This window comes from Ziziphus jujuba, chromosome 9 (assembly GCF_031755915.1).
Source record: "Ziziphus jujuba cultivar Dongzao chromosome 9, ASM3175591v1".
Taxonomy (NCBI): Eukaryota; Viridiplantae; Streptophyta; class Magnoliopsida; order Rosales; family Rhamnaceae; genus Ziziphus; species Ziziphus jujuba.
The window spans coordinates 10,538,686-10,649,356 of record NC_083387.1 but is presented as its reverse complement, the minus strand read 5'-3'; the positions used below and the strand labels follow the sequence as shown (position 1 = coordinate 10,649,356).

The 110,671-nt window shown below is 32.1% G+C and overlaps 15 protein-coding genes across 21 annotated transcripts; 5 read left to right on the top strand and 10 right to left on the bottom strand.

Annotated features, from left to right (window-relative positions):
• Positions 1-11,155: 11,155 nt before the first annotated feature.
• Positions 11,156-12,501, bottom strand: LOC107435775 (hemoglobin-2). Its single transcript, XM_016047403.4, has 4 exons — positions 12,150-12,501; positions 11,919-12,033; positions 11,674-11,790; positions 11,156-11,532 (listed from the first exon to the last, which is right to left on the bottom strand). The coding sequence occupies exons 1-4, from the start codon at positions 12,269-12,271 to the stop codon at positions 11,392-11,394; spliced, it is 495 nt and encodes a 164-aa protein (XP_015902889.1). The 5' UTR covers positions 12,272-12,501; the 3' UTR covers positions 11,156-11,391.
• A 973-nt stretch (positions 12,502-13,474) lies between these two features.
• LOC107433927 (plastid division protein PDV2) lies at positions 13,475-17,083 on the bottom strand. 2 transcript variants are annotated; one of them, XM_025067265.3, is made up of 2 exons: positions 16,571-17,083; positions 13,475-14,227 (listed from the first exon to the last, which is right to left on the bottom strand). In XM_025067265.3, exons 1-2 carry the CDS (start codon positions 16,823-16,825, stop codon positions 13,604-13,606), a joined length of 879 nt encoding a protein of 292 aa, XP_024923033.3. In that variant the 5' UTR covers positions 16,826-17,083; the 3' UTR covers positions 13,475-13,603. The 2 variants fall into 2 exon arrangements, with proteins under 2 accessions (XP_024923033.3, XP_015900812.3); XM_016045326.4 differs by having other exon boundaries at positions 13,475-14,239; positions 16,571-17,077.
• A 2,987-nt stretch (positions 17,084-20,070) lies between these two features.
• On the bottom strand, positions 20,071-25,411 carry LOC107433935 (uncharacterized). Its single transcript, XM_016045334.4, has 11 exons — positions 24,959-25,411; positions 24,448-24,520; positions 24,252-24,335; positions 23,943-24,059; positions 23,096-23,533; positions 22,568-22,968; positions 22,176-22,275; positions 22,010-22,069; positions 21,846-21,932; positions 21,564-21,692; positions 20,071-20,989 (listed from the first exon to the last, which is right to left on the bottom strand). Exons 1-11 carry the CDS (start codon positions 25,042-25,044, stop codon positions 20,687-20,689), a joined length of 1,878 nt encoding a protein of 625 aa, XP_015900820.4. The 5' UTR covers positions 25,045-25,411; the 3' UTR covers positions 20,071-20,686.
• Positions 25,412-30,771: 5,360 nt separating this feature from the next.
• LOC107435781 (probable E3 ubiquitin-protein ligase ARI2) lies at positions 30,772-35,852 on the bottom strand. The gene is made up of 7 exons (XM_016047410.4): positions 35,451-35,852; positions 34,598-34,630; positions 34,234-34,510; positions 33,320-33,800; positions 32,086-32,634; positions 31,832-31,998; positions 30,772-31,227 (listed from the first exon to the last, which is right to left on the bottom strand). Exons 1-7 carry the CDS (start codon positions 35,568-35,570, stop codon positions 31,088-31,090), a joined length of 1,767 nt encoding a protein of 588 aa, XP_015902896.2. The 5' UTR covers positions 35,571-35,852; the 3' UTR covers positions 30,772-31,087.
• Positions 35,853-40,308: 4,456 nt separating this feature from the next.
• LOC107433933 (uncharacterized) lies at positions 40,309-43,280 on the bottom strand. Its single transcript, XM_016045331.4, has 7 exons — positions 43,085-43,280; positions 42,880-42,976; positions 42,183-42,321; positions 41,310-41,392; positions 41,043-41,177; positions 40,829-40,933; positions 40,309-40,655 (listed from the first exon to the last, which is right to left on the bottom strand). Exons 1-7 carry the CDS (start codon positions 43,168-43,170, stop codon positions 40,596-40,598), a joined length of 705 nt encoding a protein of 234 aa, XP_015900817.4. The 5' UTR covers positions 43,171-43,280; the 3' UTR covers positions 40,309-40,595.
• A 345-nt stretch (positions 43,281-43,625) lies between these two features.
• On the bottom strand, positions 43,626-49,064 carry LOC112489148 (protein TIC 62, chloroplastic). The gene is made up of 15 exons (XM_025067263.3): positions 48,758-49,064; positions 48,328-48,445; positions 48,153-48,225; positions 48,021-48,072; positions 47,678-47,854; positions 47,028-47,109; positions 46,811-46,883; positions 46,611-46,721; positions 46,149-46,301; positions 45,768-45,892; positions 45,282-45,479; positions 45,011-45,205; positions 44,493-44,696; positions 44,081-44,164; positions 43,626-43,970 (listed from the first exon to the last, which is right to left on the bottom strand). The coding sequence occupies exons 1-14, from the start codon at positions 48,930-48,932 to the stop codon at positions 44,116-44,118; spliced, it is 1,785 nt and encodes a 594-aa protein (XP_024923031.3). The 5' UTR covers positions 48,933-49,064; the 3' UTR covers positions 43,626-43,970; positions 44,081-44,115.
• Positions 49,065-56,053: 6,989 nt separating this feature from the next.
• Positions 56,054-59,128, top strand: LOC107433914 (protein DA1-related 1). Of its 2 annotated transcripts, XM_048481586.2 has the most exons (7): positions 56,054-56,153; positions 56,340-56,447; positions 56,961-57,188; positions 57,321-57,377; positions 57,500-57,609; positions 58,172-58,230; positions 58,757-59,128. In XM_048481586.2, the coding sequence occupies exons 2-7, from the start codon at positions 56,340-56,342 to the stop codon at positions 59,050-59,052; spliced, it is 858 nt and encodes a 285-aa protein (XP_048337543.2). In that variant the 5' UTR covers positions 56,054-56,153; the 3' UTR covers positions 59,053-59,128. The 2 variants fall into 2 exon arrangements, with proteins under 2 accessions (XP_048337543.2, XP_048337544.2); XM_048481587.2 differs by lacking the exon at positions 56,054-56,153 and having other exon boundaries at positions 56,278-56,447.
• A 1,170-nt stretch (positions 59,129-60,298) lies between these two features.
• LOC107435761 (4-hydroxy-3-methylbut-2-enyl diphosphate reductase, chloroplastic) lies at positions 60,299-63,230 on the top strand. Its single transcript, XM_048480362.2, has 10 exons — positions 60,299-60,686; positions 60,806-61,002; positions 61,124-61,306; positions 61,400-61,531; positions 61,647-61,721; positions 61,842-61,947; positions 62,068-62,162; positions 62,450-62,635; positions 62,746-62,832; positions 62,972-63,230. Exons 1-10 carry the CDS (start codon positions 60,323-60,325, stop codon positions 63,035-63,037), a joined length of 1,491 nt encoding a protein of 496 aa, XP_048336319.2. The 5' UTR covers positions 60,299-60,322; the 3' UTR covers positions 63,038-63,230.
• A 362-nt stretch (positions 63,231-63,592) lies between these two features.
• Positions 63,593-68,934, bottom strand: LOC107433925 (cytochrome c biogenesis protein CCS1, chloroplastic). 2 transcript variants are annotated; one of them, XR_003053439.3, is made up of 9 exons: positions 68,405-68,934; positions 67,764-67,983; positions 67,553-67,664; positions 66,383-66,655; positions 65,186-65,451; positions 64,772-64,928; positions 64,602-64,685; positions 63,912-64,133; positions 63,593-63,819 (listed from the first exon to the last, which is right to left on the bottom strand). XR_003053439.3 is itself a non-coding variant. In XM_025067264.3 (8 exons), the coding sequence occupies exons 1-8, from the start codon at positions 68,832-68,834 to the stop codon at positions 63,999-64,001; spliced, it is 1,677 nt and encodes a 558-aa protein (XP_024923032.3). In that variant the 5' UTR covers positions 68,835-68,934; the 3' UTR covers positions 63,593-63,998. The 2 variants fall into 2 exon arrangements, 1 of the variants encoding a protein (XP_024923032.3); XM_025067264.3 differs by having other exon boundaries at positions 63,593-64,133.
• Positions 68,935-69,271: 337 nt separating this feature from the next.
• LOC107435759 (transcription termination factor MTEF1, chloroplastic) lies at positions 69,272-70,361 on the top strand. The gene has a single exon (XM_016047384.4). It carries the CDS (start codon positions 69,402-69,404, stop codon positions 70,251-70,253), a length of 852 nt encoding a protein of 283 aa, XP_015902870.2. The 5' UTR covers positions 69,272-69,401; the 3' UTR covers positions 70,254-70,361.
• Positions 70,362-75,311: 4,950 nt separating this feature from the next.
• On the bottom strand, positions 75,312-89,890 carry LOC107433940 (uncharacterized). 2 transcript variants are annotated; one of them, XM_016045339.4, is made up of 23 exons: positions 89,583-89,888; positions 89,102-89,433; positions 88,607-88,710; positions 88,001-88,069; positions 87,217-87,277; positions 86,321-86,460; positions 85,502-85,691; positions 84,746-84,807; positions 84,208-84,296; positions 83,918-83,990; positions 83,766-83,825; positions 83,121-83,267; positions 82,969-83,007; positions 82,802-82,839; positions 81,696-81,782; positions 80,298-80,463; positions 79,176-79,253; positions 78,715-78,851; positions 77,706-77,782; positions 77,316-77,385; positions 77,044-77,109; positions 76,300-76,449; positions 75,312-75,771 (listed from the first exon to the last, which is right to left on the bottom strand). In XM_016045339.4, exons 1-22 carry the CDS (start codon positions 89,640-89,642, stop codon positions 76,315-76,317), a joined length of 2,280 nt encoding a protein of 759 aa, XP_015900825.2. In that variant the 5' UTR covers positions 89,643-89,888; the 3' UTR covers positions 75,312-75,771; positions 76,300-76,314. The 2 variants fall into 2 exon arrangements, 1 of the variants encoding a protein (XP_015900825.2); XR_003053438.3 differs by lacking the exons at positions 75,312-75,771; positions 76,300-76,449 and having other exon boundaries at positions 77,656-77,782; positions 89,583-89,890.
• Positions 89,891-93,713: 3,823 nt separating this feature from the next.
• On the top strand, positions 93,714-97,721 carry LOC107433923 (probable 1-acyl-sn-glycerol-3-phosphate acyltransferase 5). Of its 3 annotated transcripts, XM_048481505.2 has the most exons (5): positions 93,714-93,871; positions 94,900-95,250; positions 95,392-95,746; positions 96,158-96,288; positions 97,133-97,721. In XM_048481505.2, exons 2-5 carry the CDS (start codon positions 95,190-95,192, stop codon positions 97,570-97,572), a joined length of 987 nt encoding a protein of 328 aa, XP_048337462.2. In that variant the 5' UTR covers positions 93,714-93,871; positions 94,900-95,189; the 3' UTR covers positions 97,573-97,721. The 3 variants fall into 3 exon arrangements, with proteins under 3 accessions (XP_048337462.2, XP_048337461.2, XP_060667528.1); XM_048481504.2 differs by having other exon boundaries at positions 94,900-95,746; XM_060811545.1 differs by having other exon boundaries at positions 93,715-93,871; positions 95,100-95,746.
• Positions 97,722-99,516: 1,795 nt separating this feature from the next.
• On the bottom strand, positions 99,517-101,652 carry LOC107433932 (UPF0496 protein At4g34320). The gene has a single exon (XM_016045330.4). It carries the CDS (start codon positions 100,832-100,834, stop codon positions 99,713-99,715), a length of 1,122 nt encoding a protein of 373 aa, XP_015900816.3. The 5' UTR covers positions 100,835-101,652; the 3' UTR covers positions 99,517-99,712.
• Positions 101,653-106,492: 4,840 nt separating this feature from the next.
• On the top strand, positions 106,493-106,807 carry LOC107433913 (putative lipid-transfer protein DIR1). The gene has a single exon (XM_016045310.2). It carries the CDS (start codon positions 106,493-106,495, stop codon positions 106,805-106,807), a length of 315 nt encoding a protein of 104 aa, XP_015900796.2.
• Positions 106,808-107,606: 799 nt separating this feature from the next.
• Positions 107,607-108,578, bottom strand: LOC107404570 (adenylate isopentenyltransferase 5, chloroplastic). The gene has a single exon (XM_016045309.3). The coding sequence runs from the start codon at positions 108,576-108,578 to the stop codon at positions 107,607-107,609; it is 972 nt and encodes a 323-aa protein (XP_015900795.3).
• Between the last annotated feature and the right edge of the window lie 2,093 nt (positions 108,579-110,671).

Sequence of the window (110,671 nt, the reverse complement as noted above, 5' to 3'; positions counted from 1 at the left end):
CCAAGTCCACAAATATTAATTTAATTCAACATTCTCCCACTTGGACTGCATAATCATCATCATATAAAATCCAAACTCACTTACTATAGAATCTCCCGAACCATAATGCCATTTCATCCAAATATATAGTATACCGACATGGCACAACAATATACTAGACTAGGCAGTAGAGATTCTCTCAGTAAATGTCCCAAAACATTATACCATTTTAATCGAGTACTTTGCATGCCATAAACTCAGTCTAGGTAGTAGAGATTTACCTAACCATGTGCAATCCCCCAACACATAAAACCATTTCATTCAAGCACATTGCGTATCGACAGGATACAACAATATACCCAAACTAGATAGTAGGGATTCACCATGGCACCTGTGGATCAACATACACATATACATAGACTAATAGTCTCGACAGGCCTGTAAATATAAGGAGCAATAATATGTGTAATAAATCATCTCATAAATAAATAATGATCCACATACATCAATGTATTAAAATATCCAAAGAAATAAATAATACTCAACATGGATATTACTACAGAAAACATAACAAACTCCCACTGACCCACAGCAGTCTTAACTGCCTAACAATCCCATACGGGACACATGCTTCTCAAATATGCCTACCGGTAAAGTCTTGGTTAGTGGATCTGCCACCATACTATAAGTCGGCGTGTGAACAACAGTAATGAGGCCCTCTTCAACTTTCTCCTTTACCACAAAATATTCCACATCAATGTACTTCGCACCAGCAGTACCTTTTAAATTATTGGAGAAAGACACCGCTGCAGTATTATCACAATACATCATAATAGGCCTCTCAATGGAGTCATACTCCTAAATCACGGATAAAATTCTGTAGCCAAACTGCATGATGGGTAGCCTCATAACACGCCACATATTCTGCCTCCATAGTCGAGGGTGCTGTCACTGACTGCTTGGCACTCCGCCAAGACACAGCACCTCCTGCCATGATAAATATATAACCAGTGGTAGATTTTTTATCATCCACACAACCTTTATAGTCTGCATCACTATAACCCACTACTTCAAGAGAGTTGGTGTGACGATATGTCAACATATGATCTTTAGTACCCTGAAGATACCTGAAGACCTTTTTAACTGCTTGGTAATGAATTGGACCGGGATTGCTCATAAATATACCAAGCACACCCACAGCAAAAGCTATATCAGGCCGTGTACAAACTTGAGCATACATCGAACTACCCACTGCTGAAGAATAGCGAACATTCTTCATTGCCATCCTTTCTCTATCATTCTTGGGACACTGATCCTTAGAAAACTTGTCACCTTTCGTAACCGGTACACTTCCAGGAGAACAATTATGCATATCAAATCTCTTAAGAATTCTATCAATATAAGCTCTCTGAGACAATTGCAACACATAATTAGTCCTATCTCGAACAATCTTGATGTCCAAAACAAAAGAAGCCTCACCAAGATCTTTCATATCAAAATGGTTGCACAACATCTGCTTTGTCTCAGCTAATAGAGCAGTGTCATTAGTAGCCAAAAGTATGTCATCAACATACAACACCAGAAATATAAAATTGCTCCCACTGACCTTCATATATATGCATCTATCAACAACATTCTCCTTAAAGCCATTTTGGGTGACAACCTCATCAAACTTAAGATACCATTGTCTTGAAGCTTGCTTAAGACCATAAATAGATTTCTTAAGCTTACAAACCAAATTACCATTCCCTGTTTGTTGGAAACCAACTGGTTGAACCATATATACATCCTCATATAAATCACCATTCAGAAAAGCAATTCTGACATCCATCTGATGCAACTCCAGGTCATAATGCACCACAATCGCCATAATGATTCTAAAAGAATCCTTTGTGGATACAGGAGAGAAAGTCTCTGTATAATCAATTCCTTCCTTCTGGCTAAACCCTTTAGCTACAAGTCTAGCCTTATACCTCTCCACTTGACCATTGGAGTCTTTTTTAGTCTTAAAGACCCATTTGCACCCAATAGGCTTGCTACCCTCTGGTAACTCAACCAAATCCCAAACTCTATTTGATGCCATGGATTTCATTTCATCTTCCATTGCATCCAACCAAAAATTTGAATTTGAACTGCTTATGGCTTCCTCATAAGTGACTGGATCTGAATCATCACTTATGTCAAACTCATGCTCCTGCAAGTAAATCTCATAGTCATCAGGAATAGCTGATCTCCTAATCCTTTGTGACCTCCTCAAAGGTACATCAGCATCTGCAATAGCTGGAATATCCTGCTCTTCAACAATGAGTTCATTCTGACCAACTACTGGTTCATCAACTACTGGATCAACAATATTTCTATCAGGAACAACTATACTGGGAATGAAAACACTTTCTTCTCTAAATTGAGATTTCCTTGGACCATTACTATCATCAAACCCAAAATCATCTTCAAAATAAATGGCCCTGTCTGATTCCACGATCCTGGTGGTGTGAGAAGGACAAAAGAATCTTGAACCCCTAGATCCTATACAATAGCCAACAAAATATCCACTAATGGTTTTAGGATCCAACTTCTTAATTTGGGGATTATAAATCCTTACTTCAGCTTTGCAACCCCATATTCGAAAATGATGCAAATTAGGCTTTCTCCCTGACCACAACTCAAAAGGAGTCTTAGGAACAGATTTACTTGGAACTTGATTCAAAATATAAGCAGCCGTCCTTAAAGCCTCTCCCCACAAATAATCTGGCAACCTAGAATTTGCCAACATAGACCGCACCATCCAACAAAGTTCTATTCCTTCTCTCAGCTATGCCATTTTGCTGAGGTGTACCAGGCATCGTATATTGCGCATCAATGCCACACTCACGCAAATAAATAGCAAAAGGCCCTGGGTTCTTTCCAGTCTCATCATATCTACCATAAAACTCACCACCTCTATCAGACCTTACAGCTTTTATTTTTTTATTCTTTTGAAGCTCCATCTTTACCTTAAACTCTTTAAAGGCAACTAAAGAATCTGACTTCTCACGAATAAGCTCAACATGTCCATAACGAGAGTAATCGTCAATGAAGGTAATAAAATATCTATAACCACCCAAAGCCATTGGTGTAAAAGGTCCACATATGTCAGTGTGGATTAACTCCAAAACATCTCCACACCTAGCTAACTTATCCTTTCTTACCTTGGCCGTTAACTTCCCTTTCACATATTCAACACAAGTCAACAGATCAAAGAAATCAAGATTAGGAAGTATCCCATCCTTTACTAACCTTTCCATTCTGTGTCTAGAAATATGTCCCAAACGTTTATGCCATAACATTGAGGAATTGTCATTAACTCTTGAACGTTTAGAAGCAATAATCATTAAAATATTATCTTTCTTCTCTTGCTTTCCCTTTAAATTCCAACACTCTATCTTCTTGTGTCCAACTTCATTGCAGTAGCCACACCTTCCATTGAAGTACTCTTTTATTTCTCCTATCTGATAAGCATCATCATACTAAGTATTATTTAAAAGGTCCAAATAATAATACTTCTTATTCATATCAAACTTAATAAATTTCTTTCCTATCTTTTCAAGAAGTTCCTTTGCAGTATCCACTTTAGGAATACTAGCATATACGGCCATCCATGTAATTCTCCATCATCATCATACAACACTTATTAGAGTGCTTCCAATCCTCATAAAGTTTCTTAGCTGCTACAGTACTCTCATCAATCGGTATCTCTGGTGGATCTATCTTCAAAGCCAAATCCAATTTCATGAAGGTCAAATTCATAACTAAGGTTTTCTTTCATTTCTGATAATTTATCACATCCAATTTCATCATGGCAGTCATAGACAGAACATTCGGGGTGCTACTAACCGTGAAAATAGTAAACACAACAAAGCATTTAATATATATAAAACAACAACTATTTTCCAGCCCCTTAACACAAACCATAAAATATCAATATCGCTAGGGTCTTTGTAGCACTAAAGATACCCTTACGCGGGCCAGGGAGAGTCAACCAAATAACCACAATCAAATGCATTGAACTGAATCACCGACAGGGCAACTCAGAACCTGCAATACATGGCATTTAATTAACTTCCACTGCCATTCCAAGCGTCATACAAAGCAATTAAAACTACCGACAGGATAGCCTAGTTACCCATATAGACCCTGGTTAATAAGTGGGAGATAATTAACAAATTGGCAATTTCATGATATAGGTAAATAAAAGATAACACATCCACTATGCCAACACATATTACATTGGTACACATAATGCAGATAAAATAAGTCTCACGACAGGTGAGTACCTAAAATCCCACACTACTATACCAACTAGGCACAAAGCCTCTTTGGGTAAGCTCACACAATCCAATTTTCTAATCACAAATATTTAATTTAATTTAATAAAATTTGGAATAAAATAATTAAACAAATAAACAAATGAACTAATTACCAATAAATAAAGAAATAACATTTTTTTTAAAATAATAATAAAACAATAGATGAATAAATAATCAACAATAAATAAGTGATAAAATGATATAAAGATATATCATAAAATAAAATAAAGGTTTTTTTTTTAATTATTAACAATAAACAATAGATAAATAAATAAACAAAACAAAAAAAAAAACAAATAATTTTTTTTTTTTTTAATTTCGGGTTGCTGACGTCAGCAATATGGCTGCTGACGTCAGCCTTCTTCCTCTTCAGCCGGGTCAAGGACGACCCGGTTTCCTGGTTAACGGGTCACATGACCCGGTTGACAAACCCGCCTGGAAATTTCTTTTCCGGCAATCGTTTTCTACAATTTTGGTGCCATTTGATTCCTCTTTTCTTGGGCAATGTTTTCCACAAATCAATTTCAATTTTTTTTTTAGGAGCCAAAATCAATGCCCAAGAGAACTTATACGTGCGGCTAGAACCGGATTTCTCAATTTTTTTTTTTATTTATCTGAATTCAAAAGGGTTTAGAGAACAAGATGCAACAACACCCAGAACAAAAATTCATGCAAAACACAATTTTTTTTTTTCCTTCAAAATTTTGCAAAAGCAGGTCGATTTTTTTTTTAAAGGATTTTCAGATCCAATTAATAAACAGTATAAAACACAATAAAGAAGAATGTTTTTTTTCACCATACCCAGGTCTTAATTTGAACTAAAACAAAAAATTCACATAATTTGCACAAACTCAATATAAACCCGTTATTGCACAAGAGAAGAGAAATTAATCAATAAAATTTCATCCTTAAAATTTGGATCTGTAGATAATCAATAGCTCCAAACACAGATGAATATCACATATTGGATTTCAGAAAACAAACATGTAATAGCAGAATCACAAGGACGAGAGAATAATTATAAAATAAATATCATGTCATCAATATACACGATGAAAGTTCAATGGCCGCATATCAATATAACAACAAATTTCAAAATAATTTATTATGTATATTAACTAGGCTCTGATACTAATTGTAAGAAATTTTATGGATCTAAATATACATAATAAATTCCATAAATCATAAATTACTAACCTCCAAACGCAGCCATTGATAAATTAGATCTTTAATCCTGCAAAATAGAAACAACGTAAAGTAGTGCCTATGGACACACTACTCTCAAACTACTCTCAGATTTCTGAAAACCCTAATCTCCAAATACTGTATGGTATATCTGTCTGCTTGCCCTAGACCCTTTAAATAGTCTCTGCAAATCAGACTTATCCATTAATTTTGACACACATAAAATAATAATAATTTGATAATATAATTATACTAGGAAAAATATGGATAAGTCAATGGGCTTATAAAGAAAGTTGGTCCTCCAGTCCAATGGGCCAACTGGAGTCTTATAGAGAGTATGTGACCAAGGGTCCTACTACAAAATAATAAAATAAGTCAGTCCCATTAATGGCATAAATAGGCCCTGTAAGTGAGTAATTAATTATGCCAAGTCCACAAATATTAATTTAATTCAACAAGATGAGCTCAAGCGTGTGGATATAAAAGGTAATACCACTGGACCAATATCATTTTTATTATATATTTTTTCTTGAACAATCTCCATCTATCAAATTCCATGTTTCCTTTACATACGAGTATGAACAAGCTATTCAATCTCTGTACAAGAAAATGACATTAGATTGGTTTGTAACAATATTTTGGTTGCTGCAACGAAAGAGAGCTCTTAGATAGAGCTTTATAGTGGCCTGAACCATGTTTTGGTGCCATCAAGGAAATTCATTACCTTAAAGTTTGCTATGCTTGTAGGGACAGCCATGTTTCTGAGTTGGAATCCCCTACTCCAAAACTTTTAATCATTAAAATGTAATAAAGCCCATATGGTATTTTCATTTTGATAATGTCCGAAATGCTAGCTAGCTTTTGAAACATGTATGTTGGACCCATATTTAAAGATGATGTTTAATTAATAATTCAAAAAGGTGACATGTTTGGATCTTTCATGTCTTATTTATTTAGATATCTAGACTAGATATATATTATTGAAAAGCAAGTGTTAGGTACATTCATGGCCTTGAAATTATATATCTAATCCTTTTATCTTACTGTATAAAATTAGAACAACAAATCTATCATCAACGACAGAGAAGCTCGAACAACTTTAAAAATAGAGCTAAAATATTCATCAAATAAAATTCAATATTCAAGCATATACATGAAGAACATGGATAAACTAAGACGCGTAAACTGGCCAATTAAACTGACAAAATACTTGAAATTAAAGTCAAATTTAGACAACGTGGATTTGAGCTGTTTCCTCACATATCTATGCAAAACATTTGATGGCGATCAGTCAGGAACGGGGACCAAGCCAAGTTTAATTTGGCTGAAAGCTGACGAGAATCTGGGATTATGTAAGTTTGGTGTAGAATGTAAACTAACCAAATTCTTTTAGCTGCCGATTAGCTAATAAGTTGATGATTTGTAGTGATGGAAAAGCAATCAATACAAAATCTTCATGAAAAAGATATAAGATATTCTCTTTAGGTAGTACATTATAGAAAATAAAGCAAGTTTAAAGTATCTTCTAGATTTAACAGAATTCCATCTTCTATAATTTATTAATTTATATATACATGTGAAACACGTCCAATTATTTTTAGATTATGTCTAGCAAATTAATGGACCCTCTAGAAGGGCGTCTCTGTAAAAGATCCTAAGCCCCAATGCGATTTAGAAAACAAATAACAAAAATTTGGGAGAGGATTTTAGCACCAAACTTAATCAAATTCATTGTCATATCCAATACGAAGAAATTAATCATTCAATGTAATCACTTTAAGCGGTATGTGTTCCATTAATCCACCCTTTTCAGTCTTAGTGGAAAGTCAGCCTTTTACAATAGATATATAACCAATTTTCTAAAATAATTTTTTGAATCTTCGTTCTTTATATACGTCCATTATGCAGCACTCAAAGGGAAAAGGCCGTCTCTATTCAGTTTAGCATGTCTTCAATGAATCTTTGTTTAAATAAAATGATACTGAGGACAATTATTTTACATTAATGGTAGAGGATTCAAACTCAAAACATTTGCCAAAATAAATAATAACTTTGCCAATAGGGTGTCCTAAGTGAATGGGACAACAATATGTAAAACACTGATTTTATAAATTCTTTTGATCTAAATAATGTGACAGCAAGTATTGCTCAAAAGTAAAGAATAACTTGTATGTAATAATAGTAATGCTACATGTACTAAAATATTCATCAAATTTATTTATCAAAAACACATATTAATATTATTAATTAGTATATTTATATAATTTAAATATAGAAGTGAACAATTTATAGATATGTGAATTTATAGATATGTGAAGTTAAAATATACTATTAAAATATTATAACATTATCTGACACATTATATAGTAAATAAATTTAATTAACATTTTAATAATTCTAATATTATTGATGTAACAATGTAAACCAATAAAAAAAAAATGACACATCATATACTATTCAAAATTTTATTTGATTATAGTAATTTGACATTACTTTATTATCTAATTAGGATCCTCCAAAGTAATTTATCCATAAAAAAAAAAAAAAATCCTTTCGTAGAAAAAAAAAAAAAAAAAAAAAAACTCCTCCAAAGTCCAAAGTATATTTGAAAATGGTAAATTAATTAATTGTACATGGACCCCAGTTGTTATCATTCCCTCTATTGAATTGCAAGTTCAATGGATGTAAAAAGGGAATTCAAGGCAATGAATCTATTTATGCTAAAATATCTTGAAATTTTTTCTTGTTGATCCTGCTGGAAATCTCTACAATAATGGGAGGCCCAAAAATGATTTTTGTTTCCATCTTTGGCCGCCATGAAAAAGCCAATTATGCACCAAAATGAATGGGACACTTGGATATTCCTAACCTTTGAATCCTTAGAAAAACTAATCAAATTTAATCAAAAGATTAAAGAAGAGCATGACTCTTTGCATCATGCAAGAGAGACCATGAAAAAAAAAAAAAAAAAAAAACATATAAAAAAAAAAAATCCCTTATCTCTTTTCTACAATGGGTCTATGTTCATCTTTCCAACATCCAAACAAAAATGGAGCTCTGAATTTGCTTTCCACAGCAATTGTAATTCACTTGGATGGAAGCCTACAAGAATTCAAGCAACCCATCAAAGCCGCCCACATTCTCAACCAAAATCCGAGTTGCTTCCTCTGCTGCTCCGATTCGATGCACATAGACTCCCAACTTCCACGCATATATGAAGATGAAGAACTCCAACTGGGTCAGATCTATTTCCTTCTTCCAATTTCCTATTCACAAAAGCAACTATCCCTCCAAGAGTTATGTTCACTAGCTATCAAAGCAAGTGAAGGGCTTGCTCATTTGGATATGGGAAATTGTTATCAATATTCCTCACACAATTCTGTATTGGCTTATGATTTGGATGGCCTTTATCACACCCTCCGAATGAAATTTTCAGTCCTTGATTGTGTGAAATTTAGTCGCATATCTAGAAGATTGCCGTGAACATTTCTTGACTAGTGAAATGGCTAGCTAGATAATTCATGTTCCAATTTGAGATTTAAATTCTTTGTATCCTTCAGTTTCTACTTATTTTTTATTGACTAGATTTGTTATTATGGAAACAAGTTCACTCAAAAAATTATGCATCCAAATTTAGTTAGTAATACACCACAAGTGTTGCAAGACTTTTGAATCATGGCAGAGCATATTTTATGGAATTTTTCAAATTTCTTTTTCCTAATAAGTAGTCTAAAACTTTTTCTTGTTTGTTTATTCTGTTTTCCTGTTTTGTTGATTGAGGATCTCAATTATGTGGATTTTCGAATTGTATATGCACCAAATTTCTAGGCATTTCATCATCTTACACATAAATCTTAGGTTCTTACATGTTTACTTTATCTTAATAAATCCACTGTTTTTTTTCAAAAAAAAAAAAAAAAAATCCGTCGATATCTTTATTTTTGGTTAAAACCGTGTCATTCTTCTAAAGATTTGATTCCAATTTTTTTTTTTTTTTTTCATTTTGTTATTCAAATTTCATAATCATATACTCTAAAAAGATTGTTTACTAACTATTTTATAGCGTTTTTGATTGTTAGGTTTTTATTAGGGCTTATGGTCAAAGTATACATTGTATTACTTTCAAATTTTCATCCTTTTTTTTTTATAATTAATATGGTAAATGCAAAGAAGTAGCCAAGATTCGACATTAGGAATGGCTTGTATAAAGAAAAAAAACAAAAAAACAAAAAAAAAAGGAACCTAAATGTAAATGTGATAAAAATACATCTAATTAAAGGGAAATAACGAGTCTTACCTATCAACTTATATATTACTAGGCACATATATATATATATATATTATTATTATGCGGACGGTTACCTATAAATATACATTATTATAATATATTAACTTTAGAAAATAAAAGGCATAAAAAGAAAAAGCTAATGCAAACTAAGCATAACAATTAAAAAAAAAAAAACCCAAATAATAACACCCAAATCAACTTTGAATTAGTAATAAAATATTAACTAAATCATCCATATAAGCAAAATATATATATATATATATATATCTTCTAAATCATCATTTAATCTTAAATTTCAGCACCAAAATAGTAAATGCAACTATAAATTACTAATTTTAATTTTTTAAAAAATGGATAAAAGTTCACATTCTTCACTCTGCACATTTTTATTTTTATCTTCTTCAAATAAGACACTTCAAACTTTTTTTTCCCCTCAAACTTAAGATAAAAAAACAAAAATATTACCATGTAAATTACAAAAGATATTTTATTTTTTTAAATATACCCTTTTTCCTTCCTCTTATTTTTCTCACTCTTCTTTTTGTTTTTCCTCTTTCTTTCTATTTTTAATTTAATATTAATATCAATATACATTTTTTTAATTGGGGTTGAGTGGGCTTGAGTTCACCCTAGCCCCCATCTACCTCCGTCAATGGTAAATTACCTGTTAAATTAACTCTTCATTCCTTCGGTTTTTTATTATTTATTTATTTATTTTTTAATCTATGAGAAATATTATTCAGGCCACGATTTCTCGCATTAGTCATTTTACGCTATGATGTAGAGCCCAAGCTTTTTCACAATGTTAGCCGAGCTTAGCCCAAATAATTTTGAGAGAACAATTGGACCTGTGGAATGAAGTGGCCCAGGAGTGGGATGTTTCTTTCTCAACATGAATTTTACTTAATTAATTAATTATTATTATTATTCTTTGATTGGGCATAAAGAGTTTAGATTATGCTAATTGTGTGATTCTAGGAATTTACATGAATTTTGACACTTTAAAGAAGGGTTCCTCACACATGGCCTCCTGATTGTCCTCCTTTTTTAATTACCGAATACCATTTTGTTTTCACTCTTTTTATATATATCTAAATATTCAATAAATTGATTTACTAAATGATATATAATATTAAACTATACATAATAAAATATTATTGGTAGGTATATTTATATAATTTAAATATGATTAAATAAATTTTTAATTAAAAAAATAAATTAATTAAATGTTACCTTCAATAAATTTAATAATTATATTTTGTTTGTGAATTTGTAATACGGCTTTTTTATTTTTAATAAAATAATTGACATCTATATATATATATATATATATATTTATATAAATCAAAACTTCCTGTGTATAATAAAGCTTCATTAGGAAAGAACTTTAGAAGAATACAAATTACTGCTTATTACAAGGACAGTGATAAAATGACAAAGTTTAAAGAGGATATTCACAATCAAATAAACTAGTGTAGACTTTAAGCACGAATGACAAAAATGAAGCACAACTAGCTAATTCAACAAGAAGTAAAAAGAAACACATGGTTTTGGGGATGTTTGTATTATTGGAACAAAAAGGGAAAAGCAAATCTAAGAGGAAGAGGGCTTCATTTCAGACTTGATAGCAGCAACCAGTTGATCATAAGCTTCTCCCCATGCATTCTTCATCTCTGGACACCACATTTCTGGTACTGCTTCCTTTATTGTCTCCAACAGTGCAAATTTTGTCACCTGCAAACAGAGTGTTTATTTGTCAAAAAAAAAAAAAACCCATACATATTCTATCCAAATTATTACATGTTTGATCTTTGCAGTTAAAAATTACAGAAGAGAAAATTTTGTGGCGTTTGGCAATTTTTGGCATATATATACCTCAAAATGCTCATCAACCACACCATGTTTGAAGTGAGTAGCTCCAAGTCGTTTCAAGCTTGATTCTCTCACAGTCACTTTACCAGCTTTCCTGAGTTGAACTGCTGATTCACAGGTCTGCCCAAATAAAAGTTAAAATTGCCAATTTAATTAAAATGATATGAGAATTTAGATTTAGTTGCAATCAATCAGCCATCTGGATCATTCATACTGATGGTAGATAACAGTTAAGAGCTTAGCTTTACCATAAGAAAGACAGACGTGGCATGGGGCTTGAGCTTTGGATTCTGCTCAGGAGGAACATTAGAGTCCTTCAAGAATGAGAATAACTTCTTGGCAGAAGGTGCAATCTCAAATATCCTGAAAAAGATTTCAAACCCAAAAACATAATTGTAATTTAGCTCAATTTACTTTGCCATTTTTTGCAAAATGAAAATTGATGAGGAAAAAGCAATCTACGGTGAAGCAGGACTTACTTCAAGAAGAATTTAAGACTAAGCTCTCCAGCATTCTTCTTCATTGCGCTCCATGACTTGACCACCAAAGCTTCCTGCTCTTCTGTGAAACCTGCAGAGTTGTTGCTCTCAACAGAGGTCATGGTTCTTGGTTTGGGGCTCTCTCAAGTTTTGAATTTGATTTTGAGAAATGGGATTGAATATGTGACTTTAGAACAATTCTGGGTATATAAGGAAAAAATAGTAACTCTTGAGGATACTGGGGAGCCATTATCTCGGTTTGAAGTTTCTGCATATTGGATTAGTTTGGGACATCAGAGAGCACATGTTCCAAAACCAGGGGCTACATGGCATAGGAGGTTAGGAGAACATGGTATTTGAAAATGAAACGCAGTTTTGAAGTTTACCCTTTAACACAACGTAGTTGGTAAAAATATCTAATTTATGGATCTGGGGTCCATGGATGGTCAACTTTGCGTCCATGTGAGATGATGGATTGGATGATGCATACCAGAGAAAGGACACAGTAAGACGGATATTATTATTATACTTTTCTGGGAAAGTTGAATATTATTATATAACCTTTCAGAGCTGGGTAGAGCCAGGTGGACACTCCAAAGTTTAAATTAATTGTGAATCGTTGAATGTGGCCTGTTTACAGTCGAAATGCAACTCCCCCACTACCAAACACAAAAGAAGACGAGAGCTTTATAATGCTCAATGTGTATTATGATAATTTTTTTTATTATTGGCTTTGGCTGTGGATATTTATCTGATGCCTTGGAGATGTCGTGTCTTGCATTCTTGCCATTATCCCATTGGAGTCTCAGGATCTCCTTTCCACTGTTTATTTATTTTATTTATAGTTTTTTGTTTTATCTTTCATAAAACATATTCTCATCCTTGCAAGGCCCCCAATAACTTTTTCTTTTTTTTTTTCTAACATAGGCCACCAACAACTTTCTCCGACATTGATTTGGAATTCGAATCCCCCCATCCCATTATCGAGAAATAATAACACAAATGATAATAATAATAATAATTAAAAAAAAAAAAAAGAAACCTTATTCCCAAGTGGTAGCAGACAGCATGTCAGCATCTGCATTTCTTATAAGCTTCTGGCTTATACACTCTTTTAACTCATATAACAGCTTCTACCAGTTGCAGCAGCGGCATCATATATCCGTAATAAAATGACAGAGATATACTTCAGCTATTTAGTATCTTAACCATCAGAATTAGGATTTGAGACATTGTTTGCTGGATATAAATATTGGAAATCTTATCAGTATGGTTAATACTTGAAGTTTTAGAAGATAAAAGTTTATCAAAATAATTAACAAAAATTCACTAATTATTAAAAATATATTATATATGGAAAACAAGAAGATAAAACTTTGGCCCTGGAAGAAATTTCCAATTCACCATGTCAAATAGAAACGAAATATACAGCAAGAGGGAGTATAAACGCTAAACTAACCGCACCCATAATTTACATCTGGTTTTGCAATAGCAGAAGAAAATGGAACTTCAACTCTCTCTTTCACAAGGCATCGAGCCTCCCCATTTTCCATCACTAGGATTTTCCCAGGTGGACATTTGATTTTTAATCTTCTTTCTTCATTTGCTTGTTGCTGAAAGAGGCCCAGAACCTTGAAACGTGTACCTTTCTTCACAAAATTTGGCCCAAAACCAGATAGACTCAAAATAGATACCACACCAACAACGGTAAATACTGTCTTGGCTGCTGCACCTAGAAAGCAACCGATCCCTCTTGGGTTTTTGGACCCATTTTGTTCTGATTCACTCAGATTCTCCTTTGCTTCATTGGAATGATCACTGCTAATGTGTCCATTTCGTTTCTGTGATGAATGGAAATGCGACAAATAGCCATTTTCTAACCGCAACGGATTCGGAGGGCGGCTTGGATATGGAGGAAGCAGGAGATCATTGTTATGCTCAACTGTTTCACCAGCAAATGCAGATGCCTCGTTTATCACTGCCACTTCTTCCCCCTTGTACTCCTTAAGCTTATCAAGTAACATTTTGCGGCTTTGTTCAATCTCAGCAAGGGCAACCCCTCTTTCATATAGCTGTTGCTGTTGCAAATTCTGGCAATCAATAGAGAGAATTCAGAGTTGTTCAAATGTACACTGTCTACAAATGCGATAAATGTCCTTTTAACTGTTATAATTAATACCCCCAGCATCCTTTTGTCAGCTTTAAAAAGGCTTCATTACAGGTTAATGTATATTTTTTGCTTAATTTGAAAGATAGGATAAATACAACATTTAAAAAGTTGTATATGCTTTCCTGGTAAATGCCACCAATTGATAATTATTGATATATGTAAACATAAGAGGAACTAGCTAAAAGACTACAGGTGCAAGATGCTAATCCTTTTAATATTAATAAAAAAGAATCTTCGTTACTGCTTCCTAGTAAACACCATTCAAAATTCAAAAACCACCAGTCTAAATGGTTTTCAAAGTAAGCAAAAACATGGTCCTAAGTACTTTATTAAATAATGGAACATTCCTAAGCATTCCAGCACCAAATACTTAGGAAGTTAAAAACAGGGTTAAATACACTTAGCCCCCCTAAACTATTACCCATTTTCCACTCTAACCCTCAAACTACAAAAAGTATCATATTGCCCCCTGAACCATAGTTTTTTGTCACTTTAATCCTATCATGCATTTTCAACAGTTGAATTTAATAAAATTTGTCATACACAACTAATGTCACACTGTTGGAAAACTGTTTTATTCTATTTTGTTTCATTTTTGAATTGGTTTGCATATCTAATTTTGCCAAATTTATTAGACAAAATAGAAGAATTGGAAAGTGACAAAATATATATATATATATATATTTTTAAAAAAAAAAAGTTCAGAGGCAGTGTAATACTTAATGAAGTTTGCAGGGTAAAGTGCAAAACCTATAATAGTTCAGTGGGGCTAAATGTATTTAACTCTTAAAAATATATGCACACACAAAGCAGCAAGCACCTGGGAAATTAATTATCTACATACATATAAATATAATTTTTCAACAGGAACACCCATATCAGATGTGTTTCATATTAAAGGAAGCAAAAACAGGTTCAATAATCACAAAAGATCATGACAAGGTTTTGCCAAGCTGAAAGCAAGACAAAAGCAACCGAAGAAATCCATTGGCCTCTAAAAAAATCTTACTGCATTTTCCCCAATGTCTATCGTGCTGACAAAACTAACAAATACTTGCACATCAGATGCTTTTGCATAACAATCAAAACAAACCTAACTACCTTAATCTTCATGGTTAATTTATAATATCTCTCCTCTTTCTAGTATTTTGTAAGCGCGGGAAATAACGTATATATCATGCAGGTTTACCAAACTGCTCACAAAAATTTATAGTCAAGCAGTCTTGTTTCCAGTACCCTTGGGAAGTTAGGATTCCAAGAAGAGAGGGCCAACCTCCAATATCTAGCCCAAGACCACTATTGGACCCAGAATGCAAATACTGCTACCCAATCATGCAAGTATGACGCCGTATGAATAACAAATATTACAGCCTATGCTTTTTATTGTTTTTTCGTTAACTAGATTATAAAAATAACAACTTTTTTCTACTTACTACTTTCCAGAGTAATCAAAATCAGGCAAAATCTCAAGATGTTAAAAGTTGGAAGAAGTTGCATTAAAAGAAGAGAGGAAGGTTAATTCAATTAAGCGAAAAAAAAAAAAAAAAAAAAAGAAGAGTTATCAACAACAACTCTTACAAATTATAATAGCATATTAGACTACTGAATCATATGACCATCCACTTCCACGGAAAAGAAAGTGAATAAGCTTGGACAAGAGCATAAATCCCACAAAAGTATGCAAGATTCCAACCACATTGGGTTGGATTTACAGAATCAACTTTATCAGTCAAAAGAAGTTTTCACACTAGAAAAAATTTTGATCTTTACGGATCAAAACCTATATGCAAATAAAGCTCTAACTTATATATATCTAACTACAGGACACAATTTTTATCCGAACCACAGAACAACTTATAATATTCGGGAAACACAAAAATGGAACTTCCAAATAAGGAAACACAATTATGAAAAAATAAGTATCAGAAACAAACAGCACAAACACATAATCTTAAACCCATTTCACAGTACAATCCAAATAAGGAAACACAATTAAAAAAAAAAAAAAAAACGAGTATCAGAAACAAATAGCACAGACACATATTCTTAACCCCATTTCACAGTACAATCTCGCATAGATTAGGACACAAACTCATCAGTATATAAGAAACATTAAGCTTCAGAAACAGAGCAGCGAATACCATTTTACAAAATTGAAACCCAGGTACCCATTTGACAACAAAAATTGGAGCTTTTTCCCACGAAAAATTAAAACCTAACCGAAAGAAATGGAATTTAGGGTAAAAAAAACCTGCAAATTAGAGAGCTGGGTCTCGAGGGATTCAAGGGCATCGCAGATATTCAAAAGCCTATGTGCCTCATCATCTTCATCTTCATCTTGTCCTCCAAACGGTTCGTCTTCCCTAGGAAGTCCATTTTTATTTCCTGGTGGTGGGTTATCTTGGAGTTTGTGTGGAGTGGTTGTTGCTTTGTGGATGCAGTTGCTGATCTTCATTCGAAGCTCAGTGGCCCTAGCCAGGACCAACCCAATGCCTTCTTCCTCCATTCTCTCTCTCTCTCTCTCTCTCTCTCTCTCTCTGAAAAGCTAAAAGAGAGAATTTGGAGCAGAAAATAGAGAAAATGGGTCAGTGGGAAAATGAAGAAGATGGGTTTGGAAGGATTTTTTTAATATTTGGTGTTGAAATGGAGGAAAAGTTTGCGAGAACCGCCAAAATAAAGTCTCAGCTTTCTGAGTGATTCTGGTGCTCTCTCAGGCCTCACCAAATAGATTAGCCTTAGAAAATTATTTGTTTTTTTCCTTTTCCTTTTTTTTTCATTTTTTTTTTTTTTTTTGTGTGTGCCAAATATACCCAAAAAATAAAAATAAAAGCCTTCTCAATAAATAAAGCAAAATGCCTTTTTGCCCAAAATCCAAGATTTTTTTTTTTAAAAAAATTTTAATGATCTATTGAAAAAATTTTAAATAGTTTAGTAATTTTAATTAAAAAAAAAAGAAGGAGAAATTTATTTTGTTCTTATTGTAATATTTTGTTTTGGTTTTTTTTTGGGTTTCTGTTTTAGGGGTAAGTGCCCAAAAGTAGAATATCTGGTCAAAATAAATTTTTTTTTTTCAAGAGATTTGTGTTCTGCAAGGATCTCTTCAGAAGATTTGCCAAAAGAAAATCTTGGTAGTTTACCATATCACATTTGAAATTAAAGGAATTTGGTTATTATTTTTATAGTTGGATTTGCTAAACTACTGCTATTACAAACTTCAGAGTATCGGTTGAAAAATATTCCTACTATAAAAAGACAAATTTTCTCTCAATTTTAAACATTCAAAAAGATGGATAAGAAATCATCAAATAGATAAAGAATTAAGAGGAAGAAGAAGAAAATCAAAAAGGGTAAAAATTAGTTAAGAGATACATGAGGAACACAAGATACTCGTGAAATCTAATAACTCTTATCCTTTTACTCTTTCAATAACTTGTAAATTGAAATTCATTACCAAAAATACTTGTAAATTGTAATTTCATATTTCTGAAAGACAAGTTCTTCAATGGAAATTATCTCAAGGCTAAATTGCTATCCCAACCACCTAACCAATAATCTTCAAGCATTTTTTAGTGTTTTGAAAATGTAGATTTTATTATTAATTTTGTTACTTTCGCATAAGATTTCATTGCGTACATCATCTTTGTGGAATAATAGATTAAATAGCTTGGTCTAACATTTCTTTTATGATTTTCTGAGTAGCCAAAGAAGAATTGAAGTCCACAAATTGCTTGTAATCATGCTATCAACCTAAAATCTCTCTAGACGTATGAAATAAATACCATTTCAAAAGTAACCTCAACCATTACATTCAAAAGGTTACAATATTACAGAACATGTTTGGGACACTCAAAAAATTACACTTCTACCATCCACTTAAAATATTTTATTTCTTATCCTAGAATTCTAAATGTTACACTGAAGCCCAACAATCTTCAATTTAACCAAAAACAGTGCCTGGAAAGACAGTCTAACTCTGAACCCAGCTACTGAATTTCCCATCTAATATTTTAATCACAAAAAGACACTAGTACAAAGAAATTCCTCCTCACTGTACTTCATCTGACCCTTCACCATCTGAAGCTGAATCTCCAAATTAGCAGCCACCCTCTTAGCTTCACAAAGTTGCATGGTCAATGTTGACATTTGGCTATGCATTGTCAATGCTTGGAACTAACCAAGATAAATCAAAACCCAAAACTTTAGCTTCCTCCCACAGATTTTGAATATAATCACAAGATTTCAGTGTTAGCTCCTTCTGCCTTGTAGAAGTGAGCAAAAACAGGAGCTCACCTAATGTCCCATAAGCAAACCCACGCCACCTTGAGGTCCTCCCTGGGCAAACGGCTAATTCAGGATGAAGAATGCAGGCTCTCTCAAGCACAGAAACATAACACTTTGAAACCGTTGACAAGCCTCGAAAATCGACCAACTCATTGTCTAATTCTTCTTTTATGGGAACCTGAAGTTGCTCTTGGGAAGGAGGTTTTTGGGTTTGATCTTGAGGAACATAAAATTTGGTAGCATCCTCAATCTTGCACCTTTTTTTTGTTTGTTCTGCCTTTCTCTTTGCATAAGTGTACTTCTGAACCAAACTTTACAGAAAGAAATACTAAATTGTGTCAAATATTAAAATTCTAGTTATATATGAAAATCAAAAAAGGAAAGATTAACAAAAAAAATAATAAACTATAACCTTTTAAAAGCTCCTTGCTTTTTTGGATTATACTATACTAGCCATGGCCCAATGTTCAATACCCTAACTTTGTTTAATTATCTTTCTTTCCAACTAACAATAACCAGAAAATGATAATAATAATAATAATAATAAAAGCAAAATTATTTTTTGGATTATATTATGCTAGCCACGGCCCAATGTTCTATTATCTTATTATCTTTCACCGTTAACTCTGTTTCATTAACTTTCCTTCCAACTGGCAATATCCAAATAATAATGATAATAATGATAATAGAAAAAAAATTTACTGTGAAAAGGAAAGTTGGGAAAGATCCAAACCCATTTCTGATATCTCAAAAGACTCAAACAAATGAGAAGGTTTTGCTCGGAAGTGGATAATAGGGTGTTAAAGTAAGCAGTCTTAAATAGTTGAAACATAAAATTCTTGTACACCCACTAAGCATCATTGAAAAATTAAAACAAAGAAAGAAAAATATAAAAAAAGTAACTAGTTTTCTGAAGAATCACACCTGCGACTACAAGGAACTGAGTTGGACTTGAATGGTTTCGGAGGCATTGCGAAAAAATTAGTCTATTTTTGTTTAACACTCCTTTTGTGTTTGTTGTTGGTGAGCACACTACGCCAGTCTTTTTCTTTCTTTTATGAAAAAGCAAATGTCACCACCACTTCCACTTGGGTGAATCCCCAAGAGACGGCCAAAAAGGGTCTTTACGGTTGCCAACATGGGGAAGACTAAAAGTCGCACCTGCCATTTTTCACAAGTTCAATGATTAATTTTTTTTAAAAAAAATCTTGTTTAATTAATTTTGGTAGTTTATTTGTTCATACTATTTATTTTAAAAAGTGGATATTTTAGATGAAGAGGATAGCTTTAGTGAATGAACACCTCTACTTATGTTATGAAAGCTCTTATACAAAAAAAGGATAAATTCGAGTCACAGGAATACAGTAAGTCTTGCACGTTTCATTAAGACTTAGCAGCAAGTCTTGCACACTTCATTTAACGAACCCATAAAATAAGGATTTTTAGCACAAACTTTTTTGTCAGTTTACATAATAATACATGATATATATTTTGCCTAGTTTATTGTTCTGATTTGATATGTATAGCTTGATCGAAGGAAAAAAAATACCCTGCAGACAACACACATTTAATAATGTGCTCACATCGCAAAAACGAGACCAGACAAACCTAAAATTATACCAGCTGCATACAGCCGTTCTATCAACCTATTACTCTTGCTTTACTAGTTGTTTATACATGAAGAAGACATTAAAAATATATATTTATATATATATATATATGTTCAGAAAATGACTCTGAATGACAGTAGAATCACAACCATGCCATCAAGATTACTAGACTAGTGATCATACAAGCTCAAGAGATTACAAGAGCAAACTACATGACTGAAACCCAACCATCTTGAGCCTGTTTGATCATCATTCTGCTGCAAAGTACTCTTAATATTTGACTATATCAGTTTCAGCATTACATATTATGAGGAAGCCTAGTTGTGATTCATCTGTCATTCTGAACTCTCATGTTTAATCTCTCAGCAAAACATAAGCAAGGGGATCAAAACGCATGTGAAGCTAACTGAAAAAACTCATGAGTCCCATCACAGCCTTGAGCAGCACCTTCTTTGTCTATCAATGTAAGATTGATATTACCAAGCTACTTCTTTTGAAAGCAGATACTGGAACGTAAAGTTGTGAGGAATCCACTCGATGCCCTTCCAGTTTTTCTTGTGTTGACACTGCTGAATGCTCTTCCTTCTATAATCAGGCATTAATCGCTCAATCATCTCTGCCAAACCAACCGAGCACATACCTGAATCCTTTGCAAAACACTCCACAATCTTTGGAAGAAGAATTTTCTGTTCTTTATGCAATATAAGGGTGGACTGAATATACTCTTCTTTTGCTGTTTCCAGCTCCTCAAACACTCTTTTGGGTGTATATATACGGACCTATAGAGAGAACAAAGATTAGGATAATCTTGGAAAGAGAATTTCTTACAATCTACAATATTGAAAATTTTTTATTGCATTTCTGTATGCATAACAAGATTTTGAAACGGTCTGAGTTTGGCAACAATATTTAATATAACTTGATAAAATAAAATGAAGACAGTCATCGATGAAAAGAGAATAGGTTAAAGATGACCAGGAAAACCACTTGATGCCAAGGAAGTTGGATAACCAGGTGACAAGACTTAATTCATGAAACATAAAGCCTCAGTAAGTCAGTATCCAAATATCCATGGCCAGGCTTTTAGCACAAAACTTAAACTTTCATTTAAAAACTTGAAATAGTTTTAAAACTTAAAACCAGGCTAATTTTTTTATTTGATTAAATTCTCATCCTTCTTATAATTTTTTCAATCTCCTTCAGCCGTAATTAGTATGGAATTGAATACTAATCAAAGAACTGCTAACTCTGGATAAACATCACAAACAAAGCTTTGTACAATACAGAAGAGTAGTTTATGCATTTAGAAGATTGACTTTGCTTTTAGCAGATAAAGGGAATGGATAGGCATACCGCTGGATCAGACTGGATTCCTGAGCAGAGTGCAAAATGTAGGAGAGGTTCAGGATGCTCAATTGCGTAGGCTTTTCGTGCATCTCCAACCTTGAATTTAGTTTTTGATGAAAATAGCAGCCGCAGCCACTGAGAATAGAAGTATAGTCAGTCACAGATCAGAACAGAACTGAATGGACATGAATAGAAGTAATTTGGAAACAATTTAAGGAATTTATTTTATATGCAAAATGAGGGCAAATAGTACATATTATAATCTAGAAATATGGAAATGAGATTTACTTGTCCAGGACGAGGCAAACGACATCCTAGAATAGAGTTTTGTATCATGTCTACACTTATGGTATGACCTCCCACGTTATATGCAGCCTGCATCATGCACAAGGCTTATTTATAAATGTGATACACCAGTTTCTTTTTTCAAAATTCATCAGATTTCTATTCACCTTGAGTAGCAAAGAAACTCTTTTAAGATTATTTTGAGGAATCCCATATACCAAATATGCCTGCAAAATGATTGACAATAAATGAGATATATTGTTCACAAACTCAAAAGAGAAATCAGAAAAGCAGAATATAAAAGCTAAAAAACCATAAGTTCCAGAGCTTTACATGCATTACGAGTGCATTATGGACATTAATCCAAAACGCCAACTTCTCTTCATGTTTCATCTTTCTGAGATCAAGTTCTTCCAACCGACAGACAAGTGACCTGCCATGGAAAAAATAAAATAAAATAATATAAAATTCCCTATTTCACAGTTTGCAAGAAAATTTACCATGCACTCGATATAGAACAATTTACAAACTTCATACAAGAACTTCCTTTGGGAGCCGAGTAGTTGAAACCATGAAAAAGCAAGGGATATCCATTTTAAATAAAAGTCACAATTACAGATCGGCTATTAATTGAATTCATAGTAGCTTTATCTCAAATCTGATAGTATATGCACACTATAGAATGATTTATAAACAATGAGAAACTGTTATGGGAGAAGGCTAACCTAAATTTTTGTAGCGTCTGTTCAACAACTTCTAATTTCTCAGTATCTCTGCAGATCAAATGCACCTTTAGCATTCTGCAGTAAGGTCCACTGAGTTCTTCCGACCCTTCAAAGTGAAAAGGGTTAACATTTAAATTGAAAAACGGTAGTTTCCTGCTTCGTGAGCTCCACTTTTCATGCTGACCTTGTGAAGAAACCTCATACAATGATGATGAAAATGCAACAGGAGATGAAGTGTAATCTTGATTGATCAAAGGTGGGTCTGCCAGTTCACAATAGATGACTGAGATACACTTAATCATCTCCTCAGAAAGGCAGTTTGGTGTCTCTGGAATATTATCTGTCAAATAGGTATCTAAATGCTCCTCTAGATTTGGATTTGGAGTTGCACTCTGAGCTTGCTGTAGAGACAAAATAGGAAGTCATGCATAAGATATTACTTCCAGATACAACAGCCATGGGTATTGCTTCCCATTGAACAACAGGGGAATCAGTATTGTTTTCTAGTTAAAGCTCTCAATAAATTACCTCTAGCATTGACAAAGGTAAAGAGTGGTATGAATCAACAACTTTATTTAAAGATTTCCTTGGAGGAGAAGTTCTAATTGAGCAGGCCGAACGTTGAGATAGGGAGGAGTGGCTGCGGTGAATGCTTGAATCTAGCAGTTTTTGTGGCTCCCATATGTCATTGCATTCCTTCAGTCGGTTGGCAAGTGAATTTTGAGGATAGACATGATTACTAGATTGGATGACTGACTTTTCTTTGTCCGGCATAATATATTGTCCAGGAGCAACTATGGATAATTCCTTCTGTGTGACTATTGCTGAACTCGATCTTCCATCCATGGCAGATACAGATGACATTTGTTCATAAAATGTTTTCCGGTACAAAGAGAGAAGATGTCTTTCCAAATAGACTATTTCCAGTTCTAATACCGCAACTTCCTTGATGAGTTCCTTAGTAGGCTGAAAAGAAGGAACATTAAATGGTTTACAGAGGTGAGATTAACTAAGAAGGTCTGCCAAGTATCATGTAAAGTAAAAAGACATTCCAACCATTAAAAGATCAATGATCTATGGTAAAAAGAACTAAAAAGACATTCCAACCATTAAAAGATCAATGACCTATGGTAAAAAGAACTAAGTCTCAGGCCAAGTTATTTCTCTGTTTTTAGATTTTCATTAATATTAGCTTAGGTGCCAATCTAAAACATCTAAATTGTCTAGTTTCTTTCTGGGTACCCCTAATGCATTGAAGCAACAGATATAAACCAGTGCCAAATGATTTATTGGACACATCAAGGAACTCAGAGGAAATGAATCCAAATTAGTAGAAAATCCAAATTACATTTGAAGGACTGAAAGATAGGGTTACCTTTGGGACTGAGTTATCAATTGTAGCATCATGTGATAGTGGCCTATAACTCAATGCCTTCTCCATTGCATGACGCACCGCAAACTGATCTTGTAATTGTTTCTGAAGCTTCAGAATCTGCAGATTGAGGAACAACTAGAAATTATTAACAATTTGAAGGATGAATATTTGTAAGAACACCTTGGTAACTGATTATTGATTTCTCTATATGCAGCTGAAAATAAGTTTCAAGAAGTGTCTTCTCCACATTGCTTATTCTCAACATTTTGATAGCATGGTTAATGTCCAGTGCAAGCTGAGAACCTGTACCTCCTGATTTAAAGAACTTTGGGCACTGGTTTGAGTGGGTTGTCTCTCCCATGCTTCAGCAAAGCCATCCACTCTTCCCATTTCCTTTTATGAAACAAAACAAGAGAAATTGTTTTTTTAAGTTAGACAGTTGGACTTACTAAGATATTGAATGGTAAAAAATCTTGAAGCAAAAGAAATAAGTTGAAGTTTCTACCATTTCAAGTTGGTAAGGAGCTTCAAGGATTATATCCAGTTTGTGTTTCTCTGGTTTTCTTTTAACTGGATCGCTGTCATTGACGACAAAAATAAAATAAAAACAGATTATTTACAGTGGAAGAAGGCATAAATAAGAACATCATAGACTTCACAAATTTCATAACCATAGATAAGCTACAAGAACTTGCCAGTTGATCCATCAGAGCATATAAGTAAAACTTCGGTTTTAATTCCTAGAAAAACCCACTTCAGATATCAATTGGGTTAAGGATTTAAGAGAGCATAATACCATATTTGAGGAATTTCCTAGCCCTTGAAATATAAAAAAAAATGAGAGAGAGAGACATGCGGCTGCCCTGCTACTCATCTATGCTGAAGATACTATTTTCTTTTTCTATCTTTGTCATTTCCAAATAAACTATGACTTAGACCATGAAGGAAGGAAATGAACCAAATGAAAATGGTGGAAAAATAAATTAAGGGTAAAACTAGTAAGAAAAAAGAGCTACCTCATAGAACGCTTGTGTCTGCAGACTCCTACTTCCATGAACCTGGATTGCTTCAAACCAGAATCCCGCCACCTTTTTTCGTGCATAATAACATCAAAAATTCAATACAACCCCCACTGCTAGGAAAAAAAAAAAAAAAAAATATTCACTCTGAAGCAGCATTTATTACAGCATATACCAACATCGGATGTTGACAAATGCCTAAGCAGAAAAAGGCAAAAACATGAAAGATACTTCCAAAACACATTAATTGCAAAACAGCCTAGAAACTCTGCTTATAAAGCAAACAGAAAACACGACGCTGAGACAGAGTGAGACTTCTCATAAATTTTGAAAAGATGAACCAAAAATCTACTGGGTTCAAAACAAAGGACTAAATGGGTTCTGTTTTCAGCCTGTATGTGAATATGTGATTCAAAACCCAGAAACCAACCCCCCATTTGTCTTTTCGATTTGCGTGACCAAAAAAAATAAAATAAAATAAAATAAAAAACAACAACAACAAACAGTTGTTGTGCAAAAAGGATAATATGCCTTTGTGTGTAAGCTGTAAGGTGTATTTGACGCTATATAAAGAACAAAGTGCTAAAAAGATTACCATTTTTCCTTTTATTTTGACTAGTCGTTTGTTTTAGAAAGCTATACCACCTTTGAAGCTTTTGTAATGGTGGGCTTTTTTATGTGTTGCATTAAAAGATGTAACTCAGTTCGTGGTATTTGATTGAAGGTGATGTGCTAAAGTAGAACTAGACCATTTTAAAAAGGATACAAAAGGGACAAGAAACAGGGATGTTTATATATACAGACATATATATAATAATATTTGTTTATATATTCAAGGATTTAAACATGGGATAGTGCTCAAACAGTGTAGAACCAGAAATGCCATTGTGTTGACTTGTTCTTCAAGCATTTGAAATAGATATTTCATGGCAATAGAAATTCCAAAAAATAAAAATAAAAAAAATTCAAAATTAGGAGTGAAAACCAAACTCGTGTTGATTCACTTAGAATGTCACGGAAACTATGTGTTAACCAAATTACATAATTTTACCCAAAAAAGAAAAAGGAAACTGAATGTTATAAGTTATACTGTTTTAACCATTTGTTATGACACACAATATGCTCGTGATGAGGCATTATAATTATGCAAGCGTAAAACTTTTGTGAAAATTAGATGACCATCTAAAAAAAGGTTTTACTTCTTTCTTGACTAATCCTAATTACCTTAAACCATTTTAATTAGTTTTACTAAACCCTACTCATGCATTCTACCCATCTAGTCACGATCACGCTATACTTGTGTCCCTTTAGTCATGTTTACTATTTAGTAGCAATTCAAAGATTTCAGGACCATCATTTTGTGTTCCCCTAATTCCCTTTCTTGATCCATCTTTTATCTACTATTTAGAATCTGTACAAGTGTACTTACTATTGCAAATTCAATCAAACCCAAATTTAGAAGTTAAGCACATTGACCTTGAGAATCGTCATGCTGATATAATATAAACTCTACATATATATATATATATATATATTAGTAATTTTTTGGGTCCTATGTACTGGGATAAAGGGTGTATAAAATCCACCTGTGCCGCATATACAAAAATGGGGTGTGGAGCACACTGCATGAGGGGATAATACGTACAGTGCTGGCGTTGGTCCCTAAGCTCGAAAAGGGGCTTCACTTAGAAATACAAAAAGCCACCTCAAAAGGGCTGAAAGGTGAAGGTCAAAGTTAAAACAATGTATGATTGACATGAAATGCCCGGTTTGGTGGGCTTTCCAAATTTCCGTTTGTCTAATCTCCCTTTGAGAAATTTAGCCTATATTTACAACCATTTTGTTTCAGTCAATGAACACCTTGCTGCCAAAAAGCTTCTTGCCTTTTTATGGGGGATATATAGGGGATCCCATATATATATATATATATATATTGGGTTCTCTGCTTCTATACACCAACAAAGTATGTAAAAATCTAACAAAGCTCAGACCCAAAAAAATGTTTCAGAAATCTTTCTGTATTAGATGGTTCACATGTGGGACAAGTACATAATTGGATGAAGTATTCCAACTGGTTATAAAGGATCAAACTATCCAGATGCCTCTGGATTCTCGAGTCTGGACCAATACATGTTCAGGAAATTTGAAGGTCATAATATACAAAATCTTTTCTTTTAAGATAGTTTGATAGCCAAATGCATCAAATATACGTATAGTGAGAGCTTGTGGATCATCTGCATGTCTATATATAGTAAAATTGATATTCTTTTTCAAAAAATATCAATTTTAGATGCATTCCGCATGCAGATGGTTCGCACCATACAATTATATATTTTTTTTTTTATAACTATATAAATATGGTTAATAAAAAAGAAAGAATAAAAAACTATAACACCCCTTAATATTGTCTCTTAAAGTATTTATTTTAAATTCCTATTCAAAAACCAAAAAACAAAAAAAAACTTTTCTATAAATTCGGTTTAATTATGTATCTTGACGGATAAATTAAATGAAATTAAAAATACATAACTCGTGTAATTTTATTTAGCAATCATTTTATTTAACTTTTGAACAGTATATTTGATTAATTTTGCCAAATTTATTAGAAAAAATTATATGAATGGAATTAAATAAAAGAAAACAAATAGTCTAAGAGGCAGTATGAGAGATTATTTGTAGTCTAGGGAACAAAATGTGCAAAAGATAATATTGTTGAGAGTGTAAAATGTAGTTACCTCTAAAAATAAATAAATACATCATGTTTTTGTTGCTTTGGTCTTTCCATAATTACACTAAATCATGAATTCTTCCCAAATCACCTAACCTTTTTTCTTTCTTTGGTAAGCTGAGAAAAGTAACTTTTATTGGTCAGTTCTTGAGTTTATATTTTAGTTAATTAGAGCTTTCTAGAATTGTTTTTGATGTCCAGGATAAGTGAACAAATAAATTTCTTGATACATGCTTAATAAAAAAAAAAAACCTTAGAACTATGATCAAGGTGTTCCTACAAGACAAATAATAGAAGAGAACAAGAAGGGAAAGCAATTTCCATTCTCCCAAGGCATAAAATCTCATCTAAGTTGTATGTGGAACTTCAACATAGTTTCTACCTACATGTTCTAGAATGGCGTGCGTTTTATTTTATCATTCTCTGTTGTGTTCTTACATTTTTTTCAAATAGTTTTCTTCAATTTCAGAGATCCATAAAATATTAATTATCAAAAAAAATAATTAAAAAAAAAAAGATATCCACAAAATATTTTATTCGGGGTGCTTCTCTAAGTGGTCCTGTGCTAGCTCTTGCTCATTAAGATATTCTCTTTAGCTACCCACCCTATTTTTACTTGTTTCCTTTTGTTTATCTGTGTATAATAAATAGAAAATTTTTAAAAAAATATATGGGAAAATTTTATAAATCATTCAGATACTGACCATATAAAAATATTCTTTTACTAAAGAAAAAGAGACCATATAAAATATTCTACTATTTTCCTTGTCAACTTTGCAGTTTGAAGACCCTTAAGATCATTAAATTTAATGATTATTTATTGTTCAACTTGTTTGATTTCTTCATGTTGTTTAAATAAAAGTATAATCTCTCGCTATATTATCTTTTGGCTTTACCCGTCAGTTTTGACAATATGAAAATTTTCTATTATAAAGCTATGAACATAGTAATATACACATATATTTATATATTAATTAATATCAAGAAGTTTCTAATTTGGCATGGGGCAAATGGTCAACTTGTAGATGATCCTTTAAACTAATATATATTTTTTTCTTAAACTAATAGATAAAATAAGATCCAAACAAATTAGAAGTCAGTGAGTAGACAAAACCATCTATATATATATTTTTTTTCATACATATCGAAGTCCATAACAATCGGTAAAAGAGAAAAACAAACATTTTTTTTCCATTTTCGATCTCGATCACGACCAGTTTACTGTTTTCAAAGAAAAATGACAGACATGCTTATATTTTTATTAAACCTTTCATGTTTTTTTTTATGACAGATTAATAATGTTTATTTAGAAAGCTAACAATAATTCTACAAAAACCGAAGGGCATTAGAATTAGTGCAATGGAGAAAAGGCAAGATTTAGAAAGATGCTTTTGTCTCTTTCAATGTGGAAAAACTTAAAATAAAGTAAAACACAGCTCTATTTTCAATTTCTTATAAACAATTGGACAGGTCGAAGAACTCAGAGAAAACTACATATAGAAACATTATATGAAAGTTTATATATTTCAACACTTTCAGACCAACAAAAAGAAAAACCAAATACATTTAAGTGCAATTATCAAGTCTATATATGGAGAGAGAAAGAATTTCGCTATTTGTCTGTTATCATTTGTGACAATCACAATTTTAATTAGGTATTTAATTTTATTATTTTTTATTTTGAAACTTCAAAATTTTAAAATGAATTAATCCTTTAATATTAATATTTAAATTATCATTTGGCCATGAATGATTATTCACCAATGATATTTTATATATACATATATAAATATCACATTTGGATATTTAAAATTTGATAAAATCCTGAATGCTGTTTATTTCCATGGGGTTATATATAATCATAAATTATAAAATATGGTTACATGTAACTAACTCAATGAAGAAATAGGGATATCCCATATATGACAAAAAAAAAAAATGATTTATATATATATATATATATAATCATTGCTAAAACCAAAGTGAGAAGCTTCTTCTCTCAAGGAGTGGAATAGAATCTTTAACGTTAAGATTGAGATTAAATAAATTTTGTGAAGAGAGATAAAGAAGCAGCAAAACCCAGAAGAGAACACATGAAAGGAGTGCAGTTTCCAAAGGTATCAGAGAAGTTTTAGTCAATGCTAATGATATGAGCAAAAGGCATCCATTTGTTGGTTTGGCTCTTCTTCTTCTAATCCTGTCTTTCATTTTACAGACAAAATATTAGCCTAATCCATCTTTAAAATGCAAAGGTCACTCCAATCAAGAAGCTTTAAATTTAATTTTGTAGATGAACCTTAAAATTTAGTCATTTGGTTCCATATTTATTTATTTCTATGGTATCTATCTAAAACAATTCCTCTATTTTTAATTCAAGTTCAAAAATATGTCAAATGTATATTCTATTGGAATAGATGGCAAAGTTACTGTTCATTATTGGCAATGGCTGAATTCAAATATTCCAAATTTTAATATGAAAAAAATAATATAAATAAAATAAAATACAAAATAAATAAATAAATAAATAAAAATTGATGTGTTTCAATAGAAAGAATCGAAATCCAGTGAAAAGAGACCACAACCAGATCAAATAAGGTACGGGTAACAAGGATCAGCTGATTAACAACCAAGAAAGCTAAATACACCATTTGCTAAACTGAGGCACATTCATGTTTTCAGACAGTGAGAAACACCTAAGTTTGTAACTCCGTAAAACAACTTAGTGTCATCCAGCAGGCTACAACTTCAACGACCTTAACTACATTAGCATTTTTTTTTTTTTATTTTTTTTTTTGGCCAAACTAAATTAGCAGTTTGCTTGTAAGAATTGCATAGATTATACAATATGCAATTTCATTGACATAATATGTAGAATGTCTCAGGAGACAAACTGATTCATTTCTTGTTATTAAGCACTAAATATAACTTATAGGTAGATTGAAGACAAAAACAGAAGGGGAAAGAAAAAAAGAAAAAAAAAAAATCCAACTTGCCAGGAAAGACAAAAAGCACTAACCAAACCTAAGCCCAAAATAAAAAAATAAAAAAAAGGAGGAAATTTGCAACCTCCAAAACAATGGGATGCATCTCAAAATATTATTTCGAGGTTTCTCAGATTGCTGGAGGAAACTTTACATATCTAGTACCCCAAAAGCCCAATCATAGGCTATGTACAATCTAAGGATTTTCAAAAGAAAAAATGAGAGAAGATCTAAAAAACGAACCCTGAATTTCTTGTTGTAGCATCTCAACAAGAGATAAAGATGGAAAACAAAAATACCATGAATGTGGATATTTAAACCGTTTGGGTGTTTAATCCACAATTAATAATACCATCAAAGGAAAGATGGATCTTAAAACTATACTGTACAACTATTTCTGTATGAAGCCTGCAACTTTCAAAGATCAGTTCTGTCCACCACATCTGCTGGCAAGTTTAAATCAAAAAAGTTACCCCCAACACCATCCTTCCTAGCACGTTTTCGAGAAGAGCATCCACTCTCATCTGAACTCCCAGAGCCCGGTTCAGTTGTTCCTCCTACATTTGAAATGTGTCAACTAAACTTATGGGTACCAACCACAGTGATCTTCTAAATTGCATCAATTGTATCAAGAAAATTTTTCTTCATGCTAGCTCAAGTAAATCACATGAAATATCCAAATAAGAATTCAATCATATAAGATCCATATCTACTTATTGGAGGAAAAACTATGGCAATAATATCAAGGTATTTAATCCATTTCTCCCATAATTTATCGACAAGGAACCTAATGATAATGAGGGAATATCATCATGCTCAAGCTAGAAGCAGGATTTATTAGCTTAGCATGGTCAATATAATTTATGACAAGTATATAACTCTAAGAAAAGAAAGAAACATATTGCATAAAATTACCATAAATTGATTAGTAAACCCAAACATATTGCATAAAATTACCATAAATTGATTAGTAAACCGAACATTTATTTGTACAGCAATAAAATTAGAGGACACAATTTTTCATAAGTTTTTGAGAAAGATTTTATTATTTAAATAATAAATCGAAAAGTTGAATTAGTATAATCAATTAGGAACTCTTCATAAAGAAAGTATTGAGATAGATAACAGAAAGGATGATAGAAAAAGTTTAAACAACCATACCACTTGCGCCACAATCCAATGGTAGATTTTTGTTCAAATCATTGGCTGTATTGCCCCAGCAAGCTGTAAGTTCTAATGCCCTCTCAATGCCTTTTGACCTGTAAGGAGCTATACTGTGGATGCCAACTTGTAGAGAACCCAATAAATCATTCTCGATACACTCATACCTGCATGTGATTGAATAAAGCAAGAGTTTTTAGGAGTCCAAGGCTCATATTTTAAAATTCTAAGATTTGTTTTACAGCAATACGGACATTTTCTGACAAAGGGTATCCGTGATTGCTGATAGGTTGATGACTTGCATCCTTATCTCCATAACTCTATCCTCATTATATTGATCAAATGGTGCCTCCAAAAACTTAGATAATTTCTCAACATTTGCCTCAAGCTGTTGCTGCTGGTCCTCAAATAAATGCTGTTTTATTTCCATTTCCTCTGTGCTCATCTCATCCTTAAAAAGCTCATCTCCAAACATATAAAAAGCAAATGGGTATGAGTACGAAAGAACCCGCCTTGATCTGAAAAGCCTGTAGAGTCCATTATTTACCCAACTGAAATCTCTGAGCTTCGAATCTCTCTCTTCGGAAATTGCAACTTTCTCTTGTATAATCTCCTTTAGTTTACTTTCAAGCTTAAAGGAGTCTGTATGAGCTTTGTAACGATTGTGATAGTGCATATAACGATAAAGATCCTTTTTTGCCCGCTCAGATTTCTTCTCTCGGTCTGCTTTGTAGCGACCGCAGCTGTGACCTGCAATACTTGACCAAGTATGGTCGCGACCGGTGGCTCCACCACAGAGCCAACTGCATCAAGAGGAAAGTACAAAATCAATGTCAACCTCCAAAACTAGAAATTATTGATAGTAACGAAAGCAAAATTTGGCAAAAAACACAAATCTACAGGCTACTCACCAACATTCAAGTATGCAACTAAACATTATCTAAATTCAAATCTTTTAAGATAAGATTTAGCATAAAGAAGATACATATTATAAGAATGATATCCATGAACAACAAAATAACATATGGGAGGCATGACAACTATCTTAGCCTGTACCTTTGCAAGTTAAGCATGCAAAGAGGTTCTACTAGGCACTGGCAACAAGTTAAGTGATATATAATCAGCAGCTTCTACTCAACATCAATATTTTAACTATGGACACTAGATTGAGATCTTAATTCTAATATGAAAGATGAACCTTGCACATTAATTTTTAACCATATTTCATTGGTTTTACTTGCTAAAATAAAGCACGTTTAAAAAAGATAATTCATACTGAAACTACAAATAGTCTATACACAGAGTTTCAAATGCCAACTGGATTTTTTATAAAAATTGAATACATACAGTTGTTTAAAGTTTCACTCAACAGTCATGTTGACGTCATGTCTTTGATAACTAAAGTTTGTTAAAGCTGTGTACAACAGGACTTCACGTCTAATTGTACAAATAGATAAAAGAATGAACAACATAGAAAAGAGCTCTCACCAAAATGATTGCCCACAGATACAGCTCACAAGATTGCAGCCACCATTCTTTTCTACAGGTTTGAGACACTTTGGACAAGGCTTTGTGTGGACTGTTATCCAATTGACAGTCTCTGATTCATCTCGACACTTTTTGGTCCAAAGCTCCCACATCAAACATGAACAGGGCGAGTGTGCTTCTGATAAGCAACCGAAACAAAATTGCAAACTGCATGAGCATTCTACCTCACAAAACTCATCATCCTCAACCCGGATTGCATTTCCGCAATGAGGGGTACTTGGGCACCATTTAACCCTTTTATTATCCTCTATGTACGACTCTAGAAGAAAACGGTCAAATTTTTCTGCCAGTTCAGGATGCCTTTTACTGACTAGGTTTCTAACAACAGCTTCATCACATATTGCGTTGCATTTGTGTGCCATGCACTTAATGCGCTTGCTTTGACCATCATTTATCTTAACAACAAAATGCTCAGTCCAACCTATAATAAGAAACATCAATAATGAAATTTATGACACTGACAGCTAAAAATCTGAGCACAGTAAAGGAAAATTTCAACTTCCTCATGTTTGAAATGCTTACTCAATGGCATTATATCTGACATCCATAATGTAAGTTTAAAAAATTCCATCACTTATCCCAAAAGATTAAAAGAGAACAACAACTTCCTAAAATTTCATAAATGTGTTGGCATGCTCAATTACAAGGACACTAACAACAACAATATCCTTCAAACACTACAAAGTCAAAAATGCAGACAGGATGAATCTCCAACATTGCCATAAGGAAATACAGGATTAATGTCTGCCACTCAGCCTTATTCTTATGCTATTTTGACTATGATAATGCATACGTCTAATGATTATAAGAATCCACAAGAAATCCATGGCAAAAGAAAAGTGCCGAGTACTTACAGACGTTGCAAAAACAATGTCCACAGTCCATCTTTGTCGTCTCACCACTAGGTACATCCTCCATACAAATATCACACATGATAGTAGGAGGCAATGGTGAATCAAGATCTTGATGCTCAACCACAGAGACACCTGCTTCCATAAACAAGCAACATTTTCCCCTTTCTACTAAAACTGCAATCAGCCGCTCAACATCCCAGCGATAATGAATAAGTAAAGTCCGGGCATGGTGCTCTCTCAGGGATAGCAACTCCATCACCCGACGTAAATCCTCTCTCTGCCCAAGTCAAAATAAAATATTAATCACATGTTTTTATTGCATTAAATTCGAAGACGACAAAGCTTTAAGGACCATGTTTTCCACCTGTGCGGCCAAAAGAGATTCTTTCGTAATCACCTACAAATGCCAAAAGCGGATTATAAAACTTTGTCAGTTTCCGGAAAAGGGAATAATATGAAACACGTAACGGTTCTTTCCCAGTTGTAAACTTATATTCATGGTAATTTGTTAAATGGATTAGCCCCTGATCAAGTGGAACACTCGGTATCTTCAAGTGAAACACCGACACTCTGTATCTTCTATTTATACCCACTAAATTCATTAAGACACCCAAATTAACAGCTCAGAAAGATAAATAGAAAACAGAATTGTAATCAAAAGAACAGTTTACCCAGCAACAGGGACTATCTACCTAATCAAACGAGATCAAAAATAGCACAAAGTATCAACACTCATATACATTCAACAAATTCAGCACCAACCAGCTTATGTGTGTGTGTATATATATATATATATATATATAGGTTAAACAATTAACTATCCAAACACAGCCTAAAAAAATTACAAAAATTTTAAAAAATATTAGACCTAAATCAGTGGCTTATCAAATTCATTTCCTCGAACAATTTTTTTTTTTTAAATCCTTTTTATAATCAATACACAATTCAAAACTCTGATACCTTAAACAATCACATACCCTGGTCTACATGCATCAAAAACAAACAAGAAAACACACGGATTGGCAAAACATACGAAACCCAAAAAATCCCAAACTAGAAAACGAAGAATGAAACAAAGAAAATGACCCAAAAAAAAAAAAAAAAAAAAAGCTTTCACTTTACAAGAGCTATACAACAATCTAATACACAATTTTTTCATTTCCAACGAATTAACAAAAAACAAAAAACAAAAAACAAAAGAAAAGAAAATTGAATACCTTGGTCGTTGGGCCCTTAGTAGGGACCCACTGAGGATCAGACTCATCGTTCTCCAGCCCGTCCAGCGAGTCCCGATCGGAATAATAGTAATCCTCATCGCTGCTAATACAATCGTCCATTATTCTTCAGAAAAAACCAAATAAACAAAAAAAAAAATGATACAAATTTCTCCGAAATGAAAAGAAACAATTTTGCAAATTATTTAGAGGCCTTTTTAAACGGAGAAATTGGGAGGAGAATCCGATTATTCAATCCGATCCGGTCACCGGAACGGAGATGAAGATTTAAGTCCACCGGTATTACGTGGAGACTCCGACGCGTTTTCCGGCTATGGACGTGAAGAGAAATAAAATGAAAAATAAAACCTTACAGAGGAAGCATGCGACATTTAATAAATATAAATAAAATTAAATTAAAAACTAAAAAAATAAAATACTTTACTTTATATGCTGCAACGCACACAAACACGCACAGCGAATCAAAATTTCTGGTCCAAAAAAAAAACAAAAAAAAAAATGAAATTAAAATTTATTATTTTTGTCCAGAAGTAGGAAAAAGAAGGATTGTGAAATTGTGGAATATGACATTTTAACGGCGTCGTTTAGTGATGGTGGAGATGACGAGGATTGGCCAATCGGTTTCATCATGAAACGACGGCGTTTCATTTGTGGTTCCCAGGTTTCGTAACTTCCAAACTTCCAAACGCGGTCTCACAGTCGTGTAAATGACCTGAGAATATTGTTTGTTTTTGTCTGAAATCGATTCCATCATTTCAACGGCACATTAAAGCAACTATCACCGTCCGTTTAATCATTCCAATAATATCATTGCAATGATATTATTATCACACACTTTCCTTTTCTCCTTTTTTTTTAATGAATATTTATCTTATCTTACCATGTGTATTTTATCCTGTAATATAATTCTTTTTTGTGTTATTCTAAAAATAATAATAATATAATTCTTTTTGTGTTCCATTATCAGTGATTTAAAAACTAACATGACTGAAGCAATAGTCTAAAACCCGACAAATATAAAATAAAAAAAAATAAAAAAAAGCTTTTCAAAAATAATCTAATAAATGTAATTTTCTTTAGTTTTTTTATTTTATAAAATATGGTAATTTTGTTTTTTTTTTTTTGGAAAATATATACATTTTTTTAAATATTATTAATTTGTTTAAAATTTTACATTAGAATCAATCAAATATTTATATCCATAAATATCTTCCATCATTAATTATTTTTTCTTTTAATAAATAACCATACTAATTAAATTGACATCATTCTTTCAAATTTTATTATTTATCATTATTGTCATCAATAATGGTAATCAAAGATATAACGTATTTTAATTAGAATATTTAATTTTATTATTTCTATATTAAAATTTTAAAAATTAATTATTTAATAATAATTATTAAATTACCATATAACAAATAAGTTATATTGATTATTATTCAGTATTGTACATTAAGCACTTCTATATTAATTTGTTTTTCTTACATATATGATAAATAGTATTCTTTCTTTCTTACATATATTAATTTAACTTGTAATTTTTAATATCAAAAGAAAAAAAAATATATATATATATATGAATTGAATATTCATCTTTTTCTAAAAAATTTAAAAAAAAAATTATCAAGGCCTTTTCAGTTTTTTTGCCTTGCGCCCTCAAATAAATTGAGTCGACTTTGATTATTATTATTATTATTATTATTTTTCTATATTTTTGTGGTTGATTCTTTTAATAATTCTCGTGTATTGCCGCTACTCACTAATCGCCATTAGTGTTTATTTCTTCTTTTATTCTTTAGAAATCACAATTAATGCTTCTGTTACGACTTTTATTTCAAAATAAAATAGTATAAAAAATTAATTCCGTAAAGATATTTAAAAAATAAGGGAACTATTTACTTTATTTACATAGCAGTTATTAAGTAGACTTTTTTTTCTTTTTTTTTTTTTTAATCATTTCCGGTTTGCCATTCCCTTTTTTTATTATTATTATTTTTTTCATTTCTCTTTGTCATTTGCCGTTATATAATGTTTCAAATTCACAACATTTTAAATGTAGATATGAGTAACTTACTAACTAAATCAACCTCATTTGATAATTATTAAATAGGCCTAATTAAAGATTGATTATAAATATATATCATTTAACATATAAAATATATAAGAACAATTAGTTTTTATTATAACATCTTAATGAATTTTTCATTACAACCTCCTATATTAGCTCATAAATTTCTCCAAAAACTAAGATTTAAAAAATAAATTTCAGATTTTATATAAATATAATAAAATTTTAAAAAGACAAATCAAATACGATAAAATTCATATAAATATTAAATATATTTTTAAATTTTAATTCTTTAAAGAAATTTAAAAAATTTATAAAGAAGGTTCTGATAAAAAATATATAAAGACATTTTATGCAGAAAATCTATAAAGACATTTTATGCAAAACTGGCTATATATAGAAATTCTCGATATGTAAGCTAGCATAATATTATATAATATTGCAACTTTAACATCTTAGCAAATTATTTCTTAATATTAATAATTTTTTTTGGTGAAATATTAAAATACTTGCATGTCATGTCATATGGTTTTAAATTAAAAATAAATAAAAATTGTACGTACATTTTTTAATAAATAAAAGGAGAATTATATGTAGCATATTGGAATGGATAAATGTATATGAGTGGTAGAAACTTTTATACAATTGTCTTTTGATGTTTATAAATTTAGGTTTAATGTTAATATGAAATAAAATATTTTAAAAAATTAGATGCCAAAAAAAAAAAAAAAAAGTGATGGGATGCAAATTGACAAAATTGTAAGATTAATAGAATAACAAATAAACATTCCACATTCCCCTAACACATTATTCCTTTTTACCAGCCACAAATATTCCACATTCCCCTAAAAATGTTCATTTTGTATTACAAGTAACTATTTTTTAGTATTAATTTTGTAAAACATGTAAACTGGATAAGGGTTAAAGCGCGTTTCAAAATTTGTATTTATTAATAAAATAAAGGGATTATTATAGTTTAGGTTGAAATATTTGGCTCATGTTCATTTTCTATGACAATTTAAACTATTTTTTAGTATTAATTTTGTAAAACATATAAACTGGAGAAGGGTTAGAGAGCGTTTCAAAATTTTGTATTTATTTATTTATTATGCTTCAAATTATTATAAAGTAATGGGATGATAGTATAGTTTAGGTTTGTTGAAATACTTTGGTTCTTCTGCATGACAAATCTCAGTTTGAATTAAGTATTTTATGCCATATAGATAAAATAAATTGTGATTAAAATTGTACCAAATCAATATAATTTAAATTTAAAAAAAAAAAAACAGAGTATTACAATAGCATTAAATTGATTCTAAATTTTCTTTTATATTTTTAATTTTGTATCAAATCATGATATTTGATTTGGAAAACACTGAAAATTTAATTTAAAATGTACTTCATTAAACCCTATAATAGTAGTCAAATTTATAATTTAAGTACAACAATAATTAAAATGAGAATAAAAAATCAAAGTGAAGATGGTTCAAAAAATTAAAATATAAAATTTTAAAGGTTAAAAATTATGTGAACAATAATTTTACATTGAATTATCATAACAGATTTGACACAAATGAAGGAACATAAATCTGAGAAATTAGCAAAAATTAAATTAAGAAATTAAGGAACAAGAATTTGACTCAAAATATAGATAAATTATTTTTAAAAAATTTAATTTACTAAATAAGTTTGAATTAACTTATCCGTATTTATATTTTCTATGTATTTTATTATTCTAACTGTTGTATGAAAAATAATAATATGTTATGAGAAAATGTAGGATGTGAGAAATCGCCTAAAATAGGATGAGAGTTTAAACAATTGTATGTGAAGTGCTTTTGTAGGGATTGTGATAGGGATTTTTATTCATTTGAGAAAATTCCTAAATGTGTAACTTAGTTTCTGCAGTGCATATTATTCTTCTCTCTCCATAAACCTTATTGATTAAAATCATTTCAATTTATTTTGTTTTATTTGCTTTTCATCTATCAACTCAGCGATTAATTATTATTATTATTATTATTATTATTATTCATAAGAGCAGAATTCCTAGTTAGTTGCTTTCGAACAAGGAATCACCATAGCACGCTTTTTCCCTACCATAAAAGTAAATTAATACCATTTTAATATTACTAAATCATTTTCCAATTTGAAGATCATAATTTTGCATATGTACGTTGACTATTGTATATGACATCTAATTATGGAGCCTAATTAAGATATATTATCACATGGAAATTAAAAAAAAAAAAAAAGGTTATTTGAATCATATAACACAATTATATGGAGGATAAATGGGTATACGTAACTTGAATGAAAATCAAAAGAATAGTTTTGAAATTGATTATTAAATAAAAAAAAAAAAGCTAATACAAACTAAGAAATTCAAATCTTCTTTGAAGATCTTAACAAAAATGAAAAATTAATTTATTTGATGTAGCTATTAACTTAAATAATTAAAAAAATCAAAAGTTAGTGTCCTTTTATTCTTCAAACTATGATATGGTTTTTATTTTGTGCCCCAAACTATTGCATTTGACATTTGTGTTTCACCACCGAAAAACAAAAAAAGGAACTATTGCTCCTTTGCCAATTTGGCCTAATTAAGCATTTCAATGGGTGGATTTAATGTGGGGGCAAAATAAAAAATATATCATGATTTAGAAGCTAAAATGATGTCAACCTTGAAACTAATATATATATATATATATGGGTATATTTTTGTTAAAATTTAAAATAATTAAAAATCTTATATTTCTAATAAATAAATAAAAAAAACTATATAATACAATTTATTATAAAATATAAAATTAAAAAATATATAGAATTTTCGGGCGCTTCACAACTTGGGTCTAAGCATGGACATTCCTGGCCTGAGCCTGAGCCTGAGCCTGGTCTACATAAAGCTAAAATCAGAAGAAAATTACAATTAACCAATGAAGAAACATTGCAACAGAGCATTTAAAGAGAAAGTTAAAGAGTTAGTTCTAAGAATTGAGATCATCAATGTTGGTTCTGAAAATATAATCTTCATTATCTAATTCATCTTGAAATAGTCAAATAGATGGTTGCTCCAACCTCTTACTTCCTTCATTTCCCTCCAATGATCTGTTTCCCTGAAAATCATCGCTTCATTATGTCAAGAATCATATTTACATCACGAACTGAAATTATTTTAACCCCATTTAAAAATAAAAAATAAAAAAATTGGGATATTAAAATTCCTTATGACATATGAAGATGACCATAAACGAAAGTATAACACTATTCTTTGGAGTCTTGGACTCACCTTTTTCAAGGTATAGAAAAAATAGTGAAATCCATCACCAAAAGTCTTCCATTCAAATGACCAGGTGAATTCTGGAGCATTATATAAAGGACGCCTCAAGTGTGGCTGTAGAAGATAAAAATATGAGTAAGAACACTTGGAGTGATAATGGTAATTATTTTAAGAAGATGATAATAGTAATTATTATAAGAAGATATTAAGATCTTCTTCATACCTGGCCAAAGGATATTGAGATGAATATTCCATTAGGTTTCAGAACCCTATGAACGCCCTTAAGCATCTTCATAACCTTTGTAACTGTTGAAGGCTTTGGATTCCATGGATCACCACTGTCCACGAATAGTACATCCTTCAAAATAGAAAGGAACATAAAATACTTCTCTCAGTTGAAGCCAAAAATTAGGTGCCGTCAAGAGATATAAAACAAAACTAAAGAAATAAAATAAAAATTATTAAGGGGTAAAAAGAAACCCATGTTTACCATAGTTCCTTTCTCAATAATCACATCAAAAGTCTCGTCGCTAAAAGGCAAGTCTAGCATGTCAGCTTCCATAACTTTTATTTCTGATAATAAGGTGTGATAAAATGAAAAAAATGAAAAATGAAAAAAAAAGAAAAAAAGAAAAAGAAAAAGAAAAAAGATTAATAAGATATACTGTATATGTAGACACTATACTTTTACTACAAAATGATCTTTGTCCCACAACTTCTGTCATTTCAAGTATAATGGAAAAAGAAGGCACTTTAGTTGAAAAATAAAAATTGAGAAAAGGGAATCTTTAAAATGTTCAAACAATACAATTTAGAGCAACCAAAAAAAACAGGATTGGTAATTAGGTAATAAACCAACACGATTTCGAGCAGCCTAGTATACTTGGTCTTAAAAAGTCGAGAATCCAAAGTTTGCAATGGAACAATTGGCCCATCAGTTTTTACACTAGTATGTGTAAAATATGGTTGACTGATTTTCACCTTCTAAATGTATCTTCTAACTTCTAAGTACGTAGTGACGATGATATATGATATATCAACATCATCATGCGCATGGATAAGTCCATCTTTTATTTACATCTGACAGTTTGTATATTTGGTGCTCCACATTCACAATACACATGCAAAGTAGTGTTCACACAAAGCATCAGAATTGAATTCAAACCTACTCAATTAGATTAATATTTCTGAAAATTTAAACAAACAGAAAAAAAGAAATGAAAAACATAAATATAAGTAATGATTTGAACTCATAAGAAACTTCTAAGCCCACAATGGTTGAGCAGATAAAAGCTCAAAAAGAAAGGTCAAGATATGCCAAGGGTGAAATAATAGATATTTTTTGGGATGTCCACCAGCACACCTATAAGTCCCTTAGATAGCAAGCGTTTCTGCTTATTCTGCACTGCAACAGCTGAAAGATCAGTGCATGTTATATTAGTAATCCCATCTTCGTACAAATGTTCTGACAGCTGTGAGTTTCCACATCCTAGCTCCAAGACCTGCATTTTTAGTCAATTTTCACATCACAGCGTCATAAAACTTAGCTAAAAAGTTTATTAGACTCAGAACTATAACATCAAATCATATAGAAAAGACAAAAAGGAAAAGAATTTTTTTATTTTTTTAGCCAATATCAGAGCAACATGTAACAATGCTTGCATATGATGCAGCAGGTAACATAAAACAAAAAAACAACCCATTATTGTCAAGAACAAGCTGATTATCAAATGGACGTATAAACTATAAATTTTCAACTCTTTCTGGATTTTCAACTTGAAATTAACCAATTCAGCTAAGATAATTGATACCCTTCTATAAATCCTGCTATTACATATCTTTACAACCCATAAACAATACATGCATTGAAAAGTAGAATCCAATTTCTAAAAACATGGTCTTCCTTCTTACCTTAAAACATACACAATTTTAGCTGCTAGAAAAACACATTGTCACTGGAAATCAAGCAAGCATTCAAATTTATTCTCAATGAGTCCCCAAAAAAATAAAAAAATAAAAAAAATCCCAAGATAGAAAAAGAGGAGTGGTGGTGGGATTACAGAAAAGTTGGGATTGATATGGGCTTGAATGAGATGCTGGAAATGAGAGTAGTCCTTGAGCCACTCGTAATGCTCCTCATTAGAGAATCGCTCATCCCTGAACAATAAAGAAATCCATGAAAATATAGGGAAAAAAAAAAATTAAAGGGTATTGAACAAAAATGGATTTTGACATCTGGGTTTTTAAAGAAAGACTTTCATTTACCAGTAGTGAGGATCAAGGTAAGCCGAAGCAGAAGATGGACCGACGAGTTTCTTCTGCGTGTTATTCAGGTTTTGATTCGTATCCATTTCTCTGTTATCGGGTCGAATTCAGAAGACAAACCTAAAACCCCTAACAAATCCTATGTCACCTTGCTGGTTCTATACGCCAAGTTTGACTTAGAGACGCACGGTATTGGGGACTTTTGACTTTTTATTTTTTTTAATTTTTTGCCACTTTCATTTTATTTTTTATTAATTTTATTCTTTAAAAAGAAATCAATTTATTAATTTCTTTAAAAAAAGAAAAAAAGAAAAAAACAACTTGCTGTGGAAATAATGGATTTTTTTTGGTTACCTTTCTATTTGAGTTCATCCAACTTTATTTGACGGTTAAGGATCAAGTTGTGCTATATATCCAAATACAATGACAATTTTTTATTTCTCACACATATTTGTTTTTCATTATTATTATTATTATTTTAACGGCCTATTCAAAAATATGATTGAGAGTTCTTGAGAGAGACATCAGCCAAGCCAAAATATCAATCTATCAAACAAAATTGTTTATTGTACACTATATGGTAAATGGAAACACATATACTTTTGCTATTCTAAAATATGGTTGAGAGTTCTTGACATATTCAACTCATAGAAATGAATTTAACAGTGAACCTCAGAGTACTTTTAGCATCTTAAATAAGGACTCACAAAGAATTGTCAAAGCAATTTTTGGGAAGAATATAAATTATATATAAAGTATAGCATTAAAGAAGAATAAATACATCTAGAAAACACTCCCGCAACTTCAGTTTCTGGCCTCATAGATATGAGTGAACTTGCCGTGTAGATTTCTTACTCTGCAATGTCCCAGTTTTACTCCAATGGCACTGTTGAATTCATATATATGCCCAAGGTTACTTCTTCCATAAACAAGCTTTAGCATCGAACTGAGAAAAGAATGCATGTTTTTCATGCATAGGGGAAATGGAATTATTACCTTAACTAAAATTGGTGGAAATAGCATGCTATAATTTACTTAAGAGACGGTGATGGTGATGCTGGAGGCTTCAAGTCCTCATACCTGGTTATATTAGTTTAGCAGTTAAAAATAAGTTGAAAACATAGCTACAGCAGATTCCTATTCATCCTTGCCTAAGCAAAGCAAGCTTGGTTTACCAGATATATATTTTTTTTCCCATTCAGAAATCAAAATTTATTAAAAGGGATCTGTATAATTATACTTCTAAATGAGAAAATGGTTATAATTATACTTCTAAATGAGAAAATGGTTATCTTTATTTGCACGAGGACTAGCCTTTTTTATGTTTCTTGAAAGAGAAATACTTCTAAATTTTATAAAATAAAAGAAAGAAGAATAAAAGAAAGGAAGATACAGCTAAGAAGCTCACATAGTGAATGGAGATAGTGGTCTTGGCTTTGGTTTGCTGTGGTACTGTTTTTCCTCTGGATTATCTCCTGTTGAGAGTTGTGCTGTGCTGTTGACTGACAAGTTTCCCAATGGGGACCCACCATCATCATCAGCTGATGGTGAGAAGGAGGATGGACTTGGAGCACTAGGAGACGGAGATGTAGGAGGCTTGAAATCATCGTATCTGAAAACATAGATTGCAGTGGATGAAATAGGAAAAGCAACAAATTGTAGGGTAAACCAAGGAGGTAGAAGGCCAATAAATGATGAAAACACAAAGAAGTATGAGATAGATACTTTTCCTTAGTAGCGATTTCCATTGAACAATGTCATTAAAGGCAAGCCTTTGTGTCAAATATTCAGAAAAATAGGAGGAGATTCAGAGAAAACAGTAGCTGTAGTACCAAATTGTATGTTTACTACATTCAATAACCTTATAAACAGTAAAAGTAAAAATTTACAATATAAAGTATATAGAGAATATCATCAAAGACTTACACATAGTAGGGTGAATGATAAAAAACTGAACTCTGGGGAGAAACAGTTTCAGGAACATCATCTAGGTTGACCTTTGCAACATCATTGCCTCCAGAAGGTGGCACAACATCTGCTGTTGTTGTGACATTAACGGGTATTTCTTTGGGAACACTAGGTGCTGGGCTTGGAGAGCTAGGTGGCTTCAAATCCTCATAACTATAATTATCAAGTCAGTTCGCATAGAAACCATCACGGATTCATTATGTAACAGGAAAGCAGCGGAATAACTTACGCAACATAAGGTGAAAGAGGAGTTGTCACAGGCACTTCCTTTGAAGCTGATGCTATCTCAGTGATGCCAGTTGGTGTTCCTGCTGTCTTAGATTCAGCATCTGAAGGGGGCTTTGGGATTGCATCAACAATAGTCAAGTTGTCTTGACTACTAGGTGCGGTGGGACTGGGGGATGTAGGCGGCTTCAAATCATCATAACTGCATAATAACAACGACTCGAACAATGAAGACATGTCCATAAAATCTAGTGGTAGACTTTTGCACTCCAAACATCTATAGAAAATTAGGCTTCATTGGATTTGAATATTTCATCACAATTTTGAGGGTTGTGAAAAATTTTCCAAATTTGTCCAAGCAGGAAAAACATAATTTCCTATTTTTCAGTGACCTTCTTTGATCAGCAGAAAGCAGAAAAACTGTAGAAGGTTAGACCACAAAGATAGCTGGAAAAAGAAAGCAGCCACAAGTGATGATATATTGGCTCACGCAGTATAGGGAGAGAGTGGTTGTGCTGCAATTGGTTCTGGTTTAACAGGTTCCTTCTCAACAGAAGGGCTTGGTTCCTCAGGCTTAGAAGGTGCTAATTCAGGCCCACCTGGTGCTTTTAATTCCTGACAACACCGAAAAAGGAGTTCAATTCCCAATACTTTGGAAGCTTGAAAAGAATCTGTTATCTTTTCTTAGCAGTGGTGGTTAATCATATGGAACAAAGGCATTTATTCAAGAGGAGCTCATAGTGATCTTGTGGTAACAAGCAATGAAAAACATAATTTTGATGCACACTTCAGCAGCACAAGCCTCTCATAAATTTTTTTTAAGACATTGTTAGTCATTTATAGGAAATGCGAATAAAATTGATGAAGATACCTCTGGTGGGTAAATATCTGCACGTTGAAATGGTATCTTTGTAAGAAGTTCCTCTACGGGAGTCAACGGAGCAGTTGTCTCTGCAATAACTTCCACTACTTTGTAATATGATAGTCCAGGATTTTTAGCCATAACTGCCATTAGCTCTGCCACCTGAATCAATTGGTAAATTGCAATTGGGAGGTGAACTTATGTTTAAGAATTTATAGGAAAAAGGAAACATGTAAAGAAATGATAGCTATCATATTTATGAATCTACAGTTGGAAAGCTTTTCAGATTTCATCGGACATATACTCCTGTACAGCATTTTAATATAGTGGTGGGAAATAAATCATGTGATTGGCTTATTAATATTAAAGATGGCTTTCTTTTGAATACACTGGACAAATGGTGCACGATATCAGAGATTATTATTGATCAAGCTGAAGGATTATTGCAAGTAAAACAAGCAGGAAGAATACCTGGAGGTTTGACACCTGACCACCAAATAAAGTATCTTCCTGTGAGAGGGTAATATTATGAGTTTCCTTGTAAGCATCAGTAGGCCGTTCCATTCCACCAGGTCTCACGATCTGAAAGATACACTGAAATGAGTATTCCAAACACCTGGATGTTCTGAATTTGATAAACTTCTATGCAGCAAATACTATAAGTAACTTACGGTATAAGGAAGTCCACTGTCTATCAGTGCTTCTTCTGCTTTCCTTTTCCATATCAGCACTCCCCAGAACAGACTTTAGAAGCAGGATCCACCGAATTGAATTATCCAAAGTAAGAAATTTATTCATAAACATAACTAATATACTATAAGAAATTTATTCATAAACATAACTAATATACTATTACAGTCGAGAAAGGTAAAAAAGTTCCAAACTTACTTTAGAATAGCTGCAGGAAATCCAACCTTATTTGTTCCCAGAGATGTTAGCAATATGAAATGATTGACTTTTGCAATGGTCGCTGCAAATCCAGTATCCATACTTTTCAGATTTTATGGCTTAAAACAATATAATGGGTTCAATCAAATAAAAAAAGAATAGCTCAGTCCCAACAAGATATCAATTTGCACATTTTTCCACTCCCTGAACAATAGTGAGAAAGACATAAACAGAAAGAAGAAGGTATATAAGATTTGCAAAATTTTTTTTTTCCCCCCTAGGAATACATGAGTAATAATTCTTGAGTTAAGAGTAACTTTACTTGAACTAGTTATGTATCAAAGGCTTGTCTAATACACTGAAATGATATTTTGCAAGGATCTTGAATTTAACAAGAGCTCCAGAGAGAGTAAACTATTATATTCATCAATGTTATAAAAATTTAATTACTTATCCACAAATTTCAGTATGCCATGTAGTACTAGTAGACTGCGATTTTTCTTCTTCAACTTCTTTTGTGCCATGGAAATCTTTGTGAAACTCCTTAATATCATATTGCAGTTAAACCACAGTGGATGTTAAGCCCAGTAAAATGACATGCAAAATGATAATTACCTATTTGACCGTCACCAGTTGAAAGTCTTGCTCACCTGCCTTAATAAGGTTCTTGGTAGCCAGATAGTCAATGCGATATGGTCCGGTAATATCAAAAACTTCCTTCTCACTGGCACCAATGCAGCATAGAACCACTGATGCATTCCCTAGTGCTGGTCCAATCTCATTTGGTTTCTCCAAGTCACATTCCACAATTTCAAGCTTTTCTACAGCTGGGCTAAAGACCAAAAACTACCCGTTACTTGCTATGGAAGCATACAATGTTACAAGATAATGTCATATACCCAATCCACTACTTTCCATCTTTTGGTTTTCCCTAAAATTTAAATGGATCAAATGCCAATATAAAAAAGACGTTCCAAAGATTTCTTTCCTTACGTTCAACTCCTCCACTTGCATTCTTGTCATCAAGCTTCAATCGTTTAACACTCTGCATACCAGTTTTTTGTTAGTAGAAATTTCTTATGAAGTCTTGGAAAAATATTTTGTTGTAATCAATCGAACTTGTACTTGCACAAGAGCTTCTGCTTTCTGAGCACTCCTGACACCAGCTCTGACTCGGAATCCAAGTTTCAAAAGTTCCCTGGATATACATAGAAGTATGTCCATTTAGCACAATTTCCAGAAACAAGATGCCAAGCGAACATACAATTCACCCAAAGCTGATGTCGAGCAGTAAACTAACCTCACCGTTCGTGACCCAACTCTTCCGGTAGCACCGGCAACAAATGCAACATTCTCATTTTTGGAGGTCGCCCCTTTTGATGTTGCCTCAAGTTCCTCTGAGCTGAATGTTACAGTGCCTTGTAAAAATATTCAATATCAGTTATATATCGCACAAAAGTGTAGATGACAATGACAATTTTCAATCACAGCAAGTTTAGAAAAGAAAAACCAAATAATAGACAAAAATACTAATAATCCTACATCATTACAGCAAAAACTAAAAAGCAATAGCATAAGACAGGAAATTACAGGCCAAAACTACAACAACAATATCAGAAAAGACTGAGAAAGAATTTCTTCAAACACCAAACAAGCAAAACCGAAATCACACCCCTTTTTTGAGCAAAAAGAAATTGATCAGCATGTAGAGCACGATTAGTAATACATACCAGAAACTTGAGCTTTGATATTAAGAAAGTTGAACTTTCTGGTAGATGGGTATTTCTTAGCATTGGGAAAGTTGAGGACTTGACCGTGTAGAAATGGTTTATCTGCAAACCCAATTCTGGATACAGAGGAAGGTACAGTGGTTAGAGTTGGCGAATGTAGGGAGCAACCCTCCATTGCCAATGAAATAGGAATGTTTGTGAAGGTCTACAGCGCAAACTGAAAATCCCAAATTTCCAAAAGAAAGAGAGAGAGAGAAATAAGCTGCCCTTTTGGTACTAAATTTGAGTTTGGCAGTTGTGGGAAGTGGCATCCTTAGACTCTCACACAGTCCACCCCATAAGGATATGATGGGGCCATATGCAAAATCCTATGCCAGATTGTGGCTGATGTCAACTGTATTTTCTATTTCTTTCCAACAAAATTAAAATTAAAGGAATTTGTAAGGTTCACAAACTTTCCAAAAAATAAATTAGAAATTAAAAGAAAAAAAAATACATGGCTCCCTTCTAAATCTACAATTAGATAGATTCAAATTCGAAATCGTTAAATATATATATATATATATATATTATTAAATTGTCATCAACCCAAGAAACTAAATTTATTACTGTTAAATTTACTTATCCAAATTGTTTTTCATCGGAGTGACATAAATTGGCCCTGTATCATTCTCTAAAAGCATGAAGTATAAAAACTTTGTCCTCTTTTGTAAGGTTAATATAAATCGTTAGTGCCTATGTGCTACAAATTTATAAAGAAGCACACATATTATAAAAGACTAAAAGCACATAATAGTGGTTGAAGCAAAAACTAAAATAAAATAAAAAGGCACATAATATTGAGGATTTACTTTTTGGCTACATATAATATTCAGGGATTTGATTTCTTCAGACTACATGCTTCATGAAATTGCGACACCAAGACATCACAATTACAAGTAACAACGTCCTAATTACAACTTAGAATACTTGATAAAGATATACACCTATGTAAATAAGTGTTCTGTTGTTGATAGCATGTTAACGTATTAAATATAAATATTTAAGAAGCTTTAATATTAATATCTTAGGTGGATAAGTAGAAAAAAAAAATCATTTATACACCGAAATAAATATAAAAACTTTCCTAAAGTTTCTAATAATACCATCCATATATTTTAAAGAAATCTAAATTATCTTCATGAAAAATGTCCATATGCCAATTCAATATTTTTATATTTTTAACTTTTATAATTTATATTTGTTTTAAATTTTAATCCGTGAAAAAGAAATCGCACTTTGTCAGCCAAAGAATCGAAAGTGCTTGGAGAAAAAATACAAGTAAAACTTCTAAGCTCTCAGTTTTCGCTTGGTAGCTTCTAAATAAAAACATTCAAAAATCATAGAATCCTGTGTGACTGACCAAGCAAGTCACTACTTGAAGAGAGTCGGACTTTATAATTCCTTCATTAAACCTCTAATCCACTACAAAACTCACAAGCTTCCCAAATAGCTCTTAGCTCAACGGCCAATGTAGAGATTTCATGAGAAATCGATTTAGCCATTATATCCATGACTTCTACACTATTCCATCATAACAGCACCCACCCCTTGCCATATTCTCGTCTGTTTGGAAAGCCCCATGCACAATAATCTTTATCAAACCTTGGAGTTTTCCAATATGCATAGGCTTGAATAAACAACTCTGTTAGACAAAATAGCCTTAGGACAAAACCAAAGAACATGAACTGTGTTGATGCAAAAATCAACAATCAAAAATTGTGCATCCTCTTTCACCATTAATGAACTTAATGAGCTTACAAAATAGAAAAAATCACGTGTGGCAGGCGTTGGTTTGGTGCTGGTCCAAGACCCTCAAATGTTCAGATCTAATTTTCTGCCTCTTGTTGATAATTTAGGACACTTACTTTTAATTAGGGTTTCAATACGAACTAAAATAAATATACAAATATTATTCATGAAAAAAATATTTTAATTAGGATTCATAATCTATTTAAATTTAAACAATCCAAATAGATTGTACTACAGAATTCTAATTGTTTTAGGCAATTTAACTGTATGTTCTTTTTTGGTCCAGATTTTTAGAAAGTAATGAAATATTCCCCCAAAGCTAGCTCCTACTTCTCTGGATAAAGATTTCACTCAATGGAGTAATGAATGTTGACTTCAAAATTGAGGATTACTTTAATTTGCTTGAGTTTTGGATCGTTAATAACTAAAGCTGTATTAAATTTAAAAGGTGTATTCAATGTGATAGATTTTAATCAAAGCAACGTAATTTTCACGATAAACAGTCATAGTCAATAAGAAAGATGTACTTAGGCATTTTCTCTTAGTGAAATTTGTTTGTAGAATTCCAGTTTGAGACTACTGATAGTGATCTTTTTATCTACCATCTACCCCGTTCCAGTTAAAGCTTAATATAAGGATACTTAACCGATCAGTCATAGACAAAAACTCATAAGGTTACTTATGGTTTGTCATTATCATTAGTCGGAAACTAGTTTGTAATTCTCTCTAGATAGAAACTTATAAAACCAAACCACCTAGCTCGTAGTTCTTCCAGTCCAAGACTAGCTTTTAGCTTTTACATTTCGAGACTAGCTCAATGATTTTCCCTACTTATTACAACTTGTAGCTACCATAGACCAGCTAGATAAATAGGGGCCATGCCAAGTCTTTTTTGGATGAAGGCTTAATATTGGGTATGTACACACAAAATGCAAATGATATAAATGATTAATGAGACCGACACCTAATATATGCTCATACATTAAAAGGAGTTGATAAAATAGATCCTTGCAGTTAGAAGGTGCTAGTTCAATGTTACCCTCTTTGAAGACGAGATCGTTGACCTGAAATTGTCCAGTCAAAACTCCAGTATCTCCAATATCCATAATACTGTGCTGCAAGTTGACAATGTTAAGATAGTCAGATGACCTCTGCCTCCCTTTTTTTCCTCAGCTTCATCTAAAGATTGTTTCACCATTTGTTTATTCAACTAGTCGAGGAGTTGCAATGTAATTCTTATAGCTTTAGACAATTAGCCAAGACATTCACATTATATTTAATAATAGCTGTGTTTATTTGGCATTAGAGTTAGAACACTTGTAAAACTAAATAATGAAAGCAAATTAATTAGAGAAGAAATACTTCCCTAATGTGTTTGGTACTCCAAATCATTTTTGTCTCATAGTCATATGCTACTTGTAGCTTTGAATTGATTACTCTTAGAAATTCATTCAGTCTCTTGCAATCAGGATTGAGTGAGTCTTCTAGTTGGAAGTTGTTGGCGCTTCCCATGTTTTGATGTTTATAATTTATTTTTCCTTTTAAGCTAGTTCTCATGCATCTATGTGCTGGGATCCAGAGTAATGAATCACTGGACACGTCCCCTTTTGTTCCCCTTTTGTTACCTTAACAGCAGCAGGATCTCAAAGATGGTAGGTTTGGCATTATCCATGGTGAGGAGCTGGTCATTGAGATTAATCTAATGTTCCAAAAGGATCTGCAAAGAAATCTTAGCATGGTCTTGACAGATTTTATCAGATATACATATACACAACATATAATATATTATTTTGCATTTGCATTTGCATATGCATACATAACCCAAATAAAATCCTAGATCAACTTATTAGCTTCTAGAATTAGTCTTGAATTTATTTTTTTGCTTTTGTATGTTTTCCTGTCTAGTAGAATATTCCTCCCAAAGCACAACTTGCAATCCTTTTTTCTAGGATCCAACACACCAATGGTGCCTTCTGCTTCAAAATTCTCTAGGTATTCCCTATGGAAAATCCTGTCTTGATTTTCACATGATACAAATATATAATACATAATATAATATTGATGGAAAATCCCAGCTCTCAAACCAAATAATCTGAGTGGTGGATGTCTGTTGTTGAAGTTGCTATCTAATAAATCTCACGGCAATATATATTATAAAAGATGCCCAAAAATCAATCATAAGCAAAGGGAAAATAACACTTAGTTTTTTTATGGTTTAGGAGTTTCGCGATTGAGATTTCTTTCTAGAAATTTTGCCAGTAATGTGGTTATGTTCACATGGAGAATATCAATTTGCCAGTGCAATTTGGGAATTCATCAAAAAACGTGTGGGCAGCTGATCCATTAATTATATATATATATATATGAAATAATATTCCATGTATCCTTGAATATCTAAGCCAAAACCCGATCCGTCCATGAATAGAGCTATTCAAATTGAAGTTTTTACTTGACCATGATCTATTGCTTCATGACCTGCACATGTGGAACCTTTTTCCCTTCTGGGAAACCAGTATATATATATATATATATATATGAAATAATGTAATATTATGCATAAATCTGCACACTACAAATATTATAAAATAATATTTTCCAGTAATTGTTTAAAAGGCACGAAATCATGAGGCAAATAATTAATTAGGAATCGGCATATTAAAGCATTCTTATCTTTTCATAGCCTTGTATTGTATGGGGAGTGTCAACAATAAAAAAAATTTCATTCAACATTGATATATAAACCCTATTATCTGCAAAAAGGCCTTTTGAAAGTTGTAATTAGAAGGCCTCTAAAAAGCACCGATGTGGCCGCTGTGTGGCCGTTGTTGTGCCGATTGAGGACCCTTCAATGAAAAATATAGAAGAAGAACAAAAATATGCTAGTAGTATGTAATTTTCCCATTCTCGTTGATAATTTAGGACCCCTTTTTTATAGATTTTTAATTAGAATTTCAGTAGGAAATAAAATAAATAAAATAAAAATATTATTTGTAAAAAAAAAAATATTTTAATTAGGATTCCTAATATATTTAGTTTTAAACAATCTAAATATAATGAACCACATAATCCTAATTATTTTAGACAACAATTTAATTTAATTTTTTTTTAATACTTTTAGAAAGTGACAAATATTCCTCTACAAACCACATCTTCATTGCCCTATCCACATCTTTGCAGCGGCTATCTAATATGATCTTGGAACCAAATATTTTCCACTTGCAAGGTAAAATAAAATTTTGACTAGCCTTCCAAATGATAAGTTTAATATAAGAGCGACATTGGAAATTTATTATGTGCTATTTTTAAGATTTTGCTCAATCATAAGAAAATTTATATAATTTTTCGTTTTTTTTAAAAGAAAAAAGCAAATTTGTTACATGTTAATTGCAGCAGATGTCATGGTGTAGATCCTTACAAATTCCCGAATGGAAATATTTGAAAGTTTTAAGACTCTCGTTTTTAGAATTTTGCTATTTCTTTTTATTTACATGTTTTTTTTTTTTAAATAAAAAAAATTGAGCCGTTAGATGTATCCACGGATAAAATTAAAAGTTACGAGGTTTCTTATTACAAATTACTTTTTTTTGTTTTTTTTTTATGCTAAGACAACTCTTAATGAACCCTTATACCTATTGAAATTCAGCTCCATCAGTGTATATATATAATATAATGCATACATATCAATACAACCCTTATTCCTATTGAAATTCGTCTACATCAGTATATATATATATAATATAATATAATACATACATGTTGATACATAAATATTAAATTATATATATTATATAAATATAATAGCTACTGTGGTTTCATTGGTTGCCTCCTCCAAACTTTTGTAAGCAATTATTTTCATATCTGTCCAATTATAGTTCTTTTTTGTTTGCTTCTTCTAAATTTTACTTTTTTGTGAACAATATCCCTTTTTTTTTCTTTTTCCTTAAACACTGTACATGTCAATGAAAAATTGTGCAAATAATTATTTGAAGTTTAATTTATTTACTTTCATACATTGATTTCCATCTTCTTTTTATTTAAAACTTGAATGCAGGTCGCAATGTCTAATAACAATAGCAATATTGATGATGTAGAGCACGACCTCTATGCAAAAGGTAAGAAAGTTATAAATTTCCTATCAGAGTCTAAAAACTTATACCTATAAAAAATTAAATAGATAATTACATTTGTCAATAATATATGCCCAATTTAATCATAACCACACACCCTATCAGATACTAAGGCCATGTTTGGATAAAGTAGTCTCGTTCATAGTGTAGAATTAAAGATGGAATCTACTAGGATTAGAAAAATAGTCCCTAACGATTGGATAATTAATCCCCACGTAAATGTGTCGGATAAAACTTATCGTACTGGATTTGCCTTGATTCTTTTTATTTTTTAAAAATCTTTGTTTTCTTTTATTTAGTCACCTTCTTTTTATTTTTTATTTTTTTAAATCTGTGTTGTTTTCCTTCTTTTTTCTTTTTTTTCTTTTTTTTCAGCCGTATCAGTTTCTTTATTTCCTTTGTCTCTTCCCTTTTCTTCCTTTATTTTTTTTTTATAATTTTTATCTTCCTTTTTAGTTATTTATTTATTTCCTTCTTTAATCTTTGTTTATCTTTGTTTTTTCAATCTTTGTTCTTTACTTTTTCTTTTCTTTAATATTTCTTTATTATTTTTTTATTGCATCAGTTTTAGTTCAATTTTTTTTTTTTTTTATTTTTTCCTTCTTATCTTCCAATTTCTTTCTTTTAAAAAAAAAATTAATTTGCTTTTTATTCATTGATTTTTACGTTTGTTTCTCCATTTTTTTTTCCTTCTTTATGGAATTCTAGATTAATGTGTACAATTTTACTAATTGATATTAGTGATTTTATAAATTAATTAGATAAACTTTTTCAAAATATAATAAGATAAAAGAGATGTCTAATTTTTATATTGAAGTAACCTAGTTCAAATCATTTTTTTTAATCAATAAGTTATATGATAACTTATATTTAGTTTAATAATGATCATATAAAAACAATTATTCCTTTGACACCAAATATAAAATTATGTTAATTCCCTAAAATCTTTACACACCCTCATGCTTAAGACTTGCACTTTGATGCTCAATTTTCAAGATTTTGCATCTTATGCTTTCAATTTTCGAAAGTAACAATTTAAATTTTCTATTTTTTAATATGTTACAGATCAATCTAATCCTCAATTTGACAAATAAATTAGTAAAGATTTTGTCCTCAACCTAAATATGAAAAAACCTTCAACCCTCTTGACATAGATAGAATTATTTTCCATTTATTGTTAAAATATAGATTGGATTAATATGCAATAAATTTTAAAATTAAGATTCTAAATCACTATATTTAAAAGGAAGGGGTTTAAATCGTAAAATCACAATATTAAATTGCAATTTATCCTTGAATTAATAAGTGACTAAATTATCTTTTAATTTTAATTAGCATATGAAATAAGTCTGTGTGAGACTTAAAAGCTGCTGAATATTAATATTCCAGTTTTTTATTTTTGAGCAGCTTTAATTGGTTCAGATCCGGAAGCAGGCCAAGCTACCACGCAGCTAATTTGCGATGTTTGTGAAAAATCAGTAAGTATATAACTTTACATATATCTGTAGTATATAGCCAACAACTCCTCATGTATATATTTCTTCTCTCATCTTTGTGCTTTTCTCGTTCTAATTATATATTGGTTTTGTCAGATACTTTTCAAATAAATATTTGCTTCAAAATAAAACACGTTTTTAATCGATTTGCTTTTTTCCACATTAAAGATGAGCCCAGATCAACTGGACTCAAATCCTGAATATTGGAACCAGATATTTTGCTCCACTCATATGGACGACGGGACTCCTATATGTCGTGCCTGCCATAGATTGAAGGTAAATTAATTAATAATTAATCAACTCAAAATTTCAATGACATTTATCATTTGAACTTTGATGTCGCATAAAATATATAATGTTTTGATTTAACTTATGTGTACCGAGACCCTCTGAATTATATATGTATTGCAAATTGCCTTCCAACATATCTTTGAATTCTCCAAATAGTGTTCTATAAAGACATTTATTTTATTTTTTCCTTCGCAATGCACTAATTGGAATATGTAACACATAATATAGTTCAAAGTATAGGCGCAAAAAACTGATTTATATATATACATACATATATATATATATATACAGTCTATCTATGGTGCGGATGGTCTTCATGCGTACCATAATATTGGTGACGGTTTTTTATAGTATTGGTGACGATTTTTTAAAAAACCGTCATTAATACTGCGATCTTCATGCGAACCGTCTTCACCATAGAATTTTCACATATATATATATATATATATATAGAAGGAACTTTGCTCTATATTAATTATTTGTATATATATGGTGCAGGCAAGTCATGTAACATATATAGAGTTAGGTGATGGTCGGGAAATTTGCCAAGATTGTTGTGGTAGTGCTATCTTGGATACTAAAAGCTTTGAATCTCTTGTAAGAAAATGCCATGAATTCTATAAATCAATGAACATGGAAATCGACAACGATATTCCATTTTTCTTGGTCGATTCTTCAGAAATGGCAAAACTTACCATCCAGATTGACCAAGACAACCCATTCGAGGTGAATTTTTAATTTATTGATGATATATATAATTTTATTTATTTATTTATTTTACGTAATTTTTTTCTTTATAAATTAAAGTAAGGTCAATATTCATCTAAATATTTGTCTACATTTATATTTGCAAAACAGACTACTTATCAAGGGAATTGGGGAATCATCATACATGAACAGCGACCTGTCGTCAATGTAAGCTGTTTATTAATTCTTTTAATTATTTATTTTACTTTTTTTTTTTTTTGGGTTTAAAACTTTTAATGTGTACACAATATATATTAGATTAGATTACTGATGAATTTAATTAAATACAGATTATTACCAGCTCTTCAAGGATAGGTAACAGAATGACAGTCATAAAAAAGCCTTCAGAACCAAATAATGGAAGCATGCTAAGTATAGCAGTTTTGTTCGGGTTTACAGAGTAAGTATATGTTTATTTTGCTAATGAAAAAAAAGAAAAGAAAGCAGGATATACGTTTTTATGTTATATTGTATGAAACATTAGAATCACAAAATGTGGATGTATGTATCACAACCCAAATTTAAAAATTTCATTAAAATATCATAAAAAAATTACTTCTTTTTTTTTCCCATTAAAAGTGGATTTTCGTTATGCAGGATAACTAAGATAGATGAAGTTTTTCAAACAAAAAAAAAGAAGAAAGATATATATATATATATATATATATAGATATTTCGGTGGGTTTAATACATTTTGCTAATTTATTTATAGTTTTGGCTAGTCTCACTCTAGGCCTCTAAAATCTTTTCTTTCAATAACAATAATAACAGTGAAATTCGATGAAACAAAGATAGAAAAATTTAGAATGAAACTATGGCAGCTCCTATATAGACTTCCGTTAAAGTTTTCGAGATATCCTAATAAAGTGAAACTGGCTAAAAATTATAGATAATAAAGTTAATTAAAACCCTATTTGTGTCTAACTCTTAACTAATATATTCTATATTGCATTCACGTGCAGGGCTTTGACAGGGGCAATCTTGGTACATGAGATGATGCATGTATGGTTACGACTTCAAGGTAAATATACATATAAACCCTTTTGGTTATATTTTTAATTTTTTTTTTTAAAATAGGGTTAATTATATTTTGAACTCACAAACTATGTATTATTTTTCACTTTGTGGCCCTTCAAAGCACCATCCAAAATCTGGATGGAATATGCCACCGTGCAAGTCACCTTTTTATAAAAGATATTTTGAAAAAAATAAATAATTTAGGAATAAATATAGACCAAAAAAATGAATATAAAGCTGTTTAATTATGTTCATTGCTTTACTTTAGTCAAAATATATCATACTGTTTTATTTGTTTGTATGTTGCAAGTGACGTGCACATGTTGTATATTCTATCCAGATTTTAGATAATTGATGTCAATAATTCAACCAAAATGATAAAGGCAAAGTGAAAAAAAACAATACATAGTTTAAGTGTGTAAAATGTAATTAACTCCATAAAAATATAACAAATCAATCCCTTTTTTTATTTTTATGATCTGAATTTATTTTTCTAAAATTGTTTTATACTATATATATATGTATAATAGATATTGAACCATTGGAGCTAAAATTGGAGGAAGGAATATGTCAAGTAATATCTCGGAGATGGTTGGATTGGTATGAATCCAATGTAGTTGAAACCGACACGGAAACAACTAAACAAAGTGATAGTAAAAGAGGTGAGTTTCTGAGAAACTTGTTGAGAATCTACAAACTGACGTTAGAGTTGGATTCGTCTTTCGATTATGGTGAAGGCTTTAGAGAAGCTCAGCGTGCTACTTCCCAATTTGGTCTTCAATCAACAATCCAATATATTATCACCAATGAACGTCTTCCACTTTAAATCATTCATGCCTACATTTTTTTTTTGTAGTTCAATTATTACAAACATATGTATCTCATAGTTATTTTTAATTGAATTTTTAGGTTGATATGCTTTTTATAATTACCTGGATTCCATTGTAGATGTTTGAGTATCCATAGTTATGCATGCACAGACAGTATATATTCAGTTGCTTTGCTTCTGACCAAGCAATCCAAATTCGAATCTTTCTGCTTTTAATAATAATAATCATTATAAAATAAAGTTTATATGATAATCAAATGGAAAATAAATAAATAAATTAAAAACTAATTAAAAATATAAGTTAAATAATGCTGTTTGTCTATTGTTGATTGGGTATAACATTGTTTATCAACTTATCCAATAAAAATATGACACATCATTTATTACATTTGGTTAATAAATAATATTTTTATATTCATTTATAAATTGAATTGCTATTTATTTTCAGATAAATATACATATATAGAAGCAAAAAATAATAAGAAGAAAATAATTATTATTTATTATTATTATTTTGGAAGCCTTAAAAGACAAATAAATCTTTTTCATTGAACCCACAGAAATATATGTGTAACACGTTTCAAGTGATATATTAACCAGAAAAATAAAACAAAAACGGCTACCACTAAAAATTATTCTATGTAATTTAATTATGTCTACATTTGTTGACAAATACTAAAATGAATAATATGAAAGACAGATTCTGAAAAAGTTTAGAGGCTTTAAAGAAAACTTATGTCTCTCAATTCGTTTATATTATATATGTCTTTCTCAGCCATTTTCCGATAGTGACTCAAACAAACTTCTATTCAAACTTCTATTTGAATATACGGCCCATATTCAATCCGTATATGGAATTTTTTTTTCTTTTTTTGCAAGAATTAATCCATATAGGGGATCATAAAAATAAAATTAATTCCCGTTTATATGTTCCTAGAATAAACAGAGTGAAAAATAAAATAAAATAAAAATAAGTGTTAATGAATTTATTTGTTATTTTTTTTAAAAAGTTGGTAAAGTTTAGAAATAAAACACGCGGGACGGCAGAAGATAATAATAATTAATTAACGAATTAATAGTAATAAAAAAAACAGAAAAAAACAAATAATTAGGCAAATTAAGCAACGTGGTTCACAGGAATGAAGGAATCAGTGCAACGACTTAACCAAAGTGATCCTTTGTACGCAATACGACAAAATAAAAAATAAATAATTCCAAAAAAAATTGAAAAAAACATGGAACACAAGCTCTAATTACAAGGGATAAAATGCGCACCACCGGTGCACTCACCAGTTGCGTTCCACCAGCTCTGCTATCGTGCGCATCTCCTTCTTCTTCTTCTTTCTCTCGCTCTCCCATGGCTATCAATCTCCATCTCTCCCGTCTTCCTACCCGCACCGACGTCGCTTTGCCGGAAACGCTCGCTGGAACCGGACTCCTCCGGTTCCGTAAACCCCTCTCCGTTCGATGCTCCGTCGACTCTTCTTCTTCTTCTTCTTCTTCGGTGGCCGTGGACTCTGACTTCGATGCGAAGGTGTTCAGGAAGAACTTGACTCGAAGCAAGAACTACAATCGCAAAGGCTTCGGTCACAAGGAAGAGACTCTTGAGCTCATGAACCGCGAGTACACCAGTAGGTTTCAATTTTTCCTAATTTCAACAATTTTTTTTTTCTCAAATTTTAAAAATAAGATGTTTGAAATCCGCGAAATTTTCACTGAGAATTTTTTATTTATTTAATTAATTTGGAAGGTGATATTATAAAGAAGCTGAAGGAGAACAATAACGAATATACATGGGGAAATGTGACGGTGAAACTTGCGGAGGCGTACGGCTTTTGCTGGGGGGTAGAGCGGGCCGTTCAGATCGCATACGAAGCCAGAAAGCAATTCCCGGAGGATAAGATTTGGATCACCAACGAAATCATTCACAATCCAACAGTCAACAAGGTTTTTTTTTTTTTTTTTTTTTGGGTCTTCGAAATTTGTTTATATATATATATATATATTAAAAAAATTTAATTTTGAAAAATAATTTGATTAAAATATATTTTTGCTGTTTGTTGTACAGAGGTTGGAGGAGATGAAAGTGGAAAATATTCCACTGGATGACGAGAAGAAGAAACAGTTCGATGTTGTGGACAAGGGTGATGTAGTAATTTTGCCTGCTTTTGGAGCTGGGGTTGACGAAATGTTGACTCTGAGCGAAAAGAATGTTCAAATTGTTGATACCACTTGCCCTTGGGTTTCTAAGGTATTTAATTTTGTAAAATAATAATAATAATAATTAAAAGAATTGGATTTTTGGAATAAATAGTTAATTGAAAAATGAAAAATGAATATGAAGGTGTGGAATACAGTAGAGAAGCACAAGAAAGGAGACTATACTTCCATAATTCATGGTAAATATGCCCATGAGGAAACTGTAGCAACTGCATCTTTTGCTGGAAAATACATCATCGTCAAAAACATGGCAGAGGTAATTCATTTCTTGAAGTATTTTTAGCTCTTTTTTTTTTTTTTTTTTTGGTGAAAAAATAAAGTTTTTGGAAATTAATTACCTATAATCATGTAAAAATTTGATGTTGAGTCAGGCAACTTATGTGTGTGATTACATTCTTGGAGGTGAGCTTGATGGATCAAGTTCAACTAAAGAAGCATTTTTAGAGGTACTATTTTATGGTTTGCTTATTTCTTGCTTGGATTATGCTTGATTTGAAAGCTGAAACTGCTTTTGGGCTTCCTTTTGCCTGGCTTTTTGTGATAATTGTTGGGTTTTTCTTTTGCAGAAATTTAAGTATGCAATTTCCAAGGGGTTTGATCCAGATAAAGACCTTGTAAAGGTTGGCATTGCAAATCAGACTACAATGCTCAAGGGAGAAACAGAAGAGATTGGTTAGTTTTGTGCTCATGCTATGTTGATTCTTCAACTTCGAGAAATTACTAGGCTTTATTTTTCCCCTCTTTTGTTTTATTATTAATTATTTGTATTTTTGTTTGATCAAATTTTGACAGGAAAATTTGTGGAGAGGACTATGATGCGCAAGTATGGAGTGGAAAATATCAATGAGCATTTTATAAGTTTCAATACAATTTGTGATGCCACACAAGTAAGCCCCTGAATTCATATTTTCTTTTATTGTATTCTTGTTTGTTATTACATTTTCTCAAGTTACATTGTATGGTGGAAATGGCTTGTCTAGCTTTCTTTGATAGGTTATGGTACCACTAGTGTTTGAGAAATATAGAACAGCTTGTACAAGGAACAAAAAAGGATGTTACCTTTTCATGTCACATTAGATGAACATGTCTGTGAAACTGCATTGCACATTAGATGATTGTAAGGCTGGTTACCCTGATTGATAGATTTTAAGTCATTGGTATGATTCTTATTCAGGAGCGTCAAGATGCAATGTACAAGATGGTGGAGGAAGATTTGGATCTTATTTTAGTTGTTGGCGGGTGGAACTCAAGCAACACCTCTCACCTACAAGAGATTGCAGAGGAACGAGGAATACCCTCATACTGGATTGACAGTGAGCAGAGAATAGGTCCTGGTAACAAAATAGCCTTCAAACTAAATGTAAGTTTCTCAACCCATTTACTTGCTCAACATTTTTTCCCACACAATTTTAACTTGTGGTTCTTTTACTTATTTAGTCTTGGGTGTTATTCTTTGTAAATTTGTTATAGCATGGAGAGTTGGTTGAGAAAGAAAACTGGTTACCAGAGGGTCCTGTCACAATTGGTGTAACATCGGGTGCCTCGACTCCGGACAAGGTAATTTATTTTTTTTGCCAAGAATATTATTTAAACAATAGAGTTTTTTGTCAAAAGCTCTATGTGGATTGCTTATTTGCTGAATTTTATTATAATGTGTTCATTGATATTGACCTTTTTCTGTTTGGATATTAACTAGGTTGTTGAAGATGCTCTCATCAAGGTGTTTGATATCAAGCGTGAAGAAGCCCTGCAACTAGCGTAATATTAGTATGGGTGATTGATCCCCCATGTGTACATTACCAGACAGTGCCAGTTTGATTATGCAACTGAATAATTTGTATAATTGAGATCAAAGGCTTTGCTGGATCCATGTATCTTTATGATTTTTACTTATTGTATGATGTAGAGGATAGAGCTTATGTATTTATTGCTGAAGTAGGAACCATATTAATACCTATTGCCTTTGGCTCCAACATAAATAACATTGAATTGATCATGTAAGATTAATATTAAAAAAGGAGGATGTCAAAATCAGGGAAAGCTATGAAAACGAATTCAGTCAAAGTGGCATGAGTGTTTTTGGTTTTTCTATGTGCATATGTGTGATCAGTTCTGGTCATCAAAGATGGAATTGAAAAACTTTTAAATGAAGTTTGATTCCAAAACTGTTGATATTTGAGTGCGAGAAAATTTCAGGGAGAAAAAAATTCCTGTAATGCTGAATGGTTTTAAACTAGGGAAAGAAAAAAAGAATGCAACCAAATGGAAAAATTCAGATAGACATCAGAGGAGGAGGTAACCATTACGAAATTACAAGTAACTCCATGGAAAAAATGGGCTGTACTCAAAATCAGTCGTAACTTTTACATTGTGTATGTTAAGTATAAGAGTTGGTGGATATACAACTAAAAACAAAGAAAGGAAAAAACTATGGCATTAAGGCCTAGTGACTTCAACTGGAAATTGCAATACAAATTGCCCAAAATGCCTGTAAATTATACTTTCGATAGCAGATAATCTGCTCTCTTCCAAGCGTGCTGAATTCTGGTTGATGTATAAAGTTTGAAACAGGGTGTCTCAGCTTATTTGTGAAACTGCAGAATTAAATTATATGGAAAGAATAGGTCTCCTTCTACCTCGAAATCAAATTAGCAGTTACTACCAATCATTGACTTCTCTTTCATTTCCATCTACATAAAAACTAGCCATCGCTGCATATCTGATTACTTGGAAGTAGATGATTCAACTATTTCCGGAATCTGATTGAGCAAGCGATCCATCTCATCTGGAAACTCTGCTTTTGCTCGGTTAGTCTTCCCTCCAATGACCACTGCTGTTCCATCTTGTAAAGCCCATATCTTTTGATTGACAAGAGAAGAATGAACACATGAATGTATAATCAATCATTAGCTTGGAAAAAAAAAAAAAAAAAATCAACACCAGGAAATAAGCACTATTTAGTTCACACCAAAGTACTTCCATGCTAAAAAGGTTTTCAATTTTCATACCACAATTAAATGGTCGCATGAATCACAATAGGAAATGCCATATTAAAGTTTAAGAGAGAAATTTTTCTGACACAAATTTATATCATCTATGAGGATGAAAAACTAGTTTTTCTTTCCAATCGTATCATATTATATATCATAAGAAGCAAAAATAAGTATGCATACCATGATAGGAGAGGTAAATGTATATAGTGAAGAATCTACTAGATGACATCTGAATATGAGAATATTTTGAACATTGATTAAAAGTAAGGTATAGACTTTCATGCATGCACACAAACATTTAGAGCCAAATCCTAAAATGATATGCAATTTCACCTGTGAATGAGATAAATAACTGATGCAAGTAGTAAGCATCAAAGCACCAAATCCAGCATATACAATCGGCACCCCTGGATCAGTCTGGCCAAAAAACAAAGGTTTAGTTTCAATGCATATTTTAGAGCGACTTTCATGTTACCTAGCATAAAAAAGAACAGAAATTTCACCTTCAACTCAAGGCCGCTACTTCCTATTGCATCTACAATAACAATCTTGGTTCCATCAATGTCAATTGGAAGTTTTGAATTTGGTCGTCGGACTCCGGCAAATTTTCCTTCTTGGTCATACAACACAATTGACTGTAAATCACGAGCAAGCATTGATCTAAACATACAGAAGGGGGAAGAGAAAGAAGATTAGAGAGAACTTCCGAAAAGATATCTTATGCTAAAGCTGGATGGAAGTAGAACTGAGAACTAAAAGGAGCTTGTACTTAGCCTGCTTCTCAAATAGTTAGTAGGAAAAAAAAAATCATGATGATCTTCTAGAAGATCAAAAGAATGGAAATTAGCTTCTAGACGTAATGATATATATATCTAACTTGCAGTGGAGAAAGTGCAAGCAGCAAGAGAAGTACTTACATTCCTTTAACATTAGGAGAATTAACATCTCCAACTGGTAAGAAAGTTCCAAAAAGCTTCTTGTCTCCATTTATTTTAAGGGGTGCCACAGCCAAATTAAAAGGCCCTTCATTGTCCTTGAGTATTTGTAGTGCCGAGAAACTCCAGTCAGTCTGGTATATGGTGATCCCTCCATACCTTAGAGGGTCATTCACACTAATAGTTTTCCTGAGCACCTCCTTACCATCAAGGTCATATAAAGAAAGATCAGTATGAAACTGCGACACCTGTTTCATAAACCACAGAAGAAAACAAAATTGAATTATTAAACATTGACAAGCAAAAAAAAAGTAAAAATTTCATCGTAGAGATGCTGGAAGAAAATGGACCAGACTGCATTCAAAACTAAAGAAATCATCATAGACATTTAAAGGATCTACAAAATATCAAAGTTACAATGCAGACATCTCAACTATAAGACACATCTCATAATAGCCATTGGACTAAGACTTTTGGAAAGCACTATAAAGACAATCAGAACCTACCAAAAATGAAACATCATTAAGAAGGCTCCCTATTCACCAAAAAAAGAAAAAAAAAAAAAAAAAAAAAAAAGAGAGGGCTAATTATGACATAGATAACTTTCGCTTACATCCATTGGATCAAAAACTTTCAGAGAGGGCTAAACACACACAAACACAGTACACGAACTGTAAAAGAAATTACATAACAAAGCAGCCTCATAATTATGAGAGATATTAACTCTCAGCTTCATCCATTGAACCAGGGACTTTTGTTGAGTGCTAAACAAAAACACACAACCTGCCAAAAATAACACATCAAAACAAAGGCTCCCTGATTATAACACATTAACTCCCGCTTATAGCCACTAGACCAAAGTTTTCTGGAGAGCTCTAAACACACAAACTCACATATAAATGAATATGGAAATCTCTAGGATGCCTAGGATCAAGGAATCAACAAAATCACCAAAATTAAGCACCAAGTAATATGACACTATTTTATTGGTTGGAATTTGGTCCAACTTACGTTTATTTTTAATAACTAACATGATGTTTCACAACCTAGTATCTAATCTATTAAAGAAAAGTCAATATCCAACATTTTGCTGATAAAATTGGTGTATATAGTTTTTCTCTTAAAGAAAATCTTCAATAAGAACATACATAGATAATTGAGAATGAAATTAACATCTACCTCTCCACTATCGTAGTAATCCATGTAGAATCTGTTGACATGGACTTCTGTATTGAAAGCTTCAGTGGGATTAGAGAGAAAGCCAGTTGGGCCTAAAACATCTCCAACGACAAAATTTAGTCCCTGTGGCACAGTGACTGAACCTCGGAAACTCCCAGCTGCACTAAGAGTTCCACCCGCCATTATTAGCAGCATTGCTAAATGTACTCCAATAGGTGCAAACCGACCAGCCAAACCCTTGAAGGCATATAAGGAAGGTCCCTTCAAGAATACCTGTGTTAATCAAACAACAAGGGTGAATAGGCAGCCACTAAGGTAATATTAATAACACTTGAAAAGCTATTTGTAAAATATGAAAATAGATATACTGACTTAGAGGAAACAACGTGCAGTGATATAGACCCAGCATAGTAGTCACTATTTTATTCCATGCTCAAGAGTAGCATAACAGAGTCTGCTCTTATAAATTTCCAGCAAGTCCTAGGCATTAATAAATCTTAAAATCATCTTAGGTAAATTAAATAAAATTGTAGCATCTATAACCAAGAGAAAAGTTCCCAACAAATGTAGTCAGCTGTTGATGTATCCTAGCAGAGCAGATGAAATTTAATAGTAGAAAAGTCTATTGGTACAGGCAGCTACTAATAAAAGGTATTAACATTTCAGGAGCTATTCATAAAATATGAAAGTAGTTACTAACCTAGAGGAAATAACATGCAGTCAATAATAGACCCCAAATGGTAGTGACCATTCTATTCCATGCTCAAGACTAGGAAATCAGGGTCTGCTCTTATAAATTGAGAACTAAGTTCTAGGTGTTAATAAATCTTTAAATCATTATGCAAATCAAATAAAAATCACAGCATCTATAACCAAGAAAAAAATTCATTCAAATGCGTTGATCTCTCAAAGTATCCTAGCAGAGCAGATGGGATCTATCTAATAGTAGATGCCATACCCACCAAAATTCTATTTGTGCAGACAAATTTCAAGTTCACTTACTGACAGTTCAAGTCTCACTAACTTGTACAAAACAATAGGTCCACAAGGCATATAACCAGATATTTGAAGCATTTAAAGTTTCACAAGAGCTAAAAAAGAAATGTACTTAAAAGGGATAAATGAATAAGAAATCAAAGGGCCTAAAAGCAACAATTGTGAAAGTATAACCTCATATCCAGCTCCCATCAGAACAACGCCTAAATCTTGAATTGATGCTCTTGGCAGAGTATCAGAAAATTCCTGCTTAAGGATTGCCTCAGAAGATTGCAAAAATTTCCATCTGCTTTTACCAATAAATTTATCTGTTAATTTGAGAGTTATAGAACTCATCTCTAGATGAAGACACAAGTATAGAAAAGTATTACAAAGAAACCCAAACCTTTTTGCAACTTTGACGATGGGGATCTGCGTTGTGTAAGTGCACGCTATTAGTGATGCTCCAAGGAGAACCAACGTTCCAAGGAAAATGGGAGACGAGAACATGTGATCAAACCCAAGGGTAAGAACCCATCTCCAAGTGAAGAATCCCAACACAGGATTATCTTCAGGATATTTCTGGAAATAGAACTCCGGGGCCTCACCTTGATCAATGGCAGTTCCTGCAGAGAATTGCATGCAACGAAAACACACTTACAATCACAAATGAAGGAAACGGAATTTGAATAAGCATCTTGTCATAGTTAAATGAACACCTTATTTAGAGAATACGAAGGTGTTGCAAATTAGTTTTACGTTCTCATAGACTCTTTTTAAGTTTCGCAAACACATTAAAACTTAAAAATGAGGTGGAAAAGGGAATTACTTATATAAAACAATTCATGTAACAATAAATTACTCTATAAAACGAAGTGAAGCATACTCAGCAGACTCAAGAGTGTCATCAGTAGCAAATTTAGACAAATCAAAGCAATTAAGAACCTGTGCTGTTCTTCTAAAACCAACCCAACCAGACCCAATTCACAAAATCAATAACAGAGGATTAGACCGCTGTAAGTGTGGACAAGAGGCCCAAAAACATACCGAGAGCCATTAGAGCAGCAACAGCGAACATTTCTCCAATAGCCAGAGGCAGATTAGACAGAACCGCCAAAACCTTTCTGGGGAACCTCTTTACCAATCCCATCACCCCATTCATCTTCCCAGTCTTCCCGGCAACTTCCTGACTTTCATTTTCACCGCCTCCTTCCTCCACCAGTGGCGGTGGCACTTCTTCAGAGAGTATAATCTTCTTAGCGATATTGCCATCATTCTTCTTGTTACCTTGAGGAGTCTTTACTCTGCAAGTGACGGTAAATGATAGAGATCTCTTCAAGTAGGAACCTTGGAAACCAGAATTACCGGGATAAAATGTGGGTTTGAAGCTGCAATGGAGTAGAGGTGGCCCAAAGAAAAAGTCTGCGCGAAAAGATGGTTTGGAATATATGGCGTGATTAAGAATTAAAGCTTCCATGAATGGAAATATAGAACATGAGTCTCCTCCCCTCTTAGCAAGTATCAGTTGAGGGACTGAGGTGTAACGACCGTAGCTGTTGGTAGTTTATCCTAATTCCCAATAGATATTATTTAAATAAATGTTAAACTTTTTGTTTTTACTTTTGGTGTGTTTTGTCCGAAAATCCAAAAGATATTTTCTTTAATATTTTTTTTATTTTTTATTTGAGAAAGAACCTAAAGCTAAGAATGAAAAAGAACCAAACTTTCATCAGGTTAAATTAAGCGCAACAGAATTTGGACAAATTAGTAAAGCCACAACTTCCCCAAAAGCGCATACCAAAAATATACACACATACAATGTATACGCATACAAATACTCACATATATATATATACATACATAACATACAGATATACATACATATGTACATGTATACATACATAAGCACAGACGTACGCACACTTATACCACATTGAATTTTCAATCTTCCTTATCCGCTGAAAGCTTAAAATAACCAAGTTAACTACCACTCAAGATATCTTTCAGCTATCCATAGTCTTGAAGCTATATTTCCCGCCAAGTAATGCTGCTTCAGCTTCAGTGTCTGTGCCTCTCTTCCTCCTCCTCCTCCTCCTCCACCAAAACCACCAAACCTAAAACCCTCTATCCCACTCCAAACCAACCTCCCCACTTCATCAAATTCCGTACATCCCACCGCGAAAACCTCCGCTACCTCAAAACTCTCGGCGTCATCGACCCACAAACCAAGCCCAACAACCTCCCACTCCCCGACGACGTCGACCAAATCCTCCTCACCGTCGATTTCCTCAAATCCAAAGGCTTCTCCGACTCCGATTTCCCAAGGCTCGAATTCCTCTCTCCCGAGCTCTTCTCTTCCAACCTCGACCCCACCGACATCGCACCTGTCTTCGATTTCCTCGCCGCCGATCTCTCCGCTTCCGTGGAAGACACGCGCCGTCTGATCCTCCAGTGCCCTCCCATTCTCTTCTCCGACGTGGAGTACTGTCTCCGACCGACGCTACATTATCTCCGGAAACTGGGCTTGGAGAGGCTCGACAGGCCCACGAGCCTGAATGCCCATCTGCTGAATACCCGGGTCGAGAAGCTACGGATGAAGATCGGGTTTTTACGGAGAATCGGGTTGTCGTACGACGAGTCGTCTAGGGTTTGCGCTCGGGTGCCGGCGATATTCGGATACAGCATTGAGGAGAATCTGAAGCCCAAGTACGAGTATTTGGTTATGGAGATGGAGAGGAATTTGGAAGAGCTGAAAAAGTTTCCGCAGTACTTCGCTTTCAGTTTGGAGAAGAAAATAAAACCGAGGCATTTGCATTTGAAGCAGAGGAATGTCCGAATCCCTTTGAATCGAATGTTGATTTGGAGTGATCAAAGATTTTATGCGAAATGGAAATAGATTTAAAATTCAATTGAATTTCTGTTAGCTTGATCGATGGCTATGGAAAGCCTCTTCTTTTTATTCTTCTTTTTTTCCTATGAATTTCATTACTGAAATGTTCTTATAGCTTTGCCCTTGAACAAGTTTTCCATGTTACCAAGATATACAAATTATATAGGATTTTTTTTTTTTTTCCCCTTTTTTGGGTGCTGAGCTCCAAGTGAGGTGAGGATGCAAATCTACCAATTCATATCATTGTTAAATGGAAATTTTATTTCAATGTCTATCAAAAGTGAAAATGTTCATGCTTTTCAATGTGATTTTGGTTTACACATGGTTTCCATTTGCCTCGAAATTACTCGAAAAATGAGCTCAGATCCATTATGCGAAATGGAAATGGAAATGGGCTTGAATTGAATTTATGTTAGCTTGATTGAAATGAAATGAATCAGGAAATTATTAGGCTATGAGAAAACTCATCAATAGAATCAGAAGCCATACGGCAATATCCCAGCAAAATAGAAACCACAAAGCCCCATTAAACTGCATTCTGTACGCACTAAACTGCTTTTCTCCCATCATTCAGGGCAAGCCATTTAACTTTTATCTTATTTTTATCTTGATTCTGTAGGTTCTTGACCATTTGGTAATCCAGAAATTAAATGCAGTGTAGATTGAAGAAGAAAGAAGCAAAGAAAGGGAGTTATTTTGACAAAGTGAGAACATGTTTTGAAATTTGAATTATTACTAGTGCTAAAGTGAGATATGTTTTAAATTATTACTAGTACTTGCTGAATATAACTGAATTATGCAAGGATTCAAGAAAAACAAGAAAATTTATCCGTATTTTTATGTTCCACTTGTATTTCTCTTTCCCTCTCTCATCTGGGAAATTTTTATAGCACTTTCACTTTGCAGTGACATCTGTGTTCTTTTCTCCCAGCATAACAACTCTAACAGGCATGTTTTTTCATACTGCATATTGAGCTATCAACTATCTTAAGATTTGGGGCAGAAGAACTTTTTAAGGAATAGAAAAATCATGAAGAAAGCAAGAAAAGACTGTTAAGTATGGATATTGATGAAATTCTTGAAGAGTAGAGAAGGTTTAGGAAAAGGAAGCTGAAGGAGAACAGGGGCATGAATTGTTGGGTGCTTTTGGTCTCTGTTTTGCTTCTTCCAACCTCCATCTCTGGAATTCTCTTTTTTTTTTTTTTTTTTTTCTTTTTTTTTTTCCTCTTCTTCCTAGGGTTGGGAAAGAGATGGTGTGTGTGGTTTTCAATGTGACTTTTGGCCCATTGGTAAGGCACCATGTGGATCAATGTCCACATTGTCCTACCATGCTGGCTTTACACGTTTTCCTTCCATATGGCACATTTAGGGATGTGGCACAATGAAACTACGACATATTGCAACGACTACAGTTTTATTGACACATGTCGTTGCTCTAACACATGCCATATGTGTACGTATGGTCCTGTCACAAGTCGACAAATGGCTAACATGGATATGTTAGTCCTCCATGTCGCCCTTACATGTCATCATGCCATGTGGTCATGGCACAATACAATGCCACACATTGCATGAGTGGACACTTTAGATTGACACATGTTTTTGCTATGTCGTTATCACGCATGGCATGTTTTACACATGTAACCCACTAAAAAGACGACATATGGATCAGTGTCCACATTGTATGACTCTCTAGCCTCTGATCTACATGGCACATTTGACCATGTGGCACAATAAAAAAAAAATGACACATGGTCTATTAAACACGTTGTCATGAGATGTGTCTTTTGACAGGTCGTATGACATATAGCATATTTGTACATGTGGCCTACTCATAAGCCAACAAATAGATTGCATGACACATAATGATCCACTTGGTAGTTGCATGTCATTATGCCATGTGTCATCTCGAGATATGGCACAATAAAAATGAAACACATGGCAAGTTGTAACACGTAAACTTGACATGTGTCTTTTCCATGTTATTATCGCACATGCCATGTTATGTAAATGTAGCCCTCTAAGAAGACAACATATGCATTGCTTGCCATGCTGTGAATCCACACTGGCTTTACACATCATTCTTCCACATGGTACATTTAGAAATATGGCCCACTCACAAGCCGACAATGGATCACATAACACGTCAGTTGTCCACGTTGCCTTTTAGTGCCATTATGCCACGTGGTACATCATGACATGTTGCACTATACCTGGCAATTCGGATTGGTGGGTCGTGTTTTTGTCAACCCGTTTAATAATCGTGTCAAAAATGCCTAACCCGAACACTACCCATTTATTAATCGTGTCAGGTACCTAAAACACTAACCCGACCTGTTTATAAACAGGTCAACACGACACGACCCGTTTAACACGATTATTTTAGCGGGTCGTGTTGACCTATTAACTCGTTAACCTGAAATTGACCTATTGACCTATTAACCCGAAAACTAACATATTAACCCGTTAACCCGAAAATTAACCTATTAACCCGAAATTTTTTTTTAATTTTTTTTTATTTTTATGTTTTTGTTTTATTAAAGATGTATTTTTTGTTTTTAAAAAATTAGTAATAGAAAATTATTTTTATAATATTTTTTAGTTATTAAATATTATATTAGTGATAAAATATTAATTTAAAATTAAATTTAAATGGGTTGTAATAGGTATATAATCGTGTCGGGTTGAAACTGACACGTTTAATAAATGGATCGTAACGGGTCAATTTCGAGTTAAACAGGTCAACCCGAAAATGACACGATTAATAATCGTGTTAAACGGGTTGACCCGAACCCATTTATAATAAACCCAAACTCATTTATTCCGTGTCGTTTTCGAGTCGTGTCGCCGTGTCATGATCCAAATTGCCAGGTCTATATTGCACAATAAAATCACAACGCATTGCAAGTAGTACATGTATGCTCCACACTTGTTTTGCCATGTCATCATCACACATGGCAATGGCTAACTACCAAGACGACATGTGGAGATCTTGCAATGTTGTTGATCCAGCTGGCTTGGCATATCATTCTTCCATGTTGCATATTTGGACATGTGGTATAACTTGATTGCCGCATATTGCATATGCTTACACGTAGTCCTGACATACTGGTTCACCATGTGGATTGACATGTGGCATATGTATACATGTGGTGTATTCATTAGCCAATAAATGTAATACATGCACACATCAATTTTCCATATCATCATTCCATGTTATCATGCCATGTAGTGGTTTTGACATGTGGTGCAATTAAATCGCCACATTGCAGGTGTGGACTCATGAGCCTTCCATGTGTTTTTGCCACATCATCATCCCACATGGCAGGTTTTGTACATGTGGCCAACTAACAAGACGAAATGTGGATCAATGTCCACCTTTTCTTTCACGCTTGCTTGACACATTATCTTTCCACGTGATACATTTGGACTTGTGGCACAATGAAACCGGGACACAATGCAGGTGTATTGAGATGCCATGTCGTGTTTGTATGTGGCTTGCTTGGGCTAGAGTCGTAATTCCCATGAATAATGGGCCAGGGCAATTTATCCATGTGTTACATACTTGAGCTTAATGGTTATTCCGTGTAGTTTTTCTCCTGATATGCCCTTGATCTTATGGCCCAATTTTATGGGTTTGGAAGTAAATTTTTGTCCACCGTGTAATAGGTTATATTTTATTTTAATTTTTCCTTTTTTAAATTTCTGCAATAACATTTTCATGTGATTCACAAGTGTCGAAGGACAAGCATTCTTGAATGTAGTAATTTTTTTTCATTTCATATATATATATAGATATATATATATATATATATGTATATTTTATATATAAAATGAAACGAAAATACCATGATTATAGCATTCATGCATAAGTCATTACAAAATATAGGAATATAAAATAGGAGAGAAAAAATTGATAGTAATATTTTTTGATGAAAAAACCAATTAATTAGTTGGTAGTTTGCCATTTTCCTTCACGGCCAAGCCAAGTTAAGTTGTATCAAAATTAAGCAGCGCCATTCTGATTACAAAAAGTTTATTATTATTTAATTATGTTATTTTTATTTTGCAAAGTAAAAGCTTTAAATTTGAGCTTTTCAACGTTGCAGGTTGAAAATATTTGTGCTCACGTATCGGCAAAGCTCTCATGCTAACGGACCTTCATTCTAGGATTCTAATATTAATCAATTTAACTTATGTAAAGTATTTATGTGCATGATAACAATTTGATTATTATTGTTACTATCATCATCACTATAATTAACTATAAACCCTCCAAGAAAAATAACAATAAGACACAATAAAAACGGGGTGCTTTCACATGGGCTTTCACCACTCAAATGTTGCCATGTGAGAGTTATTTGGAAACATGGATTTCACTTGGTTTTTTTCATATGGTTATTTGATTTTTCTTTCTATGTTTATGATTTAAAATATTATAAATAAAAATATAATATTTTATAAATAATATGAATACTTAATTATCCAGCATTTTTAGTCTAATGGTGAAAGTAGTCCAATAAGGAGGACTTAAATCATTTTGATTAATTTAAAAACCAATAAATAATATTATATAGTATTATTAATTATATACTTATATTTTATTAATTATTTATAGACACATGACTAAATTAATTTTGATAAAATTTTTAAATAATGGAGTTTAGTAGTACCAAATGGACTGTGAAAGGCTTGCTCTACGTGTTTCTCCTCATTATTTATTTATTAATTTTTTTCCTTTGCAAACAGGTGTTCAATTTGGTTTAGTCATATAGTAGAGAAAAAAATTTGAAAAATATTAATATTGTTATTTGAGTTTGCAGCTGGGATTTTTGAAGTAATTTCTAATGTGTTTTGCACTACTTGAAAAGATTTCTGAGATGTGCACTCTTAAATAATAATCCTTTTGATTTACGGAAGATATGCAAATGTGCATTTATGAAGTTTGATAGCCCTTTTCCATGCACATGGAGGGAGGGAGTAACATGTTGATATTACTACTGATGTCACCGGGGCATAGCCAATTTCTTGCCAGAAAAAGACTCAGAATTTTCACACAAATGATGTCAGTCAGGCACCACAACGCCTACCAATAGAATATTACCAAGTGTATTACATTCATATAATAGCTCAGAAAGTGAAAACTAGAAAGAAATAAAAATTTTGGTAGTTGAGAGCCGAGTCAGTACGCAAATCTACCATTTCATATCATTCTTAAATGGAAACTTATTTCAACGTATATCAGAAGTGAGATGTTCATGCTTTCCGCAAATAATTCTTGTTACCTCTCTTTTTTTCCATTCAAGTTGGTATAACATTTTCTTTTTCTTTTTTTCTTTTTTTTTTTTCCGTCTTTCCTATGATTTTGGTACACATGGTTTCAGTTTGTCATCCTCGAAAATGAGCTCCCTTGTTACAATCTCAAACAGATCTTTTTGAAGTCTTCAAATCCTTTCCAGTGGAATAACTAGCCACCATCTTGGCTGTTAATCTCCTAAAACGTCTCCTCCTGCCTCTTATTCTTCTGCACAATCAAGCAGAGAGAGAATTATTAATCAACATGTTTCAATAGAACAAAAATGAACTTGAAACCAAAACCACTAGGTTAGCCCTCAAAATCCCATTTCCACAAAGCCCCATGTGACAGCTTTTTCCTACAAGATTTTAACAGCCCTGATCAATCTAAATAGTTTTTTGTTCTAGAGTCTTTCCAGTACAAGTTGAATGTAGTACCGCATAGCATGTTGTTTTATTTAGTAGTATTATTACCAGTAATTAATCTATAATAAACATACATTTTGACTGGTATAACAAAAGAAAAAGGTTTAAGTTGATAAAACTATACACTTCCAAACCTATTAAAGACAAAAAAAAAAAAAAAAAAAAAAAAAAAAAAAAAAACTTAGAAGCTAGAATAGCATGTCCAAGCACCAACCATGTGCAGTGGTGGAGCTTGGACATACAGACAATCACATACACAAAGATACCAACTACTATAATAGTATACCGGACATCAAGAATACTCTAACTATAAAGAGGGATAATTAGTTACCAGAGACTAAAAGATTCAACTCTGCTTTGCAAGGAGTTCAATGTCAGCTCCAACTTCAGCAATCTTGGCTTCTTTGGAAGCCTTTGCTGCTTTAGCAATGTTTTCAACATCAAAATCTAAAGCTATTCTTTTGACAAGACCATCAAGCATCTGCTAGGAAAAAAGCACGAATATTATTGAAATGGCAAGAGCCAGTTAATAATTTCCAATTCAAAACTTTAGTCAAGCTCAAGCTAAAAGGCAATTAGAATAATTCTGGAACCAAAACTTAGGAGTGGACATTTTCTCAGGCAACATGTATATGCTTTCATATCAGGAAAAATATGTGTGTGTGTGTGTGTGTGTGTTGACATAAATTAAAGGGCCATGGGCATGGATATCAGGTATATACATATATTATATACACCCCCTGAGCTGATATCATGTAAAGATTTGATACCATGTTTCCTGTATAAGAGTGAGCACAAGCTTGTCACAGAATTTGCAACAAAGACTATGCATTAGGCGAGAACATCATCACTTAAATTCAGATAATGAGCGCAGCTTAATTTTTCATGTAGCAGACAAAAATATTTGAAGTTCTAACTTGAAGAGAGAACAAGAAAATATATCTATATGCTATCTCAAACTCTAATTTACATTGTATTGAATGCAATACTATGTATTTAAGCTTTTGCATATATTATTAAAATTTATTACACTGAAGTACAAAACCCAAATACACAAAAATTACAAAGAAATTACCAGAGACCCAATTGCAACTAAAGCTCGGAATTTTGAATCAACTTCTATATTTCCCTCTTCTGCAACCTGCAGCAAACATTAAATGGTAAAACGATGCATATGCATAAGCTTAAAGTTCTTAATGTTAAAAATAGGTACAGAACATAAAAGAAGATGCAACCATCTCAGAGAGAGAGAAGCCTGTCAAGCAAATTCATTTCCAAAATGAAGAAAAGCTGGAAGCAAAATTAAGCCATATACAAATAGGAAATTAGAAGGCTGATGAGTCATACTTCAAGAGCTGCAGAAAGGACTTGAGATTGGCCTTCTTGATCCTTCTTTTCGATCAACAGAACAGCATAACTGAGAGGCCCAAAAAAGAAAAACCAACGGTCAATTAACCTTCCAATTAAATGGCACTATGACTAGCAAAACAGTCCTAGCTCACAAAAGTGCAGCAGTTTCCCCTCAGCAGACCCCAAAATGACAGAAGTAATCATTAATACATCAATTGACAAAACCTTCATTTTAGAACAGTTCTACCTCACAGAAATGCAGCAGTTTCCCCTTAACAAACAGTAAAATGACAAGTTTTTTTTTTTCTTTATAAATATATAAACCAACCGAAATGACCTTTTCAACACCCTCACGGTACTGCCTGCAGAAAACTTGTGTGTACTTGCTTCAGTATCAAGGTTGAATAAGATAACTGTAGATTCTTATTTGGAGATGCATTACAACTGGAAAAGGCATCAAGAACCTGCAACCATAAAGAAATGAAGTTACCATATTGCAGCAAATATCATATGTTCAAGATGTCTTTGAACTGTTTCTTTATATGTGTACTTTTATATAATTTCCAAAATGTGACATTTCCCCATCTTTAAGAACCTTGGTACTCTATCACATAGTAAAACTCCCAGTTACTAATTTCAACTTCCCTCATAAACTCTTTCAGAACTTTCACCCTTCTCTATGACTATGCCAGTCATCAGTTCCCTCTATCCATTCATAACCTATCAAATCTTGAATATCGATTATCAAAAACATGAATTTTTTTAAAACAACTGCAAATATTAGAAGGCCTTATCTATGACTGAGCCATTCGTCAGTTCCTGCTAACCAATTATAACCTTTCAAAGTGTAAAGACCAATTATCAAAAAGTGAAATTTTTTTAAACAAGTCCAAACATTAGAAGGCCTAGATCATGCCTCGGTAAATATTTGTGTTATGAGCTTTATCTACATTAAAAAGTGGTTGAATTGGTGGAATGTGGAAGAAAAAGTCAACAAGCATAATTATTTTATAAAAATTACCATACATGAAAACTTGGGTACAGGGCCCAGTAAATCCGTAGCTTCTTCTAGAAGCAGCTATGGCAAAACAACTGCTCCAAATATAACAATGCCACTATATTCCCACTAATGAATACATATACACTTTGCACAGAACAGTGACCCATAATAAACTTATAAATATTTGTCCAAAAAAATAACAATAAAATTATAAATAGAAAGATGATAATTGGTAAGACCTGTAGCCCCACTCCAAACACTTTAAAGCCCCAAAGATACAATTGAATAACCTTATAAGGTTTTCAAGCCATTTGAAGCTGCTTTTCATGAGCCATTTTATAATATATGTCCAAGTACAAAAAATGTGAAATTAAATAATATCAAGGAAATGCTGACCTCAGTGCGATGTCTTTGCAACCAGTTGTAGTAACAAGAATTCTTAAAGAGATTGGTTACAAGACGGATGCTTGTTAGGAGATTTGCAGGAACTGAAGGGTTCTCAATGACCTTTTTGATAATTTCCATGAGTATATCTGGTAAGAGAGCAGTAAATCACCAGCAAATAACTTATATTTATAATAACAATAATAATGAAGTTCCACCAGAGTAAAAAATAATAATAATAATAAAATAAAAAAATAAAAAATTCCATGTTCAGGTTAAAATATTAGCCTATACCAAGTGGACATGCTAAGAAGAAGATAAGTGTGTTCGTAGGTCATCTGACTCATCTACGCACCCGTTTAAGGTTTCATTAATAAGTATAGTTACTTAAAATGCATAACAAAAAATGTTCAAATATAGTCACTACCAATGTTCAAATGAAAACATAGCATTGCAATCTCTAACTCTTGTACCATTATTAGCTTCAACATGCTGGAAAAGTACAGTCGCCCCATCAGGGTGTAGCACCAGAATCCTGACAGTATCAATAACTGCATATAGAAGACAGAACATTAACCAAACAAGTAAACTGCTTTCCTTAAAGGGTATAAAAATTAACTAAGCAATTGACAATATCAACCATGGAGGAACAATAAATAAATTTCCAAGTGATAATTACAGCATTTAGCATTTACCTAATGAGCATACACTTCCATCTTAGAATTAAAATAAATAATTAAATAAAAGAGTTACAGTGCAAAAACAACACATTCATTTATAAATGTTCAATTGCATTTCTACCACAATAGTTCAGGGTTCCTTTACTCAGGTGGAAGCTTTAATACCCTGATATGTACACAAATCAGAAACAGAAGAGGCTATCTCATGAAGGATTGATGTATTGAAGAACTTTAAATTCAGGAACCAAGGATAAAACTGAGGATAGCTTGAAAATATACAACTGTATTTCTGAGCAAAAACATGCACATTTACATGGCAGTAATACTACACACCATTTGCTTCATGTAGATTCACAAATATCAAATCTCCTCAACCACAAGTTCTTATATCCTTATTTTTTGTTTCTTTCTCAATTCCTTCTTATTTCAACTCTTCACTCTCTAGCATCTTTCTACAAATTTAACACAAAATGTCATAACACCAGCATCCTGATAGAAAAACTGTACTTCATAATGTAACAAATAGTGTTTTACATATAGAATAAAGAAGATTAGAAATCCTGAATACAAATAAAGTAAAATTATAAAATTACAGCTGACAGAAGAATAAAGCTGATACACAACAAAGTTGACAAAACTATCTTCTTGGAATATTATGATTTCAACATCAAGACGACAAGAACTGAATGATCCATTTGTTTGCCAAGCCATCCTTTATTTAATCATTACTCAGTAAACTATTAGCTCTTTGAACTCTCAAAACAGTTCTCAAAACCAAATAATCCAAATGAGAGATGATAAAATAATGATTAAAAAATGCATTCCCAGAGTAGGAAATTTTTGTTTTTCTTTACAAAAGAAAACTCAAGAAAAGGAACCACAAACTAAAATTCTTCAAAAGTTTGAATTTCCAACCTGGAAAGAGCATTGCATGCGGCCATGACTTCAGCAGTCTCAGCAAAATAGCAATATCAATGTCTGCAAGTTTACTAGAATGATAATGTGATGTGTCCTTCAAAACATTCACTACAGCAGCCAACCTGGAAACTTCAAGCTCCGTAAGAGCCAAGTGCTTCTTTTCCTTCAAAAGATTGTAATGGATAAATTTTCATTTTCAGGAAACTATATATGTTAACAGACATATTTTGAAGTAGAAAGCTAAAAAGTTCTACAAAAATTAAAGGATGAGGCAGCAGACCAGTGGTTTGGGCACTGCAAATCAAAATACACACATATCCACACGTTTATGGTAAGTACTTTTTATTGATATTAGCTCAAAACATAAATCAATTTTAATGATAAAAAAAAAAAAATTTCCACATCACACATAAAAGAAACATGAAACAGTAAAAGAGCATGAAGTTAGTAAAAATGATAAAAACATTAGGGTAGACCACATTAATAATTTACAAGAGGTCACAAAAGCCAATTTCTTAGTCTTGGGCAGGTATGCATGCAATTTCTATACATTAGATCAATCTCTACCATGACAGAAAGGTAATCTAGGGTCAAAATTCAACAAGCTAGGCTGTACTGGATTGACAAAATTGTCAGCCTATCAAAAATATGGCTGACCTAGACCAGAGGCCCCTCCAACCCAACCCCAACCTGTACATTTGATAACATTAATACTGAAACCTTGGTGGTTGGTATGTTGTTCCAACTTAAAAATCAAATATTTTGTTTACTCCCAAGTGCTATACAGTAAATTTATGTGTTCCCAACCCCACCCTAATTGAAGTTAAAATTAAACATAAAATATAAGTTCAGAAAATTTCATTTCCTGCTATTGCAAACACTTCTATCCCATCCTAAACCCATCACACTTTAGATTAAACCAAGCCTGTAAGTCAGAATACTGTCTGATCTTAGAATAAATATGTGGTGTACTAAACCTTGGTCGGAGTTAGGTTGGGAGAACTCATGCTGCACCCAAGGCTTTCAGTTGCCCAACTTTTACGAGTTACACCATTACAGATAGATTCAAAATCTACTTCATTTCCTTCTAAAAGGAAAGCACAAGTTCTTTTCCAAAATCTCAACTAGTCAATTCATTATTAATAAATTTTGAATGATTTATACTAAACCATAACCTTTGAAATTGGTTAACTGAAACATGAAAATTAAGGCAAAGAAGCAATTTCATGAATGAAACAGAACAGTGATGAACTAAAAGAGATGCAACATATATGGAGGTGCCAAAAAATCTATATAACATTCAACCCATAAAGAACAAATTATATGCTGCCTTAAAAAATAACAGATAAATAAATGAATATTTAATCTGAAACACTTAATTATATAAACAACTACCTGATCAGAGAGCAGAGCATTGTTAAACTCTGTTATCTTCTTCAGAATGCCATCAAATTGAGCCGAATCAAAAACAAGCATTCCTTTCTGGGAATAAAATGATTGATGAAATACAGTCAGAATGATGCAGGTAATAGAATAAGTCCCAAGATAGTTAAGAACTAAACCAGCGCTTTTCCATGGAGTCCAACATAAGGAACCAACCAGGATAGAAAAATGACAATGCAAAAAACAGATGCCTCTACAAGTACATCATGTCAGTCAACAAATTATTAAGCTCTATGTTGGCAAGGAGTGCTCTGACCGTGCCAAAGTACAAACATTTGCACATCTTTTCAACATCAAACCTTCAATACACACAGGACCTTTAAGCTAATAAGCTTAATCCATTACTACTCGGTAAGTCCTATAGGATAAGTGATGTGATCAGACAAGAATATTAAGATAAAACTGCAGATTACAGAAATTTTGCATTTTGGTCCAAACCATTAACTATAAAGTTAGAGAAATTCTCCAATCAATAACACCGCCAGACACACAAGACACTAATTATTCAGACATCCACCTTCCATGAACTGACTAAGTTTGACCAACTGAATAATTGATTAATAGCATTGTCCTCTAACCTAATCCTACAATTAGCACCAGAACAAATAGCATAAGACTAAAATTCAAGTATACCATCAGAAGTCATGAGAAAAAATGAAGATTCATATTAGTCTTACACTGTAACTCTGCCCATCTTTTTCCTAAATAACCAAGGCTAAAGTTGCATCCTCAGTAATCTAAAATGATAGAATCCGAGCATTTAAGCTGATAGACAATACGTGCAAATTTCCAAGTACAAACAAGTATCAATAAATCGAAGACCATTATAGAACTCCAGATATTTGATAGGAAAAACAGTTGACAAATAATCAAGAGATTAGTTTTGACTTCCTATTCCTACGTTGAAGTTTAAAAGGAGTAAACTTATTACTTGACAAATATATTTTTACTTAGGAGAACCACTGATTCTAAAATGTAATCACAAGTACACAGCAACATACACAATAAAAAACAAATGAATGCATCACAAATTATTAAAAAGGGCTATAAAAGCAAACCTTAGGAATATGCTTGAAAGTAGGTTTTGCTGTAGTGGCTGTTGCAGAAATCAAAACATTAAAAGAAAGAGAAGATGAATCAAGTGTTCAAGATTCTTCAGTAGTATTTAATCTGCATTTGCAAGAAGAATTGATATAGATTTGGAGCACAAAATGAAGATACGAACCAAAGTTGTTGGAAGATTGTCCAGGTATATAAGCATTCGCTGAAATAACAAAACACACAAGAATATTATCAAATGAAAAGTAAACCTATAAGCATAACAAACCACTTAATTCCAATATTTATGTCAAAGGGCCACAACAGCATAATACTCACAGCCAGTGAAGGGATCACGAAAAGATGAATCAAATACGAAGTCCCTTTGTCCGGTATTTTGGAGGATGAATTCCACAATTTGTTGCCTGTAGGAAAGAGGTAGATTCTCCTTGAGAAGCCACTTGTCAGCAACATCATACGGATTATCTGAATAAAAACATTTTTGCTACCAATTACTACCGTTACATTAAAGTATATAACCAATTATTACCATTACATTACAATATATGATCCATGTTTTCATTGATTAAGTTACAGAAACTATAGCAAAAAGCTAAAATATTCACAATCTAATAAGAAATAATGGAGTCTGGATAATACAGATACATTGCAATAAATTCAAAAGACATTAAGAAGAAATTTCTTTTTTCTGATAGCTAGATCTCTAACAAAATACCATGCTGATCCAACACCGTTATAGCATATTTATAATTTTAGTCTATCTTTCTAAGCTGCAAGTTATTCAACTTTGCAATTAGGATGAGCCAGGGCATATATGATAGAAGAAAAGCATGTTCAGAAATAAATAAATCCAAAAGATACAAGGTGAGAAGAAGAAGAAGAAGAAAAGAGAGAGAGAGAGAGAGAGAGAGAGAGAGAGAGAGAGAGAGAAAGAAAAGCGATCAAGATTCCACAAAAAGATACCTGATCGATTGTAGGGCAACTTACGAATTGGCTCACCATCTCCAATATCAACATCAAACACTAAAAAAAAAATGTAAAAATAATCTGAAATTAGAAAAATAATAATAACAAAAATAAACCAGAAGATAGTTTGGCACAGGGAGAAGATGTACCGTGATCATATTCAACTCCATCAAGAACAGGACGCTTCATACTATCATCAGGTCCATCAACAACTTCACCAATCTAAATGACAAATAAAATTATTGAACATGAGAACTTTCTATTGACAGAACCCAGTAATCACAGTCAACTGAATCAACCTTAATGCCTTATAAGCCTTACCTCTTAAATGTTAATTCTTATATCAAAACAATTAAAAGGTCATTAAAGAGATGATAAAGAATGCATACAAAGTGACCATAATAGCTGATATAGATGTGAGCACAAAAACATATATTACTTTATCCCACTTCTGTTCTCTAAGACTCCATGCATATGCCACACCATTGTCCCCCTCTCTGACAACTTTCGTCTGTCCATCACTTGTTCCTGAAACAATATACTCAAATATATCAAACATACAGCAGCATTGAATAGTTTTAAAGCAATCACCACACAATGAATACTGGAAGTATTAACTTTGTGTACTAGGGAGAAGTGGGCCATTGAGGGTTGGAGGAGGGGGATGTCAGTGTCTATCCCGGCAAACAATATTTATAACTGATTAGAAGACAGGAAAAAACTTTTTCTATCTGATCGGGACTTGGAAAAATGTTGGCACAGAAAAACATACAATATATAAAATGTATTTTTTATTACGAGACAGCATTATTTGAACTCAAATTAACTTGTCTTCCCAAATTAAAATGGTTGTTTTGTTGCTTCATTCAAACGACAAAAACTAGCATCAGAGGTTCGGGACCATAACATTCTACACAATCAAAACAAGATGACATTTTAACAGAATATTATTGCAGAACATAACCACTAAAATATACCTGGAATCTGCAAAGCCTCCAGCCCTGGTAAATCTTCCAATTTCAATCCTCCAACCCTTTTCCTAAACAAACAAGAGACAACTAAAAATTCAGGAAAAATAAAGGCAAACTAAAGAGGAAAACTAATCTTATGTTGATGTAATGGCTAAAGACATGTAGATTTTGAATGAAGAGAAAGTGAGATGCAGGGATTTTATTGTCTAAGCAGACAAGTAGAGTATATAGTAAAAACTTACTAAAATGCATTTTATGTGAGGTGCAAGGTAAAAGCCTCAAGGCTATACCTCAATTATTTTTATTTTTTATTTATTTATTTTTTATTTTTTTTTGGGGTTTGGTTAGGAGCCGATGCCTTTCCCTTTAGAGGCTTAAGAAAGCTAGACAATGATTAGCCACCTCCAACCATCTGTTTTTCTATTTTCTCTTATTCTCCTCTTTTTTCCAAATCATATTTCAATTTTTTTTTTCTCATATAAAATAATGTCATCAATTAATTTTATTGTTTACTTTTCCAGCATATTCATTACTTCTTATTTCATATATATAAATATTTTTTTAACTAATTAGCTTTTATATTTTACTTCTCCAGAGGTTCAACTAGAACTACTGATGAGTATGCTGAGGGCGATTTGGACTCTATGAAGAGACTAAATGGTACATGGTATACACACAATTCACATTACATTCATAATTCAATAATATTGATAGTAACTGTTTGATCATATACAGGTAACTAACAGATGGTCAATTTCATACCTGCTGCGCTTGTGTTGAGAAAGTTGGGATGCATACGCCTCAAGATCTAGTGGTGCAGCGATCTTATCCTGATGCAATGTCCAAATACGTACAACTCCATCTGAACATGCTGTTATAATATCACCATTTTCCAAGAATTTAACATCCCAAACGCAACCAGGATGTTCTATGCTTTGAACACAAGCCCCATCTGAAACATGACACTATATCCCATGTAAACTAACATTTACACAAATATGACAAATTAAGTTGCAAGAACAAAAGTTCAGCCATTCTATACCAAGACCCATGCCTATGTTTCAGGCACCTCACATGTAATAATTTTACAGGCAAAAATAAAGAAAACGAACCACTGCATAAAATTCCCAGAAATAAGCTATTTGTCTTTCAAACCATCCCACCTCAGAAGAAAGAAAAAGCATTTGTTTTGTACCCATGCTCCCTTAAATTTTCACATGCAACTCTTTTGAAAATAAACAACCTCAAAATTCAAACTTGTCCAAATGATTTATGGGTGAAAGGAAAACACCAAGTAATGCAGTTTCCTAAAAGTGGAAATAAAAGGTGGAATTCTCTTCCTTATGTAAAACAGTAAGCCAGGACCAAAAATAAAAGACCAAAGAGGTTTCTTCTGAATCTCTACAAAGCAGATTTGACAATGGGACCAAAAATATTCAGTCTGTTATTAACTATAGATTCAAAAACCAATATAAGGCTTATACCACCCAGCTAAGTTGTAACTATAGTACAAAATTTAATTTCACTTAAAAATAATCGAAAGTAGCAGAAGTATCCCCTGATGAAGTGAGAAGCTTTCACCTTTCCATATCTTAGCAAAACAATCTTCACTACCACTGACTATAAGCCCAGACTTGTGTGAATCCACCGAATAGACTATAGAAGTGTGACCAACCATCTCCATCAATACTTCACCACTTAAAGCCCATAACCTGACAGAACTGCACCAAAAGAAACAAGACTAAAATTAGGGCCACCTGTATTCAATGTGAAAAAGTTGAAAACAATGTAACAAAAAATAATTAAATAGAGAGAGAAAGAGAGAGAGAGAGAGAGAGAGAGAGAAGGGAGCATGGAGAACATATCCAGCTAGAAAAACAAAGATGCGTGCATGGATATAAAAGCATAACAGGCAATCAGATCTCTAAAGTTGAAAATGAAGCTCCTTTATTCTGGAACCATAGGCACTTAATAAAGAAGCATCTCAACTCACTAAAATAATACAGTGAATAAGAAAGAAAAATAAACTATTATCGAGGGGAGAAACTAAAGTTCCAACCCAAGGTAAAAAGTGTTGTATTTTTGCTAATAGCTTAACATGGAAAGGCTAATATCAAACATACATTTCCCAGCATCTTCAATGAGTACCAAAAAGATGCTTTCATTCGGTAAAAGGAATTTAATTACAACTCATTATAATATATTAATATAGGTTAAATGTTTTTTTCTTAATCAAGCAACATACGGTGTATTGATATTCTTTTACATGTTTTGGTTTTCTTTTTTGTTTTTTTAATTTACTATTTTCATGTTTTATTTTTTCTTTTCCCGGTATTAACCATATTGCTAATAGGACATGCACTTCATAACAATGTAGAACAAACTAACTCCATAAACCAAAGCTAAAAATTATATACACAAGTAAATAAAAAACAATCGCTAAAATTATTATACAAGAAAATAAAAAACAATCTTACCCATCATGCGATGAGGAGACAACTCCCAAACCAGACATCACAGCCAATCCTCGAACCGTATCTGCAAAATCCTTAAAGTACATACACGCTTGCTATACATATAATAAATAAATGCATTCAGCGGCAACAGATAGTATGACCCCAATCAAGCAGTATAAACCTTTTGCCAATGAGGATTTCAAACAACTAATTTAAAGAGCTATCCTCCATGGTTTGACTTAGAACCATTTGGCAGACCCAAAAGTCTTTTTTTATATAAGAAACAAAACCTAATAATCAAAGAAAGGATGAAAAATCATCAAAAGATAAAAAGAACATAAAACAAGAGAAAATGAAACAAAAACTATAATGCACCATTATACAAAACATCTTTAAAACATAAGTTAAGCAGCCCCAAAAAAAAAAAAAAAAAAAAAAAAAGAGGAAATCCTTGATTTCATTAGAAATGTCCAAAGAGAAGCCAAAAACTTAATTGTCATGAAATTTACTCAAAAACTAACCCATACTGTGCATCTCCAAAAGAACATAACTATTCACGTCAATGGAGCAAATAAATCATTTTCAAGTCCTATTGTCAATATTTGCATCATAATCTAACACAAATTTTCTAGATCAACTTTTTGCTGCCTTGTAATATAATCAGGATGTAACAATTCCACTTTTACACTAGTTACACACTCTTATCATCCTTATTCTTAAATAAGCAACAAGGGACAAAATCTAAAAGTTACTTAAAAATTACGTACTTAGCAAATGTTTGAATAAATATAAAGCAAAAATGAACCTGTATGCCCAACAAAAGTTTGTGTACATGTCTTTCCTCTCCATAGTTTTATGGTTGTGTCACTTGAACCTGAATTGTTATAACAATAATATCAAAAAAAAATTTAAAAAAAGGAGTCAACATAAGCTCAAAGCATCAATTAGACACATGCATTTGAATCTGATGCAGAATAAACCTAACTTGTCAACAGCCAAGAAGAAGATCAAACAGGACCAACTTGGTTTTCTTTCATGCCTACCATGTGGATGAATGCACATCAAAATCATGCATCTCTAACCCAAGCTTTGATGCATACCCTATCATCGACCTTCTAAAGAAAATAAAACGAAATCCTAGACATCCAAATGGAAACTCATAGTTTTCCTTCCCTTCATTGTATTTCTTGTGCTCTACTTCTTTTACAAGAAGAAAAAGAAAATTGTTTTAAAACTTAACAAAAGAATGGTTATCAGCCATGAAAAAGACAATGGCACAGGTTTAGACTTTAGAGAACTGATAAGATAATAACATTACAAAAGAATGGTTATCAGCCATGAAAAAGACAATGGCACAGGTTTAGACTTTAGAGAACTGATAAGATTTAACGTTCAACACGTTATTATATACCTGTAACAATCTCGCCCGAAGGCAACTTTATAACTGCTTGGATTGCTGCCTTATGAGCCTCCCAAGATTCAATTGGCTGGCCCTTTCGCCACCTTCTTAAAGTACTGTAGTCAAAACAGCGAAAAGGAAATGATATCATCGATTGTCCAATGAGAAGAATAATCAGAGAGAACCCAAAATAACAGTTTGCCATTTGTATGAAATGAACAATGAAAGAAAATTGTCGAAAAAAGAGACTAGTATATTACCATTATAATATAGCAAAAAAGAAATTTAATCATTTTGGGAGAAAAAAATGGAAAAAATGATCCTTTAATCAAAGAATTTCTTGGCAAACATGCTTATTTACAGAGTCATCATAGAAGAAAGATCAATTTTATTACCAGGCTTCCCAACAAATAACAATACAGATTAATAAAACAAAATCAATAAAATTTAACCAAGGCAATAAAGAAAATTTCCAAGGGGTTAAAATGAAGAAAATACAAAACCCACCAATCCACAGAGGATGAGACAATATCACCATTATCCAATGCAAGACCGGTGACCTGCCATTGATGTCCCCTCAGGGTGTGCACCTTCTCTCCAGTGCTCAAGTCCCAGACCAAAACCAACGTGTCCATGCCTCCGGACACAATTCCTCCATCTGGGTATTCCTCATTGGGTGGAATCCAAGCCAATGGCCCAACAAAACTCGTATGCCCAAGCAGAATTTTGGACTCCGAGTACTTGCGCTCGTCTGACTGATCCAAAGACCACAACCTCACGGTTCGGTCCCGGGACGAAGTGGCAATACCCACATTACCACACACACAAATCCCACGAACCTAACACAGTATACGCCATTTTTAAGTAAATTCCATGCACAAAAATCGAATTTTTCGTTCGCTGTCTTTGTGGGGTTTAGAACATAGTATGCGAAATAAAGAAAAACGTTATCTTAATATTTGAGAGCAAAGTAAATGAGAGATCTTACATCGTCTTCGTGGCCACGGAGTTCGCAGCGCAATTGGTATTCTTTGAAATCTATGTCCATGGGTTTGGTAGGGTTTTAGGCACTCAAAATTCGATTTACTAGTTTGTCTTTCTCCGAAACCCAAAGCCGAAGCGAAAGCAGAAGCAGAAGGAAGAAAGTGCGAATTCGAAGTGCACAAAAATGGTGCCTTTTGGATTGGAAAATGCTCTCCGAGAGAGTTTTGTGAAATTGCTTGTTTTCCAAGTTGTTTCAGACTCTTCACAAACCTTCCCAGTTTCCAGTTTCCAAGTAACTCTATCAAATTAATTTAAAAAATTCAAGAAATTAAAAAAAAAAAAAAAAAATTTCTTTGTTACGATCAAAACCAAAGTTATTCACTTTGTAGAAAAAGTTAATAATAATAAAAAATAAAATAAATTAAAATTTGTTTTTTTAATTTAGGGGATTACCTGGCATAGTGAAAAATGGAATTAATTTCTAGCTTGTATTTGGTTAAGTTGTCGACTTGTATTTTTTCCTTATAACTATTTTTATATATATATATATATATAGGGAATCATATGAGTTTTGATTTTGATTGAAGAGAGATTGAGAAGAAATAATAATTAATTATTGTCCATGAATTTTATTGATATAAAATAAAAAATAAAAAAGGACATACAGCTATCAAAAAGTCAATCCGTTAGTTTCAAATCCATATTTTTATTTTATGACGAAGTTCTCTTTTCTAATGTACGCATAGTTTTTAACAACAAACAAAAAATAAAAATGGTATTTTTTTATTTTTTTATTTTTTTTTTGGGACTACAACATTGCAAAGTATGTTTGTGTTGGTTAAATTAAACAATATATTTGAAACAAACAATTCTTATATTTTTTGGAACTTTGATAGCTAAGATGGAATAGTATCATTCATTTTGGAGACTCAACGAGTGAATGTCAAAAATAGTATATGTTCAATTTTGTATGTGAGATGGTAAATTTTTTACATCTACATTTATATGGTTATAAATTTGAAAAATTTGAAAAAAAATTATAGAAATTTGTTGTATATGTTCAATTCCTTTTAAAAAAATTATATCCAATATAGATGAAAATAGACAACAACGTGGAGAAAAATCAGACATCTTTAAACCTCCTTCCTGTATCATTCAAATTTAAACAAGTGGCAAAATATCTAAACCACCTCTCTGTACAAAGTCCTTCCATTTAAATTTAAAACCATCTTCTTTTATAAAGTTTTTTCTATTCAAATGTAAACAAGTGGTAAAAATGAATGAAATGACTAATTGGTATTTAAAAATAGCCAAATCAAAATAGAAAAATCATTTTATTAACCAAAAAAAAATTTCATTAGAGAAAAAATTATTTTTTTGTTGTTAAATATTGGAAAAAATCAAACGATTAAATTGGGGAAAACATTTAAATAGATATAAATTTTTACTTGGCAAAATAGGAAAATAATTCAAAACATTTAAGTGGGGAAAATTTTTTATGAAAGGAATTTTTAAGTAACAAAAATGAAAATATCAAAATAGGAAAAAAATTAATTTAGCCATTTAGAAATCCCAGACATCCATTTTTGCCATTTATTAAAATCCGAGTTGTAGAGGCATTGGAAACACCACGCAAATATTTCTTCTTCTTTTTTTTTTTTATCAGAATTAATTGCTATTCTATGACAATACTCTAAGTATGAATAAAATGTTAGATGGTATATTCTTGTAATATTTCCAATTATTTTGATAGTTTATTAAGCATATGGTGTTATTTTACTTTGCTTATTCTCCAATCAACTGGTGTTCCTTTCACAAATTTGTCATTTACATTTGTGATTGTCAATGAATATGATATGATTTTTTTTTTATTATTTTTCTTTGCTTGCTCTCTAATTAATTGTCATTACTTTACCAATATATCCTTTATATTCGAGGCTTTAAAATGGATGTAATATGGCTTTAACCTTATTTCATATATATATATATATATATATATACACATATGAATGTTTATATTAGAGTTGACATTTATCAAGAAAATTTGAGTCAATGCTGTAAGAAGTATATGTTTTTCTGTTTCACTTCATATGCTTGAGCAGTAAAGCCACTATTTAGAAGGTTGAGATTAAACCTTAAAACGTTTCTTAAAAAATTACAAAAAAACAAAATTATATTTAAAATAATTAAATAATTTATGTGTATAAATCATATTAATATGAATGAATGATTAAAATTGTATATATATTTTATTGTAAAAAAAAAATTAAGGTTAAAAGTATGTTTAGTTCTTATTAATTTAAGATATTTATATTGTTTGGTTGATATATAATAGACAACGTAATATAATCTGGTTAATATGTTTTGAATAATTTAACATTGAAGTCTACTGAACCTTCAATAAAGAATGATATTTTAGGAAACTCACATAAATTATAGTATATATATATTCATATGCTTGAATTAGCTAGGGAGAATAATCTTGGCAGTAGCTAAAATGATTTTTAAGAAGGATAATCAAAATTAAAAAAAAAAACTAATTATAAGCTAAATGAATAATCAATGTTGACAAAACAACTTAGAATTGAAATGGATTTAGAAAATGAACTTCACCATAAGGATAATTTAAACATGTATTATTCCATTATTAATGTCGTAAAAAATGTATAAAACCCTAATACAGTCATGGTTTAATTTAAACATGCCAAATAGCATGCAAAACAATGAAAATTTAAAAACGATGGTGTTTATCAAATTTAATTTTGATTGTTGATACGTATTTAACATCTCATATAACATAATAATAACTGGCTTTTTTAAGTTTGTTTTGAATTTGGTAAATATATATAGAACCCAAAAATAATTAAATAAATTAATCATTATTTTTATTATTAGTTTGGGTTAATATTTTAACACTGCTATTTTAGTATTTTTGTTGTCAAATATTAATAAAAAATAAAAAACAAACAATTGCAATATCAAAATTAAAAAAATTTTGCCCTTCAAACAAGCCGCCTCTGCGATGATTAAAATTCTGACAGTGATGTTTTTAGCATTTTTCCATCAGAATTTTAATATTAAAATTTCAAAAAATCACATTGTTTTTTTTTTTTTTTAAAAAAAAAAAAAACAGAATTATCACTATGTTGGACTTTGGAACTAATGATGACATTGAAAAGTTTCACGTCCCATTTCTCTAACTCTATAATCACTACAACCAACTTTACCACAATCATACAATACTTTTACACAATTCTTAAAAAATATTTTATTCTTATAAAAAATTGACTTCTAACCCTCTAAAAAATTATTCATTTTCCAAAAGTAACTAATTAAAATAAATAAGAAAAGTTTCAGGTAAATAAGATTTACAAACATTAACTCTTTGACAATTGTACGTCTTATAACTGTCATTTCATACGAAGAAAAATGGAAGGAGGAAAATTCGAGGAATACACGCAACCAGGTTGACGTGTGATTCATCAATTTTACCATAGTGACCTTAAACAGAATTTTCAATTGCAAATTTTTACAATAAATTATTGATTAAAATTCTTTTAATTTTATCCTAATTATATTTAAATTTTATTTTTAAAAAATTATCATTATTTTTTTTTTTAAAAAAATTGTATATTTATTTATTATTTTTATCACTAAATTAAAATTTAATATTTTATAATTAAATAATATCATAACAATATATAATAATGTCTTTTAAAAAATAAAATTAGCTTATTAAAAACTAACAAATAAATATGGGGTGACTTTTTTTTTTCTTTAAAAAAATATAAAATTTATATGTAATTATGAAAAAATTAAATAGATGTAACTAATTTTTTTAACTTTATAATTAAAAAAACCATTATTGGGGGGTTTTTCTTCAATTATATTAATTTTAAAATAAAATCAATAACATGATACATAAATAAGTGATATAATCTTAAAAATAAGTAACATAATCTTAAAATATTAGTTATTTTATAAATAATAATATGATGTGACTCATTTTATTGATAAGACGATGTTAATAATTGGTCACACCATATTTTTCCCAAATAGCGGTCTGTTGTGGAATTATCTCATTGTTGGTAGAATCGTAATTTCAGGAATTTTGTGAGCCTCATTTTATAACCGTCCATCCACACTCTAAAACCTTTTGAAGCTCCCGAGCTGAGAGTTCAGAAACCAGTGTTACAGAAGCTATTCAAATAAATAATAAAAAACAATTAAAAGTTTCTGGAATAATAAGTTTTGGCCGTTAAGAGCCCATTTGCAAAAGCTCATACATCCGAGGTATAATTCTTTTGTATTATTTTTATTCATTTTTTTTTTTTTTTTAATTTCTGGTTCTGTGATTCATATTCCTTAAAAAGATCCGTTTGGTTGTTGAGAAAACTGCCCACACACATGAGAAACTTTTGAATCTTCTTTCATCATTTTATTTTTCCTTCTTAACAAACAGATGGGTTTCTTGGGTTTTTTGTATTTTGTTTGGTTTTCTTGCTGACTTGAGTTCTTTAACTTGGTTTTCTCGGAAATCAAGCATATATCTACATATATATATATATATATATATATATTTTATATTATTTATTTTTATCGCCCTTGCAGTTTCTTTCAGGAACCATTGGTTAGCAAAAGTCGGATTCAGATCCATATTAATGATTTAGATTAAGAGTATTGTTGGCTTATTACCCACTGAGGCTATGTTTCCATGTGTTTATTGAGTTGCATAGGAAGTAATTTAAACTGTCCATCATAAAAACATGCATGGTTTTGGAATTTCAAGAGTAAAAATGAAGTTTTTGGTTCACATAGTAAAGTCTGAATGGTAGATTTAATTTGAATATGGGTTAGATTTGAGAATTTTAATCTGATTGGCTTTGACTATTATGAGTACAAAGGTTGAATGATTTTCTTGAGAAAAAATGGAAATGCTTTGAAAGTTTGAATACTTGACGCATTGGGATTAATACATTGGGACTTGAGTGTGAACTTGCAAGAAGTTCTATGAATGATGAGCTATACCTTGAATAGATGCTTTTCTGCCCAATCTATTCTCTTATCTGTCTTCAAGACTGTGATCCGCAGCAAAACTGCCCTTCATTATATTCTATGTTTCAAGGTAGGAGCTAGCATATGTTAGGAATTGTCACTAAAGCACCATAGAAACGATGGACGTGTTGAGGCCCTGTAGGCTGTTGAAAGTGTTTCTATATGCTGTTTTTTGCCATTCGATCTGTAATTCAGTTTCATACCACTTATTTATGTTAATTACGCATGATTGATTGCTGCATCTCTTGTTGAATTTCTTTATGCAGGGTAAATATTTACTGTACTGACTCCTTCAGCTTCTCTAACGGCTTTATTACATTGACTGTCACTGTGATGCTGTTGCAAACCTTGTCAGCATTTATTTTCTGATGGGATTGTATAGTGACGATTGCTGCTTAATCCTTAAGAAGTTGATCTAACTGTGGTTATGCTTCTGAAAGCTTGTTTAAATCTGCTTTATCTATAGTGTTCGCTGAGCATTTGGGGATTGAGACATAAGAGAAGAAAAGCTGTGCAACTACCTTTGACAGGTAGTTGTTATTAGGTTTGAGTGAATATGGAAGTTCATAATGATGGAACAGCTCGCAATGCTTTAACTCCGCTAAGATTGGTTAGGGGTGTGTTGTGTTTATTTGTGCTATTTTTGACAGCATTTATGATGCTAGTATATTTTGGCTTTTTCGGTGCTGTTGTAATTCGATTTTTCAGCATACATTACAGCAGGAAAGTGACATCTTTCTTCTTTGGTGCTTGGTTAGCCTTGTGGCCTTTCCTTTTTGAAAAGATAAACAAGACCAAAGTAATTTTTTCTGGAGAAACTGTTGATCCTAAGAAACGCATTTTACTTATTGCAAACCATCGAACCGAGGTTGATTGGATGTACTTGTGGGACCTGGCATGGCGGAAGGGACAACTTGGATACATAAGGTATATACTCAAAAGCAGTTTGATGAAACTACCCATATTTGGTTGGTCATTTCAAATATTGGAGTTTATACCTGTCCAAAGGAAGTGGGAGGTTGATGGACCTATCATGCACCAAATGCTTTCAACTTTTAAGGATCTGCGGGATCCTCTCTGGCTTGCTCTTTTCCCAGAAGGCACAGATTTCACGTAATTTCTTAATACTCTAGTTTATTTGTTTGTTGTTTGTTGTTGATGGTTTTTATTTTATTTTGCTTTTATGTCCACTCAGTATATTCGACTAGATCATTTAGAATTCTATAGGCAGCATATGAAACCATTCTCTCAGCAGCTGCTATTGTTGATTCTGCAGAGACCATCAAAAGGTTCAATTTAGAGTTTAGATATATGTGGATTCTCTCTTAAGTTTAAGGAGCAAAAAGATGGAAATATATCATCAAAAAACCAGATGCAAGTGTAAATTCTAGATTGTGAAATCTAGTGGAATATATTGTCTTGGATCTTAATTAGTAAACATAGAGTATTATGATTGAATGTCTTCCCATTTCATGTTATGTAAAGTCAATTAAGGTTGTATATCTCCTTGACTGGTTTGTGCAGCGAGCAGAAGTGCATTCGTAGTCAGAAATATGCTGCTGAAAACGGGTTACCTATCCTAAACCATGTGTTGATTCCAAAAACTAAGGGTTTCTATGCTTGTTTAGAAGATTTGAGGGAATCTCTGGATGCAGGTTCGGTTATTTTTCTATTATTTCCCCCTACTTGTTTATGCTATTACGATTTTTAAATTCTTTCATTCATTTATGTAGTGAACAATGTCAAGTAAATGGCACAGAATAAATGAAGTATGTTTTCTCAGTTATGAGAATCCAACCATCAATAGCACAGAATAAATGAAGTATGTTATCTTGGTTATGAGAATGCAACCATCTTTCCTTCAACAATATGGATGACTTAAAACCTTACACAGCTTTCCTGATCCTATTCATATAGCTTTCTGCCATTTGTATGAACCAATCAAGTACTCTGTTACTCAACTAGCTCATGGAATCTTATCAATTCAAGGCTGAGAAGAATTTTGCTGGACTCTCATGTTTTGGATCATCCATCTTGGTTTTATTGCTGGTCTGTGCAGAAAAAGAATATCTGTCATTAAATTATATTTTCTCAAAAATTTAATATTTTTAGTGTCTGAGTTTAACCTTTATCAATTGAAATATGAAGCACAAATCATGTACGCATCATCTGTAGGATTTCATTTGTTACTTAATTGCTTTATATTTGCTATAATCCACTCAAATTGTATCATTTAATGTGCCTTGCGTCTATAAGTTCCTGGTATTTTGTTTCCTCACTGTTGGTGATAAATGCTTGTACCTATTCAATGTTAACAATAACATATTCAAGCTTTAATTTCTGGACTCATGCTTACTAGAAAACCATGGTAGTTTATAAACTTTACTGTGTCCGGTGGATTTGCTAGTCCCATATGCTATATTATTTGAAAGTTGAATGTGTCTTCTAGCTTCTCTTCATCATCTTATAGTGTTACTTTATTTTTTTTATGCACTGCAGTTTATGATGTGACTATTGGTTACAAGCATCGCTGTCCAACTTTCTTGGACAATGCTTTTGGGTTGGATCCTTCTGAAGTCCATATGCATGTTCGACGTATCCCGCTCGACGACATCCCAACATCTGAAGAAAAGGTTACTACATGGTTAGTAAATCAATTCCATCTCAAGGACGAGTTGCTTTCTGGTTTTCATTCTCAAGGTCATTTCCCTCAGCAAGGGACAGAAGGGGAGCTCTCTACTGTGAAGTGCCTTGTTAATTTTTCAATGGTAGTTCTTTTGACTGGCATATGTACCTATTCCACATTTTTCTTGTCCATCTGGTTCAAAGTCTATGTGTCTTTGGTCTGTGCATATCTCACATCTGCAACCTATTTTAACATTCAACCATTACCAATTTTTCACCTTTTTAGAGCTATGTTTAATGGCAAATCATCCTAGTTCTCTTTATGTTTGTAATTCTAATGTGGGTTCTGGGGCCCATAGGATTTCATGATGGAAGGTCAATTTTTTTTTTTTTTGGGTTCATTGGATGGTCTATGATGTGGATGGCTCTCTATTAACAATGCTGATACAAGTGCTTCATGGGATACATTTGTGTTGGTAGCATGTGATTATACTCACGTTGTAAACATTATAACATGAATTTTTCTCCCACCACTTGGACCAAGTTTCAAATTATTCAACATAACATAAATTTAAAATGCAAAAGAAAAAAAAAAAAAAAAACTGATTTGAGGTTTCAGGAATTTGTGCGTTCTATTTCTCATTCCTTGGATCTTCTTTTTTATTTATTTATTATTATTATTATTTTCTGCTTTCAGAATATTTTCCTTTTGATCTTCGGGCATGACTTGAACTCCATTTCTCTAGTTGGTGTAAAATTTCAGGCATAAACCATACTAGAATGGTGGAAGTGGACCAAAAGGTGGCAGACAAGAGAAGCATACTAGTTCTTAACCCAAGATGCTTATGTTCAATTATTGATCAGATTATTTTGGATTCTCGATACAAGTATTAAAACGTGCCTCACATTAGAAACACTTCTTTTTTTTTTTTTTTTTTTTGGGTGCGAAATGTACCATTTTCTATAAGCAAAAATGACTGCTTACCAAAAAATCAAAATCGATGGTTGGATGTGATATTCGAGAAATTTATAAAACTATTTAGCATTTTGATTTTTGAAACTCAAGCAACAAGATAGGAAGTGACATTCACTGAAGAAAAATAAATAAGATAAAATAAAATAAAGATAGGAAGTGACATATTCAAAAACTTGTACAGGCAGTGATTTTCTAATGGTTACATTTGACATTTCATTTTGGTCCTCTACTTGTCTGGGAGAGAAAGAAATAAGGAGAAAATGCGACTGAGGCAACAGAATGCACCATGATGTAGCTTGAAACAGAGGATTTGTTCCCTTTTGGAATCCTAGAAATTGGAAGGAAAAAAATATAGCTGCCTTTTTCCTTGCCAGCAAAGAATAAGATTATCACTGCGACCAAGTCTCTCTGCATTTTCCTTGATATAGATTGAAGGTGCCTAAAAATGATAAAAGTAAGGATAACGATTTAACCATACCAAACACTTGCTCAAGTGTCAAGGATTGTTTGGTTGTTGAGAATTCACAGGAAAATGTCAAAATGACTTTCTGTCACAAAAATAACCATCATGTCTGAGTAGTCCCAGCTTCCTTTATGGAATCCAAAGAGGAAAACTCCTGTTATGCAACATGAATGGTCTGCATCAAGGGAACAGATATTTTCTTTTCTTTTCATATTTTTTTAAATTATTATTATTATTATTAACCAGGCTTTTCTGACCCTTGCTTTTTTTATTATTCTACTTTTACAGGATAAGACCATTTCTTCTGAACCTTCTTCTTTTCCTTGCTACTGTATATAGTAAAACTATCTAAGAAAATCTTGAAACATATTTGACACTTGTTAGGTTCAATAAAATAAAAGGAATTTGGCCTGAATTTTCAGTTCGCAGCTGATTATTCCATGGTTAGGTTTAGATGATAGACCAAGTCCACCGTTTTACTTGGGCCATTTTCAATGGTAAAGCTCACTTATCCCTGTTTAAGTTATCGACAATTTCAAAAGCTTAAGCTGAGAATTTATTTAGACAAGATTATTATGACTAATCCTAAAAATTTAAACTATTAGGTGTCAAAGACTTTTATAAAAACTTAATTGAAAATCATGTCAATGATGTCAATAGTCTTCAATCCAATAACATTTATAGATCTCTATGAAGCAAAGAATGACAAATAAAGCGTAATGTATGATATGGTAATCAAAAATTCAGATTCAAAACCATAAACATCGTCATAAATATAGCTTTAGATCAGTTGTTTCCCAAGCACAGAGAAAGTATATGAAAACAGAATAATTAGTCTTTGCAGCACTTTTTCTAAAACATGAGAATTCAATTGCCTGCTTTTCTCTTATACAAATCTAATTAAGAATCAATGAATCTTACCATAAAACATAAATAGATATATATAAATGAACTACATAAATTTTGGTAACTTTCTCAAGCCAGTTTATCAATACAAGGAACCCGGTTTCATTTTTCAGTTGTTGGGGTTTTTTATGATCCTCTGCAGAACCACAGTTCTTGCCCTCCTAATGTCTCTGCTACATATATCGGCTTGCACACCCAAATCTTCAACATTCTTCATGAACACTTTTAGCTTCTTCCTAATCTCTTCAATTCCAACCTTCACAGCTTCTTCTTCGATTGCAAAACCGGCGGTCTGCAAAAGAGATTCAATCTCTATTTCCAAACGGTCGATGAGAACCCGAATGCTATCCAGGTCCTTAATGGCAACATAGGTACCTACTTGCATTGAGCTTATCACTTCCTTCTGGCCCTTCAATGCATTTTCATAGTTTTTCCACAAAGAGTCAATCCACTTCCCCATTGATCCCAATGGGATAGAAGTAGCAGCAGCTAAAGCTGAAGCAACAGGAGGAGCAGCCATAGCTGCTGCAACAACTGAACAAAGCAAAACAGCAGCAAAAGTGGCTACAAATATCATGCTGGAGACTTTCCTCCAAGCATGTATAGATTTGAGCTTCTTATCGATTTTGTTCTTTCGGAGTTGCAATTTCTCAAGCATTTGAATCTGCTGCTTGTAAACAGATTGGAATATCTGGAAGAATTCTTCAGTGAAAGGGTCACCAGCAGCTTTAAAATTCTTCAATTCCTCCAGAGTTTTTACATACCGTTTCTCACCCACTTCGGTTTCTTCCTCGAACTGTTGAAGCGCCACAAGAATCAGCAACTGGCTGTCACGGGCTCGTTTCAGGCACTTTTCCAATGCGGTGCAGAAATCTAGAGTCTGCAAACTGTTCTCGAAATACTCCTCCACAAGCTCAAACAATTCTTGATTCTTCCATATGTCTTTCTTGCATTCCAAGATTACTTTCACAACCTCCTGGTTCATCTCCAACAGGCATTCTGTGACTTCTTTGAGGGAATCGAATGAAAGGGCTCGAACTTCAACACCTACAGCAAGGGTGTTGATTACCTGATTGGTTCGTGCTTGAAGATTGGTGTCAAAGGACTGCAAGTCTTCGTCAACCTTGCAAGCAGCTTCATAAGAGCTCAACTCAGTTGTGTAGTGTAAATTGGTGTTGAGATTGATAGCAGAGGCTGTTTCTGAGATTCTCTTGCTCATATGGCTTCCCATGGCTTTGGATTTCAGATCTAAGGGGAGGAGGGGGAACCAGAACAAATTAACCCAGAATATATCAGAACTTTTTTTTACCAAATCTTGATCTTTTGCGCTTCCACTTCTATATGAAGAAAACCATCAAATTTTATATGTCGGAACTTTTATAAAAATACCATATGAGCAAGCTTTTATCAAGTTAATTTCCAATATATATCAAAGTTTTCTTTGCCTAAATCAAGAACTATATGAAAAACATCCAAATAGATCCTAAACCCAGCAAAGTTACAGCTATAAAACAAATACTCACTCCACCTAAAACAATGAATCTTAACCTCAAATATCAGATAAACAAAAAAATGAACAACAAAAAAGAACCAAACTTTTTAAGCTTTTTCGAACCCGACGTCCAAAATGGATAAGACCCAGATGGGAAAAGACAGAAAATAACTTCGGAAAGATATATGAAAGCGATGAGAGGAAAGCTAATTCAGAAAATTAGTTAAAGATATTTGATGGGATATATTGTTTTAAATAAAAGAAAGAGAGAGAGAGAGAGAGAGAGAGAGAGAATTGTAAAGCAAAGGGTGTAAGAGAGAAAGAGAGAAAAAGAAACTTGAGGTGAATGATGGATGAAGAAGCTTAAAGAGAACTGAAACTGTCTAAGGACCAAGAAAATGCTATTATTTTTCTTGGGTTTTATTTATTTTATTTTATTTATTTGTTTGGGGTGGTGATGGGGGGGGAGAGATTATAGGAATAGCTTGCACGCATGAAGAAAATTAAGAGAATTGGACATCATGGACATGGAAAACGCGGGAAGCAATGTCTTTCTCTGTTTTTACCTTTTTTTTTTTCTTTCTTTTTTTTCTTTTTATCTGCTACTGTTTCTGGATACAGTTTTAACGCGCAAAGCAATGCTGCAATGGCGTACCAAAAGAGATATACAGAGAAAGAGAGAGAGTTTCTGAAATAGAAAAAAACAGTGTTAATAAAGACGGCGTATAAAAGGCAAAAGCTTGTGCTTAAAGGCTGGTTGAAAAAACATTGAAAGAAAGAAAAACAGATTGAAATAATTTTCCTATGCTGTCCTGTTCCTTATTTATTTGATAAAGACAATGGGTCTTAATCGTTAAGTTTTCGGGAAAGTTTTTTATAAAAGGGCCAAAAAAAAAAAAAAAAAAAAAGTCAAAAAAGTTTTACTTTCATCAAATTACCTATATGCCCGTTCTCCCATTTCAGTTTTTCATTTTTTTTAAAATTTTTTTTAAAGAAAATATTAGCCCAAAAATGCATGTACCCTTCTTGTTGATTTAATTTATTTTTAATAAAAAGAAAAATTCTCTTTTTTAAATAACCAAAAAAAAGTTTTGTAAGGTAGAAGTTGGCAACTTTTTGGAACCGTTTGTTAGCAGCACCTGCATAATTTTTTTTTTTTCCACATTATATAATTTAGCGTCTTTAAAATAAAGAATAAAATTGTCGTATAACTAAGTATGTACAAAACTCATAGCTTGATAAAACAGAAAGGGTAAGTGTTTTTTTATATGTCCCTTCAAAAAAATAAGTGTTTTTTTATATGCATGATACATTTAAAATCAATAAAATTGTTTAATTAATGATAATACAATTATCTATTAAAAAATTAATTGAATAACCATAATACCTTCTAGCTAGCTAGAGAAGTTGATTAGCTTTATTAATTAAAGTGAAGTGAAGTGAATTGCATGTTTTTTACATTCTATATTCCCATTACCCAATATCATAACATAACAATTCTCCTGATCAAGAGTATTCAGCCGCCATCTTTTCACCAAAAAAAAAACAAACAACCTTCGGCCATCAGATATCATTCTGAATTAATTGAATTAGGATGTTTAACTTTCCTAATTAATCTTTGGAAAAAGAGAATAAAAATAAAAATAAAAGTCTAATAATGCACTATTGTTTAATGAATTATCTATATATAGATATATATATCAATGAAGAATTGGTCCTATAAGAATACGAAGCAGTGCATGCTAAATTTTCATGTAATTATCAGTTCTAGTACTTCAATATATATATATATATACACACACACACACACATATATACAACCATGTCCAGATAGAGATACAATTTGAAAATATCGTGTGGATACATATATTACGAAAGCAAAATTTAACTTATAATACATTGTGGGACTTATATCTATATAATATTTTTATATTAACGTGAGCAGAATATATATGTATATATATAATGCCTAAAAAAACATAAAATGATATCAATAATAGCTTTGGTATCCATATGCAAGAAGAACAAACAAGGATATGATAGGAAACATGCATATACCTGCTTGTTCGTGGTCTACAAATTTTGCAATTCAAACCAATTAGAAGATAGGAAGCTCTAGACCTGTACAAGGGGTAAATTAAAGATACTGGCTTAGAATAGTTGAATGATTAGCAAGCACTCTCCTAGTATCTATTTATACTAATTCTAAATTTGAAGTTCTCAACAATTAACTTGCTAGGCAAGAAATTTTATCTAGATTTTAAAATTATAAAATTATAAAAATACGCCGTAAAGTATGTATATAAGTAGATCTTGTAATTGTACATATACACAACAAATTAATTAATGCACACTAATTCTTTTTAAAATAGGAAGCAAATTTTAGACAAAAATGCTTACTGATTCTAAAATTTAATTGATGTAATTTGTTAATATAATCAAGGTTAGAGTGATTTATACGGAATAAGATATCAATGTTAACAAAAATCAGTTGCATTCACAAAAGTTAATTAACTACACAGCTGCTGATGATGTATACTTACGTAATCTAGTTGTTAATCTTTACATTGAAATTAATATAAAACATGTGGGGTTCTTTAGGATTTTTTTTTTTTTTAAACATTAGATAAAAACCTAGTGTTTTATGTGCATGCATACTACATTGATGATAATATATATAATTTTAGTTTCATATATTAAAAAATGAAGCACTTGATTTTAAAAATAATACGTTCCAAAAATAATATATACATATATATAGTGTTGCAAATGATGGATAATTTAAGATACGCTCAAAAAGGAATATATAGAAAGAAGTAAAGAAAAAGAAATGGGAAAACACAAAGAGAAAAATTAAGGTATAATTGAATTGTGTGCAGAAATCAGTGGGGTTACTTTTCTTTTACTTGAGAAATCAGACTTTGTTGCCCCGGAAATCATTAGCTAGGTTCAAAGTATTTAATTAAAGCCAATCTATATACATGACCCCTCATTACTTTCTATTTTTCTATCTTTACAAAAATATGCACCCACTTTGTAATAACTGAAGTATCCTAATTTTATTTTATTTTATTTAAAAAAAACAATACTATTATAGATTAAATGACGAAATTATCAATAAATAATTTAAAACTTTTTTATTATCTTATTTGATAATTCTAGTATTTTTGAATCCATTGTTTTTCAGGTGGAGAATGTAATAGTTCAAATCCCATTGCTCCAAGATAATAATAATAATAAATAAAAATTAAGAATGAAAAAAAGAAAAAGAAAAAAAAGGAGAATTGGTTGTTTCTGTAAATATTGATGAAAGGAGGGGTGTTTTAGGCAGGCCGGCAGAGAAAGGAAAAATCGCGTGAGTCAGTGACTTGTAGTGTTGTAGAGAGAGAGAGAGAGATAGAGACTGCGGTGAGACGGTACCGCGTGCTCTGATCCACTTGTTCCTTTTCTTTCTTTCTCTCTCTCTCTCTCTACTCTTAGAGAGGTCTTAGGGAGACGACACGTAATCAATGAGACACGTGTAGAAAAACTAGTGGTTATCGCAATTGAGGGATTTCAATAATGATTCCACGCTACGTCAATCAGATTCTTACCGTCACGTGCTCTGTAACGCACAGCTCCATACAGCCCATCCCCACCCGTTTCTGTTGCTTTGCTTAGCAACACCAATTCAATTCATAGAGATCATCTATATGTATGTATTCAAATCCAGTTTTCATAATGTTTCCATATTTTAATCTATTTAATAATTATTTAAAAAAAAAAACAATAAATTAGAAGTATAAAACACGTTTAGTGATTTAAATATTTTGAAAACAATAAATTAGGTTTTTATATATATGTTTGAAATTTTGAATGAAATTAAATTTTCAAAATTATGGGAAAGACAGTTTCATTTGGTTTAGAAAAACAATAAATTAAAAGAATAAAACACACAATTATCTTCAGTCTAATAACTAAGAGCATCTATTAGTAATAATTTTCTTGTTATTTATTTGTTTGTTTCATGTTTTATAGCTTCTTTAGACATACTATTAAATTGAGAGTAAAGAAGTTCGAGTGTTCCAGAAATGACATTACATGTTTATTGTTAATTAAACATGTTTTGTTTTTGGTGTTAAAACGATAAAAGGGCAGTTCTATAACATCGAAACGTTTTTTTGTTTGAAAGAATAATATTGAAACTTATAATTCTCTACTCAATATTCATCATAAAATAGGTGAACATCACGGCCCTTGTCGAGAAAAAATAAATAAATAAACAGCAAGTGCCATAGATGAGTGCAAAGCCCAAGTGGGTGCAAAATATTATCTATTCGAATGTTTGAAATATTCAATTAAACATTAATTCAAAGTACGTAAATGAATTGTTTCCAATAATTAAAAAAAAAAAATAGAAGAAGAAAGTACGTAAATAAATTCAGTTAATTAGCAACCTTCTTTTGCTTATTTGACCAAATTAATTTCCATTCGATTGTTGTTTCATAGATTTCTTCCATCGGACCACTTTCAGCTCAACGATGTTGTTGCTTGTACACTTCACTTGATTACCTCCTCATGCAAATGCAAAGCAACACAACATAACTGAATGATTTTGATAGTAAATTTAATTAAAGAAAAGTGATAAGATAATATGAAATATAACGATGTTTTACTTTCTAATTTTTTTAAACAATGGAAAAATAAGTTAGTATTATTATTAAATAAAATTGATTCAGTTGATAAATTGTTTATGTTTATATTTAAAATCATGAGTTCAAGACATTAAAATTTAAAAAGAATCTTTATAATTTAAGTATGTGTATGTATGGAAAATTTATAAAATTATTTATACATACATATATTTGGTTAACATTTAGCAATATATATAAACAAATAATATTAAATCCATTGGGAATTGATCAAAGAATATGTATATATGTGTGTGATTGTTGAATTGCTGAATTGTGTGTGTGTGTGTGTGTGAGAGAGAGAGAGAGAGAGAGAGAGAGAGAGAGAGGTGGTTCACATGCATTTCCTCGTAGAAAGCCAATTAATAGTGTAATCATTCAGAGAATAACTATAAAGCACCTTTTGGATAAGGCCTTGACACCCCACCAAATGCAGTCCCGTGACCCTCTTAACTAAGCCAGCCCATAGAAAATCCCCGAATCATATTCTTCCAAATGCCAACTCTGTATATGTCACGGATCCTGAGTCTAACACTAACTAATTACCCACTTGTGCTGAATAGAATATCATTAATTAGCTAAGGCCTTGTTTTAAAAGTACCCCACTCCAACCCTCTTCCACAATTCTATATAAACCCTTAAACTAATCCCATCTTTTTCACTACTACTTCTCCAATAAAAGATTGGGTTTAAGTTGTAGATTGAGAGGCAATATTAATTAAGAGACATGGAAATGGCAAACAAGAAGTTGGGTATGGTTACCGCATTGTTGTTGGGGATATTAGTGATGGCCTTGGTGGCTAATGGTGAGCAAAGCATATGCAACATGAGCAAAGAGGGTTTCAAATCATGTGAGCCATCCGTGACTGGTCAAAACCCTCCCCCACCCTCGGCCGCCTGTTGCTCGGCTCTTTCAAAGGCCGATATGCAATGCCTCTGCCTCTTCAAGAACTCAAGGCTTCTGGGTCTGTATGGTATTGACCCCAATGTTGCCATGCAGCTCCCTGATAAATGCAATCTTGGCCAGTCTTTCCATTGTTAAACATATATACACATCATGATCATCACCAATCTCTCTTGTCGTGTACCCGTTCGATCATGATCACGATCATTTTCCGTCTATGTGTCCTGTTTTGTTTGTCTTTGTCTTTGATTTTGTGTTTTTGTTTAGGTGCTACTATGGCAGGTGGATCATGTTCATCTTATGTTTTGTTAAAAGCTAGTGTAGTTTGGTTAAATTGATGGGTGTTTTATTTTTATTTTTATTTTTTTTTAATTGTACTGTGCATTTTTTATTTTCTTTGAGATCATGATATGTAATCTTTGTTTGATTTGTGCTCAAAGCAACTGTTTTGATTGTCATTTTAACCCTCTCTCCCTAGGCGCACATCGATGCCCATAAAAATATAAAACATACGGTTTTTATAAAAAAAAAAAAAAAAATGTGTTTTTATTTGATGACAAGAACGGGGTGATAAAACAACAGCTCTTATACATGCGTGTTGTTTATTATATTTTTGTTACTTAATTTTATGGTAATAGTATGTATTAATTTTTTCACCCAAATTTGCATGGAAAATGAAATCCTAGGACACACATCTAATTAATACATTTACTAATTGAGAATGATTTTCTATATAATATATATATATATATATATATTTATATAACTTTGATATTCCTAAAGTGATTCTTGATCTGAACCACCAGATACAATTTAAATTCGACATTAAACACAAAGATCAACCATGAGGATACTGCTAGATTTGATACATTATTATTTATCTAATCGACTTTTTAGATTATTTTTTCCAACACCCATGCATATGAAAAAAAATTTCTCATATTGGTTTCCTCCTAAGACTCTCAGTAACAAGCTCTCTTCCTCTTATTTCAAAACGAGAATCAATGTCCCTTAAGATGTTCAACCTTTTCTCGTTCTTATTTTCATGAGCTCTCATATTATTGTTATTCCCTTGGAGGAAATCGCTCACAATTTCCAAACTTGGCCTGAGAACTAATTTTTCCCACGCATCTTGAGCCTCTTTACCACTTTTCTCAAACACACAAGTTGCATCGATCCGATGAATTTCCCACTTAAGCTCATTCTTCAACCTTTGAATCTTTTGCAACTGTCGAATAACCAATTTGCAAGTATTTTCCTTGGTTTCCTCAATACTGGCCCTAAGCAAAGTTTCTAAATCTACATTGTTATCCAAGTTTCTCTCAGCCAAAAAATAGGGTTCCAATTCATGAACACCAATAGCACGTCGAATTCCTCGAGTATAGTCTGCTCCTTCCTCGAACATCTCGCGAATCTCATCAACGAGACCTGCTTCAACCATTTGATCAACTCGTTTCCCAACATACTCAAAATGTATAGGCAAAGAGACATCAAGCCATAAGAAGCAGCAATCGTATTTGGATCGAAAACGATTGTTTGGTTGTTCAACCAATGCTTCAATATAAGTGTTTGATCCACCTACAACAATAGGAATACGACCGCGCTCTCTTATGCGTTCGATTGTTGTTTCTACATGGTAACGAAAATCATCAATTGTGAAATCAGCATCAGGATCTTCAATAAACCCTAGCAAATGGTGTGGAACCCCTTGACGTTCCGATTCATTCATTTTGTTTGTGACAATGTCGAGTCCTTTGTAGACTTGGATCTTGTCGGAATTGATGATTTCTGCCTGAATATTTGAAGCAAAATCAATGGAAAGCTTAGATTTCCCAGTAGCGGTCGCTCCCAAGATGAATATAACCTTGTCCTTGTTGTTGTAGTCAGGGCCATATGAAGACATCATCATGGTGTGATATCACTGAATTTTGAATCTACCACACAAGAAGAAAATATAATTATGATTATTTATATATATGCCAACAACAATAATCATATGCCAAAGGACCAAAATTTCAACTAATTTTCCACAAAGCATATGTGATTCGATGTGTAATTCTCATAGCAAACTGTTATCTGATTTATGATAAAATAAAGATCTATATTCTTTTTTATATGGTATTTATATCATTTGTAATGTTATGAGATAACATCCTATTAGTAATGCCATGGTTTTCTCAAACAATTATTTTTAGTTTGAATTCTTCAAACCATAAACCGGGAAAAAAAAAATTAACAAATAAAAAATCAACGTTGAAGTACAAGTACCATCAAGACCAAAAAGTAAAAAGAAATAAAGCTTTTGTACATACATATGTACATATATTTATAAATGCATACAAATAAATTTAAAAAAAAAAAAACAAAACAAAACAAAAAGAGGGGAGAAAGGGGGGAAATGCGGGGGAATAAAGCACAAAATGTGTGAAAAAAAGCATATGAGATCTCACCATTTATACAAGGAAGATAAATGCCTAGAAAGAGGAGGGGGACCCTCCAAGACAAAAAATAAGTATCAAATTATATAATTTTTTATATTTTTGAACAAACTACCTAAGTCTTACTAAAAATATGCAATAGGTATAGGTTCTTAATATTAATGAATTAGCGAAGAGAACTATATTTTATTTATATAGTTTCTCATACGTACATACATATATTGCACGGATTACCAATTTATCATCTCCAATAAATATGGTTCATTCATGAATGGGATGTATATTATCGTAAATAACGTACATGGCATTATACGTAAAGTACATATAGCATTATTAAAAACAAATAAATTTATATACATACAACATTACTTCATAAGGAAATTGTATAAATAATCATAGTCGATTGAAATTAAAAAAAAAAAAAAAAAAAGAAGAAAATGTCAGGAAAATAGAGATAAACCTAATTTGAGAATATTCTTGACACGAACACAACTCTATCAAGCTAACAAGAGTGAATTCTCAGTCTAGAATACACCTTTATATAATCCTCTCCTCCACTGCTTGCCAATTTTCATACCATAAATCTAGAAATCAAAAATGGAAGGCTTTTCAAAAGTAATCTAATGTTCATCACTTTTCATGCATATCCTAGCTGATTTGTTTTGTTCCGATGCACCGCATATGGACCCATTTTGTAAAAGAACGGTTTTTTATAGTTTCTTTTCTCTTATTATTGTTATTATTTTTCGTTGGGGCAGACATGTTTTAGTTGGACATACTATAAAAACTTTTAATCCATGTAATTGTATACATATATATATATATATATAATATACAATTAGTCTTTAAGTAAGATCCACTTTATTAAATGAAGATTCACTTTAGGATTTAAATTTTGATCAAATCCAGGTCTAGTGATATACTAAAATTCTAATTAGGAAAAATGAATCGGTGATTGATAAATATAATTTTAATTTTAATCTTTAATATGATCCAAATGTTGAAAAACAAAAATTTTATATCGGTCTTTATATTATATTTATATATATATATATATATATATATATATATATATAATTTTAAGTTTTATTTTTGAAGTATAAATAATTGTAAATTAATGGTAGATTTCAATTCAAGCATTAATTAATTTTTTGTTCATGTATCATAAAAAATTAAATGCTTGTAATTTCGCATGTGTATCGATATATTGAATATAGAGAATTTGAGTTTAAAATCATTGACAAATAAAAACGGTAATTTTGCCAATATGCTGTTTTCAAAAGATTTGATTTCTTATATGTTAATCTAAGATTCCATAATGGGATTCATTTCATATTTTATTATATCAAATCCTATAAATATATAAGTATACAAGAACCAGTTAGTGCACCATGAGATATATTTTTTTTTCTTTTCTTTTTTAGCAATTTTGATACATCCGTACATATATATAATTGGAAATTCTATGATGCGGACTTCAATATTAACGATGGTATTTGAATAAGCCATCATCAATATTCTTTCTAGGTGATAGTATTGACGATATTTTTAAAAAAATCATTGT

Excerpts from the sequence above, each read along its gene's own strand:
- LOC107433933 (XM_016045331.4), bottom strand. The coding sequence starts at position 43,170 with ATGGATACGAATCAAAACCTGAATAACACGCAGAAGAAACTCGTCGGT. Across the intron at positions 42,977-43,084 it reads TACCTTGATCCTCACTACTG|GGATGAGCGATTCTCTAATG; the intron begins GTAAATGAAAGT and ends TTTATTGTTCAG. Across the intron at positions 41,393-42,182 it reads GCTATCTAAGGGACTTATAG|AAATAAAAGTTATGGAAGCT; the intron begins GTGTGCTGGTGG and ends CCTTATTATCAG.
- LOC107433935 (XM_016045334.4), bottom strand. The coding sequence starts at position 25,044 with ATGCACGAAAAAAGGTGGCGGGATTCTGGTTTGAAGCAATCCAGGTTC. Across the intron at positions 21,933-22,009 it reads GAGTTTCTTTGCTACTCAAG|GCTGCATATAACGTGGGAGG; the intron begins GTGAATAGAAAT and ends TGCATGATGCAG. Across the intron at positions 20,990-21,563 it reads GAATCCAGTCTGATCCAGCG|GTCCGTATATATACACCCAA; the intron begins GTATGCCTATCC and ends TTCTCTCTATAG.
- LOC107433940 (XM_016045339.4), bottom strand. The coding sequence starts at position 89,642 with ATGGACATAGATTTCAAAGAATACCAATTGCGCTGCGAACTCCGTGGC. Across the intron at positions 89,434-89,582 it reads TCCGTGGCCACGAAGACGAT|GTTCGTGGGATTTGTGTGTG; the intron begins GTAAGATCTCTC and ends ATACTGTGTTAG. Across the intron at positions 83,991-84,207 it reads GAGAACAGAAGTGGGATAAA|ATTGGTGAAGTTGTTGATGG; the intron begins GTAATATATGTT and ends TTTGTCATTTAG.
- LOC112489148 (XM_025067263.3), bottom strand. The coding sequence starts at position 48,932 with ATGGAGGGTTGCTCCCTACATTCGCCAACTCTAACCACTGTACCTTCC. Across the intron at positions 45,206-45,281 it reads CCTCTTTCACCTTATGTTGC|TTATGAGGATTTGAAGCCAC; the intron begins GTAAGTTATTCC and ends TGATAATTATAG. Across the intron at positions 44,697-45,010 it reads TATCATTCACCCTACTATGT|ATACGATGATTTCAAGCCTC; the intron begins GTAAGTCTTTGA and ends CTATGTTTTCAG.
- LOC107433913 (XM_016045310.2), top strand. The coding sequence starts at position 106,493 with ATGGAAATGGCAAACAAGAAGTTGGGTATGGTTACCGCATTGTTGTTG.
- LOC107433923 (XM_048481504.2), top strand. The coding sequence starts at position 95,190 with ATGGAAGTTCATAATGATGGAACAGCTCGCAATGCTTTAACTCCGCTA. Across the intron at positions 95,747-96,157 it reads CCAGAAGGCACAGATTTCAC|CGAGCAGAAGTGCATTCGTA; the intron begins GTAATTTCTTAA and ends TGGTTTGTGCAG. Across the intron at positions 96,289-97,132 it reads GAGGGAATCTCTGGATGCAG|TTTATGATGTGACTATTGGT; the intron begins GTTCGGTTATTT and ends TATGCACTGCAG.
- LOC107433914 (XM_048481586.2), top strand. The coding sequence starts at position 56,340 with ATGAGCCCAGATCAACTGGACTCAAATCCTGAATATTGGAACCAGATA. Across the intron at positions 57,378-57,499 it reads AACAGCGACCTGTCGTCAAT|ATTATTACCAGCTCTTCAAG; the intron begins GTAAGCTGTTTA and ends AATTAAATACAG. Across the intron at positions 58,231-58,756 it reads TGTATGGTTACGACTTCAAG|ATATTGAACCATTGGAGCTA; the intron begins GTAAATATACAT and ends TATGTATAATAG.
- LOC107435761 (XM_048480362.2), top strand. The coding sequence starts at position 60,323 with ATGCGCACCACCGGTGCACTCACCAGTTGCGTTCCACCAGCTCTGCTA. Across the intron at positions 60,687-60,805 it reads CATGAACCGCGAGTACACCA|GTGATATTATAAAGAAGCTG; the intron begins GTAGGTTTCAAT and ends TTAATTTGGAAG. Across the intron at positions 62,833-62,971 it reads GTGCCTCGACTCCGGACAAG|GTTGTTGAAGATGCTCTCAT; the intron begins GTAATTTATTTT and ends GATATTAACTAG.
- LOC107404570 (XM_016045309.3), bottom strand. The coding sequence starts at position 108,578 with ATGATGATGTCTTCATATGGCCCTGACTACAACAACAAGGACAAGGTT.
- LOC107433925 (XM_025067264.3), bottom strand. The coding sequence starts at position 68,834 with ATGGAAGCTTTAATTCTTAATCACGCCATATATTCCAAACCATCTTTT. Across the intron at positions 67,984-68,404 it reads TGCTGCTCTAATGGCTCTCG|GAACTGCCATTGATCAAGGT; the intron begins GTATGTTTTTGG and ends AATTCTCTGCAG. Across the intron at positions 64,929-65,185 it reads TCTCCTAATGTTAAAGGAAT|ATCAATGCTTGCTCGTGATT; the intron begins GTAAGTACTTCT and ends CTGTATGTTTAG.
- LOC107433932 (XM_016045330.4), bottom strand. The coding sequence starts at position 100,834 with ATGGGAAGCCATATGAGCAAGAGAATCTCAGAAACAGCCTCTGCTATC.
- LOC107433927 (XM_016045326.4), bottom strand. The coding sequence starts at position 16,825 with ATGGAGGAAGAAGGCATTGGGTTGGTCCTGGCTAGGGCCACTGAGCTT. Across the intron at positions 14,240-16,570 it reads CCCAGCTCTCTAATTTGCAG|AATTTGCAACAGCAACAGCT; the intron begins GTTTTTTTTACC and ends ATTGATTGCCAG.
- LOC107435759 (XM_016047384.4), top strand. The coding sequence starts at position 69,402 with ATGCTGCTTCAGCTTCAGTGTCTGTGCCTCTCTTCCTCCTCCTCCTCC.
- LOC107435781 (XM_016047410.4), bottom strand. The coding sequence starts at position 35,570 with ATGGACGATTGTATTAGCAGCGATGAGGATTACTATTATTCCGATCGG. Across the intron at positions 34,631-35,450 it reads CTAAGGGCCCAACGACCAAG|GTGATTACGAAAGAATCTCT; the intron begins GTATTCAATTTT and ends TGGCATTTGTAG. Across the intron at positions 31,228-31,831 it reads ATTGGATTGTGGCGCAAGTG|GAGGAACAACTGAACCGGGC; the intron begins GTATGGTTGTTT and ends TTTCAAATGTAG.
- LOC107435775 (XM_016047403.4), bottom strand. The coding sequence starts at position 12,271 with ATGACCTCTGTTGAGAGCAACAACTCTGCAGGTTTCACAGAAGAGCAG. Across the intron at positions 12,034-12,149 it reads AGTCTTAAATTCTTCTTGAA|GATATTTGAGATTGCACCTT; the intron begins GTAAGTCCTGCT and ends AATCTTTTTCAG. Across the intron at positions 11,791-11,918 it reads CCACGTCTGTCTTTCTTATG|ACCTGTGAATCAGCAGTTCA; the intron begins GTAAAGCTAAGC and ends TTATTTGGGCAG.